Raw genomic sequence first — 144,179 nt, 5'->3', positions numbered from 1 at the left:
GCTCATGGATAGGAAGAATCAATATCGTGAAAATGGCCATACTGCCCAAGGTAATTTGTACATTCAATGCCATCCCCATCAAGCTACCAATGACTTTCTTCACAGAATTGGAAAAAACTGCTTTAAAGTTCATATGGAACCAAAAAAGAGCCCGCATCTCCAAGACAATCCTAAGTCAAAAGAACAAAGCTGGAGGCATCACGCTACCTGACTTCAAACTATACTACAAGGCTACAGTAACCAAAACAGCATGGTACTGGTACCAAAACAGAGATATAGACCAATGGAACAGAACAGAGTCCTCAGAAATAATACCACACATCTACAGCCATCTGATCTTTGACAAACCTGAGAGAAACAAGAAATGGGGAAAGGATTCCCTATTTAATAAATGGTGCTGGGAAAATTGGCTAGCCATAAGTAGAAAGCTGAAACTGGATCCTTTCCTTACTCCTTATACAAAAATTAATTCAAGATGGATTAGAGACTTAAATGTTAGACCTAATACCATAAAAATCCTAGAGGAAAACCTAGGTAGTACCATTCAGGACATAGGCATGGGCAAAGACTTCATGTCTAAAACACCAAAAGCAACGGCAGCAAAAGCCAAAATTGACAAATGGGATCTCATTAAATTAAAGAGCTTCTGCACAGCAAAAGAAACTACCATCAGAGTGAACAGGCAACCTACAGAATGGGAGAAAATTTTTGCAATCTACTCATCTGACAAAGGGCTAATATCCAGAACCTACAAAGAACTCCAACAAATTTACAAGAAAAAAACAAACAACCCCATCAAAAAGTGGGCAAAGGATATGAACAGACATTTCTCAAAAGAAGACATTCATACAGCCAACAGACACATGAAAAAATGCTCATCATCACTGGCCATCAGAGAAATGCAAATCAAAACCACAATGAGATACCATCTCACACCAGTTAGAATGGCGAGCATTAAAAAGTCAGGAAACAACAGCTGCTGGAGAGGATATTAAGAAATAGGAACACTTTTACACTGTTGGTGGGATTGTAAACTAGTTCAACCATTATGGAAAACAGTATGGCGATTCCTCAAGGATCTAGAACTAGATGTACCATATGACCCAGCCATCCTATTACTGGGTATATACCCAAAGGATTATAAATTATGCTGCTATAAAGACACATGCACATGTATGTTTATTGCAGCACTATTCACAATAGCAAAGACTTGGAATCAACCCAAATGTCCATCAGTGACAGACTGGATTAAGAAAATGTGGCACATATACACCATGGAATACTATGCAGCCATCAAAAAGGATGAGTTTGCGTCCTTTGTAGGGACATGGATGCAGCTGGAAACCATCATTCTTAGCAAACTATCACAAGAACAGAAAACCAAACACCGCATGTTCTCACTCATAGGTGGGAACTGAACAATGAGATCACTTGGACTCGGGAAGGGGAACATCACACACAGGGGCCTATCATGGGGAGGGGGGAGGGGGGAGGGATTGCATTGGGAGTTATACCTGATGTAAATGATGAGTTGATGGGTGCAGCACAGCAACATGGCACAAGTATACATATGTAACAAACCTGCACGTTATGCACATGTACCCTACAACTTAAAGTATAATAATAATAAATAATTATTGACAGTAAAAAAAAAAAAAAAAAAAAAAAAACTGGAAAACAAGAGAGATGATCCAAACAAATGAATTCAGAAACTATAAAAGGAGACTTTACAACTGATACCACAGAAATACAAAGTATTATTGGAGACTATTATGAACAGTTATATACTAACAAATAGAAAAACCTAGAGGAAATTAATAAATTCCTAGAACATGCAACTTACAAAGATTGAACCATTAAGAAATAGAAACCCTGAATGGACCAATAACAAGTAACAAGGATTCAATCAGTAATAAAAATCTCCCAACAAAGAAAAGCCCTGGATAGCTTTCCTGTTGAATTTTACCAACATATGAGGAAGAATTAACACCAATTCTCAAACTTTTTTAAAAAGCGGAATAGGTGGAAGTTTTTTCTAACTCATTCTATAAGGCCAGCACTACCCTGATACCAAAACCAGGCAAAAACATCACAACAATAGTAACAAAACCACAGGCCAATATCCCTAATAAACATAGATGCAAAAGTCCTCAAAAAAGAATACTAGCAAGGCAAATCTAAAAACACATCAAAAAGATAACATATAATTATCAAGTGGGGATTTATCCCGAGGATGCCAGGATGGTTCAATATATGCAAATCAATAAATGTGATACATCACATCAACAGAGTGAAGGACAAAAACTATATGAGCATCTCAATAGATACATAAAAAGTATGTTAAAATTTAATATTCTTCATGATGAAAACTCTCAACAAATTAGGCATAGGAGACATTTACCTCAACATAAGGAAAGCCATGTATGACAAACCAACAGTTAACCTTGTATTGAATGAGGAAGAGCTGAAAGGCTTTTTTCTAAGAATTAGAACAAGAGAAGGATGCCTACTTTTACCAATCTTAATCAACAAAGTACTACGAGTCCTAGCCAGAGCAATTAGGCCAGAGAAATACAGGGCATGCAAATAGGAAAAGAGGAAGTCAAATTGCCCCACTTTGCAGATGACATGATCTTGTATTCTGAAAAACCTAAAGACTCCACCACAAAATTCTTAGAACTTTTAATGAAATAAGAAAAGTTTCAGGATAGAAAATCAACATACAAAATTCCATAGGATTTCTATACATGAACAACAAACTAGCTGAAAAAAAAAAAAAAAAAAAAAAAACAAGAAAGTGATTCCATCTAAAATAACTACAAAAGTATAAAATACCTAGAATAAATTTAACCAAGGTGGTGAAAGAGTTCTACAATGAAATCTATAAAACATCGATGAAGGAAATTAAATGCTGAGCAAACAAATGATAAGGCAACTCATGCTCACGGGTTATAATAACTGATAAAGTTAAAATGACCATACTACCTTATACAATCTGCGGATTCAATGTAATCCCTGTGAAAATAACAGTGACACTCTCCACAGAAATAGAAAACAAAAATTCTAATATATGTATGGAATCACAAAAAGACTCCAAATTGCCAAACTAATACTGCTCAAGAAGAACAAATCTGGAGGCATCACACTACTTGACTTTAAAATATATTTTAAAGCTGTAGTAACCAAAACATCATGGTATTGGTATAAAAGCAGATACATCAACCAATAGAACAGAACAGAGAACCCAGAAGTCAAACCACATGTTAATAGCCAACTGATTTTCAACAAAGGCACTGAGAACATACATTATAGAAAGAAATCCTCTTCAATAAATGATGCTGGAGAACTGGACAACCTTATGCGAAGGATGAAATGAACTCTATCTCTCACAATATACAAAAATCTACTCAAAATGAATTGAGAACCTAAATACAAGACCCAAAACTATAAAACTACTAAAATAAAACTTAGAGAAAATGCTTCAGGACATTGGTCTGGGCAGAAATTTTATGGATAAGACCTCAAAATTACAGGCAAGAAAAGCAAAAATAGACAAATGTAATATATCAAACAAAAAAGCTCTGCAAAGCAAAGGAAACAATCAACAGAGTGAAGAGACAATCTGTAGAATGAAAGAAAATATTTGCAAATTATTTATGTAACAAGGGACTGATATCCAGAATATACAAGGAACTCAAATAACTCAACAGAAATAAACAAACAAATAAAACCAAAACACAGATAATGTCGCTAAAAAATGGGCAAATGATTAGTGACATGGTTTGGATGTTTGCCCCCTCCAAATCTCATGTTGAAATGTGATTCCCAATGTAAGAATGGGGCCTGGCGGGAGGTGATTGGCTCATGAGGGTGGATTCCTCATGAATGGCTTAGCATCATCCTCCTGATGATACGTGAGTTCTTGTCCAGTTAGTTCACATGAGATCTGGTTGTTTAAAAGAGTGTGCCACTTTCCCTTCACTCTCTTTTGCTCCCACTTTCACCATGTGACACACTGGCTCTCCTTCACCTTCTGCCATGATTATAAGCTTCCTAAAGCACTCACTGGAAGCAGATGCAGGCACTATTCTTTGTGTACAGCCTGAAGAACCATGAGCCAATTAAACTTCTTTCCTTTATAAATTACCAAGTCTCAGGTATTTTTTTAGAGCAATGCAAGAATGGACTAATACAGAAAATCGGTACTGAGGAGTGGGGCATTGCTATAAAGACAGGTCAAGATATGGAGGTGGCTTGGGAACTGGGTAATGAGCAGAGGTTATGAGAGTTTCAGGGTCTCAGAAGACAGGAAGATGGGGGAAAGTTTGAGACTTCTTAGAGACTGGTTAAATAATTGTAACCAAAATGCTGACAGAGATATATGGACAGTGAAGTCCAGGCTGACAAGGTCTCAGGTGGAAATGAAGAAGTTTTTGGGAACTGGAGGAAAGGTCACTTGTGTTACATGCTAGCAAATAACTTAGCTGCATTGTGTTCACGTCCTAGGTGAGAGACAGGACTAGCTGGATTTCCTAGGCCAACTAAGAATCCCTAAGCCTAGCTGGGGATGTGACCACATCCACCTTTAAACATGGGGCTTGCAACTTAGTCCACAATTGACCAATCAGAGACCTCACTAAAATGCTAATTAGGCAAAAACAGGAAGTAAAGAAATAGCCAATCATCTATTGCCTGAGAGCACAGCGGGAGGGATAAGGATCAGGATATAAACTCAGGCATTGGAGCAGGCAACCGCAACCCCCTTTGGGTCCCCTCCCCTTATATGGGAACTCTGTTTTCACTCTATTTCACTCTATTAAATCTTGCAACTGCACTCTTCTGGTCCGTGTTTTGTTACGGCTTGAGATGAACTTTCGCTCCCCATCCACCACTGCTGTTTGCCACCATCACAGACCCGCCACTGACTTCCATCCCTCCAGATCCAGCAGGGTGTCCGCTGTGCTCCTGATCCAGCAAGGCGCCCATTGCCACTCCCAATCGGGCTAAAGCCTTGCCATTGTTCCTGAACTGCTAAGTTCCTGGGTTCATCCTAATCGAGCTGAACACTAGTCACTGGGTTCCACGGTTCTCTTCCGTGACCTATGGCTTCTAATAGAGCTATAACACTCCACATGGCCCAAGATTCCATTCCTTGGAATCTGTGAGGCCAAGAACCCCAGGTCAGAGAACACGAGGCTTGCCACCATCTTGGGAGTGGCCTGCCGCCATTTTGGAAGCAGCCCACCACCATCTTAGGAGCTCTGGGAGCAAGGACTCCAGGTAACATAGGGATCTGTGGAACTTTGAAGTTGAGACTGATTACTTAGGGTATCTGGTGGAAGAAATTTCTAAGCAGCACAGCATTGAAGAGGTACCCTGGCTGCTTCTAATGGCCTAGGATCAGATATAGGAGCAAATAAATGACTTAAGGTTGGAACTTACATTTAATAGGGAAACAGAGTGTAAAATTTGGAAAATTTGCAGCACGACCCTGTGGTAGAGAAAGAATCCAAGTGGGCTGTGGAGAACCTCTTGCTAGAGAGATTAGCATAACTAAAAAGGAGCCAGCTGTGAATATCCAAGATAATGGAGGAAAGCCCCAAAGGCATTTTAGAAATCACTGAGGCAGCCCCTCTCATGATAGTCCCAGAGGCCTAGAGGCAAATAATTGTTTGGGGGGCCACGTTTAAGACTCTGCTTCCCTGCACAGCCTTGAGACACTGCTCCCTACATCCCAGCTGCTCTGGCTGCAGCATCAGCTCATAGGGGCCCAGGTACAGCTTGAGCCACAGCTCTGGACAATGCAAACCATAAGTCTTGGTGGTTTCCATGTAGTGTTAAGTCTGCAGATGCTCAGAATGCAAGCATGAAAGAGGCCTGGCAACCTAGTAGATACTCTACTAGGGTAGTGCCGGGGGAAATGTGGAGTTGGAGCCCTCACACAAAGTCCCCACTGGAGCACTGCTAGTGGAGCTGTAAGAAGGCAGCCACTGCCCTCCAGACCCCATAATAGTAGATCCATCGGCAGCTTGTATCCTGCACCTGGAAAAGCCACAGGCATTCAATTCCAATCCATGAGAGTAGCTATGAGCTGCTATGAACAGTGTCCAAGGAAGCCAAAGGTGATTTAATGACTGCCTTGGTTGGTTTCATACTGCATGGAGCCTACTGCACCTTTGTTTTGGCCTATTTATTACTTTTGGAATGGACATGCATATCCAATGCCTGTGCAACCACTGTATCTTTGAAGTAAATAAGTTGTTTTTTACTTCACAGGCTCCTAGGTAGAAGGAATTTGGTCTTGAGTCTCAGACAATACTTTGGACTTTGGACTTTGAGTTGATGCTGGAATGAGTTAAGATTTTGGAGGACTCTTGGGAAGGGATGATTGTAATTTACAATGTGAGAAGGACATGAGATTTGGGGTGTCAGAGGTGGAATGATATGGTTTGAATGATTGTCCCTTCCAAATGTCTTGTTGAAATGTGACCTCCAATGTTGAAGGTGGGGTCTAGTTAGATCATGGAGGTGGATGCCTCATGAATAGATTGATACCCTCTGCATTGTAATGAGTGAGTGCTGGTTGTTTAAAGGAGCCTGGGTCCTCTTCCTCATTCTCTCTTGTTCCTGCTGTCTTCATGTGACATGCCTGTTCCCACTTTGCCTTTCACCATGACTGCAAGCCTCTTGAGACCCTCATCAGAAGTAGATGCCAGTGCTGTGCTTCTTTTTCAGCCTGCGGAACCATGAGCCAATTAAACTTTTCTGTTTATAAATTATCCAGCCTAAGGTATTTCTTTATGGCAATGCAAGTGGACTAATACATTCAGAAATTTCTCAAAAGAAGACATACAAATAGCCAACAGATATATTTTTAAAATGCTCAACATCAGTAATCATCAGGGAAATGCAAATCAAAATCACAAGGAGCTATCATCTTACTCTAGCTAGAATGGCTATTATCAAAAGGACAAAAAAAATTCTGTTGAGGATGCAGAAAAAATGGAATCCTTATACATTGTTTTTGGGAATGTAAATTAGTATAACCACTAGGGAAAACAGTATGAAAATTTACCAAATAACTTACAATAGAACTACTATATTATCCACCAATATCACTACTGAGAATTTATTCGTAAGAAAGGAAATCAGTTTATCAATAGAATATCTGCACCCCCATGATTATTGCAGCACAACTCACAGTAGTCAAGATATGGGACTAACCTAAGTGCCAATCAATGGATAAACAGATAAAGAAAATGTGGTATATAAACACAATAGAATACTATTCAGCCATAAAAAGTATGATATCTTGCCATGTGCAGCTGTGTGAAAGGAACTGGAGGTCATTATGTTAACTGAAATGAGCCAGGCACGGAAAAATAAACATTGTTTGTTTTCACTCATATGTGGAGCTAAAAATGTTGATCTCACTGAGATAAAGAGTAGAAAGATATTTACCAGAGTCTGGGAAGAGTGGAGGGGATGAAAAGATATTGGTTAATGGGTACCAATGTACAGTTAGATGGAAGGAATAAGTTCTAGTGCTTGACAGAACAGTCAAATGACTAAAGTTAACAATTTATTATTTTGAAGTCAAAATAGCTAGAAGAGAAAATGTGAAATGTTCCCAACACAAAGGAATGTAAGTGTTTAAGGTGATGAATATCTTAAATACCCTGGTTTCATCATTATGCATTGTATGCATGTATCAAAATATCATCTGAATCCCAATTTATATGTACAATTATGTATCAGTAAAAAATTAAAAAACAAATATATATGTATGCTTTTGAATGGATATGAAGGAACTTTTTTTTATTATACTTTAAGTTCTAGGGTACATGTGCACAACATGCAGTTTGTTACATATGTATACATGTGCCATGTTGGTGTGCTGTACCCATTAACTCCTCACTTACATTAGGTATTTCTCCTAATGCTATCCCTCCCCCCTGCTCCCACCCCATGACAGGTCCCAGTGTGTGATGTTCACCACCCTGTGTCTAAGTGTTCTCATTGTTCAATTCCCACCTATGAGTGCGAACATGCAGTGTTTGGGTTTTCTGTCCTCGCGATAGTTTGTTCAGAATGATGGTTTCCAGAGAAGCAACATTTTAAAAAGTCAACTCCCTTAAGTTGATCTGTAATATTATTACCAAGCCAGTAAAATATCTTATAAAGAGGTTTTGCTATGACTAGAAGGAAAACTCAACCAAATGATATTGATTCATCTGCAATATTAAGCATGTCCAAAAAAAAAAAAGACAAAAATTCTTAAAGGGAATGAAAAATAACTAGTAATAAGCATTTTTAAAACAATGAGGCATTGATCATTTTTCAAATATAATGGAAATAAGCCTAAACACATATGGGATTTAGTAAATGATAAATGAGACATTTAAAATCTCTGAGAAAATAAATAATGCTTGATTTCAAAGCCATTTCTTATTGAAAACAGTAAGGACATCAATTTTTCTATCTTTAAATAGAAAAATAATGAAACTATGAAAACACTAGAAAAGAAGCAGTTTTTTAAAAGTTCTTAAATTCAGGAGTTTTTGAGAAACAAAATTTAGAATATATCAGAGAAACATATTGTACTGCAAAAAAATAGTAATGTTATGCCACTAAGCATATCATGAGCAAATAACAAAGATTAATAAGAAAACAAACTGAAAAAAAGAATTGCAAAATATCAGTACCTGAAAATAAATTTAGGATGAAATGAATACAAAAGTGTAAGTTTAGCCAGGGGTTTTGTTTTTTGCTTTTGTGGATTTTTCCTGTTATTTTTAGATCCAATCATTAACTACTGAAGTAAATATTGTTAGACAGAATTCTTAGTGTATTTCATAGGACATAGAAATAGACATTAATGTTTCAAATATTTCCAGCTGGTCAAGTCAAATTTCAATTATGCCTAAAGTAATAATGGAGTAACTTACTCATTTAAAATATTGAGCCAGGCTCAGTGGCTCATGCCTGTAATCCCAACACTTTGGGAGGTTGAGGCTGGTGGATCATGAGGTCAGGAGATTGAGATCATCCTGGCTAACACGGTGAAACCACGTCTCTACTAAAAAACACAAAAAATCAGCTGGGCATGGTGGTGGGCACCTGTAGTCCCAGCTACTCAGGAGGCTGAGGCAGAAGAATGGCTTGAACCTGGGAGGCCGAGCTTGAAGTGAGCCGAGATCGCACAACGGCACTCCAGCCTGGGTGACAGAGCGAGACTCTGTCTCAAAAAAAAAAAAAAAAAAAAAAAAAAAATCGGGAGACGGAGGTCCTCTTTCCTTGCCTAACGCAGCCATGGCTGGTGGTCCCAAGAAGCATCTGAAGCGGGTAGCAGCTCCAAAGCATTGGATGCTGGATAAATTGACTGGTGTGTTTGCTCCTCGTCCATCCACCGGTCCCCACAAGTTGAGAGAGTGTCTCCCCCTCATCATTTTCCTAAGGAACAGACTTAAGTATGCCCTGACAGGAGATGAAGTAAAGAAGATTTGCATGCAGCGGTTCATTAAGATCGATGGCAAGGTCCGAACTGATATAACCTACCCTGCTGGATTCATGGATGTCATCAGCATTGACAAGACGGGAGAGAATTTCCGTCTGATCTATGACACCAAGGGTCACTTTGCTGTACATCGTATTACACCTGAGGAGGCGAAGTACAAGTTATGCAAAGTGAGAAAGATCTTTGTGGGCACAAAAAGAATCCCTCATCTGGTGACTCATGATGCCCACACCATCCACTACCCCGATCCCCTCATCAAGGTGAATGATACCATTCAGATTGATTTGGAGACTACCAAGATTACTGATTTCATCAAGTTCGACACTGGTAACCTGTGTATGGTGACTGGAGGTGCTAACCTGGGAAGAATTGGTGTGATCACCAACAGAGAAAGGCATCCTGGATCTTTTGACGTGGTTCACGTGAAAGATGCCAATGGCAACAGTTTTCCCACTCGACTTTCCAACATTTTTGTTATTGACAAGGGCAACAAACCATGGATTTCTCTTCCCCAAGGAAAGGGTATCCGCCTCACCATTGCTGAAGAGTGAGACAAAAGACTGGCGGCCAAACAGAGCAGTGGGTGAAATGGGTCCCTGGATGCCATGTCAGACCTTTGTACATAATTAAAAATATTGTGGCAGGAAAAAAAAAAATATATATATATATATATACACACACACACACACATATATTATATATATACACATACATATATATATATATATATATACCCAATATAATTCTAGGGAGTCCAGTAGTAGAAAATTATCTATAAATACTTATATTACAGCCATCTATATTCTGGAATCACTCTTTTAGGAATTATAATTAAAACTGATAAGAGAAAATAAAACATTAATTTAGGAACAGTAGTTATACTAGAAAGAAACAAATCAAAGCCACTTAAAGAGAAAAAAAACACATGAGATATCTTTCTCTGTGTGTGGATGTTGGGGGTTTGGCTGCTGTAAAATCTGAGTCAGTACACACCACCCTGCATCCCAGAGCCCTCCCAAGTCCCCTCCCTCTTTCCTTGGGTCTTGGGCATGCAGGGGATACCCTGACTCTGACTGCTGCCATGGGCTGTAAGTGGAATAGCTGGTACAAAAGGGCCTCTTGGCAAATGCTGGATTCTGAGCTCTGATTCAGCCAATTTTTGCCTGTTTTCACCATTTTCTTTCTTTTGGCTCATTTTCTTTTCTTTCACCATTTGGCTTATAGAGGTGGATCACTCATGGGGTTTACTCAATTTTCCCTCAGTCATTGAACTTTCTAGATCATTGAGCTTTCTATTGATAGAGTCAAGCAACTTCCTTCAGGTTTTTTCTCATAGAAGAAAATCCACCTTTGACAGAAGTGGTACTATCCAATTCTTTCTACAGGTCTTTATCTGTCTTACTACAGTCAAGCTTTTGATGTATAAAGCTGATCTTTTCATAAACTTTGTGACGTTTCTGTTTCTTTTATTTTAAGCCAAAAGAAATTTATTCTATCATAGATCTGAAAGCCAGAAGTCAGAGATTAGGATTATTGAACCAAAATCAAGGTTCCTACAAGGCCTCACCTCCTCCAGAGACTCTAGGGTGAATTCCTTCACTGCCTCTTCTAGATTCCGGTGGCTGCAGGTATTCCTTGGCTGTGGCTACATTATTCCTATCAATGCTTTTGTTCAATTAGCAGAAATCTTTTGCCTAGCTCTTTTTCCCTCAACCCAGCTTTTCAATGAAAAACACAATCAAAGCAGCATATTCCAGAATTCCGTAGGGAAATCTAAACAGACTTGAGCCACGTGTCTGTAATTCAGACCCATCCATCAGAGTACCACACAGATGCTCAGGATTAGCTAGAAGGACATGTATGTGGCCATCAGCAGGTCCTCCCTGGCTCCAAAAGGCACCACAGCTCTGCCTCTGACCAGTGTTTATCACTACAATGCTTGACTGGTACTCTGTGAGTGTTTTACATCAAAGCCAAACAGTATCTGGCAACCAGAATAGATCATTAGTGGGCCTAGTGGAGGAGGGCAAGATTTTATAAACTAATGCTCTCTGACTATGTCCTGGTACTACCAAGTAAAAAGAGCTGTTATTTGTACAGTACATTGGAGAAAGTGAAAATGAAAAGGCTGATTACAGGGAGAACACAGGAGCCCAGGAACTGTGAATACTCCAGGCCCACCTGGCCCCATAGGAAACCAAGGGGATGCAATCAATACCTTAGGCTATTCTCCACACATGAACATTTCATGGTATAATTGCAGAGCAGGCTGAAAAGTGGAAAACTTGGATTGGGTTCTTGGTTTTTCAGATTTTTCTTTTTTGCAGTCAGGAAGACTGATCCTATCTACAAAGGTCAGAGACTTATTATCAACCTAGGAGTAATCTCCCCCATTTGTGTAGTTGGACTAGATGATTAGACTCAGAGAAGAGAAGGGACACAACAAAGATATTACCTCACAAATCTGGATGTCAATGGTAAGAACTTGAGAGAAATCAATCAGACCCAGTGTATATTCACACTTCATGGTTTTCCAGTGGAGCCAATGTGTTTCATTGCAGTCCTAGCAACCTTAGATAGAAGGGATTCTCCTCTAGTTGTGACCCAGTGAACCAGAAACCTTCAATCATGTGGGTCTTCTACCTTCGGCACAAGAACACAGACACCAAGGTTTTCCTGGGAATGGTCTGCAGTTCATCATGTTGTCTTCAGAAGTGTGTTTGTGTCTAAAGAGAAAGTGAATCTTTCTTTCAATTAATTCAGCACCTCTCATATTTTTCAATATCGTCTCATTGACCTAGCTGTTCTTCGTGCTATCACAAAAAGTACCACAGACTAGATAATTTATTAAAAACCAAAATTTATACTTTCACGCGTCTGAGGACTAAGAAGTCCAAAATCAAGGCACTGGTATCTAGTGTCTGGTGAGGGCCTTCTCGCTGTGTTCATTTTTGTTAATCATACAAAAGAGTACGTGCTTGTTATAAATATTTTAGTAAAGAGAAAAGTAAGGAGACGAAATTAACATGGCTTTAAACTATATTAATATTTCACCACCATTAAAATGACTGAAATGATTTTTGATCATTTTCCAATTTAATTAAGCTTACATAAAAGCATTAGTTAAAATGTTATATAGAATTACTTGGATAGAAATGCTAGTATTTTTAACATTCTCCTATTAATGAATGTTTAATTCTTTTCAACTTTTTACTATTACAAATGTAGGAATGTTAAATATATTTGTACATAAAACTGTGTACATCTCTGATATGACTATTGCTATATTTCTAAAAGTGGATTTAGTAGATTCAATTTATTAATATTTTCAAAGTTTACATGATGGCAGATAGCTTTCTAAAAAAAAAAAATACCAAATTGCACCTTCGTTACAAAGATAAGAAGCATCAGTCAGTACACATCCTCCATTAGCACTGAGCATTATACATTTCCAATAATTTGATGGCTAATGATAGTTATTAGAAAGGATGATTTAGTGCTTCCAGAATGCAGGACTCTCCTCTGAAACCCTTAGGTACATTCAAGGAACTTAAAGAACAGAGAATAGATATACTTTTAAGCATGTTACATAGTATTAAGATATGCACTTATTTAATATTTATTTTCTTTGAATACATATCTAGAATTATTGGGTCCAAAGTGTGCCCTTATTTTTTAAAACACATGCTTAGAATAATTATAGATATACAGATACATTGTAAATTTAAGACAAAGTAGTCCTGTATACCCCACACCTAGTTTCCTCTATCATTAGTGTCTTATATTAGTATGATGCATAGGCCCCAATTTATAAACCAATATTGACACATCATTATAAATAATAGTACATATATTCATATTTTCTTTGTCCTAATCTATAATGTCCTTTGTCTATTAGAAGATGCTATCTGGGTTACCACATTATGTTTACATTATATTTTTTCATCATGTCTCCTTAAGCTTCTCTTAGCTGTGATAGTTTCTCAGCTTTCTTTTTTTCCCTTGTTTTGTTTTTGTTCATGTTTTGAAGACTCTTAACAGTTTTGTCATGTACTGGTCAGGTATTTTGTAGAATCTCTCTCAGTTGGGATTTATTTGATGGTTTTCTCATGATTAGATTGGAGTCATGGGTTTGGGAGAAAAAGATTCCATAGGCAAAGAGAAACAAATGCTTTATTATACTTAAGTAAAGTCCTGGAATTTGTGATATTTTTGGCATTAGGGTATTAAATTTTGTGCATATATATATACACACATAAGGTATCATATAAAGAAGAAAGAACACATGTTATCAGTTTCAATCAACTTTGAATCAAGTTTGGGATCTTAGACTTTACAAGCTGGATAATTTTGGACATGTTATTAATAGTTCACAACATTTTCTTCTGCACTTTTGAAATGACGCTCATAGCCTAATGACTATCCAGCTAGAGAGGCTTTCAAGATTCTCTAAATTATTGCCATATTCACTTTGTGACTTCCCAATTGTTTTAAACCCATTGACACTGGTTGTATCTGGTTGGACCAGGAATCTTCGACCAGTTCATGTGAAGAGACCTGGCACCACAATTCTGCCCCATAGCATGTATTAGTCAGCTCAGACTGCCATAGCAATAGCTGCCACCTGGGTGGCTTAAGCAACAAAAATATATGTTCTCCCTGTTCTGGAGGCTGGAAGTTCAAGATCAAGGTGCTGACAACCATGGTTGGGTTCTTTGGAAGGTTCTCTTTCTGGCTTCCAGAAGGCCACTTTCTTCTATGTCCTTATATGGCAGAGGTTCATTCTCGATATCTCTCTCTCTCTCGCTCGCTCTCTCTCTCTCTCTTTTCCTCTCCCTCTCTCTTCCTTTTCTTATAAGGCCTGTTCTATCAGCTTACAGTCCCATCCTTATTTCATTCACCTAACCTTAATTACCTGCTAAAGACTCTACTTCAGGTACAGTAACATTGGGGGTTAAAGCTTCAACTTATGAATTTTGGAGGAACACAGTTCAGTTTACAGCAGACAGTTTCAAAACAGATTCTGATTCTCTAAACCCATTATGTCCTCACCTTTGAATGATTTGAATTCAAAAAATGGAAAGTCAGCTGATTGAGGGATGAGTTTCAGCCAGGTCTCTGATGCACTGAGAGCTACAACATTATACTCAAGAAGGAACAACATGAGGCAGTTCTGTGCAGTGGTTAAGGCCACACGTCCTGGAATCAAGATGACTTGTTTTAAAAATTGGCTCTGCCACTTACCAACTAGGCGATTCTGGGCAAGTTACTTAACTTGTCTTTGCCTCTGTCTCTATCTCTGTAAAATGGGGATAATAATAGTATTGCCTCATAAAGTTATTGTGTGGATGAAATAGACAACACATGTGCAGCTTTAGCAAACCTGGCATGTAAAATGTGCTCAATAGAGTTGAGGCTTTTGTTATTGTTAGTATTGTTATTCCTCATGTGGTCTATCAGTGGAATCTCATTAACTGAGCAAATTCATTTAGTGCAGCCAGAAATGAATTACACATTACTCTGTGAAATGGTCACGGAGTAAGAAACTGCCCATGGCCTTTGTATACCCACCCTTTCTCTTGTTTTTCGTTTTTGTTTTTCTGGTTAACTCTTCTTCACCCACTACGAGTTATTTAATATATCACATCTAGCAAACTTACCTGTCCTCAATGGCTTCCATGGCTCCCTAATTTCAGTATTAAGAACCGAGGCTCTTGACATTGTTTCTGTTAGTTTTAACGTGACTTTAAGCATGTTACACAAAGTACCCAAGCACCTTTTTCTCCTTCAGAAAATAGGAATAATATACAATTGTCTGTCACGGAGGCAGTATAAAATTTAAATAAATAATGTACATAAATACAACAATGAGCAAGACACCTAGTGAGTACTCAATAATTAGCAGAGATTCTTAGATTAGACACTAATCTTGCTGTGTCATTATTACCTGCACAATGATTGAAATAGTCTATTCATTTGTTGGTGACACAGTAAACATGTGAATTAGAATATAAGATCTAAGATGGCAAACTACATCATCTTAGCTAAGGATCTCTAAATCTGAACTTCCCCAACTGAGCTAGAAGCATTTTGCTCTATAGGTTCTGCCTAGCTTTTGCTCTAGGCTTGTCCATCTTTTTCTATAAATGGTCACACAGTAAACATTTTTGATGTTACTAGCCAGTCTTTTGCAGAGAATATTTCTCTCTGCAATGTGAAGCCAAAGCAGCTATAGGCAATCTGTGACCAAATGGGTACAGCTGTGTCCCAACACAACCTTATTTACATACATAGAACACTGTTGTATTTGGCATGCCAGCCATAGTTTGCTGACAGATTTCTTGCAGATTACACTATAATTATCTATGACTGTTTTCCCTCATTTTCAACTCTATGAGCTTATTTTTCACTATATTGAAACTCCTGCCACATCTCTATTTTAGAACTTCTGTGTGCTGTAATCTGTACAACAATAAACTAGAGTAATATAATATTCCAATTATAACTGAATAAAAAGTGAGTTTTTGTTAGAGCTGGAGATACCTTCTCAGTGATTCTGAAGCTTTTTTAATATAAAAAAATTCCAAGAAAAGTGGGTCTACTCGTTTTGCTGAAGATGCAATGAGAGTCCTGGAACACCCCCCACCCCCCGGCCCCAGATTCTGGGACAGCTGCCAAGTGGCAATCATATCCAGTAAGTAGGGCTGATTTAGCCAAAGACGGTATTTCCTGGTAAAAACAGGCAATTATGTGAAACTTACAGCGCTTAGAATCTTTGAAGAATCTGATGGTGCATTGCCCTTGCCTACACTTCTCTGGCCTGGCAGTCCTCATAGTTTATTTCCTATATGTAGTTGTGTCATTTTGTCAGTGAGGCTTTCACCACTTGACACCATTAAAACCAAAATGTTAAATTTATTTTATACCAGATGTAATGTTCATTTTGTACATAAAACTCTACTTTGTAAACTGAGATTCAATAGTAACATCCTATTCAAAAAAACATGCTTTTGGCTGGGCGCGATGACTCACACCTATAATCCCAACATTTTCAGAAGCCCAGCAAGATGGATCACCTGAGGCCAGGAGTTCAAGACCAGCCTGACCAACATGACGAAACTCTGTCTCTACTAAAAAAATAAAAATAAAAAAGATACAAAAATTAGTGGGGCAAGGTGGCTCCTGCCTGTAGTCCCAGATACTTGGGAGACTGGGGCAGAAGAATCACTTCAACCTGGGAGGCGGAGAGTGCAGTGAGCAGAGATCATGCTACTACACTCTAGCACTCCATCTCAAACAAAACCAAACAAACAAAAATAATTTTTTTTTCTTACTTGCAGGTTTTATTTCTATAATTGAAAAAATAAAACTCTAGGGAGAAGGCATAAATAACATGTAATACTGATCTTATATTCTACAATAGATGGTATGAAGCATATTAACTCCCACAACTTAATACTATGCTCATTATACTACTATTAGTTAATGTTATGTATTCTATTGAATATGTTATTTTTACATATTCTGTATTTTAAGTTTAGTGGAAATCGAAAAACCGATGCATTGTTTTATGCTGGTATTTTGTCTTTTTCTCCATAAGCACTGAGGTGATTTTATTACATTCTTCTTCTTTTTTTATTTTTTTATTTTTGAGATGGAGTCTCCCTCTGTCACCCAGGCTGGATGGAGTACAGTGGCACAATCTCAACTCACTGCAACTTCCTCCTTTCGGGTTCAAGCAATTCTCCTGCCTCAGCCTCCCAAGTAACTGGGACTACAGGCATGTGCTACCATGTCCAGCTAATTTTTGTATTTTTAGTAGAGACAGGGTTTCATCACGTTGGTCAGGCTGGTCTCGAACTCCTGACCTCAAGTGATCCACCCACCTTGGCCTCCCAAAGTGTTGGGATCACAGGCGTGAGCCACCGTGGCCGGCCTAAATTCTTTTTCTTATGGATCCTGAGACACGGGAACAAATAATTTAAAATTTCTGCTCAGTGCCCTTAAGATCTCTTGTTTTGCCCTCATAAACCATTTTCTGGTAGATTTCTTGCTCATTTGACTCCTAATTAATATGCTGTTAACTTCTCTGTCCATTGCTCTTTTTTCATTTTGTCTATATCTTTTCTTGCATGACCCATTGTCTCCCATGGCCTATCTATTATTCTTACTCAACAAATCATAAATGTGTATCCCCACTCCTGATCTTCTAACTGAACCTAAGATCCGTATAACCAACCTCTGACCTCAGCACGTCCAGGACTTCACATATACCGTCCACAGCACACACAGTTTTCCATGATTTGAGCTTTGTAAATTCTCAGACTCTACTCCTCACATTTCCTGTTTCACATTTATGTATCATTAAAACTGAACTCCACTCCTGCCTCATTATACATTTGTGTTACCTTCAGGATATAATAAAATTATATCCAACTTTATCTTACCTACTAAGCTGTGAACTCTTTGAGTTCAATAATTCATTAACTCCAAAGCTTTATTTATTTATGAAGATCCAATACATAACTTGGTGTTTAATAATGATAATGAATATTGTTTGAGTTGAACCAAACTAAAATACATCAAACTCAAGCCTCCTCTGATATCCAGTCATCTAGCTCACTGGTGGATGTTAGGGTGTGTTGGTGCAAATTGTAATACTCTATTCTTATCCATAGGTGGCAGCAAGTCCTTAAAATTAGGGGGGAATATGGTCTGTGCATAGATAGGATATCTATATCTATCCAAAACTACTAAGCGAGGGGAAGAAAATACAATCTATTAACTTGGGAGCTCCTTAAGTGAGTGTTTCTGTCTTAATTACTCAATATCCCCAGGGTCCCTACAAGACCTCACTGTCTCACTCCTTCCAGGCTTTTCTAAGTGCCATTGTGTTGGTCTCTACATCTGTTTGCTGGTAGCTGAGAAAAACAATGAAGTTGATTAAATTTGGTTTTGGTAACATATTTTTCTCTGGACAAACCTTTCTCTGGCTGTTCCTGAAGTATCTATCACCCATTCTCTATGACTTTTCCTGAATTATTTTTCAATTCTAATAAATGTTAATTTTTTTTTTTTACATATTATTACATAGGATGTATTATCTATATGTCCTGTGAAGTATGTGTACCATAATACAGAATAATCTGTAAAAAATAATGACAAAAGTTACCAAATTCTTTCCATTCTTCTATTTGCTAGGTAACCAATCATTACCATATGGCATGCGTCCTTCTCCATATTTATACACACTCATAAAAAGGGCACACACACACAGGAATTTGAGGTGGTTTTGGTTCATTTTTTTAAAAATGAGGTAGTGTTGTCTTAATTTGTATAAAATAGTTTTCTACCTTAAAACAGATACTATACATTCCTCCGGGTTCATATGTGTACATCTAACTTATTTTTAATAGATGCAAAGTATTCCAGAATGTGGACATACCACAATCTAATCAACATTTTATTCTTTATGGATAAACAAGTTAATATCAGTTTCTGAGAGCCTCCTCCCTCAGAGTTTCATTACACAGATATTTTACAATTTATCCGGAGAAACTGTCTTTAAAAAAAAAGAAATGGTCTTTTTCTGTCTGTGGAAATCATCTATAAACACAGCCTCCAAAGCATTTTCTATTTTTAATTGTATTGATATTGCCAAATAAGTTTCTGGAATGCAGTAATAATTAATATTCCCATGAACATGATAAGGAGTAAACCCACAGCTAACATTATACTCAATGGGGAAAGACTGAAGGCTTTCTCCACAACCCACTTATGCCTGAGGTTGCAACTTTTTGAATTTTTGCAATCAGACCTTGACAATAACCTTGAGCAGTTGAATATAAATTATTCCCATCTGCTTAACATTTCAATAATGGAACACGAGGCATAAGTGGGTTTAAGCTCAAGAACAGAACAAGAATGTCCGCTTTCACCACCGCTATTCATTATTGTACTAATAGTTCTAGCCAGTACAATTAGATAAGAAAAGGCATCCAAATTGGAAAGGATTAAGTAAAACTATTTCTATTTACATATAACATACCCTGCATATAGAAAATCCCCAAAAATATCAAAAGAATGCTATTAGAGCTAAGAAATGTGGTTAGCAATGTTGAATGTTGCACAATATCAACACACAAAAATCAATTGTGTTCCTATAATACTTGCAGTGAACAATGCAAAAAGGAAATTAATAAAGCAATTTCATTTACAGTAGCATTTAAAGAATAATATACATATCTAGGAAAGAAATTTAACCAAAATGTGCAAAACTTGTACTTGAAAACTATAAAGTATTGTTGAAACAAATTTTGAAAAAACTGAATAAATGGAGCAACAACTCATGCTCGTAGGTAAGAAGACTTAATATTGTTGAAACATTAACTCTATCTGAAGTGATCTATAGGTTCAATGCAACCCCCATCCAAATTTCCACAGCTTTTTAGCAGAAATGGAAAAGATGATCCTCAAATTCATATGAATTGCAAGAGACTTTGAACAGCCAAAACGTTTGTTAAACAAAAAACCATAGTTCACTCATACTACCTGCTTGTTATGGACTGCAGGTTTGTGTCCGCCTAAAACATTTTTTGCTGAAACCTAACCCTCAATGGTACGAAATTAAGAAGTGGGGACTTTGGAAGGTAATTATATTTAGATGAGATCTGCTTTTAAAGAGAGAAAGAGGGCCAGGCATGGTGGCTCATGCCTGTAATCCCAGCACTTTGGGAGGTCAATGCGGGCAAATCACCAGGTCAGGAGATCCAGACCAGCCTGGTCAATGTGGTGAAACCTCTTCTCTAGTAAAAGCACAAAAATTAGCCAGGCATGGTGGTGCATGCCTGTAGTCCCAGCTACTCAGGAGGCTGAGGCAGAAGAATCACTTGAACCCAGGAGGAGGAGTTTGCCATGAGCCGAGATCATGCCACCACACTCCAGCCTGGGTGACAGAGCGAGACTCCGTCTAAAAAAAAAAAAAAAAAGAGAGAGAGAGAGAGAGAAAGAGACTAGAGTTCACTTTCTGTCTACCACATGAAAATATAGCAAGAGCATAACTGTAATCCTGGTTTAATCTGTAAGCCAGGAAGAGATCCCTCATCAGCACTCAGCCATTCTGGCACTTTAATTTTGGACTTCTCAGCATCCAGAAGTCTGAGAAATAAATTTCTGTTGTTAAAGTCACTCAGTCTATGGTATTTTTGTCATAGCAGCCTGAATGACTAAACACTGCCCAAACTGATTAAAATGCTGGTTTTATTACAAAACTAAATAATCAAAACAGTGTGGTACTGGCATAAGGATAGATACATAAATGAATGAAATAGAATTCAGAATCCAAAAGTAAACTCATACATATATGGTCAATTGATTTTTAACAAAGTCCACACATCTACAACCATCTGATCTTTGACAAACGTTACAAAAACAAGCAATGGGGAAAGGATCTCCTATTCGATAAATGGTGCTGGGAAAACTGGCTAGCCCTATGCAGAAAACTGAAAATTGACCCCTTTATTACACCTTATACATAAATTAACTCAAGATGGATTAAATACTTAAATGTAAAACCCAAAACCATAAAAACCCTAGAAGGAAACCTAGGCAATAGCATTCAGGACATAGGCATGGGCAAAGACTTCATGATCAAAATGCCAAAAACAATTGCAACAAAATTCAAAATTGACAGAAGGGATCTAAGTAAACTGAAGAGCTTCTGCACAGCAAAATAAACTATTATCAGAGTGAACAGGCAACCTCCAGAATGAGAGAAAATTTTTGCAATCTACCCACCTGATAAAGGTCTAATATCCATGACTTACTATAAAGACAAATGCACATATATGTTTATTGCAGCACTATTTACAATAGCAAAGCCACTATCCAGATGCCCATCAATGAACCAACCCAAATGCCCATCAATGACAGACTGGATAAAGAAAATGTTGTACATATATACCATGGAATACTATGCAGTCATAAAAAGGAATGAGTTCATGTCCTTTGCAGGGACATGGATGAAACTGGAAGTCATCATCCTCAGCAAACTAACACAGGACATAAAACAAAACACCGCATGTTTTCACTCATAAGTACAAGTTGAACAATGAGAACATATGGACACAGGGAGGGGAACAACACACACCAGGGTCTGTTGGGGACTGGGGGACAAGAGCAGAAAACTTAGAGGACAGCTCAATAGGTGCAGCAACGACCATGGCACACATATACCTATGTAACAAACCTGCAAATTCTGTACATGTATCCCAGAACTTAAAGTAAAATAAATAAACAAACAAACCAAGACACCAAGTCTAGTCAATAGGAGAACAGTCACTTCAAGAAATGGTGCTGGGCAATTGAATTTCTACGTTCCAAGGAATAAAGTTGAACCCCTTTCCTCATATTGTGTGCGAAAGTTAACTAAAAAGTGGGTTGAGGACCTACATATAAGAGCTAAAGCTACAAAACTCACAGAATAAAATTTGGATTTGACAATGAGTCCTTAGATATGACACCAAAAAACACAAGTAACAACAACAACAGAAAAGATAGGATGGACTTCATCAGTATTAAAAACTTTGTGACTCAATGAATATTATCAACAAAGTGAACAATCTACAGAATAGGAAAATATATTTGGAAATTATGTATATGATGAGCTTAATATCAAAATATACAAAGAACTTCTACAACTCAACAACAAAAAGATAACCTAATTACAAAATGGGAAAAAGCTGAAATAAACATTGTTCCAAAGAAGTTATACAAATGGCCAATAAGCACATAAAAAGATCCTCACCCTTGTTAGTTATTAGGAAAACACCAATCAAAAGTATAATTATATATAGATATAGACATAATAGCAACCATAGCTATATCACTTATTATCATCTACCTTTCTGTCACTATGAAATTGCTTATACCTCATATTCTATATAAATGAAGAGCTTCAATTGCTTTTTATGGCTGAATAATATTCCATTAGTGTATACATATTACATTTTTAATTTAATTTTTTTATTTCAAATAGCTTTTGGGGTTCAAGTGGTTTTGGGTTACATAGATGAATTACAGGGTGGGAAATTCTGAGGCTGAGATTTTAGTGCATCCATCACCCATCACATTGTAGCCAATAAGTAGTTTTTTATCCCTCACCAACTCTCCTCCATCCCCCTTCTGAGTCTCCAAAGTTCATTATATCACCCTGTATGCCTTCGCATATTCATAGCCCAGCTGTCACTTATAAGTGAGAATATACAGTGTTTAGTTTTCCATTCCTGAGTCACTTCACTTTAAATAATGACCTACAGCGCATCTAAGCTGCTGCAAAAGATATTATTTCATTGCTTTTTATAGCTGAGCCGTATTCCATGGTGTATATGTATCACATTTTCTTTATCCAGTCATTGGTCAATGGGCATTTAGGTTGGTCCCCTATCTTTGCAGTTATGAATTGAGCTGCAATAAACATACATGTGCATGTGTCTTTTTCATATCATGACTTCCTTTCTTTTAGGTAAATACCCAACAGGGGGAATGCCAGATTGAATGACAGGTCTACTTTTAGTTCTTTAAGGAATCGCCATACTGTTTTTCATAGAGGTTGTACTAATTTACATTCCCACCAGCATTGTATAAGTGTCACCCTTTCACTGCATCCACACCAATATCTATTGGTTTTTGAAATTTTAATAGTGGCCATTCTTGAAGGAGTAAGATGGTATCTTATTGTGTTTTAATTTGCATTTCCCTGATCATTAGTGATGCTGAGCATTTTTTCACATGTTTGTTGGCCATCTGTATATCTTCTTTTGAAAATGTCTATTCATCTCATTTGCCCACTGTTTAATGAGATTATTTGTTTTATTTTCGTGATTTGTTTGAGTTTCTTATAGATTCTGGATACTAGTCCCTTGCCAGATGCATAATTTGCAAATGATTTCCTCCCATTCTGTGGCTGGCCTATTTACTCTGATGATTTTTTTTTTTTTTTTTTTTTTTTTTTTTTTTTTTTTTGCTGTGCAGAAGCTTTTTAATTAATCAGGTCTCATTTATTTATTTTGTTTTAGTTGCATTTGCTTTGGAGATCTTAGTCATGAATTCTTTGCTCAGGCCAATGTCCAGAAGGTTATCTTCTAGAATTTTTATGGTTTCAGGTCTTAGATGGTAAGTCTTTCATCCATCTTGTGTTGATTTTTGAATAAAGTGAGAGATAGGGATCCAGTTTTATTCTTCTACATGTAGCCAGTTTTTCCAGCACCATTTATTAAATAGGTTGTCTGTTCCTCAACTTATGTGGTTTTATGCTTTGTCAAAGATCAGTTGGTTGTAAGTATTTGGCTTTACTTCTGGGTTCTGTATTCTGTTTCATTGGTCTATGCGCCTGCTTTTATATGAGTACCATGCTGTTTTGGTAGCAGCCTGCAGTATTAAGGTAGGAGGCAAGACTTGACCCTGGAGGCGGGGCTCAGATACCAGACCAAAATTGAGGACTAGATAAAACAAGGCTGGAGCAGAAGCAGTTTTTCATAGCACAGGCCCATCAGTGTGCCATGTCAGTTTACCATTGCCACAGCAACACCTGGAAGTTACTGCCCCTTTCCACAGCAACAACACAACAAACCAGAAGTTTCCATCTTTTTCCTAGAAATTTCTGTATAAACCATCCTTTAATTTTCATACAAGTAAAACTGGGTATAAATATGAGTGCAGAGCTGCCTCTGAGCTGCTATTCTGAGCGTACTGTCAATGGGGTAGCCTTGCTCCCCAAGGAGCAGTACCTCTGCTGCTGCTGTACACTACCACTTCAGTAAAAGTTCAACACCATTGGCTTGCCCTTGAATTCTTCCCTTGGAGAAGCCAAGAACCCTTCCAGGCTAATCCCCAGTTCTAGGGGTTGCCTGTCCTGCATCAGTATAATTTGAAGTCCAGTACTGTGAAGCCTCAAGATTTGTCCTTTTTGCTTAGGATTGCTTTGGCTATTCGAGCTTTTTCTTGGTGCCATTTGAATTTTATGATTGTTTTCTCAAATTCTCTGAAAAATAATGTTAGTATTCTGATGGGAATTGCATTGAATCTGTAGATTGCTTTGGAAAGCATGGTCATTTTCACAATATTGAGTCATCCTATCCATGAACTTGGGGTTTGTTTCCCTTTGTTTGTGTCATCTATGATTTCTTTCAATAGTGTTTCACAGTTTCCCTTTGTAGAGACCTTTCACTTCCTTAGATACACAGATTCCTAGGTATTTTCTTTTCTTTTTGCAGCTGTTGTAAAAGGTTGAGTTCTTGATTTGATTCTCAGCTTGGGCATTGTTAGTATTCTTAATGGAATAATATTTTATTAATGTATACATATTATATTTTGTTCATTCATCTGTTGATGGAAACTTGGAATGTTTCCATCTTTTGACTAATTTGAATAGTGCTATAATGTACACTGGCATACAAGAATGTATATCAATATATTCATCTACCTATCTATCTAATTTGGATTCAATGAGAAAATAAGGTATGTGTGGCATGAACAGCCCCTCTCCCTAATCTTATACTTCTTTTGCTAGAGGCAACTCATTTTTTATGATCCAAGCTCTCTTTTGAGGTTGACTGGTGATAATAATGTTATAGATCCCTCCTTGACCATGTCTTTGACTACCTCAGGGCACTTTGCTTTAGCTCACAGCTCACTTAGAAAGCTAAATTTGTGAGTTGCATTATCTAATAAATGTTGTAGTCAACACAGCTGTCCTACTCAGTTCCCTATCAGTCTTTTCCCCAAGCTCCCAAGTCTATTCCCATCACCAGAAGCAAAAAGCTAGTCTTCATCGAGGCATGTTCCACAAAACTGTTATACCAAAAGTTGGGTCTGATTTCTAATTGATTCAACAACATCTCAGTTGTTTAACAGTTTGCCAAATTGTTATTGTCAAAGCTGCTTGTTAGTAATTCAAGGAATTAAATTTTTGTGTAATCAGGTCACAAGTACCCATACTGTTACTTTTGATTTGTTTTCTTTACAGGTGCAGTCTACAAAAAAACCTTGGTGCCTGTTCTTTTTTTTTTCCTAAGCTTCCCACAAAATCACAAAGCATAAAGAAATTCTCATAATAAGTAGTCTACACAACCTAGAGAGTAAAGCAGGCAGGCAGAAGAAAAAAGGAGTTTACTAAAGGTGAAGTTCAAGGATAATGATGGAGTTTGAGAATTACAGTCATAAGATGTTAATGAGCATGTGTCCTCTCTAAAGGAAGAGAGAAACATTTTATGCTGTTAAAAATCAAATAAAATCTTGTTTATATCTGCCAGTGTCTACAGTAATAATGGCTATATATCATTCATTATATTATGTCAAAGTATCCATTTTAATTTAATTCAGTCAGTAAATATTTACTGAGAGTATGGCATCCTAGGATCTTATGAATTTGAGAAATTTATGGTCTATAAAACTACACCATAAGTTTCTTCCAGCTCCTTTTATACTTGAAAGTATAATGAGGTTCAGTAATAACATAGTATCAACATTAAGAGCAACAGCCATAGCAAAGACAAAACAATTCTCAGGAAGACTTTTCCTTAGACTATTTGGAAAAACAAATTAGAAAATTTTTTATTTTATTAAATCAGCATTAGGTTCTTGTTTCTAATATATGCCTCAACATTGCCAAACATTTTACTAAGAAATAAATACCTAATGCAGTGATATTACCTTTCATGGGTTTACATATATAATTTGAATAGTCATAATTTTATTTCATTATTTAATGGCATTACTGTGTTAGTATTGTTTATGTCATAAAATCAAAATGTTATTACTAAAACATACAAAAAATTCCAAGAATTTTAAATTATAATGAATAAGAAGAAAATAGGTTTGTGTTTGTGTGTGTACATGTGTATGTGTGCCACTGTCAGTTTACAGCTGTAAATGCTTTTTAAAAAGACAAAGCATGTAACTTATAGACCTGACATCTGATTCTCATGTGACTCACTCTGATTTATTGTGTGCCATATGGCTTATTTCACCATATTTTTAATTATGGCATGCTATGAAACACCTTTATTAATTATATTACTCACAGAAAAACAGTCCCTCACTGATGTGAAAATATTTCGTTTTGTCTACAGACCCCACAAAAAGACTAATATTTCAATGAATAATTTTAATCTCTTCCCATCCTTTAGGTAGAAATAATAAACTTAGTCTATCCTTGGACTTCTAAATTTTTTCCTCTTTTTAGTTAATAACTATATGTTTAGAGAACAAGGAGGGAAACATTTTAAAATAACAACTTATTAAATTTTAATATATCAAGAATAATATGATTTATTTTTGTCTGTCTTTATATTTGGTTTTGATAATAATGTCAATACAAGCTTTGAAATAAGTGTTTTGGGAAGTCTAATATAAAATTCTAAAAAACTGGAAAATATGACCAGTAGTCACAGCAGCCAGATACTACTCTTAACATTTTCTGTTTTTATTTACCCTCTTTTTAATATTTTTGTTTGTTACATCATATTTGATCCCTCAGCATAAAAAAAAAATTTGTGAACAGTAATGTTTTGGGTTTGGGGGTTCTTTGCTTGTTTGTTTGTTTGAACGTGGTAGATTCAGAGTAAGACTTCTTACTGGGTGGCTGGCTCATCCCAGAGCAAGCATCCCAAGAGAACGATGTGGAAGCCGAATGGCCTTTTTCTGAAATCACACAGTATTTCTTTCACCGTGTTCTACTGATGGAACTGGTCATAAACTTGCTCAGATTCAAGGGCAGGTACAAAGACTTCCTCCTCTCAATAGAAAGAGAGTCGAAGAACGTTGGTCTATGTTTTAGAACCACTATAATATGGTCAGACAAACTAAAACCCAAAGTCATAAATGACACTAATTTAATAGAAAAAATCTATAAACATTTCCACAGTGAAAATGTCTGTGCTGTTTCTTACCCTGTTCCTCTAAAAGAGTTCATATGATATCTTTCTTACATTTAAGTATGTGGGAATATTCATAAACTTCTCAAATAAAATTAAGTTCCACAATAGGAAATAGATTTTACAGGTATTTTAGGAGTAAAATAGGAAAGAGATTTTAGAGGTATTTTAGGGGTAAAAATTTGGAATCCCGTCCTTCATAATTACTATGAATAATAGCTAAAATTACTGATAACTTGCTTTGTGTCATGCAATGTGCAAATATATTAGTATTATCTCATGTAATTTTCATAAGATATTTTAAAACACTTATACTGAAAGCTATATTGTGAAATACTCTGCAGTAAAGTGAATTGGAACTAATATGTATTAATTTGTAGAAAAGTCCGTCATATACCAAGTGAAAAAGGAAGTCTCACAGTGCATTATATAAATATTTATTTGTTTGCAATTGTAAATTAAAATATTCATGTCTGTCTTTCTAAATGATGGTATTAGCTTAGAAAAATGTCTATAGGAATACTTATCAAATTGCTATAGTTGGTATCTTAAGGAGTTGGAAATGGAGTAGGAAAGGGCATTTTAATGTTTGCATAGACTTCAAATTGTTAGAATGCATATATGTGTCTATATATTGCTTCTGCAGTAATAAAACAAATTAATATAAAATTTTTTTGAAGGAAAAGAATTGAGCCAAAAGAAAACTGAGAGTAGGAAGCATAAAACAAAGCCAGGAGCCTAATCAGGAAGATGGGCAAGATTTCCAAACCAATGTAATAAGTGCCGTAGGAACCCAAAGTGTCCGTCAACAGATGACTGGATAAAGAAAATGTGGTAAACATATAAATGGAATGCTATTCAACCACACAAAAGAACGCAATCATGTCTTCTGCAGCAACATGGATGCAACTGGAAGCCATTATCTTAAATGAAACAACTCAGAAACAGAAAAACAAATTCCACATGTTCTCACTTATGAATGGGGGCTAGAGTGTACACATGGGCATAGAGTGTGGAATAATAGTCGCTGGAGGCTCAGAAAGATGGGTTGGTCAGGAGGATGAGGGGTGAGAAATTACTTAATGGGTACAATGTTCACTATTTGGGTGATGGTTACCTAAAAGCCCAGACTTCACTAACATATAATACATCCATATTACAAAAGTGCACTTGTATCCCTTAAATTTATACAAAATAATAAAATGTTTTATTTGTTATTTTTAAGGTTAAGAAGAGCTATTTCATGTTTGTAATTTAATGGTTATGGTTTGGTACTTAGTTTGAAGACTGTTAGAGCTTGATTATAATCTGTTAAAAATGGCTTAAAATATTACTACAAGCAGAAAACCCTACTCAGCCATTGGCAAGTGTATTTGGTAGCAAAATTTTTGACTATTTTCAAAGAAGAAAATTATTTATCAGAATCATTTTGGGCTTAAAAGTTTTGACTTAGATTTTGGTCTAGACACATTTAAGGATAGTGCATGCTAATTAAGCTAACAGAAATAAATTTTAGTATAGTGTATATTGTTTACTACATATGCATCCAAAATGTCAATAGATTTGACTTTTAAACATCTGTTGATAATGTAAAAAACAGTTCATAAGAAACAATTATTCAAATTCTAAGATACACATTCAGTTAAATAACATCTTTGTTATATGTATTAAATGCACTGTATGTCATTCTCTCTCTTTTGTTTTTAATGATAGCCACTAAGGGTCATATGACAAATACATAAGGTCACTTCAACTTTTTTTATTTTGGTATTTGAAAAAACTGCCTTTTGGTGAAAATACTAGCAGATCTAGTGCCCTGAAATACACGCAGTACTTTGTGTTTATTCTGGGAAGGACCCCTGTGGAAGGGACCGTTGGTAGGAGTTACTACTTCCTCATTGCTTCTGGGGAATCATACTGCAGTGAAATGTTCCAAAGCAGATGTTTCAGACCAAGAGACAAATGTTAAATCAAATGCAAGAACAGCCCATATGCTAACAATAATCCTTTTCCCCCAGGAGATATCCTTAGAGATGCATTTTTCTCATAATCTATCAGGAGCCATCTTTCCTCCAGCCTAGACTGGAGGAAAAATAGTTCAGCAGGGGCAGAACTGGACTTGAAACAGCAGACAATGCAGGCTGGACTGGGCATGCTACATTAATCATTGTGCGTGTGTGTGTATGTATTTGAGTACACATAAGCCAGGCTTAGTCAAATGTATACCATATACTTTGACAGTCTTTTCGGGGCCACAGAGCAGATTCTTCCCTGTGGTGGTGGTAGAGGTACCCACCTGAAGAAAAGGCATGTGTTTTTACTGTTAAGAAACCCAGTAAGGGCCAGGTGTGGTGGCTCATGCTTGTAATCCCACCACTTTGGGAGGCCAAGGCAGGCGGATCACTTGAGTTTGAGACCAGCCTGTTCAACATGGCAAAACCTCGTCTCTACCAAAAATATGAAAATTAGCTGGGCGTGGTGGGGCACTCCTGTAATCCCAGCTACTTGGGAGGCTGAGACAGGAGAATCGCTTGACCCCAGGAGACAGAGGTTGCAGTGAACTGAGATGGCACCACTGCACTCCAGCCTGGGCGACAAAGTGAGACTCCATCTCAAAAAAAAAAAGAGAGAAAGAAACCCATTAAGAATGTAAGTGTGAGATGGGAAATGAGCAAGGTTTTGGCCTTGAGAGATAAGCGCTTGCTTTATCCTTGGGGAATAGGAGGGAATCAGGCCTAGACTCTGAGGTGAGAAAATGCCTGGAGCATTCAGTGGTGGGTGAACTGCCTTCTGTCTCAGAGAATGGCGAATAGCTAGGTAGACAACCTGCTTCTGAAAACTGAGGCAGGTGGAATTCGCCCTCTAAGTTGTGTTTCTGTTTTAATCTAACACTCCAACAAATTCTAGATGTTAAAAGTCACAGCCCCTTCTCAGCTGTGCTGTGAAAAATATGAGAACTCAGAGTCCTCCCTATACCGGGGTCTATGAGGCCATCAGCAGTGGTGTCTCTAGAAGAATAGCTGTGGGCATTGCTCTGGATTAAACATGAGGCAATAACCTGGAACATTGAAAAAGCTAGGAGAATGCTGAGGGCTGATTTCCAGTGGGGTTTAGAGCTGCAGTAATTATAATAGAAATAAGCATTACCTTACCTTGTATCAGAGACCACAGTGGCCATATAGAAATAAGGGTCCAAGTATTCCAATAATGCACTTTCATACCATTTGTTAAAAATTCTCACCAAAGAGAAGCTACAAAAGGGCCTGCTTTGCTGGTGCGCAATGGCACGTTTCCGTTCCTTACTGTCTCTCGCGGTGTCCGTTAGCCCCTCGCCTTCCTCACGTTCAGGCTGAGCCGGAGGCGGCATAGCGGAGGGGGAGCGGGCGGCGACGAGGCTGCCCCTGCGAGGAATGCGGCAGCCTGGGGTTCTCCGCACGTGGCTGGTGCCCAGGCAGTTCTGCGGTTGCTTTGAGACGGGACTATGACTGCCCCCATCCCCATTACGTCCTTTCGGTTTTTTACCTCCACCGCGTTCTAGTCTCACCGAAGGCTTGTGGCCGTCTCTCAGCCACAATCCCTGAAAACGGTGATAATGAAAAGATGGCTGCCCTGGAGGCCAAAATCTGTCAACAAATTGAGTATTATTTTGGAGACTTCGGGTTGCCACGGGACAAGTTTTTAAAGGAAAAGATATAACTGGATGAAGTCTGGGTACCTTTGGAGATAATGATAAAATTCAATAGGTTGAATCGTCTAACAACAGACTTTAACGTAATTGTGGAAGCGTTGAGCAAATCCAAGGCAGAACTCGTGGAAATCAGTGAAGATAAAGCTAAAATCAGAAGGTCTCCAAGCAAACCCCTACGTGAAGGGGCTGATGAGTATTAAAATGATGTAAAAAACAGATCTGTTTATATTAAAGGCTTCCCAACTGATGCAAATCTTGATGACATGAAAGAATGGTTAGAAGATAAAGGTCAAGTACTAAATATTCAGATGAGAAGAACAGTGCATAAAGCATTTAAGGATCAATTTTTGTTGTGTTTGATAGCATTGAATCTGCTAAGAAGTTTGTAGAGACCCCTGGCCAGAAGTACAAAGACACAGACCTGATAATACTTTCCAAGGACGATCACTTTGCCAAAAAAAAAAAAAAAAAAAAAAAAAAGAGCTAAACAAGAGCAAGAAGCAAAACAAAAGTTAGAAGATGCTGAAATGAAATCTCCAAAAGATTGGATGCTTGCTGAAATTTTCGGGTGATTTAGATGATCAGACCTGTAGAGAAGATTTACACATCCTTTTCTCAAATCATGGTGAAATAAAATGGATAGACTTCATTAGAGGAGCAAAAAAGGGGATAATTCTATTCAAGGAAAAAGCCAAGGAAACATTGGGTAAAGCCAAAGATGCAAATAATGGTAACCTACAATTAAGGAACAGAGAAGTGACTTGGGAAGTACTAGAAGGAGAGGTGGCAAAAGAAGCACTGAAAAAAATAATAGAAGACCAACAGGAATCCCTAAACAAATGGAAGTCAAAAGGTTGCAGATTTAAAGGAAAAGGAAAGGGTAATAAAGCTGCCCAGGTTGGGTCTGGTAAAGAAAAACTACAGTTTCAGAGCAAGAAAACAAAGTTTGCTAGTGATGATGCACATGATGAAAATGGTGCAGCTGGACCTATGAAAAGAGCAAGAGAAGAAACAGACAAAGAAGAACCTGCATCCAAACAACCGAAAACAGAAAATGGTGCTGGAGACCAGTAATTTAGTAAACCAAATTTTTATTCATTTTAAATAGGTTTAAAATTACTTTTGTTTGTGGGGGCTTTTAATAGGAAAACCGAATTAGGTCCACTTCAATGTCCACCTGTGAGAAAGGAAAAGTTTTTTGTTGTTTAACTTGTCTTTTTTTGCTATGTAAAAGAGAATTTTTTTGAATGTATAGTTCTGTTTGTGTTATTTCACACGATTCAAATATCAGAAGGAAGATTCCTCCACTAAATTGCCTTTGTAATATGAGAATGTATTAGTACAAACTAATAAAATATATACTACATGAAAAGAAAAAAGCAATTCTCACCAAAAATAGAAACCTATCCAGGGAAGTTATATGAATTAGTGTCCTCATTTTACAGATGAACAAATGACTTGGAAAATGGAAATTACTTGTCAAATATATACCACAAGCAAACAACATAAAGAGCTTAAAACCACTAAATTGCCGGCCATAATGTCCATGTCCATGCTACAATAAAACAGCTACCTTTGTATTTTCCGTATTTCTCTGTACTCTTCCTTGCAGTCTTATTAAAACATTCCATGTTTTATTAATTGTCTTCACTCCTTTATTTCCACACTGTTATCTTGCATATCCAGGATGTCAGCTCCCCTGCTGTCCTGCATCCAGGCACTTACTGGAACCAGGCCTCAGTTCTTGTTCTAACCTCTCTCCCAAAAGGAATCCAGAGGAATCAGGTTTGCACATCAAGCCAAAGACTTTTCTTAACATTCTCACACAGGAGCAAAAAGAGGGGGCCTATATTGTATATTTCATAAGAAGAAACTAATAAATTCTTTTTTTTTTTTTTTTTTTGAGATAGTCTCACTTGGTCATCCAGGCTCGAGCACAGTAGCCTGATTACAGCCCACTGCAGCCTCAACCTCTGGGCTCAAGGGACCTTTCTGCTTCAGCCTCTCGTATAGCTGGGACTACAGGCACCACCATGCCCAGCTAATGTTTGTATTTTTGGTAGAGACAGGATCTTACCACATTGCCCAGACTGCTCTGGAATTCTTGAACTCAAGTGATCCACAACTTCAGCCTCCCAAAGTGCTGAGATTACAAGTGTGAGCCACTGCACCCAGCTCCAGAAATTCTTATTAGTTATTTTGGTTCCTCCCTCCATCTTCCAACTCCTTCCATTTTCTCTCAAAGTTTCAGCCCTGTTCCTTCTTCCTCTTTCCAGAGTTCCCTTTTGGAACGCACTTTTCTCTTTCTAAAAGCTCTCTTCCTAAAAGCTTAAAAGTGAGGCAAGGTAGACCTGTGCAGACGCCATTTGAACTCCAGCACCGCCTTACTAAATCATCTCCACAAGAACAGAGAAACTCTCTTAAAGGAGTCTCTCACCAACAGTTTTGAGAGTGAAATTTTCTTCCTAGACGTGAATGAGAATTATCTCCCTGTGAAAAAATACCAGTGTGCCTGTAAAGAGAGAAAACAAGAAAAAGAGATGGAGTCAGGAGTTGTGTCTGGAAGGTTGGTTGTGTTTTGTGGACATCTGGAGCAAGGTGAGGTTGGCAGCCCTCTCCAGAGACAAGCCTTTAACCCCAGTCATCCCTCACTGGTTTCTACAGAGGCCCGTGTGGACAAGGAGGGGCCAGAGAAGGAAGTGAGGAAGGGCAGATTCCAGAGATAATCAATCAAATGTCTCTCCACAGATTACTCTGACAGGATAGGAGATGCAAGATATTAATAGCTTGCAATAAATAGGTTGTGCTTCCCTCAGAAAAGGATGTTCTATAAGCTTGAATATTTAGCATCTATCATATGATTTTTGTTCACTTTCCTCTTATTTTTTCAAGCATTTAAAAACTAAAATTGTAATTAATTATGTGGGTAATTCTAGGGCCTCTCCTGTAGTAAAAAGGCAATAATATAAACTTAAAATCTATTTGAACTGTGCTAATGGGAACCACTCTCACCTTGTCCATGTTTGAGCCAAGTTCTTTAAAATAATAACTTTAATTTTTTTAACTAAAAGCAATATTTTTCAACGTAGAAAAATTATGTCAAAAGAATATATATTTTTAAAACTACTAATAATCTTACAATAAAGATGACTGATTGAAACAATTTTGATGCACTTCTGTAGGGGAGATGTAGATATTTAAATAAAGAGAAAGAAACCTATTCCCCTGCAGGCTGACCTTGGTGACCCTGTCAAGAATCAAGTTAGAAAGCCATAAGAAAGGCCGGGCGCAGTGGCTCAGGCCTGTAATCCCTGCACTTTGGGAGGCCGAGTCGGGCGGATCACGAGGTCAGGAGATCGAGACCATCCTGGCTAACAGGGTGAAACCCCGTCTCTACTTAAAAAAAAATAGAAAAAACTAGCCGGGCGAGGTGGCGGGAGCCTGTAGTCCCAGCTACTCCGGAGGCTGAGCCAGGAGAATGGGGTGAACCCGGGAGGCGGAGCTTGCAGTGAGCTGAGATCACGCCACTGCACTCCAGCCTGGGCGATAGAGTGAGACTCCGTCTCAAAAAAAAAAAAAAAAGAAAGAAAGCCATAAGAAAAAAGGTCATTGGACAGTTTCTTCTTCCTTCCTCTCTGAACTTTCACTGGCTGGCATTCTTCTTTGCAAAGTTCTCAAGTAAGGGGCAAAGCCGTGATTTATGAGGTCCGAAGCTTAGATTATCTGGACTCTCTTCATAAAAAAGAATGCAAAATTATTCATACAGAATCAGATACAATAGTGAATATTATTTAGAAAGAGAAAAATCCCAACCTATTGCATAATTTTAAAAGCTGACAAATATCTACGGTACAAAATACAAGCAAAATGTATATTTTTATTAATACACACTTCTATAATACTTTTTCCTGTTTTTTTGGCTGTATACTTTTTGAGTATCTCCTCACATGACAAAAGTGTTATAACATTTTCTATAAAGAGAATAAGAAGATAAAATTCAGGCTTCTGGCATAGTTGATAGAAAATTTTTATTAACAATAATTTAGAAAAATTTATTTAAGTTTCATAGCTCATCACTAGTACTATTGTGTAAATTTTTAAGGTTACTGTTTTCGTCTTTTATAAGCTGTAGGATATGGACAAATTTCCAAAGACTAGCTTTTGAGTATGTGTATTTCAAGACCAAGTTTTTCATCATCACACATATGTTTCCACTGTCTGATACTGTTGGGCATGTTTATACAGTGACATGCCTCTGAGTCCGATGTTGACATCCTTGTGACCTGACAACACCTAAACTGGAAAGGAGGATAATAGAAAGTCATTCCTACACAGTGAAAGCTAGTAATGACATAGGAATATCCATGGAAGAGACTGTGAACCACATAAATATATCATAGTACACTCAATCTCAATGCATGCTCAGCTTCCTTTTAGCCAGATCTCAAAAATGACTGCAATCACTCCGATTACTATAGTGTACTTCCCATGAGAAAAGTATAAAGAAACTAAAGTGAGGAGAGAACTGTCTTAACTGATTTCATAGAAAACACTGTATTTTGGGGAATGTTACAAAAGCAAATACTCACAGACATTCCTAAGGCCCCTTGCAAGGACTTGGAAGTAAGGGGTCAGTAGGAGGTTGTAAGAGGCCTCAAAGCTTGTGCTTCATTGGTTTCCTGGTAAATCCATCTCTGCCTAGAGAGGTATGTTTTGTTTTACTAGACACTTATCCCCTGAATTCCTCTCTCACCCACAATTGATAGCTCTTCGTGGAAATCAACAGAGCTGTGTGGCACAAAGCGTCCATGTAGTTTCATGATTAACCCAGCTGAGCAGGTCTTTTCATGCCAAAGACTATTTCAGTTATTTTAGTGAATTGCACTAATAAATTCAATCATGGTTTTAAATGTTGATCATTTGTTTACATCATAAAAGCAAACAATAATAATAGTTAACTCACATATGATGTTCCCTTATGTTTATATGATGTTTTTAGCTTTTCAATGTGCTTTTCTATAGAGCACTATGGCTATTAACTAGATTCACTGTCACCAGTAAAAATCCAGACAATACATGGAAATATGGATTAGTAAAAAGACCCATCGTCTCACTTATTTACATAGAACAAAACCTGCATTTACCTACAGTATGATGATTTAATGTGTAAGCACACACAGCAGGAACTACAACGCCTCCCCATGTAAATACGGGCCATTCTGTATACACAAACTACTTCTATGACAACATGAAGATTCAATAAATAGAATTGAAAACCATAGTGCACTATTTTATCTTTATAAATATGTCATTTAAGCACTTTCAAGCATTCTAAAGAGCATTGTTATTAGAAAGTTTTATTTCCAATAAAATGTATACAAAAAATGAAAATAAGAATATAAATAGAAACGCACAAAATAGGCATGGCATCCTGCTTTTTGTTTAAGTGATAATTCATCCCAATAGATCAATAGCCTGTTACTCTGTTACTCAAACCAGAAAAAAAAAAAGTCCGAATACCACCTTAACTAAGGGAACATTACATTATCTGTGACAAAGTGCTTCTTGAACCTGAATCCATGTTCTAAACCCGCATTATATGACACCAAAAAGCTGTTTTTTCTAAGCAAATGGTGGTGTGATTGACTCTGGGAAAAATTGACTTGAAAAGGTATTCCATAAAAACCAGTTTGATTCCTTTTTAAAGCAAAGACTTTCTTTGACTTCACCAAAGAAAATGTTATGATCATCTCTCATTCAACTAACACTAAATTAAAGTCTTACAAATTTATTTAAAATTAAAATTAACCTTGAAAATAAGTAAAAGTAGTTCTGACCAAAAGAGTTTTTATTTATCATTGATAATTTTTGAAAAGGTAAAACTCATAGATTAAAATAGAGTAAATAACCAAAGATCTTTTTATTACCATGCCTCCAATATGTTAAAATTCCAGCTGTTTTAAAATTTAACTATTATGATCTCCTAATGTGTATATCATTTTTTTTCTTAGGACAAAGATATTAATCTTGGTTCTGTAATTTATGAATCAACCTCAGATTCTATGAAGTCTCTGAAATTATAGCCATTCTTTTCTTTGAAGAAAAATACTTTTAAAGGAAGGTAGTTCATAGTGTTCATCAGAATCTCAAATGGACTGTGACCCACAAGGCCTCAGTACCTAACTGGCATCATTGTCAGCTGGAGTGTAAGAAAGCAAAACACTAGAATCTAAGAAAGGCACCAGTGCCCCAGGAAACCATGTTTGAGTGTCTGTCTTCAAATGAATTTTTTGTATTGATGAGTCAACTTTATATATAATTTTATTTGTTTCACCCAAGGTAGATTTCCCTCTTCCTTCACTGGGAACCAGTCATGTATCACAGAAAATACTTAAATGAAGACATAGAACTCTTTCATTTTAGTGTTTCTGAAAATTACTAAAATCTAAAGCTACATATTTTTCTCTTAGTTTCAAATAATTTGTAATAAGCATTGCAATATCTGTTCCAAGTAAATAAAAGGAAGTCTCAAAACGGTTGGCTCATTTTTTTAAACTTAACATAATAGACTACTCTAAAAAATGAGAAATAAGCACTGCTTTTTTGTTCTTGTGCTGTATGTGTCATCTGCTAAAGAAGAGCCTTAATATATATAGTCCATACTCATTTTTTCCACTTAACATTTCATCACTCTGTTGCTCACTTTCTAAAAAGTTCTTCTTATTTGCTTGCCATTCCTTTTAGGCATATTAATTGTTCGTATCCACTGATATTTACCTTGTTAAAAACTGACAGTTGAAAAACTATCAATATATGCAGTCAGGATTTCATATTTTAAGATATGACTTGTAGAAATTCATTTTAATGCAGTAAACCTTCTCTGTTGTGTTTTGATTTCCCTAAATTAGGAAGGTATTTCTCTTCACATTTTCATTGTTGTTTTTGTTTTGCTTTATTTGTTTTTGGGTTGTTTTTTTTTCAGACAGAGTCTCGCTCTGTTGCCCAGGCTAGAGTGCAGTGGTATCTCTGCTCACCGCAACCTCCACCCTCCAGGTTCAAGCAGTTCTCCTGTCTCAGCCTCCCGAGTAGCTGGGACTATAGGTGCGCGCCACCACACCCAGCAAATTTTTTATATTTTTAGTAGAGACAGGGTTTCACCATGTTAGCTACAATGGTCTCAATCTCTGGACCTTCTGATCCACCTGTCTTAGCCTCCCAAAGTGCTGAGATTACAGGAGTCAACCATCGTGCCCAGCCCATTTGCTATTCTTAAATGTGTAGGACACTGTGTTCATTTTTTTCCCCATGGGATTGCATTTGGCTTCCAAGTAGTTTGATATTTGATCCAGAGTTGTAATATACTTAGTTTCTTAAGAAAACAAAAATGTATTTTATTGATATCACCATTATTATTAATTTTTGCAATTAAATTATAATATCCAGAGTTCAGAGTGCAAAGATAGAATAATCCTCTTGTTTATGAACAACATAATAGCCTATTGGGTCTTCCGGGCCCTTCTGTGCTAGTAACATCATTCTTACCAAGTGGTTTTGTTCATCAATTACTCACTTTCAGGGAAAGGCATAATTCATTTGAGATTAAAAAAAAAAAAAAAAAAAGAGCTTTTTAAAAAAGTTATTGATGGCCGGGCGCGGTGGCTCAAGCCTGTAATCCCAGCACTTTGGGAGGCCGAGACGGGCGGATCACGAGGTCAGGAGATCAAGACCATCCTGGCTAACCCGGTGAAACCCCGTCTCTACTAAAAAATACAAAAAAAAACTAGCCGGGTGAGGTGGCGGGCGCCTGTAGTCCCAGCTACTCGGGAGGCTGAGGCAGGAGAATGGCGTAAACCCAGGAGGCAGAGCTTGCAGTGAGCTGAGATCCGGCCACTGCACTCCAGCCTGGGCGACAGAGCGAGACTCCGTCTCAAAAAAAATTAATTAATTAATTAATTAATTAATCTCATAAGATACTGAAACATCTACAGAAAAGTAATAGAAAGTCTTTGATATTTAATATTAATAGCAGTGGTTTTGAGATTGTTTTTAAGTTTGAATGATAAATTTGCTTGTCATAAAATATATATACACTTCAACCAAGAAGAAACGATTACAAAGCAAATTTATTGGGAAACAAAAAGCATTTTTTTAATCATGTTGAACAATATTGATTTTAATGTTGTAAAATCCTCTGAACTCTGCTATGTGAGAGGACTAATTAAAATCACTTGAAATAGCTAAAGCATCTTATAATTTCTCTATAAGTTATTCATAAATCCACACTCTGGAGCAAGTGGAAGATACACAGATGGCTTAATTCAGCAAGTTCCTAATGTGAGATGTTTCAAAAGCTCAGACAGAGAAGAGTTTCTTATTAATGTACTTTCGTGTTAATGAAATCCACAGAAAAGCAGGAGTATATTTGGAAATTTTTGAAAAATAGATTTGTAACATGTTTTGCATATAAGATATTTTTCTCACTCCATTTCTATTCATATATATGTAGATGACTTAACTACTTCCTCCCAAGATTTTGATTTTATCATTGTGACTGATTCTAAGCCTGGTTTTCACCACTGGCACCAGAAGAGAGTCTTTTCTTGGAATCTACAGTCTCAGCTTTGCAGTTCTACAGAATAAATCTTTCCTTCACCCTTCATAACACACACACTATAGACAGACAGGCACCCTATACAAGAGGGGTGTGTGTGTGTGTGTGTGTGTGTGTACATACATTTTTAATTCAAAATAAATTTTAAAAACTGTTCCATTATAAAAAGATTTGATTAAATGTACTCTTTTCACCTAGCTATTGTAAACTATCAATTTAATGTGAGAGAAATTTTATGAAATCTATACATAATTCATGAAGCTTTATTTTAGATACTAACTTTAATATATTTCCTTACCCAGGGGACCAATAGTGCAGGGGGTAAAAACTAATTGATCGTAATTTCATCTTCTTTTTTATCCATATTCTTTATAGAGATACTAACAAACAGTGAAATAAACATGAGGTAACTGGATGAAGCACTGTTTATACCCTCAGTCGACGATGCTCTTTATCAATGTAGCCCAGATAAGCAACTAGGAGCTGAAACCCTTGGCAGAGTACTTTACCAATTGTACCTCTCATACTTACCAGGTGATTTCCAATGTATTCTGAGCTCCATCTGAAGATGGTGTTTTAAAAGGTATTGCAACATTAAAAAGCAAAGCATAATAGCTAAATTAAAGAATTCCTGTTAGAACTTCTTTTTACAAAATGTGTAACAAGTTTACCCTCCCCTAAATAAATATGCAGTGACATTTAGTTACATATAAAGAATTAAGTTTGCCTTTCTAATTTGGAAACTGTTAAAAGCATAAAGACCAAAAGAAGTAGTCAGGCACGGTGGCCATGCCTGTAATCCCAGTGCTTTGATAAACTGAAACAGAAGGATTGCTTGAGGCCAGGAGTTCAAGTTCAGCCTGGGCAACATAATGAAATCCACCCCATTTCTTAAAAAAACTGAAAATAAAAAACAGGTAGCAGATATAAGGATATGATTCACAAAAAAGAAAATTTCAGTGGATAATACATGTATCTAAAAAAATTCAACCACGTTTGCCATAAAAATGCAAATAAAATTAAATTGAGTGTCATTTTCTCTATCAAATTAGAAAATGTCTTTGAAAGATTACGCAAAATGCTGCTAGATGTAGAGTAAGACAGAAATGTTCATATTCTGCTAATGGGATATAAACTGTTACAATTTCTCTTGAAACAATGGAGCAGTATATATCCTGAACTTAAAACACAGTTATGTACTTTGATTTACTCCTCCAACCCAGTCTAGGAGATAATCAGAAATGCAATCAAACACTTGTATGCAAAGATATTCTACTTAATATTCAATAATCAAAAAGAAGCAACTTGAATGTCTAACAAATTTAAAATATTAAACTAATTATTGTATAACTATATTATGAAATCGTATTTACCCATTGGAGATAAGGTTTTGGTAGAATATTTTACACCGGGAGAAAACGCTTACTCTATAATGGAAAGAAAAATAAGTTATATCAATGAGTCTGTTGTCTATTAATGTATGACATATATACATAGAACCCCTTTTATAGTAAATAGTAAATAAGTATAGAATGATTATGACAACTGTTTTTTTTAAATAAAAACAATGTAAAAGTATTGAAAGTCTATACAACTGTAATTCTAGACCTATATTTATTATTAATCTATATTTAAGCCAAAAATATTTATCAATTATAAGGATTACATTCTTAGAACTATGATTAGCCTTGACTGAAATTTTTAGTTTTTATTTGGAATATTGACAGCTAGGAAAATAAAAAATGTGCTTTTAACCATGCCAAAATACTGAGAAGCCTTATTCCTGTGTTATCTGTCAATTCTAGTGACTGGTAAGCAGACAGGAGGGAGATGGGGAATCTGGTTGCACTCTAGAAAGCAGTAAGAGATGCTGGCTCTGACAGTCACAAAGGAAGTCAGATACTATGGTAATAATTTTTTCATATAACAGATAATTGCAACTTTTTTCTAGAAGTTAAAAAAGAAGTAAAACATTTATTCAGCTGATCACAGGTAACCAAACAATCATGAATATATTATTGTGCAAAGTTTAAGGTGAATGGATAGATACTCTTTTTAATTGTAAGAGAGCTGCTACAGCAGAAATAGTTCAAGGAAATTCTCAAGATTTTTACTCATTTTCCTCTATCTATTACCAGCAACCATAAAATGTTAGAAAAATCAGAATATATGTGTTTAAAACAAGCAACCTGCATCTAATCCAAATGAAAAAAAATATCAGTCCCAGAAAGCTAGTCTTCATGATTGAACGTCAATCAGAGTCTGTTTCCTAGAATCCGTATTGTATTACCAAGGGGCAGAATGGTACTAAGTACACATATTTTGATGCACACCACACTAAAATGTATTGTGCGTGTCATCTTGGAAGAAGAAACGTTTCTACTGTATTCACTAGTTTTTAGATGTCACAGTCATAAATATACTAGCTTGATATTTTCAATTCAGAAGAAATATGTCCCTTATAAATGCTGGCATTTGTATGTGGACACTTTCTGAGAAAAAGATGAATTTATGCACAGTGCTATGAATGTAACCTGATTAATTTCCCTCTGATGTAACACAGAAGGCCTGCTTGACCAAATCTGTATGCAAATCAAGGAAGGGTGGTACCACTTTTTCTCCACTTGTGGATGGACGGATTATCATATGAACTAAAAGTTTCATATACTGCAACTTCTACTCATCAGTTCTGAAATGTCACCAGAGTTGGGCATGGAGCTTTTCATTTTCTACAAAGGTTTTCTCGAGACAACATCAGTTAGATTTGAGATAAGGAAAAACACACTTTACTTAAGGCTTTGAAATTTCTCAAAGACAAAGAACAGAAGTCGATCTTATATTATGCATAGTCCAAATTATCATACTAAAGCTAAAGAAGAGAAATGGTGTTGGTGTTTTAACTCATTGCTGATTGGTTTCTAGCTGCTAAAATCTTTCATTTTAAGAATATCTCATGCCAGGTGCGGTGGCTTACGCCTGTAATCCCAGCATTTTGGGAGGTCGAGGCGGGTGGATCACGAGGTCAGCAGTTCGAGACCAGCCTGATCAACATGGTGAAACCCCGTCTCTACTAAAAATACAAAAACAAAAGAAAGCTGAGCGTGGTGGCGGGCACCTGTAACCCCAGTGACTTGGGAAGCTGAGGCAGGAGAATCACATGAAACCGGAAGGCAGAGGTTGCAGTGACCCCAGATTGTGCCACTGCACTCTAGCCTGGGCAATAAGAGCAAAACTTCATCTCAAAAAAAAAAAAAAAAAAGAATATGTCCGTGAGAAAACCAGAAAAATGACAATGGACATATATTTCTCCAACAAATTGTTGTATGTTTCTCTTACTATTTTGAATCTGGAGTGTCTCTAGAAGAAATACAAAGGTAAAGGTCGATCTTATGTTGGAATGTGGCCACCTTGTATATGGAATGGATATTGAAAAATAGATATTGAAAATAAGCTCTGAAAAAGGGATGGATAACTATAAAAATACTTAAATACTGTACGTTTATTCAAACTTATTGAAGCAATTTGGTTTTCAAATTGGGCTAAGTAACAGCAACCTTTCATGACTTTTAAAATGGATTGCCCTTAGTTGTGTTCTGAACCATGATTTGAAGTTGTATTCTTTTTATATTTCAAAATATGAGATGGCTCAATTATGGAGGAAATATGACTCAATACATCGAAAAAATATTCATTTGTGTATATGGAGATCAAAACATTTCTGCTTCTGTCATGTACTTTCTGATTAAATTTACATAAGTTACCTAACATCTCCACTAGTTTTCTATCTCTGCAACAGAGATAACACTTCTGTCTACAAATAACAGAAAATTCAAAGAATTTAAATAAACTCTCTGTCGTCATTATTTTAGTAGAAAATGTATTATTTAATTCTACCCTATTTGCTTATTTTCTTATAATGTCTCAATCTGTATGTGTAATGTATAATGTATACATTTATATATTATGCTATTACCATATATTCTGCTGTCAGTCACTTTCTGTGATTACATGCATGCTGTCGTGGAATGTCATACATCTGGAAGTGGGCTACAGTCTATTTCAGGTCAGAGGTATAATAGAATAGAATGCATGTTGTGCTTTTATTAGTACAGCATTCTAAATACTTTTTTCTGATTCTTTGGATTAAAGTTTTCTTCTTTTGTCTGCTTCTTTCGTGTGACTTAGCATTTACTCAGTTGCAATAAAAATTTTTTTAATTTAACTGCTCCTCCCCTAAATTTGCCTCTATTCTATCATCTTAGGTAAATATCTGCCCTCTTCGATTAGTTCATAGCAACTAATTTATATTTTGAATCTTTTTGTGACTTTCAAAAGTATTGCATTCTTAATTTTTTCTTGGATTAAACTGTCCAAAGGAATAAAAAAGATGAATTTTTGAAACTAAGCTTTTCTCTATGCCATCATTCACTGATTGCCTAAGATCCAAATTATAATTTGCACATAATGAGGCCTCTAAAGTTGAATTTCAGTAGACATTATGCTATCAGCTGGGTTGGAAGGAGTTGAGAAAGGGGTTGACTCATAAAGAGATATATCCAATACAGTCATCACTAAATCATGAAATCCTATTTTTTACCTCTCCTAGATGAGATATAGCTCATGAAAAGGTATCTCCACTGATTCAAGGTCTTAGCAGATGAATCTGAAAATGCTGACAAAATCAAAACTAAATTTTCATGATTTTCTTCTACACATTTGTTTTGCCTAGAAGGAAATGTAACCCCAGAAAATTCAAGTTGCCTATACAAGTTCAGCCAGGATTGACTTAAATAATCTTGAATAAGTTACTTAACCTTTAAGATTCCAACATAGCTTTCTCTATTGAATAGGAATAGTTGTGGTGGACTATAACTCCATTCCTTCTAGCATTAAAATTTGTATGAGTCCTAGAAGCTCTATGGTTCATATAAAGTTCTATAATTCATATAAGTCCTGTAAGTTCATATGAATTTAGTCGTATCTCATTTTCCACACACTATTCATTCAACAATATTTATTGAATATCTAATAGGTTTCATTTGCTGTTTGGTGCCTTAGTTCTGTAGCATCTAGGTGCAGTCGGATATGCTAACAATACAAGGTCAATATTTTATAGTTTCATCATTCTGTGAATAATCTCCTAGACAATGTATTAAATTTATTTTTTCCTATTTCTGTGTATAGGGAAGGAAAAGATTATGGCCATTAAATTGTGATTTTTTTTCCATTGATTTTACACTTTTAAAACTATTTTGATGGAGCAAAGTATTTCAATCCAATATACTATAGTATTTTAGTCAACATCGTGGGTTCTGGATAGAGTCAGACCACCTGTATTCAAATTTGTATTTGCACTCTCCTTCAGCTTCATTCTCTGTACTTCATTATCTTCTTCAAATCAGATAATACTGTAATTTTGCGGTAAGAATTAAATGATAGTAGTGTGTAGAATAATTTCTTGAATATTTTAAGAATAAAACTACTCTTTTCTGATATTATGGCAAATAAACTGATAAATTATTGTCAAATCAAAGTATAATTATCAAGTATCCTTAAATTTCATAATTTAATTTATACGCCTACTTTTTTTCAGAGACTAACTTCATGAGTGCAATTTAACATATCTCTAAGAAGTATCCATTTGCGTATATGGAGATCAAAACATTTCTGCTTCTATCATGTATTTTCTGATTAAATTTAGGTAAGTTACCTAACATCTCGAGACTAGTTTCCTATCTCTGCAACAGAGATAACTTTTTTCTATAAATAGCAGAAAATTCAAAAAATTAAGTGAAATAATTTTGGGAATAATTTTGACAACTTGGAATATGAGCCTGATGATCACTCTATTTGGATTTTTCATCCACCTGATACTTAATGTTGTTATTCTAGAAACTTGGGAAGACAACTCAGGGACTAAATTTTACAAGTCTGTCTTTGAGATCAAAATCCATAAAGACAACCTATTAGAACACTGAAATAAACTCAAATAAAAGTAAGACTACATTGATCCTTTAGAAAAATGAAGACACGGTTCATGGCCTTCAAAATGCAGTTTCTCCAGTGCCTGGTGTCTGGCCTCAGCAATGAGACAGTAAACCAATATGTGACCAGGGTGTCTTTTAAAACCATATAGACTCCTCCTTTTATTTCCTGTGACCACATAATAACAACAAAACAGAATGTCAGTGAAATTTTTGGTCAGTTCTTTACGGAAAGCTGAAAAATATTTTGAGTGCTTTTCAAGGAATTAAACTGAGCCAGCAGATTAATTTGGACCAATAGAGGCTTCACTCTTTAAAGCCAATTCTCTCTGCAAAACTTCAATAGCAAAGCCAGGGTAGTGGAAAAATTGCAAACAAAAATATTTTCAACTGAAAATATGAAAACAGATTCAGTCTCCTTTAAGTGATCTACAAAGTACTTAGCCTCATCACTGACATGTAGAACAAGGCAATGTACTTGTTTAAAATTTTTAAATATTTGTACAGTTATAACCAATAAGAACCAAACAAGCAGCTCTCTAGCATGGGAAACACCAGGTCATAATATCAATATTTAAAGTATATCCTAATTTGCCAACTAATTTGTGGACATTATCCCATCACTTAGAATCAGAAAACTCTGTTACCACATTTTTCAAAGCAAACACAAAAAACTCTCTACTGGAAGTATGCCAATTCTCAAGTATCATGTGAGCATTTAGAAGAATACATATTGATTGGACGGTGACTAAGCTGAAATTAGTTTAATGAATTATAAATATTTGGTGCCTGTGATAGATATTATTTTTCTTTGAAAAGAAATATGTTATTTTTGTAAAACTTTCAAACATTGCCTAATTTGAAAACCATCTATCTTCATTTGGCTGCTGCCTTTCCCAAATCTCTAACAAGACTATGAATTAGTAACTTCAAGACAGTGTAACTCACCATTAAATTTCCTATATCTGAGAAAGAGCTCTTCATTAAAACTCTGCTTCCAAAATGAGATTCAATCATGGCAAATGCAAAACAGTCCACATATGACAGGAAAATCACAAATGCAAATACAAACTAAATTGTAGCTTACTGTCAATTATACCTTTAGAATAGTTCTTGGAAAAGTCAAGCTTTTTCTTCAATTAAATGATGTATATAGGGAGGCAAATGAGAGCCAGAATCTAGGATTTCAGAATGAAACAAGTTCTAGATAAATTCAAATCTCATTGCAGAATCATTTAGCCAACAGCCCATATGGCCAGCTGCACCTTTATGAATGTGACAAAGGCAGAGTGATTTGAAACAGCTCAGCAAAAAAAAAAAAAAATATATATATATATATATATATATATATATATATATAAAGCACTTGGACATTCAATGGGGATAAATTATAGCTTATAAATTATGTATTTATCTAAGAAGTGAAATTCAAAAAGAATTGCTTAAAAATTATGTTCATAGCATATATGCATTCTGAGGTAGCTGTTGTAAGAAAGGGCAGTTTTAACAATGAAATATTTCTCGTATTATTTTCAGAGAAATTAACCTTAATTAAATCAATATGTGTGGGGGGGATTTTGGTTGTTTTTTGTTTTTGTTTTTTTTTTTGTTTTTTGTTTTTTTGGCTATGTAGAATTTCCATATATTTGACTTCTACCTTTTATTGCACTAGTTTGCTCTGGAAATTTGAAAGAAAAGACCATAGAAAAGGAATACCCAAATACTGGTTATTTTGGTGAAGATATTTGCAGTATAAAAGGATTCTCATTGTTGTGCTAGAATAAGAAGTGTTGGGGCATATTAAAATATCATTTTCATAATGGCTTGTAAGAGTATAGACAAAAAGCAAGGGACATCTGTCATGAAAAAGATTACCCCAATAGTCAGTATACATTTGAAGATTTTTAGTCACATTACATTATTACTAATAATCTGGCATGTATATATCATCTCAATGGTTATTTATATGCCATTGTTTTCACTCATTTGCTCAAGTGTCTTTAATTCAGCAAGTTTATTTAATGAAACACATTCATAATAAAACATTAATGGAAACAGAATTTTTGAAAAATGTAAGACTGAGATTGATTGAACTTTTATTTTAACTAAGAAGCAGAATTCTGTATACGTCTACAGTATGTGAAAACTCAGCAGATCCTTTTAAATGTAAACAATATATATATAACCTAGTCTCAGAGAGGTAACTTAGGACATTAAGTTATAAACTATGCAGATCCCACTTATTTTTCATTCACCCCATGGTCATGACACTGATCTAGGGCTTGGATTGGAGCCGAAGTTTCTTCACCTGTATCTAAAAATGGGAATGCCTTCAGGAGGCTAGAGGGCAAGACAAATACCATTTGCTGGGCAAAGTCAGGGTTTATTGACAAGAAAAGCCAAGATCAAAAAACCACAGGCAAAATTGCTATGTAGGTCATAAAACCAGAATTTTAGAAGAGACATGGATAGGACCAATATTGCTGCATTTTGGACAGCAGTGATGTGTAGAAGATGGGTGGGGAAATAATGAAGCTGGCAGGAGAAAGTGACAGGTGCCATCAACATTTGCTTTCAATAGCTAGTGCATATACATTTCATGGAAGACCCTGTGGTCTCTAAAAGCCATGATTGGTGTAGCCAGTGGGAGGTAAGTCCAGTTCTTTCGTTTTTGAAATTTTCCATACTATCACAGTCTTATATTTAGCCTTTTTCTTGAAAATATTTCTATATAGAATTGTTATTTTCTTGCTGTGGTAAGCACAATATGAGGACAGATATTTAATAATATTAACAGCTAACATTTGTTGAATGGTTAGTATCACCAACCAGGAACTTAGCACTTTGAACAACATACCTTATTTTACAAAGTAGTAGTCTATTTACATTTTAGTTCTGATGTAACTAAAGTCAGCAAGGTTGTATGATTACCTGTTTGTAATCATAATAGAGGGATGATGCTTACTTTAACATGGTAATTATGCCCTCTGCTGGTAGTTAATAGTTTCTATACATCTACTTTTTGAAATGATGCTTGTAAACAAGAGCCCAGGACGATGTCATCATGTGAATTAATTATGCACTACTTTTATAACTCTGGTTTGCTATTCCTAAGGTCAACATTGTATGAAGAAGGCCATGAAAACAGGATATATTTCAGAGGAAGGAAGATTTTTATTAAAAAGTTATATTCCAGGAACTGATTTTCAAGTCTGGAAGGAAATTGCCTTTAGTAGGGGTAGGACATGAAGAGGGGAAATTTTATTAAAGTGACTTGAAATTGTTATAAGTCAAAAAGTGTGCCAGGGAAAGAGCTATCTTTGAGACTGGATATTTGTGGCAGTAATAGGAAATAAGTATCTGTCTTCAGGATGCAGCATTTAGCATTAGGAAAAAATAAAACACACAAACAAAATATCAATAAGCAAAACAAAACATATTTGTAATCAGATGTATTTTATTTATTTATTTGTTTGTTTATTTATTTATTTATTTAGCAAAATTGAGCAAGAATGAAAATGGAATGGTGCCAAGGGAGCAATTTTTCTCAGGATGTAATTGGAAGACCTAGCCGTCATTCAAATCTTCAGATTTGCATTGCTCCAGTTTCATCTGAAGAGCACCAGATTCAAAAAGCAGTCTCTGATTTTCTTCCTTGGAGGAAGAGCTAGTGTAAGGCTCTATCCATGATACAGAAGCTGGCAGAAGTTGAGATTTCTCAGTGCTGTATGTTCCCATTTGCAAGATCCTCTGGAGGAAGTATTTAGGACCATCTACAAGGAAAAGCTGAGACTTGTCCTAGAAAACATGGCCTTCTCTTTTTCAACTATTCTTCATATTATCGTCATGTCAGCAGAATTCTTCACAGGGATCACAGTAAATGGGTTTCTTATCATTGTTAACTGTAATGAATTGATCAGACATAGAAAGCTAATGCCAATTCAAATCCTCTTAATGTGCATAGGGATGTCTCGATTGGGTCTGCAGATGGTGTTAATGGTACAAAGTTTTTTCTCTGTGTTCTTTCCACTCTTTTATGTCAAAAAAATTCATGGTGCAGCAATGATGTTCCTTTGGATGTTTTTTAGCTCTATCAGCCTCTGGTTTGCCACCTGCCTTTCGGTATTTTACTGCCTCAAGATTTCAGGCTTCACTCAGTCCTGTTTTCTTTGGTTGAAATTCAGGATGCCAAAGTTAATATCTTGGCTGCTTCTGGGAAGTCTTCTGGCCTCTGTGGGCATTGCATCTCTGTGTATCGAGGTAGATTACCCTAAAACTGAGGAAGAGGACGCCCTCAGAAACACCACACTTTATTTTGCACACAAAACAAAGATAAAGAAAATTAGTGAAGTGCTTCTTGTCAACTTGGCATTATTATTTCCTCTAGCCATATTTGTGATGTGCACTTCTATGTTACTCATCTCTCTTTACAAGCACAATCATCGGATGCAACATGGATCTCATGGCTTTAGAAACGCCAGCACAGAAGCCCATATAAATGCATTAAAAACAGTGATAACATTCTTCTGCTTCTTTATTTCTTATTTTGCTGCCTTCATGACAAATATGACATTTAGTTCACCTTACAGAAGTCACCAGTTCTTTATGCTGAAGGACATAATGGCAGCATATCCCTCTGGCCACTCAGTGATAATAATCTTGAGTAATTCTAAGTTCCAACAATCATTCAGAAGAATTTTCTGCCTCAAAAAGAAACTATGAAGAGGAAGAACAGTGTGAACTATTTCTTTCCTTGATATAGATTCAATGGACTTACTTGGGTTTTGTGTGCTGACTCTCCCTCTCTCTGGTAATTTTCTGCCAGTGTCTGATCCCCAAGACAAGTGAGGCACTCATTTTGATGTTGGATGGGTGGGATATGTCTTTTTTTCACGACTGACATACTTAAAACTATTGTGATGGTAATACATTTAAGTAACAATACTTGCACTGGAGTATAGTTACATTTTAGAAATTAAAAATATACTAAGACTTCATTTGGCTGAGCAAGGTAATTCTTTTAATCTCTCTACCCAAGTCATCGGGAAGCACCTGGTTTAAACAAGAGAAAGTATCTTGATTTAGTTCAAGAATTGAAACAATAAAATAATTTGGCTTTAGGGACATTTAAGTATTTTTCAAAGAGATTCAAATTTTATGTTGAAACTGTCTGTCATAGCATGTCCTCAGCAATACTGGTTATGGTCTTATATTGCTTTTGATTTCAGATTGGAAGATGATAAGATGCAAATTGAGTTGGCATGCCTATGCATACGTAAACACAATCCAAAGTCTCAATTATTTTACAAAACGGAAATCTTTTCCAGCTCTCAGGAGTACTAAACCCACTCCCAGAGAGAATGTGGAGGAGGTTGCTGATAGCCGGATCCCAGGGAACAAATGTTCAACACCAGGTATCTTAACTTCTTTCCAACTGAGAATTTTGCCTGGAGTATGGCAGCATCAAATGCCTTGAAGGTCTAAAGTAAAACAGATCCCTGTTTACTCTTGAAATCTTTTGCTAGATTTGAATTGATTCTGCTCTTTAAGGATCTCGAATAGTCTTACTTTAGGAAAGAAAAATATGTTTTGCAATATCTGACATCACTTAGGATATCTGTTTAAATCTACAAAATCCACGCCGGATGCAGTGGCTCATGCCTGTAATCCCAGCACTTTGGGAGGCCAAGGTGGGTGGATAACTCGAACCCAGGAGTTTGAAACCAGCCTGGGCAACATGGCAAAAACCCATCTCTACAAAAAAATACAAAAACTAGCCAGACATCGTGGCGCATGCCTGTAATCCCAGTTGCTTGGGGGCTGAGGTGACGGAATTGCTTGATCCCAGGAGGTGGAGGTTGGAGTGAGCTGAGATTGCGCTACTGAACTCTAGCCTGGGTGACAGAGCAAGACCCTGTCAAATAAGTAAGTAAATAAATCTATAAAATCCTTATTGGCTCTTGAAGATAAAAGATACATTTTAGTATTTTAATTGTAAATAAATTGCTATTAAAGTAAATTAAAAGTTGCTGGGATGAGGGAAAAAACTAAATATGTGTAGGAATATGTGCAATGATTTGCTACCAGATAAAAACAAATTAGAATCTTTATTAGTATTTCCCTGACTATACTCTGAGGGAGAGGTTCTCAAAGTTGACCAGACATCGGAATCCCCTGGAAGGCTTGTTAAAACACAGATTACTGGGCCCCACCTCCAAAATTTCTGACTCAGCAGGTTTGAGATAGGACCTAAGCATTAGCATTTCTTATAAGTTTCCAATGATTCTCATGCTCTTGGTCACACTTTGAGAACTGATTTAGAGTCGCTGTACTACAGAGATTAAGAACCTGGCCTCAGGCCAAACTGGATGGGTTTGCCTCTTGACCCAGCTGCTTATTAGATGTATAATCTTGGGCAAGATGTTAGACTATCTTTCTCCATTTTTTCATCTGTAAAATGAGATAATAAAAGTAACTACTCCCAAAGATTGCTGTGAGATTTTGTTGGCAAGCGTAAAATACCTAGAACAGTACCTGGTCCACAGCAAAGATCAGTTAAGACCAAATATTGCTTTAAGTCAATAAAAATGTTCAATTGCCACTATCAGGAAGGCATGAATATTATTTCTTAAACTTTTCTAGTGTTTGAAATTGGGCAAATAAAACTAAAATTCTACATCAGTACTTGAGAAAAAGAGGTGAAGTCTACTTCAGTTTAGAATGGTAAATAGGGTTAGTATTGGATGAGTCATAAAAGGGAATAAATGAGTATTTTGGAATGCTGTAAAAAGCAACAGGCTAAATAAGGTGGTGAAACAGGAATTATAAACTGCTGGAGGATGACAAATAGACAATAAGCATCTTAGGGTGGGAGTGGAGGAAGGGACCAAGAGGCTGAAAGGTGAGGTAAAAGAGAGGAGAGAAGGCAATATTGACCATTTTGCCTGGGTCCTTTGGAAAAGCTGCTGATGGTGGGATCCACACTGGTCTCAGCTGTGGTGCACTGTGGTGTACATGGTGCATGATGGATGCTTGACCTGGTAAGTAAATATGGAACAAGATAATTCCTTCTTTGAAGTGTCACTCCCCCTTAGTCAAGGGAGCATATTTTAATCCGTATGACTGGAACATAGATAACTGAGGAAGGAGGTGTCTAACCATAATAAATTTAAGAGGCTCCTTAGAAAAAAGGGGGGGAAAACACAAATTAACAAGCAAGCTTTGAACATCAGAAGCACTGACACAGACAACCTCAAACTTGAAAGGCGGCCAAATTTACTATAGGCACAATATGATAACATCATACATTATTAGGTGTATTTTACTCATGCATAGCCCTCCTTTGTAAACAAATCTACCATATATTGATCTCTATTTCTGAAAGTGATCAAAAGGCCCACTTCCCTACAGCAATCACTGATCTTCTGTTTAGAAATACATACTCTAAAATGTATTGAGCTTCTGTGGTGCAATAAGCATGACTGTCCTAAAATGACATTGAGAGCTCGCCTTTGGTGGCCTGGACACTGAGAAAACCAGAACTTGGGGCTGTAAGGCTGATTTCAAACTCAACCTATCACTGAATTGTTAGCCATTTCCCTTGAAAAAGAGGAATGCAACTTCACACAGGTTCCCAAAGTCACCAGGTACCAATAGACAACTTTTCCAAACAACACCTCCACAAACAGCTGGTATCCAAACTCAGTAAAGATGGTGCCCAGATAACCTGTTAGTCAGTCTGTTCTGCCCATCTTCTCCCATTGATAAAATTGCTCTCAGGCTTGCTTTGTGATAAAGGAGAATGACAAGAGGAGGAATTCTTACCACCCAAAATATTCACTCACCATGTGTCCAACAGAGCGTCCTGGGCCTGGTCATTTACCCAGGGGATATTAAAAGGATTGAACCACACAAATGCATTTATTTTTTTCCTCATCTTTTGTTGTAAATTTGTTACCCATGAAAGTCTATTCCCTATCCCATACTGTGTGACATGTCAGATGGTGGCCACAAAGTGGCTGCTTTGCACAGCTGTTTCAAGGATAAACTCAGGCATGTCTAATCTCCAGTGTCCAGTCTTAAAGCACCTCACCTTCCCAAAGGGTGCCAGCTCATTTCCACTGCCAGTTCTCTTATTATGCTGATATGTGAATACGGCTTTATGAATCTGAATTTATGTAAATATGTTATTTTATTATCCTCTCACCTTTCTTTTGCTTCAATTCTTACCTAGTTGTGTTGATTATTTCCAGTTTGGAAATCCTCTTTGGTAGAGAAAGCGACAAAATAGGAATTAGACTGTTTAGCTACATTATGGCATTAGTTGATATTATTTATTCTTCCCAAGTAAAGAAAGTCTCTTTTTTTTTTCTTTTTCTGAACATTATTTAAAGCCTATTTTACTTCTTTTTCAACTTATAGAAAAAAGTTGCAATTATCTGTTATATGAAAAAATCTAAGAAATATTTGGAGACATTCTCAAGCTTCAGAGACCTTCCTCTCACTAATTTCTCATGGGAGTAACTGTCAGGACAAATCACTTGGCATTTAGCACCTTATCTCATGATGTATTCTTATAGGTTTATATCTTTTCTAGCCAATTACTTATAATTTACTTAAAATCTGAAGTCATAATCTATTTTTGTACCCCAAACAACTAACAATAGTGAACTAAACGTAAGTAGGTATTTGTATATATGCTTTTGATAAAGAAACATATGTATCTCTATGCAAAAAACAATGAGGCATAAATCAGATAGCATAAAGATAGGTTAATTCTATTTCCAAAACTATAAGAGATTTAGTCAATTCAAGTTTACTGATGTTTTCATTAGAAAAAAAAAACCACACCTTAAAATTGAACGTCAGGGAAAATAATACAGAAAAAATGTATTTTGGCTTCTCAGTTTATAAAGTAGGACAAAATTATAAGTAATGCACTGCCACCTGGTGGCAAACATTCGCTTTAAATAACATGAACAGTTAAAGGAAAGACTCCAGCCATTATGGATCTTTGTCTAGGAAATTTTATATTCCGTTAGAAAAATATTAGAAGAGAAATTAATACCCATATCTTAGAAGATTTTGGACCAGAGAAGAGTAAATAACTAGCCCAAATCAAATAAACTGTAAAGAAAAAAAGTCAAAATTATTTATGGGATTTATGAGATAATTGGAAACTTGAATTGTGGATATTCAATAATACCAATGAATTGATGTTCATTTTTTTAGATGTCATAATGGTGCTTATGTTTTAAAAATAAAGGTGTTCTTATCTTTTGGGGATAACATGCTAATATAATTACTGATAAAATATTGTGATGCTTCAAAACAATATGGGAAGGGAGAAAAGTTGGAGATATATTTGAGGCAAGTGTGTGAAACAGGATTAGCCATAAAAGGTAATTTTTTAAACTGGATGATGGTTACATGGGGGATTCATTACCAATGTCTACTTTTGTATTTATTTGAAGTTTTCTATTTTAAAAATTTTGTTTTAACTTACCAAGAGATATGTATCTATGGAGTGTAGGATTTGATTAACAAAAAGAAGGAGGAATTTTCCCCATAAATTATGTAGCAGAGGCTGAGCATGGCAGCTCACACCTGTAATCCCACCGATTTGGGAGGCCAAGGTGAGAGGATTTCTTGAAGCCAGGTGTTTGAGACCAGCCTGGGTGACAGAGCATGACTGTGTTTCTGAAAAAAAGAAAAAGGAAACAAAAAGAAAATTATGTTACAGAAATCTGTAGGTTGAGCCATAGATTACAAAGAACTTGTAATCTTTGTTTGTTTTAAGAAATGTCCTTTGAAGAAATTAAGTCAACCTTCTTAAGCCCCAGGTGAAAACTGCCTCTCAGAATCATGTAATATATCAAATATCAAACTCATATAGCTTTATAAAGCCGATAACTAAACAGTTACGAAAGGTGAGTTGTCAAGACTTACTTAGTAAAACTGAATTGGAGTTCAGTTATTCATATGCTGTCTTTCTGCATATTTATTGAGTATTGAGCTTGTTGTGCTGATTTTCAACCTTTGGAAATAAAAGCGTGAGATTTATTGCTTTGTTGCTAGGTTTTAGGCAACAACCAGAGGCCCTAGTTTTACTTTTCTTTTTCTACTCTGACTTGAGTCTGGTAGAAAATTAATTCGGTTTCTTAGCAACCCAGATGAGCAAAACTTAAATGTACTTTGGCTTCTTTTGTAAAGCAAAGGATAATGTTTCCCTTAAAAACTGTTACTCTCTCTTGGCTTTACAGAAAAGATTTGCTGAGATATATTACTCTAAAACTTTTATGAAAAGCAATCTTTCAAATGGTAAGTGAAGTAACTGGTTTTCTAATGAATGCTCCTGCCTTTTGTTTTTAGTTTGAATTCTTCTTGTTTGTCAAACTGACTAGCTCTTTTGAGCCTATATGTTTTATATGTTAAGGTATATAAGATGAATTCACTTATGAGAAAAGCAATTCATTTATCCATGATATAATAAATAAATAAGAAATTATGAAAAGTATATTAAGAAAGAGAAAGCCCTGCTAAAAGACAGTGTTGAATTTCCCTTCATACAAGTTTACAAATGTGCATGAATTTGTGGTCTAAAAAGTTTACCGTGATCACGATAGCAGATTATATTACTTTTTTTATATTGACAATTTATTAAGTTATCAAGTGTACCTGTATCTATTTATTTACCTGTCTATATCTACCTATCTACCTCCCAAATTTAATGTTATAAAATTAAACTCAAATATGTAAGCAAAGGAACTTTAAATTTGCATATATTTACTAACTAAAGAAATGTATTTATTTTTCTATTAGCAAATTTAAAAGCAGATAACAAAAATATTTAGTGACTTTCCTGGAGAAAATATTTGAGGAAGAAATTCAAATGAATGTGTTTTGTATTGTCACTATTACGGTGAAGTTTTTCATTATTTAGAAAAAAAATATTTTTAGATGTTTGGGTTTTACATCCAGTTTTCAAAAGGTGAATATAATTTTCACAATTTGGCAAACATAGTTGTTATGATTGAAATATATAAAATTTGCATTTTTGTAAGGTTGAAAATGGTTGAATAGCAATTTCACACAACTCAATCTAAAATATGCAGAATTATGCATAGAGTTTGTAGAGACAGAAATCCTTCTTAATGATTTTATAATCTAATTAGGAGTTTACATAAATAAATTATCCAGGTACAAGTCAAAATGAAGATTTGAATTCATTGTTGTATTCAGAAAAAGAAAACATAAATACTGATACAGAGATTTGAAAATGCTTTGATTGGAGGCAGCGTTTAAACTTATCCTTGAGGTATAAATATACCATCTTAGGTGTAGAATAAATCTGCTTATTGAATGCAGATAAAGTCATTCTTTTATTTTCAATGAAACATCTTGGACAACATATAGCTTTTTAAAAGCAACATTTACTATTAAATCTTTAAATAAGAATATTACTAATTTATTTTTTCCTTAATTTTTCATATATTTCATAACTTTCTATTTCTCTAATCTTTAGTTTTTTCCATATAAAATGAAAACTATGGTGCACTATTCCATTACAGTCTTCAATTATTCAACTAGACCTCCAGTTGATTTATTTCTGCTTAGGAACTACAAAGACATATGTGATTTTGTGATTTATATATAATAGAAGCTTAATTTTACATACATATTATTCAAAAGGATAATATATGATAATAAATATGTAATATAAGGACAAAATAAGGTATCATACAGAAGTGAAATAAATGTATTCTCTTTTAAAATGTGGCATAGTACATTGAGGCCTTGAATGTACTTGCTTCACTTCAGAACACAATGCAACAAGCTCAGAAACAGAGACGACAATCAAAACCACAATAAGATACCATCTCACACCAGTTAGAATGGCTATCATTAACAAGTCAGGAAACAACAGATGCTGGAGAGGTTGTGGAAAAATAGGAACACTTTTACACTGTTGGTGGGGGTGTAAATTAGTTCAACCATTGTGGAAGACCGTGTGGCGATTCCTCAAGGGTCTAGAACTAGAAATATCATTTGACCCAGTGATCCCATTTCTGGTTATATACCCGAAGGATTATAAATCGTGCTACTATAAAGACACATACACATATACGTTTATTATGGCACTATTCACGATAGCAAAGACTTGGAACTAACCCAAAAGTCCATCAATGATAGACTGGATTAAGAAAATGTGGCACATATACACCACGAAATACTATGCAGCCATAAAAAAAAGGATGAGTTCATATCCTTTGCAGGGACATGGATGAAGCTGGAAACCATCGTTCTCAGCAAATCATCACAAGGACAGAAAACCAAACACTACGTGTTCTCACTCATAGGTCGGAGTTTAACAATGAGAACACATGGACACAGGGCGGGGAACATCACACACTGGGGCCTGTCAGGGGGTGGGAGGCTGGGGGAGGGATAGCATTAGGAGAAATACCTAATGTAAATATCGAGTTGATGGGTGCAGCACACCAACATGGCACATGTATACCTATGTAACAAACTTGCACATTGTGAACATGTACCCCAGAACTTAAAGTAAAAATAAAAAGAAACAGAGATGACTACTGCACTGAAAAACTACAGCAATTCCAAATTTGTCAGGTTATCATGGGAAAGTCTACAATGTTGTATGACAAGTTTAAGAACATGTTTTTGGTGGTGAAGGAGATTCCATGATCACACAAAGTGCTGAATAAATCTCTTGCTGAACAAAGACAACATGAGGAAGCAAATAAAACCAAAGATTAAGGGAAGAAAGGGCCAAACAAAAGCTAGAAAAGGGCTGGGTGTGGTGTCTCACTCCTGTAATTCCAGCACTTTGGGAAGCCGAGACGGGCGGATCATGAGGTCAAGAGATCGAGACCATCCTGGCCAACATGTTGAAACCCCGTCTCTACTAAAAATACAAAAAATTAACTGGGCGTGGTGGCGGACACCTGTAGTCCCAGCTACTCGGGAGGCTGAGGCAGGAGAATCGCTTGAACCCAGGAGGCGGAGGTTGCAGTGAGCTGAGATCGTGCCACTGCACCACTCCAGCCTGGTGACAGAATGAGACTCCACCTAAAAAAAAAAAAAGGTCTAGAAAAGGAACAGATACAAGGACTCTAAGTGGAGGATCTGATGCTCGAGACAGTAATTAACCACAACATAATGGAGAGAGCAATGAAGAAAGCACACAACCATGAGGCCAGCACTAAGAAAAAGCCATCCAGTGATGAGAGAGAGACGGAAATATCTCTGATGGATTCTACAAGGTTGACATACCTGGAACATAGAGAGCACTTGAGAAGTTTGTAAAGTTTTCATTTAACATATTTAGACTGCTGAAAGTTTTACAATTTTTATAAGCATAGGTTTTGATGTTGAAAACTTGTTTTGAGGGAAAAATCCCTACATGTTTGTTTAAAGGTAATTAAATTGTATCACTAACTGTTCCTGTGCAGTAGTAACAGCCACCTTATATAGTAAATGTGGGGCAGAATCCATTTAGAAAGTGTTAAACTGCATTTCCAGACATGGTTGTAGTGTATTTTTAATTAGTGCATGTATGTTAATGTATAATTGCTAGTAGAACAAAGTTATATTTTTTAAACTGTTACTTGTAGAAACCCTTCCAGTTTTCCCAGATACCATGGGTTTTGTGCATAGTTTATACAAATCTTTAATTTTCCAGACTGTCTTTTCAGTTTATGGGTTTTGTGGAATTTAAGCATTTTTATGTTAGATAAAATGTTACAAAAAGTACTCACTCTCTTCTTCTATCAAAAGTTAATTTTAATCTCAGTCTACATCATGCTACATTCTCCGGCTTCTTTGAAATAATGTGTGGTCTGTATGCCTTTTTGTATGACAACTATTTAAAGATAACCAACTGGCATGAACTGACTGAGAATTCTAAGTATAAAACTCATGTTAATTTTTGAGGGTCATTTAGTTTTGTGACAGGGCATTCGGTGAAGCCTTGTGACTTCCCTGCAGATAACAGGTTGAGTACATATAGGAATGAATCTGGCTTTAGGGCTCAGTCATTTGAGATCTCTTATTGGCAGCCACAAGTAACTAAAACTGAAAACTAAGCTTATTTTTGAGAAATGGCTCAAGTTTCTGGTTTTTTCTTTTTTTAAGTTGTACTCATTAAGGAAGTCATTAGAAAGCATTTCATTGGAAAAAAAAATCAATCCATGATGCTTATGTGGTAAATACAAGAAAATGCTATGTAAGGAAACTAATCTATTTGAAAACATGGTTATATTAGAAGAAAAATTTTATTTTCATTTCTATTTCATACACATGGAAGAATTGCAAAAATACAAGCATGAGTTGCTCCAATGTACTTTGAGAGTTTGTATATTGGCATGTATGGACTAAATCAGGGTGAAACCAATGTTAATACAAAATTTAAGGGTATGTTAACTAAAGCAGGGGCCCCCAACCCAAACCAGGCCACACAACAGGAGGTGAACGGTGGGCCAGAGAGCAAAGCTTCATCTGTATTTACAGTCACTCCCCATTGTTTACATTACCGTCTGAGCTCTGCCTCCTGTCAGATCAGTGGTGGTTTTAGAGTCTTACAGGAGCGTGAACCCTATTGTGAGCTGCACATGTGCTCCTTATGAGAATCAAATGCCTGATGATCTGTCACTGTCCCCCATCACCCCCAGAAGGGACAATCTGGTTGAAAGAAAACAAGCTCAAGGCTCCCACTAATTCTACATTATGGTGACTTGTATAATTATTTCATTACACATTGCAATGTAATAGCAATAGAAATAAAGTGCACAGTAAGTGTAATGCACTTGAATCAATCTGAAACCACCTCCCCATCCTTCTTCAGTCTGTGGAAAAGTTGTCTCCCATGAAATCACTCCCTGGTGCCAAAAAGATTGGGGACTGCTGAACTAAAGGATGATATTTCTAAGATATTTTGACTATTAAGTTGTTTAATACTTTTCAATAAGTAGTATATTTACCATGTTTTGAAACTATATGAATGTGGGAAAATGACTTAAGACTAACGTTCAGGTGTGACATTGTATGGTTTGACCCTCTAGGATAATTGTTTTTCTCTACAGATTATAATTTTTGAATTATTTCCATAATTAGGTTTTTGCTTTGGAACGATCTTACGATGGAACTAGGAATTACTGCTTTGAGAGAAACTGCGCGTATACTGGTCATTATCTGTTTCATCCTTAGTACAATTTTAACTTGTACAGATTTATTCTAATTAACCCATAAGGGTCAATGTGTAAACTTGTTTTGATTAATTATACTAAATATTGTTGCTAAGTATAGTTAACCTAATCTGCTATGAAACATTAGAATTTATTTCTTCCATCCTACTGTATGTTTTTACCCATTAACCAACTTGTTCTCATAGCCCCCTCTTACCCACCCACTCTTCCCAGTCTGTGATATTCATCATTCTATTCTCTATGTCCATGTGATCAAGTTTTTTTAACTCCCACATATGAGTGAGAACATACAGTGTTTGTCTTTCTGTGCCTGACTTATTTCGTTTAACATAATGACTTCTATCTCCATCCATGTTACTGCAAAAGACCAGGATTTTGTCCAGGCGCAGTGGCTCTGTAATCCCAGTACTTTGGGAGGCCAAGGCAGGTGGATCGCCTGAGGTCAGGACAAAAATAAGCCGGGCGTGGTGGGGGGCACCTGTAATCCCAGCTACTTGGGAGGCTGAGGCATGAGAATCACGTGAACCCGGGAGGCAGCGGTTGCAGTGAGCTGAGACCATGCCATTGCACTCCAGCCTGGGCAACAAGGCCAAAACTCCATCTCAAAACAAAACAAAACAAAACGAAAAACAGGATTTCATTCTTTATTTTATGGTTGACTGGTATTCTACTGTGTGTGTATATACCACATTTTTTTAATCCTGTGTTCAATTGGTGGATACAGCTGGATTTTATATCTTTGCTAATTTGCGAGTTTTTGTTTTTTTGTTTTTTTGTTTGTTTGTTTGTTTGTTTTTTGAGACAGGATCTTACTCTGTCACCCAGGCAGGATCATGATCCGGCAGTGGCATGATCATGGCTCACTGCAGCCCCAAACTCTCCAGACTCAGGAGATCTTCCTACCTCAGCCTCCCGAGTAGCTGGGATGACAGGCACATGCCACCAAGCCTGGCTAATGTAGAGACAGGGTCTCACCATGTTGCCCAGGATTGTCTCAAACTTCTTTTCTTTTGGAGTAGTATTCCACAGTAGGATTTCCGGATATTATGGTAGTTCTGTTTTTACTTTTTTGAGAAATCTCCATACTGTAGTGATTGTATTAATTTACATTCTCACCAACAGTGTATACATAGTTTCCTTTTTTCTGCACCCTTGCTAGCATATGTTACTTTTTGTCTTGGATAATAGCCATTCTAACTGTGGTGGTTTTGATTTGCATTTCTATGTGATAAGTGATTTAGAGCACTTTTTCATATATCTGTTGGTCTTTTGTATGCCTTCTCTTGAGAACTGTTTATTCTTGTGCTTTGTCCGCTTTTTACTAGGATTGTTTGGGGTTTTTGCTGTTGAGCTGTTTAAGTTCCTTGTATATGTTGGATATTAGTTCTCTGTTGGGTGATTAGTTGGCACATATTCTCTTCTATTCCACAGATTGTCCCATCACTCTGTTGTTTATTTTGCTGTGCAGAGTCTTTTAGTTGAACATAGTCTCATTTGTCTATTTTTGTTTTATTGGTTATGCTTTTGAGGTTTTAGCCATAAAATCTTTGCCTAAACCAATGTCCTGAGGAGCTTTCCCTATGTTTTTTTGGTAGTAGTTTTATAATTTCAGGTTTTATGTTAAAGTCTTTAATCCATCTTGAGTTGCTTTGTGTATATGGTGAGAAATAGGGTTCCAATTTCATTCTCCTGCATGTGGTTATTCAGTTATATAGTTATATGGTTATTTTTTTATATATATATATATATATATATATTTGGGATCTTTTTGCTCAGTATCATATTTTTATATCTATATTATATATATAATATTAATATTATATAAAATATTGTATAAAATATAATTAATATATTATATAATTTATTAAATAAATTTATATAAATTTATATAAATATTATATAAAATATTATATAAAATATTATATTATATATAAAATATAATATATTATATATAGTATATTATAAATATATAATATACTATATTATATATTTATAATATACTATATATATTATATATTATATAGTATATTATATATTATATTATATATATTATATATAATATTATATATATTATATATATTATATATATTATATATATTATATATAATATTATATATATTATATATATTTGGGATCTTTTTGCCCATATATATAACCTTATATATTATTATATACATAACCATATATTATACATATTATATATAAACAAATATATAATATATAACCATATATATAAAATAACCATATATATTATATATATGTAAAAAACCGTAAAAGATCCCAAATTGCCAAAGTAATACTGAACAAAAAGGACAAAGTTTTAAACATCACACTACCTATCTTCAAAACATATTACAAATCTAGAGTAATCCAAACAGCATGGTATTGGTATAAAAATTGATGCATATACCACAGGTACAGAATAGAGAATCCAGAAATAAATCCACATATTTACATTTAACTTATCTTCCTCAAAGCCACCAAGAACCTACATTGGGGAAGAAAAACCCTCTTCAATACATAGTTGAAAAACTGGATAACCACATGCAGAGTTTTTCTCTGCTATGTTTTAGAAACAATGAACACTGACTGATACACATGTCAAAGTCTTCAAAGCACATTAAGTTTAATCTTAAAGTGGAAGGTCTAATTAAGGGCAGGCTGTACTAAGGTTAGACATACCATCAACCAAATACACCAGTGGTCATTGACCTCTTAAACTTTCCAGTCTTGCACTGATCGTCACCTCCACAGCAAATATCTGACAAAATCTTTTCTTATCCAAGTGTAAAGACTCATTTTTTAGCCCAGCATCTTATTTTTTGTTATTTAGTTTTCCACAATATTTAGATGAGCATTTATGTGAATGACTGAATAGATTTGCACTGTGTCGTTATCTAAACATGAAAACGGGATCAGTAACTTTTGTTGGATTTGGGCTTACTATTGATAAACCCTCTAGAATATATAGTTTTAAGTATTGTCTATGCAGGTGATTGGCAATAGTTAGATGAATTTATGAGGAATGCTGCAGGAAGGGTCTCTGAATTCTCTGATTGTACTCAGGCCTCCTTGATCCCACAATTAAAATATTAGCATAAGCATGGTATTGTCATTTTTGCTTAAATTTTATTCTCATTTTTTTATGTCAAATTATATTGTCTTGGAGATAGCAAGGATGAGCAATAATCCTCCATTTAAGTCTCCATAAAATTATAAATCTAATACTGCAAAACCAACTAAAATGTATTTCATTTGCATTGGACTTTTCCTACCACCATTCCAAGGATTAGTGTCATGTTCATGCTGAAGAAAATAAAATAATTTGCAGTTACTTATTGATTTCTCATCATTTATGTCATGTTGTCCTGAGGCTGGATCTAAACTTTGAGTTCCTAATCATTGCTCAGATTGTGTGGCCTCATAAGATTGTGTATAATGAGTAAACAAGCATGTGTACACTTGTTAACTTGACGAGTTTCTGTATGTCACACTTTAAGCCTTTTTAAAAATAAAGTGCTGGGCTATGCTTGGTGGCTCATGCCTATAATCTAAGCACTTTGGGAGGCTGAGGCAGGAGGTTCGCTGGAACCCAGAAGTTCGAAATCAGCCTGGGAAACATAGAGACCTCATCTCTTTTAAAAAATTTAAGAAATAGTAATTATACGAAAAAAAAATTTTTTTAAGTGCTGGTCTTTTTTGTTAATGTTAAACATTTACCAGAGTCACTTGCACACAGATATTTCTTCAACTTAAAAAAAAGCTACCAGTCAAAATTCCATGAACATGTTGATTGCTTTAATATGTTAATATACTGATGGATAATATGCTGATATCTATTAATATATTTTACTCATGTTATCCTATTAACTAAAACTATTGGTGAGCAAAATTTGAGCACTAAGAGAGTAGAAATGTACTTTTGGATGATATTAAAATATGACAGTAAAAGCAAACAAACAATGAAAATGACATTAAATTATATTTGACCAGAACTCACAAAGGCAGTTAGGAAATCCAAGTGTCTAGAGATGATGGCTGTGTAAGAACCTAGATAATCTTCATATAGAAAAGGCAAAGATTTCTACAATGTTGCTGAGTTTACTGATGGTGCTGGGAACTTTGCTGGCCATCTGAGAACTGCCAAGGAAGGCTCTTGCCTCTTCAAGTGTTTTTGAGAAGGGAAGGTTTTATTAAGTCGTCACCTCCACAGAGTACCTTCCAATTGTCATGAGAGCTTTGTGTAACACATGAGAAAATAGGCTTCACTTGCACCAGCATGATTTCCATAGAGTCATGAAGAACCCGACAACTGTTATTCTTCTAGGGGCAGAGAACTGAACCTCTGTCTCATTCTGTCTCTGAGGAAGCCACAGTGATAAAGAGATTGAGATTAAAGCAAGAACAGAAAATGTCTTTGTAACTGAAAGGATACATATGTTATCCTGGGACCACGTGGCTATCACAGCTACCACAATATGTGAATTTGTTAGAGTTTCATGAATATTTATGCTATTCCTTTCCCGGACATTCAGAAAATACTTGGGAGTTGCAAAGATCCATGCCTAGGTTTGTTTAGCAGTAAAATAAAACCTTGACTTGAATTCCTGCAGTCTTTTCTTTTAGCGTAGTCTGTTTTCTCAAATACCCAGAAGCTGGTGGGAGAAGAAACTTGAATTCCAAGGTTTTAATCATTAGATCATTTTAGATAGAAACTCAGAACCTCTATTTTTGAGCACCAATTTGTAGATGTTGGAGATTTGTTTTAAATAATCTCTGGAGCTCCTTGACCTGTCTAGAAGAAGAATGGATAAGGCATAAGGATTGAGAAAAATTTACTTTTGAAAATTTTACTTTTTTCTTTGACAATGTCTAATCCTGCCCTTTGGGAAGGATAAAGCTCTGTAAAAGCACAGGGCCACCTCCTGTTTTCTGAACCCTTTCTATGGATGGGGATGAATCTATGTATTCCACTTATCAGAGTAGGTTTACCCTCATGGATTACATTTGAGGTCCCACATCTGAGTGGTTGACATACTGTGCCAATATAGCTAGCCTAAGTGTCACTGTATTAGCACTGGCTTGTTTAATAAGTTATCAGCTGGTGGAAGGACCTAGGAGACTGTATATATAAGCTGAGAGAGAGGCATCAGTGATATAGGGATCTATGCCAACTGTTCATTCAGCCTACTTTTGTCTTTCGCATTTTCTCTTGCCCTAAATCATATTGCATCCATTATTGGATAGATGATTGCTGTGACCTTTCGGTCTTATGACTTGGTAGGTCTAATAGCACTTCAGCTCAAGCTGGACAACTCTGGATTTATACTTACTTGACATGCCTTTCTCACTAAGCTTAATAATTTCTAGGTTTCATTTAATGACTTTCACTTTAACATTTAGATGACATTGTAGGGTGGTTAATTGGCTTAGTTTCAATATTGTTGTGTCTCAGGGACTAAGGAGGCCAGAAGAGGAAGAGAGAGAGGGAAATGACCTGTCGGTGGAGCAGTCAGAACACACACAACATTTATCAATTAAGTTTACTGTCTTATGTGGATGTGCTCATGCTGCCCTAAAACAATTACAATAGTAACATAAAAGATCACTGATCACAGACCATCATAACAGACATAATAATAATAAACCAGTTTAAAATGCTGTACAGATCATTAAAATTTGACCTAGGACACAAAATGAGAGCATGCTGTTGGAAAAATGGTGCAGATAGACTTGCTTGAGGTAGGTTAGCCACAAAATTTTAACACAATGGAAATGCAATATCTATGAAGCACAATAAATTACAGAACGATAACATGAGTTATGTCTGTATATAGAAAGAGAATTAATTTGATTGTGTTTATCTTAAATTCTGTGACCTTAATGGACTCACTTCTTAATTTTAGGAGGTTTCTAAAATAGATTTGTTTGGATTTCTATGTAGACAGTCATGTCTGTTGTAAGTAGGGACTGTTCTATTTTTTCCATCCTGATCTGTATGTCCTTTAATTATTTTCTTGTCTTATTGCACAGTGTACAACTTCCAGCACTGTTTTGCATAAGGGTGATAAAAGCAGATATAGTTCCCTTATTCTTGATTTAGAGAGAAACCATTCAGTTTTCACCACTAAATATGATGTTATTATAGCTATGTCCTACATAACACTTTGGTCACTGATGGACTGCATATATGAGAGTGGTCCCACAAGACTATAATGGGGGTGAAAAAAATCATATTGCCAACTGATGTCTTGGCCATGATAATGTTGTAGCACAATGCATTACTTACATGTTTGTGGGATTACTGCTGTAAACAATCCTACTGTACTCCCAGTGTGGTATAAAAGCAAACAACTATGCATTTTACATGCATTTACTACATTTTACTAAAATTTTTGTCATTATTTTATTTTATTTTATTTTGGAATGGAGTCTTGCTCTGTTGCCCAGGCTGGAGTGCAGTGGTGCAATCTCAGCTCACTGCAACCTCTGCCTCCTGGGTTCAAGTGATTCTTGTGTCTCAGCCTCACAAGTAGCTGAAATTACAGGTGTGCGGCACCATGCTTGGCCAATTTTTTATGTTTTTGGCAGAGATGGGGTTTCACCATTTTGGTCAGGCTTTTCTTGAACTCCTGACTGCAAATGATCTGCCTACCTCAGCCTTCCAAAGTACTGAGATTGAAGGTGTGAGCCACTGTGCCTGGCCTTTGTCATTATTTTAGAGTGTACTCCTTTTACTTATAAAAATGTTAACTCCTAAACAGTCTCAGGCAAGTCCATCAAGAGGTGTTCCAGAAGAAAGCATTGCTACCATAGGAGACGACATCTTCATGCATGCTCTTACCCGTGAAGACCTTTCAATGGGAAAAGACACGGAGGTAGAAGACTGATATCAATGATCTTGATACTAGGTAGACTTAGGCTGTTGTATTTGTGTCTTAGTTTTTAATAACAAATTTTAAAAGTAAATAATAAAAATAAAAAATTTCACAAGTAGAAAAGTGTTTGTAGAACAAAGATATACAAAAAGATAATCTTTTGTACAGTTTCATAATATTTGTGTTTTAAGTTGTGTTATTACAAAGTAGAATCAAATTATTATTAAAAATTAAAGTTTATAAAGTAAAAGTTATAGTAAGCTACAGTTAATTTATTGTTGAAGAAAGAAAAATGTTTTAATGAATTCAGTGTAGCCTAAGTGTACAGTGTTTATAAAGTCTACAGTATCATACAGTAATGTCCTAGGCCTTCATATTCACTCACCACTCACTCACTCACTCACCCAGGCAACTTCCAGTCCTGTAAGCTCCATTTATGGTAAATGCCCTATACAGGTGTACCATTTACAAAATCTTTTATTTTATATTTTTTACGTGCATTTTATGTATTTAGATATGCTTAGATACATAAATACCATAGTTGGTGAGTGTTACCAAACTGTTACCATAAATGTAACACTTACTGTGTTATAGTAGCCTACAGTATTCAGTACAGTAATATGCTGTACAGGTTTGTCACCTAAGAGGGATGAGCTATTCCATATAACCTAGGTGTATAGTGGCTGCTATATATACCATCTAGATCTGTGTAAGTACACTCTAGGACATTCGCACAATGGCAAATCACTTGACAGAACATTTCTCAGAATGTATCCACATCATTAAACAACACATGACTGTCTAATGTTAGCTTTTTGTAGATGCTTTTTCTCAAGTCGATAAAGTTTCCTCTATTCCCGCTTTATAGAGAGCTTTTATCATGAATGGATATCTAAATGTGTTAAATGTTTATTATGCATCAACTGATATAATGTAACTTTCCTTCTTTTGTTTGTTAACGTGGTGGATTATTTTGATTGACTTTGTGAGATTTAATCAGGCTTGTTTTTCTAGAAACAATCCCTCGCTGGACATGGGTAAATTTTGAAAAATATACTGTAGAAGTCCATTTGTTAAGTAAGTTATACATATCTTTATATATATATGTATATATGTGTGTGTGTGTATATATATATGCACACTCTCCTGGTTTTAGTATCAGTGTAATAATAGCTTCAAAAAAAATAAATTGGGAAATGTTCTTTTTCTGTTTTCTGGAAAAGATAGTGTAGAATTGGTGTTAACTTTTTTTAAAACATGTTAGAATTCTCTAGTGAAACCATCTAAACCTAGATATTTCTTTTTTGGTAGTTTTAAAATTATGAATTCTATTTTCTTAATGGTTATAGAGTTATTCACATGATCTATTCCTGCGTGGTGAGTGGAGTTAGTTTGTGTTGCAGCAGGAACACTGCATTTTGTCCATTTTGTCTAAGTTGTCTAATTTATGTGTGTGGAGTGGTTTGAAATATTCCTTGATTGTCCTTTGTAATGTGTGATGTCTGTAGTGATATCGCCTGTTTCATTATGATATTTAAAATTTGTCTTTTCCTTTTAATTTCTGCTTGAGTCTGCTAAATTTTATTAATCTTTTAACAGAGCTATCTCTTTGTTTCATTGAGAAAAACTATTGTTTTTCTCTTTTAAATGTGTTTTCTGTTCTTATCTTCATTAATCCCCACCCTCTACTTGCTTTCAGTTTATTCTGCTCTTCTTTTTCTAGGTTCCTGAAGTGGAAATCTATTGCTCACTCGAGACTTTTCCTCTTTACTAATGCATGCATTTATTGCTATAAGTTTCCTTCTCAGTACTTTGATATGTCACAGTTTCATGTTTATCCAGTTCAACATATTTTTTAAATTTTTCCTTGAGACCTCTTCTTTGACCAATAGATTATTTAGAAGTGTGTTTTTAAATTTCCAAGTGTTTGGGAATTTTCATATCTTTCTTATGCTGATTTCCAATTGGATTCCCTACAATGATTTCTGGTTTTCACCTGCTCTGGTTGATTACTGTCTCTTTTAAATTTGCTGTGGTGAGTTTTAGGGCCTAGGATAGCTCTATCTTGCCATGTGTTTTGTCAGCATTCGAAAAAATACGTGTGTATTCTGCCGTTGTGTGGAATATTCTGTAAATGCCAAATCGATTCTTTTGGTTAATGGCATTTTGAGTTGTTTTATATTCTTGCTGATTTTTTCCCTCTTTTTAAAAATATGAAATGCTTCACAAAATTTTGTGTAATCTATATGCAGGTGCCGTGTTAATCTTGTCTGCATCATTCTAATTTTAGAAAGTGCTGCCAAAGCCAACACTCCTTGCTGATTTTCTGTCTAGTTCTATCAATTATTGAAAAAGGCATGAGGAAATTTCTAACTATAATTGTGGATTCATCTATATCTCCTTTCAGTTCGGGCAGTTTTCTTTTTTAAAAAAAAATCAAAAAAATTATTTAATTAAGCATAAAGTTACTTTCACATTTATCTACAACCACAGTGAATGCAGTTCTTGGCATGCAGACACAGCTTTTAGAATTTAAAGCCTCCCCACCTGCGAGATTACATATATAAAACTTCCACTATTGTTTCTATAATAGTGGATTAGTTCCCGAAATTAAAAGTTATACGATCTAGAATATACTAAAATGGAAATGATTTACTCATAGACTTGTGTTTAAATCATCTTTATTTACAAAATACTATCCTAAGAACTATAATTCCATTAAACTTCAATTTCAGAAAAGTGTAATCATGTAAGTAACAGCAGTTACTTAAACTGAAAATGAGATCAGTCTAAATTACTTTTGAAGAGAGCAAAAATATTGTCAGGTTTCTTGCTGTGGTTCTGGATGTTCAGTAGCAGGCTTCTTTGAAGGCAGAATCAACCTGAAGGGAACTCGCTTCTACCTTCAGAATGTGGGGTTGGGGTAAAATCCAGGTCTTGGGTGAAGGTAAGGAGGAAAACCCTTCGGTGGATAGATGTTTCTCATTGCAAATGGAGCACGTGGTGGACCTGGGAAATCCCTTGGTGGATAGTAACCTCGAGAACCTCCAAACATGGTTCCTGGAGGAGGTGGGGGGAAAGGAGGTCCTCTTCTCATGAACGGGCCCCTTGTATTCACTGGAAACAATGGACCTCTGATTGGAGCTAGAGGTGGAGGAACAAAGCTGGTACCAGTTGCTTCATTTTCAGCAGCGAGAGATGAATCAGACACATTTAAATTACCAGGATCATCTTTGGCATCATTTCTACTGAATTCCATTTCTGAAGGCATTGACCCATCCATTTTATCCAAAGAAGGCATATTAACACTTCTGAGTTCTGCTGGCCCAGACAGTCTATCAGAATTAGAATAAAATCTGCCTTTCCTTTGTGGAGGAGGAGCTGAATCAGGATATGATTGTCCTGGTGGAGGAAACATCATCCTACGGTCCTGTTCCCACGGAGATGACAGGGACCCAGTGTCAGAAGGAGCCCTGTGAGGATCGGTTAACGTATCACAGCTTGTTTCTCCTCTTTCATTGGTAATCTGATGGTCCAGAGGATTCCCTGGGCCTCTTGGGCCTCTTCCTCCTCCCCCAGGAGGCACAGGTGAGAGTCTGAGTGGACCTTCCAACAAAGTTTTAGGAGAGAGAAAAGCTCTCGTTTCAGATGAAGGCTGACCCAATGGTGAGGGACCATATGGGGAATGCTCTCTGCCAAATGCTGTTTTTGAAACATCAGGTGCACGAGGATCTTTTTCTAAAAGTTCAAATTTAAACTCTTTTTCAGTTAATTTTTGTCTGTTGTGAGCATTTTCTTTCCTTAAATCATTGAGGTTTCTTTCAGCAGTCTGGGCTGCCAACCAATTATGATGTCCTTTTTTCTCGTAGGAAGCAACCAGCCTTTGATAAAAATTAATAGTTCTCTCCAATTCTTCTTCAAGATCTTTGGCTAGCTTTCTATAGGTCTCCATTCCTTCAGTGGTATGGCTGATCTTTTTTTCCACTTTAGAAAGTTTCTCTTCTTCCTGTATCCGGTAATTTTCCTCTACTGTCAATTTCCTGTGGAGTTTCATTTCATTTTCTTGATATAATTCAGTCATTATTTTAAGTTTCTGTTGAAGCTTCTGATTCTCACTTTCAAAATACATGTTTTCTGACTGCAAAGATACGTGCTGAGTTTGAAGATTTTTAATACGCTCTGTAAGCTCTTCCTTTGTTTTGTCAACTTCAGATAACTGAATAATAATGTAGTTTCTTTCTCCTTCTGAGGTTTTTAAAGAAACATTTAACTTAGCAGCATGAATCAGTTTCTTCAAAGCTCCTTTTGGAGGATCATCTGAGTAAGCACCATTTTCCAATTCGCCGTTCACTTCTAATTCCAAGTTATCATCATCTGTTATGTCCTCTCCAAGCACAGCAGCCGGATCTTTCATCTTTAGCAAGCATCCAGTCAGAGTCTTGATGTGATTTTCTTTATCATTTAGAACTTGTTCTGCGTGTACTTTGGAGTCTTCAAATGTTATTTTCTGTTTATTAAGTTCACTCACTTGTTCTTTCCATACTTCAGCTTCTTGCAAAAGCTGCTTCTGGCTTTCCTGAAGTTGAGAATTTTCATTCAAAGCATCTTTTGTTGCTATCTCCTGTCGTTCTTCATTCATGTTAAATATCTTGCAGATGATTTTGGCTTCAGCTATTTGTGATTTGAGGGATTTTGACTCATCTTCTAGAGACTGTATCCTTTGTGAAATATCTGCCATCAATTCTTCTTGCTGAGAGTGTTTAGATTTCTCTTCTTTGAACTCTTTTTCCAGACAGAGGATTTCATCCTCAAGTTCAGAATTGGACCTGTTGAGCTTTTCACAGGCTGCCTCCAAACTTCGTGCTTCTGCTGCCGCCTTCTCAAAGCTGGCATCCTCTAAAGATGACTCTATTTCATAGCCTTCATACTCTTTTTGAATAAGGCTAAATTTTTCAAGTAGTTTACATTTTTCTTCAATTAGTCCAGAAAGCGTTGCAGCAAGTTTTTGTTCTCTTCCCACATAAAGCCGACTCCTAACTGACCTAAAACTTCTCCACAAAAAAAGGAGAACAGCAAAAAATCCAACAACAGCTGCACATACCACCAAGTCCCATGGAAAACCATAAGGATTCGAGTCTGGTCTCCTACTTTCAGGCAGTGCTGCCACAAGGCTGCGTAGCTCCTCCAGGACCAGCCCCAAATAGGGCTGAGGGGTAGCGCCTGGCTCCTTCATAGAGCCAAGGCTGCTCTGGGGTCACCGCAGTAACGCTGGCTACAACAAGCGGTGGAGAACACGCAGCCTTGGTTCTGGAACCCGAATCCGCACGCGGCAACCAAGCGGAGCGGACCACTGCGGAGCCAGCTGCAGGGGGAATTGGGGGACGCGGGCACTCCACAGGCCTCACAGCCCCATGCTGCCCCTCCCACCCCGCCAGCCCCTTGTTACACTTTACATCCTGAGACAGCGCAGGTCAGAGCCCCACCCACCTTGGTTCTGGCAATTTTCACATCACATATTTTGAAGCTCTGCTGTTTGGTGAATACACTTTTAAAATTGCTGTCTTCTTCATGGATTAAACTTTTGATCATTATATAATCTCTCTGTTTCTGGTAATTTTCTTTGCTTTGGCTAATATACATACAGGCACTCTTGCTTTCCTTGCATTAATGTTTGTGTAATATATCTTTTTTCATCCTTTTAATTTGGCCTGCCCTATATGGGTAAATTTCAAGTGAGTTTCTTGCACACAGCATACAAGAAACATATAAGAAAGGGTCATACTTTTAAATACCCTCTTCTATTATCTGTCTCTTGGTAAACCATTCGTAATTCACCTAATTATGGATATTTTAGTCCTTAAGCCTGACATTTTTTGTTTTCTGTATCAATTCTTGTTTCTCTGCTTATTTTTCATGACTTCCTGTGGGTTGTTTGAATATTTGTTTTAGAATTCCATTTTGTTATTCATAGTATTTATAGTGTATCTTCTTTTTTATAGTTTTTTTGGTTGCATTTTATAGCTTAGTATATATTCCTTTATATATACACTATCACACTAAATTGGTGTCATCTGTATTCCAGTTTGAGTGAAGTATAACAACCCTCTGTCATATTATGTCTCTTTACCTCTCAAATTTGTAGTATAATTGTCTTACATACATTTAGAATAACACTAGACAATGCTATGATTTTTGCTTGAAACATCAAACATAATTTAGGAAATTAGAATCTATGAAAATAAAGTGAGCATTTTAGAGCTGCCAGAAAGAAATCTAACACAACCTGTTTTGTCTTTCATTTTTTTCTTTCTTTCCTTTATATTGATCATAGATATTATAATGCCCTATCTATTAACTCCAATATCTGGATTATCTATTAATTTGTTTTTAATAACTGATTTATTTCTCTTCAGTCTGTTTTTCTTGCTTTTTTGTATATTTGGTACTTTTTTAAAAGTATGCTGAATTTATGGATAATATGATATAGAAATACTCAAGAATTTTGAGGTTTTTTTTCTGGACAGAAGTTGCAATTACTTGTAGATCATCTTGCTGCTCTCAAGACAGTTTTAAGTTGTGTTATGGTAATTATATTTTATTTTCCTCTTAGAACATATGCCTCACTCCTAGGATACTGCGCCTCTCCTAAGAGAATTTTTAGAGTCCAAATGAGTTTCTCAGTTGTTTACCAACATTTCCCCATCTGGCTAGATCTGAACTCCAGTAGCTTTCCAGGAAGTTTTCAGTCCCTGATGATCTCTTCTGCTTTCTGTATGCCAGCCATTGCTTTCTACTAGGTCTCCTCTCTTCTTAACCAACTGTCACATAGCTAAGCAGTCACAGAAGGACCAAAATGGCATTTACACACCCATTTCTAGGTTCTTTCTCTCTCCCATATGGTACATTGACCCCCAATTCTAAACCAGTTTAGCAACTTTGAACTCTATTCATTGCTTCTTTTGGTTCCCAAGACCACTAACCCTTGGTTGGGTCGTATTTTCCCGTACCAACGTCAGGAAGATGCCTTTCTGGAAAATCCTGGCAAATGTGGTACTAATCTCATGTTCCTCACCTTCCTTAAAGATCTCATACCTGACTTGCTACAACAATGTTCTTCAATGCCTGCTGATATGCTTTGGCTGTGACCCTACCTAGATCCCATCTTGAATTGTGGCCCCTATGATTCCCACATGTAGCCTTGCCCACCTGAACCATGCTTAGGACCTGGTGAAAGGTAATTGAATCATGGGGGCGGGTCTTTCCCGTGCTGTTCTTGTGATAGTGAATACGTCTCACGAGATCTGATGGTTTTACAAAGGGGAGCTCCCCTGCATATGCCCTCTCTCTTGTCTGCCATGTAAGATGTGCCTTTGCTTTTCCTTTGCCTTCCATCATGATTGTGAGGTCTCCCCAGCCATGTGGAACTGTGAGTCCACTAAAGCTCTTTCTCTTATATATTACCCAGTCTTGGGTATGTCTTTATTAGCAGCATGAGAGCAGACTAATGCACCTGCCAAGAATTTTTTTCTCTATTTTGTCCAGATTGTATAGTTTTTATGGTGGGAGGGTGAATCTGATATAAGCTATTTGGTATCAAGCAGCCAAGTCACATAATAATTTATTTTTAATGTAAAGCTATACAACCTTCTTTCTATACCTAAATTTTTTATTAAAATATAATAATTAAAATATTACTAAAAATTTCTTAATGACTTTATTTCATGGGGAAAGAGACTCAGTCAGGAATGTGAAGTATGTCTTACAAGTATTTCTCATTTTGCAGGACATTGTCTGGTTGTCCCTCTCCCATGGATGATCATTAGTGTGATTTATCTTTATGCTTTGAGAAAGCAAGTCTGTAGTATGTTACTATATTCTACTATATAAAGATACTCTTCAGCTTATAATAGGATTATGTTCCCAAAAACCCATCATAAGTTGATAATATTGTAAGTTGGTGCTTTAAAAATATATATATATAGACTCTTGTCATGTTGCCCAGGCTGGAGTGCAGTAACTATTCTCAGGTGTGGTCATAGTACACTATATTCTCAAACTCTTTGAGCTCAAACAATCCTCCTGCCTCAGCTTCCTGAGGAGCTCGGACTATAGGCACACACCCCTATAACTGGCTTGAAGATATGTTTAATAAACCTAACCTACCAAACATCATAGCTTATCTTAGCCCATCTTAACCATGCTCAGAACACTAACATTAGCCTACAGTTGGGCAAAATAATCTTACACAAAGCCTATATTATAGAAAGCTGTTGAATATTTTATGTAATTTATTGAATACTGTACTGAAAATGAAAAAATAATGGTAGCATGAGTACTTGAAATATGGTTTCTACTGAATACATATTACTTTCCCACCATTGTACAGTTGAAAATCTTAAGTGAAACTATTGTAAGTTGGTGACTCTCTGCATTTGTTTATTTTACTACTTTCCCTTTTTCTTTTAATAATCGAAAGGCATAATAAGGTAAAATATTATTGCCTAAAAATACTCTTTTGCTCTGGAAAATAAAAAAGGCAGAAGTTTCAAAGAAATCTTTCAGGAGATATAAAAATCATATGAAAATGAGATAATTAAAGAATAAATCTGTAATTATCTGTGTTGTAAAATACAAATGGGAGGTTGGAAGAGAGACTGTAGATGCGCCATGAAAATGAAAGCAGAAATAAAGTAGGAATGGAAACATTTATATAGGAGTTGTGAGATATAGTATCATATTTTCGTTCAACACTAAATAGTTTTCATGTCTAGCAGACGACTTGGAAATTATAAGCTACTCAACAGTGAATCTCAGAGTTTTCTCCATTCATCTCACAGTTAGTGTTATATAAATATACAGCTCCGTAATGATTATATGTATCAATTTTTTTCCAGTCAAGGAGTTTTCTTCCTCATGTTCATTTCTCTGAAAAAATACCACTTGGTACTACATGATGTGAATGGCTATGATTGAACTGGTTACTTAGGGTAATAGGCTGACATCTTGTTTCAGCAATTAAACAATAAAAAAGATGTTCTTTATTAAGATATGAATCCATTTCTTAAAGAAATGGGTTCCATAGATTTCCATAGCATTAAGCATGTCGGTAATTCCAATGACTCATCACTGAACAAAAATGCTCAACCTCAGAGACTATCCTTGCACATAAAAATGTTTCTTATTTTCAGTTGGGTATTGGCCAACTCATATCAAACATTGTTGATAGATTTTTTTTTTCAAGTTGGCTATTAGAGGCTTTTAGCATGCCACAGCCACTTGGAAATAGCAAGGCTGTGCATAAAGATAAATACTGTGAGTTTTAATTCAAGAAGGAAAATGGGGATCCACTGTAACTGGGAAGGACACTCCAGATTCCGAGGAGGAGAATGCTGGCAAACAGCCACCATAATGCTGTCCAGCTGATAAAAGTGAATGAAGTCCCAGCACATGAGAGGTAGAAGTTTCCCTCTATGACTCACGTTTGCACTGAGGATCAGAGCAACCCAGGCTGAGAGAGAGCACTTTGTTTCTCTCAAATCCTGGAGCTAACTTGGCAGCAGACTTGGAGACACTGACAGAGACAGACACTGGAAAAAGCTACTGGCATTTTCCCAGCCCCAGGACAGAGAACAGGACACCATTTTTAATTTGGGTGCATCTAAAGTCAGCCATTCTTTGGCAACCCAGCAGAGTGTCCATGCAGGCATTTTAGTATTAGGGCAGAGATTGGAGCACCTGCTCTGGATCAGGGTAGGGTCCTCCACAGCCAGAACCATGGAAGACATCTCAACAGTAGGCACTGGAATTGTACTTTCCCCAGTCACAGGCCTTGGATGAGAGGAGAGCTGCTACAGTTGTGGTTTCTCCTGGGCAATGAGACTTTCAGCCAGGGCCAGCTTGATGAACTAGAACTGGTCTGTGTGTGTTATTGCTGAGTGTCCCAGCCTACTTTCCTGAGACTGTGGTGTAACAGGGCCTTCTTCATTCTACACATAAGCAGATCTCCAAGCATTTAAAGCACTTGCTCGCATGGGCTAGCAGCCTGGGTTGCCCCATCCTTCCTGTGAAGAGATTCTTGTATAAGGGGACCATCTCCACTCCATGACCAGGCAGATATCCAGGGATTCAGAGTGCTATTAGCATGAATCAGCAGTTTGAGCTGCTCCATTCTTCCGATGCAGAGAAGAATTGCAGCGCAGTGGGACCCTCTTTGCTCCACAGATTTCCAGGTATTTGGAGCACCTCCTCACCTGGAGCAGTAGCCTGAGCCACCCCATCCTTCCTGTGCAGGGATACTGGTGCAAGGAGACCCTCTCCACTCCACAGTGAGGCAGATCTCCAGGCATTTGGAGCAGCCACTCTCCTGGATTAACAGATGAGGCTGCCTCTGGTACCCCTATGCAGAGAACTTGGGGCCAAGTTCCATGCCAAGGCACACCTCTGGACACTTGGTGGCTGCCCACTGGACTCTCCCTCAGAGCTGGTGCTAGTGCCTATTGTTGGGGGACCTGTAGATGGACTTGCCAGGTGTAGCCCCACCCAGTGTTTTCCTGGTAAACAAGAATCAAGTATATACCCAGGCCCATTGGCTGCAACCTGCTGTTACCCATAAGTGCTATCTACTGGCTTGTAGGTCAAAGTACCCAGCCCAATATAAAACCTGAAGACAGAAGTGCATATGGTTGTGGAAGCAAAGCCAAAAGACCCTACCCAGCATTGTCCTCAGTCACATCCTCTAGGGAGAGAAGGAAAAGGAAAGGGAAAGAAAAAGAAAATATATATAGGGAAAGGAAGAAAGATAAAAAAATCCTACTACACAAAAATAATTATAAAAATTAGAAGTGTTAGCATCTTCAGATAAGAATGAATCAGTGTAAGAATGCTAGCACCATGAAAGATCTGAATCCACATTCACATCACGCTAGCTCTCCATCAATGGTCCTTAACCAACATGGAAACTCATAATTGACAGATAAGGAATTCAAGGCATGGACTGCAAAGAAGTTCAATGAGATCAAAGAAAAGGTTAGAAATCGATGCAAAGAAACTTCTAAAGCAATCTAGAAAATGAAGAAGCAGATAATAATGTTAAAAAGAAATCAATCAGAGCTTCTGAAATTGAAAAACTCAAGGAATTTCAAAATACAATTGAAAGCATTTTCAATTAGCTTTCAATTGTATTTTGAAATTCCTTGAGTCAAGTATATACCCAGCCCCATAGCTGGGCCAAGCAGCAGAAAGAATTTCAGAGCTTGAAGATGAGTCTTTTGAACTAACCCAGTCAGAGAAAAACAAATCTAAAATAATTTTTTAAAATGAACAGTTTTTGAGAAATATGGCATTATGTAAAGTGACCAAAACTATGAATGATGGCACTCCTTAGAGAGAGGGAGAAAAGTAAACAAGCTGAAACACTTATTTGATAGATTAATTCAAGAAAATTTTTCTAATCTTGCCAGAAACTTAGACACCAAGCTACAAAAAATCCAGAACAGCACTTTGGGAGGCCGAGATGGGCGGATCACGAGGTCAGGAGATCGAGACCATCCTGACTAACATGGTGAAACCCCGTCTCTACTAAAAATACAAAAATTAGCCGGGCGCGGTGGCGGGCGCCTGTAGTCCCAGCCACACAGGAGGCTGAGGCAGGAGAATGGCGTGAACCCGGGAGGCGGAGCTTGCAGTGAGTGGAGATCGCGCCACTGCACTCCAGCCTGGGAGACAGAGCGAGACTCCGTCTCAAAAAAAAAAAAAAAAAAAAAAAAAATCCAGAAAACACCTGAGAGATACTATACAAAGTGAACATCACCAACACATATAGTCATCAGAGTGTCCAAGGTCAAAGCTAAAGAAAAAAATCTTAAAGGCAGCTACAGAAAAAGGTCAGATTACATACAAAGGCAACTCCATCAGGCTGACAGTAAACTTCTCAGCAGAAATTCTACAAGCCAGGAAAGATTAGATAACCATTTTCAGCATTCTTAAAGAAAAGAAATTCCAACCAAGAATTTCATATCCTGTCAAACTAAGCTCCATAAATGAAGGGAAAATAAAATCTTTCCCAGACAAGCAAGTGCTAAGGGAATGTGTTACCACTAGACCAGGGTTACAAGAGACCCTTAAGGGAGCTCTAAATATGGAAACAAAAGAATGATGTAGTCTACCATGTAAACACACTTAAGTACATAGCCCACAGATTCTATAAAGCAACCACACAATAGAAACCACAAAGCAACCAGTTAACATCTTCATGATAGGATCAAATCCTCACATACCAATATTAACTGTGGATGTAAATAGTCTAAATGCCTGCATAAACGGCACAGAGTGGTAAGTTGGATTTAAAAAATAAGACCCGTCTGTCTACCATCTTCAGGAGACTCATCTCACACGTAACACCACCCATAGGCTCAAAGTAAAGGGTTGGAGAAGGATCTAGCAGATTGCCACATGTCTATTACAGGACATCATTGCCTCAATTAGGCACTCTGTGTGAGCAAAAGTCAAATACAAAAATATCTGCTTTATCCATAGAACAAAGTTTTTTTTTTGTTTTTGTTTTTTGTTTTTGTTTTTTTTCTGGTTCATTTGATTCACCTGCCTCTTTGGAACATTGTTGGAAGCATAATACATGTCACTGATGGCCAGGTGTGAGAGGAAAATGTATATGGGGGTGTATAGTCTGTCATCTCTGTCACCCAGAAAGGTGAGCCTCATGTTCATGCCATTCCTCAGTAGACTGAAGGCATAAAATCGTGAGAAGATGCAAGAGAGAAACATCTCCATCTCTGCACAGAGTTGGAATTCCATCAGGATGAATTCTGTGACCCAGGGCTGGTTGCATCCCATTCCTTAATAACAGTTTGTGAAGGACTGAAGTATGAATGAAAAGGTCACAACTGGAGAATCAATAAAAATGGAAGTTATTTAATTCAAAATAATTTAGAGGAAACATATGGTAGTCTCTACTATGTTTAAGTTATTTTCAGTCCTAATCTAGCAATTATTTAAAAACCACATTTAGAAAGGACGGTCATCCTATTTAGCATAGAATTAAAATAGTATCATGGGATAATAGATTCCTAAACTCAATTTTATTCTAGAATACCTACATCGATTTCTGACTCTTCTAAAGACTCTAACAGATTTCACTAATTTAACAGTATTTACATTATCTGGTGGTTTATTTTTAGGGTAAACAACTTATAATTCCTAGACCTTCATGTTAGTCATTAATTTAATAACTTTATTTACGTTTCTTTCCATATGAGGAATTTTCTGACACCTGACAATTTTAGATCACAGGTCAAAGTTTCAAAAAGCTGATTCATAATGGGGCTAAAAAGGTTTATGTCTTACTTGAGAATATGACATTCATTTTCCCACTTCTTTTTGAAAATTAATAAAGAAACATTGTGTAAATGACTAAGAAACTAAAAGCTAAAGGTAAGCATTTTAATTATGTTAATATGTGAATAACTAGCCATTTTCATGTTCATATGTTGACCCACAATATATTAGAAATAAAAAATGATAAGAAATAAACATTATACTTACCCATGGTTTTCATTTGGCAATAATAGTCATGAATATTTCCCGTGTCAAAAATCTTCTAAGACATTTATTTGACCGTTGAGTGTTTTTTTCATTGTACAGATGTATTTAAACTTAGTGAATCTCATTTTCTGACAATTAGATTATGAATCATATCCATTTTATTTACTATGGTGTATTGTGGGGCTGTATATCTACTTTCATGTGTGTAATATGTATGTAATTATATATCTACGTAAGTACATATACATTATGTATATAAAATATACATAGACACATATAAAATCAGATTATTTTAAATTAAAAGCTTAGGATACATTCCTAGAAGTGGAATTTCTAAGTGAAAGAGCACTCTTCATTTGCTTGTTAACTAAGAAATAAAACCATGTAAAAACAGTTGATCTTTTTTCTGTTTTTTCCCCAGAGAGAGTCTTACTCTGTCACCCAGGCTGGAGTGCAATGGTGCGATCTCGGCCCACTGCAACCTCTGCCTCCCAGGTTCAAGTGATTCTCGTGCCTCAGCCTCCCAAGTAGCTTGGCTAACTTTTGTATTTTTAGCAGAGACGGGGTTTCACCATGTTGGCCAGGCTGGTCTCAAACTGCTGCCATTATGGGTGTGAGCCACTGTACCCGGCCCAGTTGATTTTTTTTTTTTTTTTTTTTTTTTTTTTTTTGAGATGGAGTCCCATTCTTGTCCAGGCTGGAGTGCAGTGGCGCGATTTTGGCTCACTGAAACCTCTGCCTCTCAGGTTCAAGCAATTCTCATGCCTCAGCCTCCCAAGTAGCTGGGATTACAGGTGCCTGCCCCCATGCCTGGCTAATTTTTGTACTTTTAGTAGACACAGGGTTTCGCCATGTTGACCAAGCTGTTCTCGAACTCCTGACCTCAGGTGATCTGCCTGTCCCAGCCTCCCAAAGTGCTGAGATTACAGGTGGGAGCCACTGCGCTGGGCCCAGTTAATCTTTTAAACCTCACTTTGAGGAAGAAACCTTCAGTGGGAAAGGGTGGCTGATTCAGCAGTTTCGCCCTGATGGGTACTTCTATTATTCTGTTCCTGAGAGGTTTCCTCTTTAAATCTCTGGCTCAAATTGGAAATAATCTGCTACCTTTTGCTTCCTCTTACCGTTACTTGATAAGTGGTAAATGAGAAAACAACAACAAAAAAGAAAAACACAGGCTACTCAAACTTGAATTCAACCCGTGACTTCAGGGAGCTGTGATTTCAGGGAGCTGTGACTTCAGGGAGGTCTGCTTTGCCCCAGCTGCTAGCAGCCAGCCTCCAGCTATCAGCTCCCTCAAGGTTTGCCTCAGACACAGAGAAGCCTCATCCTAGTGCATGTGCTTCTGAGACTGATTGGGGTGGGGATATAAAGGCCCAGGCATTCTGGCTCAACATGGGAAAACTGATGGGCCATAGGTGCTTCAGAGCTGCCTGTGGGGTCAAATGAGTCTTTGTTGCACTTACATTGTAGGTTTTCTGTCTCCTGCTCCCTTCCACAAGTGTTTATCCCTTATAAACATCCTGCTTGTCAGACTCCACCTTGGTGGCCACTTCTGGAGGATTCAGCCTGGGACGGGCTGAGAGACCTTCATATTTCCCTAATTACCAGCCTGAAGAATTTGCCTCATTCTACCCTCTGGAGATCACGTACCACACTCTTTAGAATCTCCTCCCTGACACTCATCTGCCACAAGAGACTCACCCAGGGCCTTAGTGCATTTATACTGCAATGATTTATTTAAATTCACACAAAGTCAGATGTGGGACAAGCACCCCTTTCTCATCTTGTAGCTATGTTTTATGAACACAAATTCTTAGTGGATCACAGTAGTGAGACTGACACTTATTTCTCACAGTGCTGGATACTGGAAGTCCAAGATCAAGGTGCTGGCAGATTCAGTGTGTGGTGAGGCCAACTTTCTGGTTCACAGATGGTACTTTCTAGTTGTGTCTTCACATGGTGTCTTAGTCCGTTTTTTCACTACTATAAAGAAATAACGAGACTGCATAATTTATAAAGGAAAGAGGTTTAATTGACTCGCAGTTCCGTATGGCTGGGAAGGCCTCAGGAAACACAATTATGGCAGAAGGGGAAGCAGGCACCTTCTTCATAAGGCAGCAGGAGCAAGAGAAGTAAGCAAAGGAGGAGCTTGTCAAACACTTATGAAGTAATCAGATCTCGTGAGAACTCACTCACTATCACGAGAACAGCATGGGGGAAACCGCCCCCGTGATTCAATCATCTCCTGCTAGGTTCCTCCCTCAACACCTGGGGATTACAATTTAAGATGAGATTATGGCTCCAGATTGCAAAGCCAAATTATATCACGTGGCACAGGAGTAAGGAACCTCTCTGGTATCTGTTTATAAGGGCGCTAATCCCATTCTTGAGGGCTCTACTTTTTGACCTAATCACATCCTAAAAGCCCCACTTCCTCCTACTATCACATTGGCGATTAGGTTTCAATGAATTTTTAGGGGGATGCAAACATTCACACCATAGTAATAATATTAAATTTAGCTCCAAAAAATTGACAAGAGTTCAGAACTGGGAAGAAACATCAATAATGCATACATCTTTTTAGACCTTGTTAGAAACAGTCAGCAATAATGAAAGCATATTTCATATCTAAACAGAACGGTTAACAATGTATGTGACGATAACCTATTTCCATAAAGTGGGAATATTTACATCTTAGACATCATCTTGCTTCCCAGATTATCTCATTTTTAATTGTGATTATTTCTGATTTTAAATTAAGAAGTACTTTGATTCTCATCTCAGTTGCCATTATATACATTTTGTGTCTAAAAACTGAGCAAATAGCCGGGCGTGGTGATGCACATCTGTTATCCAAGGTACTCAGGAGGCTGAGGCAGGCTAATCTCTCGAACCCAGGAGATGGAGGTTGCAGTCAGCCAAGATGGCACCATTGCACTCTAGCCTGGGCGACAGAGCAAGACTCTGTCTTTTAAAAAAAAAAAAAAAAAGAGAGAGAAAGAGAAAGAAAGAAAGAAAAAGAAAACTGAGTAAAATCTAAAAGTAGAAGTTAAGATGTCACAGAATAGTGATAAGCTATTACAGCACTGAAAGGGAGAAGAAAACATGAAGGTAATTGATGGTTGAATGACAACCTGAACTTGTCGAAAGAAATGATGAAAACAAGCATCAGTTAATTGAAATAAATGGTATAGCCAGTATGAACATTCCTTTGGACAGTGGTTTCCATTGAACATACAATATAAAAATCTCTGAAAAGTATTTCTTGAGCTATTTTTATTTATTTATTTTTTGAGACAGGGTCTCACTCTGACACCCAGGCTGGAGTGCAGTGGCACAGTCATGGCTCACTGCAGCCCCAACTTCCTGGTCTCAAGGGATCCTTCCACCTCAGCTGCCTGAGTAGCTGGAACCATAGGCAGGCAACATCAAGCTCAGTGAATTTTTAATATTTTGTGGAAATGGGATCTCACTATGTTGCCCAGGATGGTTTCAAATTCTTGGCCTCAGGTGATCCTCCTGCCTCGGCTTCCCAAAGTGCTGGGATTCCAGGCATGAGCCACTGCACCTGGCCTGTTTCTTTAGCTAAAGAAGATACTATATTTCTTCATCTCAATGGTATTTTCAGAAAACAACCAGCAGCATTGTCATTCATCCTACCCACTCTAGGACCAGATTTATTTTTCCTAAAAGACAGACCTAGCAAGTTATAGTATCTGTCAACACTGATAGACAAAATGGAAGACTATCAAACAGAAATAACTATAAGTCAACATCAACCTGACTGTTTCAGAAAAGTCAATACAAGATCACTGAGAGACACTGTCACTAGGACTTTTTGCTTGTTTTGAGGGCTATTGATGCTTGCTCAGTAATATCAAGATTGTTGTCAAGCAAATGTTATGGTAAAAATTTTATTGGAGAAGTTATCCAGAAACACATATTCCTATCCTTATCCTGCCATTACGTGATTTTCAATAAGTCAGCTAACATCTCAGACATCAGTACTTTCATCCAGCCATGTGAAGTCCTTTCATCTCTGTGAGAGCCACTTGCAGAGGCCATGAGGCACAAGGAGTATCTCATTTATTCCTCTCCTACTCATTTTTACATTCGTGCCATTTTTTTCTTTTTGCCTTTGTCTCTGATCCATTTCACTGGGAGTGACATGGAGAATGATACCAAGGGGAGTCAGGAGACCTACGCTCGTGCTCCATCTAGGATAAGCTTCTTGTGGGAACACCTTTTTCTGCCAGCCCAGCTGCCTTGATCACAAACTGACTCAGTAAGACTATGTTATTTAATCCTGCAAATTGGTTAATACCATTAACCTATACTACATGCATGGATTATGAAGTTAGGGAAATAAAAAAAAATTTCAGCAGTCTAACGACCACCAGCACAATGAATGATTTATATCCACAGACACTACATTTTCTAACTACTGAACTCATTTTCAAATGATCTTAAAGTGCTCTCTCAGAAAGCCTTCCCATGCATTCCACAATGCTTACCAACTTGCACCAGTCCTCTGTAGCCCTCTAGAATTTCTGCTCATGTTCCCCTGGATACAAGTCATCACCTCAGGAGAAAAGAACTTCTCTTTCTGTCTCTTGCTCTAAGATTTTTTAGATTACATTACATGACTCTAATCTCAATAATTTCTTCAAAATGTCTTTACTGTCTAGTAGTTTTTAAATTGATGCTCATGTGCTGCCCCATTGGACAGATGACAGAAGAAGGCATTGACATTATTTTTCATTTGTCCTAGCACATTTAAATCTGTATAAATCTTAAGCATTAATATTTAAGACATGCAAATTAGTTCTTTCAAGTATACTTTACCAGTGGAAAGCAGAAACAGTAAATTAAGTGACTTGATAGCTGATGTGAAATAGATGAAACAGATGTATAGAATTACTGTGAAACTCTAGCACATTACCTTCTGGAAATTATTTTGTAATGATAACCAAATGAGATAACATATTATATAATTTATCCTTTTCTTCATACATTCCCTAATTCAGTCTCTAGCAGTATTCAGTCCTTATTAGTTTCTTATTCAATTCAATATGCATATATTAGTTTTCTATTCTTAATATTCTCTGTTAGAATAATAAATATATTCATGTTTATGTTCTCCTTTAATGACCTTATGATCCCAGTGGTCATATAAACTTTATATGCATTACCTAGTTGAGAAGAAATATAAAGCAATGATTAAATGCTAAAATAATGAGTAAAAATTAGAAATGGGATGTGATTTCGTGGAGAGGGAAATCAGTGTAAGCAGATTGGAAGAGCTTGCTAGAATTTCATAAGGAAAGATGAGTGAAATTTGCATGGAAAGTTTACATCCCTCTTTCCCCAACATAGACCCAAGTGATAATGTCTTATGAATGTTTTTCCTCTTTTGACAGTCAGGAGGTATCTGTGTTCCTCTCATTTTTTGTCCTTATTTTCAATTACAGATTTTTATTTCTTCACATATGGATTGTCAAACCTGCTAAGTTCTCCTGAATCACGTATCTTACTTGCTGTAGCATCACCCTTGTGTACTGCCAATAGTATAATTTTCCTTACATGCCGTATTAGTTCACTTTCACACTGCTGATGAAGACATACCTGAGACTGGGCAATTTACAAAAGAAAGAGGTTTATTGGACTTACAGTTCCACATGGCTGGGGTGGCCTCACAATCATGGCAGAAGGTGAAAGGCATGACTCACATGGTGGCAGACAAGAGAAGAGAGTTTGTGCAGGGAAACTCCCCCTTGTGGGACCCTCAGATCTTGTGAGACTTACTCACTATCACAAGAACAGCACAGGAAACACCTGCCTGCATGATTCAATTACCTCCCACTGAGTCCCTCCAACAACATGTGGGAATTCACGATGAGATTTGGGTTGGGACACAGACAACCCAAATTATTCTGCCCCTGACCCTTCCCAAATCTCATCCTCATATTTCAAAACCAATCATGCCCTCCCAACAGTCCCCCAAAGTCTTCTCTCAATATTAACTCAAAAATCCCCAGTCCAAAGTTTCATCTGAGACAAGGCAAGTTCCTTCTGCATATGAGCCTGCATAATCAAAAGCACGTTAGTTACTTCCTAGATGCAATGAGGTACAGGTATTGGGTAAACACGGCTGTTCCAAATGGGAGAAACTGGTCAAAACAAAGGGCCTACAGGTCCCATGAAAGTCTGAAATCCAGCAGGGCAGTCAAATCTTAAAGCTTGAAAATGATCTCCAGGTCATGCTGATGTAAGAGATGGGTTCTAATGGTCTTGGGCAGCTCTGCTCCTCTGGTTTTGCAAGGTACAGCCTCCCTCCAGCTGCATTCATGGGCTAGTGTTGAGTGTCTGTGGCTTTTCCAGGTGCACAGTGCAAGCTGTCAGTGGATCTACCATTCTGTGGTCTGGAGGATGGTGGCCCTCTTCTCATAGCTCCACTAGGCAGTGCCCCAGTAGAGACTCTGTGGGGGTTCCAACCCCACATTTCCCTTCTGCCCCACCCTAGCAGAGGTTCTCCATGAGTGCCCCACCCCTGCAGCAAGCTTCTGCCTGGACATTCAGGCATTTTCATACATCCTTTGAAATCTAGGCAGAGGCTCCCAAACCCCAGTTCTTGACTTCTATGCACTGGCAGGCTTAACACCACATGGAAGTTGCCAAGGCTTGAGGGTTGCACCCTCTGAAGCCATGGCCTGAGCTATACATTGGCCCCTTTCAGCTACAGCTGGCATGACTGGGATGCAGGGCACCAAGGCCCTAGACTGCACACAGCATGGGAACCCTGGACCCAGCCCACAAAACCACTTTTTCCTCCTAGGCCTCCAGACCTGTGATGGGAGGGGCTGCCTTGAAGACCTCTGACATGCCCTGGAGACATTTTCCTCATTGTCTTGGCAATTAACATTCAGCTCCTCATTACTTACGCAAATCTCTGCAGCTGGGTTGGATTTCTCAGAAAATGGGATTTTCTTTTCTATTGCATTGTCAGGCTGCACATTTTCCAAATTTTTATGCTTTGCTTCCATTATAAACTGAATGCCTTTAACAGCACCCATGTCACCTCTTGAATGCTTGGCTGCTTAGAAATTTCTTCCACCATATACTCTAAATTATCTCTCTCAAATTCAAAGTTCCATGAATCTCTATGGCAGGGGCAAAATGCCACCAGTCTCTTTGCTAAAACGTAACAAGTGTCATCTTTGCTCCAGTTTCCAATAAGTTTCTCATCTCCATTTGAGACCACCTCAGCCTGGATTTCACTGTCCGTATCATTATCAGCATTTTGATCAAAGCCATTCAACGAGTCTCTATGGAGTTTCGAACTTTCCCACATTTTCCTGTCTTCTTCTGAGCCCTACCAAACTGTTCCACCCTCTGCATGTTACCCAGTTCCAAAGTCGCTTCCACATTTTCAGGTATCTTTTCAGCAGTGCCCCACTCCTGCTACCAATTTACTGTGTTAGTTTGTTTTCATGCTGCTGATAAAGACATACATGAGCCTGGGCAATTTACAAAAGAAAGGTTTATTGGACTTACAGTTCCATGTGGCTGGGGAGGCCTCATAATCATGGCAGAAGGTGAAAGGCACATCTCACATGGTGGCAGACAGGATAAGAGAAATCTTTTGCAGGGAAACTCCCCCTTGTAGAACCCTCAGATCTTGTGAGACTTATTCACTATCACAAGAACAGCACAGGAAAGACCTGCCCACATGATTCAATTACCTCCCACTGGATCCCTCCTACAACATATGGGAATTCAAATGAGATTTGGGTAGGGACACAGCCAAACCATATCATGTGCTGTTATTTATTTATATTTACTTATCTTTTTTCTTCCAACTTTTATTTTAGATTCAGGGAATACATGTACACGTTTGCTACCTGGGTATATTACGTGATGCTGAGGTTTGATATATGAATGATCTGGTCACCCAGCTATGAGCATAGTATCCAATAGTTAAATTCTCCCCTCTTTAGTAGTCCCCAGCTTCTATTGTTGCCATCTTCATGTCCATGTATATCCATTGTTTAGCTCTCACTTATAAGTGAGAATATGTGGTATTTGGTTTCCTGTTCCTTCATTAATTTGCCTAGGATTGGGGCTCTGGCTACATCTGTATTGCTGCAAAGGACACAATTTCATTCTTTTTATGAAAACGTAATATTCCGTGGTGTATTTGTACCACATTTGCTTTATCCCATCCACCGTCAATGGGCACTTAGGTTGATTCTATGTGTTTGCTATCGTGAATAGTGCTTTTGCTACCTTTTGTAATTTATCTTGTAAGAGACCTTTCAGCAGTACCTATTTTCTCAAAAATGTCCAGACCCTCTTAAATGAAGTTATGCAAGATAAAGCTCATGTAAACCTCAAACAACCTTCAACATATGTTTTACATTTGTGTTTCACAAATAAAGACAGTGAATAGATGATTAGTAGGGAGTTTAGTATGATGGAGGACACAAGATGAAGACAGCTGAAGCATTCTTTAGATCATATTACATCATATAAAGAGGTCATATCATTTCAAATAAAATATTCCAAAGAATGATGCAACTAATAAAAACTTAATATAAGGAATCAACAAAGCAGAATTACACACGGAAATTGGCTGTCAGTGCAAATGAGAAAAATAATATGTTCACAACTTTGGCTCTAAGGAAATGATTCTGATTATGGACTGAGAGAGAAGAATGACACAAAGCAAACTTGAACACTCAGGACACAATTATTAACCTAAGACTTTTTACCATGTTGTTATACTACCAAGGACTAATTTCCCCAGGATTAACACACAGTTATCATAAAGGGGGGGAAAAAAGCAGATTAAGGAAGAATGTCGAGAAACTTCTAGAAAGGGAAAAATGTTTTTATCAGGCATGTAAGATGAGTGGTACTCTTCCCTTGCATAATATCCAGGCTGGCAGAATGTGCATAGGCAAGATGAGAGAGTATCTTTGGGAGTTCTAAGCTTGCTTCTCCTGTGCTTTCAGGATCATCTAGATCTGCCCCTCAGAAAATGCAGAGAATCATGATACCACTTTAGTGTTCTTAAAAATAAAATCAAAGCATCTTAAAAACTCTTTAGGAATGATTATCTGAGGGAAACAGAAAACAACCAACAATGGCTTCTGCAAAATCCTAGGGCACATGTTATGGTCTAAGCAGATAGCTACATAACATTGCTTCAATAAAGTCTGTGAATCAAGAAATTTGTTGGCAATATGAGAGTTGACAGATTACAGCTTTCAGTTCATGTGCTCTACACTGAGAGCTCATCTTCCTTTTCCTTTGTAAGCTCTTCAGGTGTGATACAACACTAAAGTCTGGGCTTCAGCTGATCCCCTAATGTACTGCATAGTCAGGTAACCAGTAACCACAGTACATTATAAATTCACAGACCAAGATGACCAGAGATCTGTAAAAAAAAAAATTGAAAACAGTAATTGTTTTATAAAAGGTCTATCTAAACAAATATTTTAATAGACTATCATGAAATAAAAATACAATAAATATACTAAATATCTGTTTTATTACTTCCATTTGATAATGGAGTGCTTCTTTGCATGCCCCAATTTATGTTTTAATGTATCTGATAATTTTAGTTCCTTCTGGGAATCCCAGGCTGCATGGTCACTTAGAGCAGTGGTCCCCAATGTTTGTGGCACCAGGGTGTGGTTTTGTGAAACACAATTTTTCCATGAGTGGGGGTTAGGGGAAATGGTTTGGGGATGATTCAGGTGCATTACATTTATTGTGCATTTTATTTCTATTATTATTACATTGTGATATATAATGAAATAATTATACAACCCACCTTAATGGAGAATCAGTGGGAGCCCTGAGCTTGTTTTCCCACAACCAGATGGTCCCATCTCAGGGTGATGGGAGACAGTGACAGATCATCAGGCATTAGATTCTCATAAGGAGCATGCAGTGTAGCTCCCTTGCATGTGCAGTTCGGGAGGATTTGCATTTCTATGAGAATCTAATGCTGCCACTGATCTGACAGGAAGCAGAGCTCAGGAGGTAATGAGAGCAATGGAGAGTGACTGGAAATACAGATGAAGCTTCGCTTACTCACCTGCTGCTCACCTCTTGCTCTGCAGCCCAGTTCCTAACAGGTCATAGACCAGCACCAGTCAATGGCCCAGGAGTTGGGGAGTCTCGACTTACAGTACCATGTTGAGGCACAGGGTGTCTACCAGGGTTCAGTGTTGAGCCAGAAGAGCTGTGTCTCAAAAGAGGAGTTATGTTTGCTAGAGAAAATGATTTTACTCCAAGCAAGATGTTTGTTTTTTCTTTTTCATTTAGAAATTTTTAAACATAACCATACTGCATCTTTATTTTCCATACTCATACTGTATTTCATTTGACGCATTTTGACTAGGTGCAGAATCTTTTCTTGTTCGGGGCCCTATTCTAAATTGGAAGTCTATGGATTGTTCAGTAATTTTATTAGAAATGAACATTAAAATGTGGCATATATTACCTCAAGAGTGTTAAAGGGTCCCACAAACATTGTGTCTCTCTCGTAGTGTTAATAGTGGCAGAAATGTTTCCTTTACGTTAAAGGTAACATTGCAACATGTCTCAAATATTGGACCTTAGAAATTTCACTAGGGTGGCAGATCTTTCAATTTTTGTGAGGGCTGTTTCTAACCGCCTTTTTAATTCCAATTTTACTGAAGTATAATTGACAAAAAGTATATATTTAAGATGTACAGCTTGATATTTTAATATCTATATATAGTGAAATAATCACCACAATTAAGCTAATTAAGACATTCATCATCTTACATAGTTACCTTTTGTGTGAGTATGGTGAGAACACCTAAGATCTTAACAAACTTCAAGTATACATTACAGTATTATTGACTATAGTCAAATTGTTGTACATTAGAGCTCCAGCATTTATTCTTTTTTTTTTTTTTTTTTTTTTTTTGGAAACAGAGCCAGCTTTGTTGTCCAGGCTGGAGTGTGGCTTGATCTCTGCTCAATGCAGATCTCTGCAACCTCTGCCTCTCAGGTTCAAGTGATTCTTGTGCCTCAGTCACCCAAGTGGCTGGGATTACAGGCGTGCACCACCATACCCAGCTAAATTTTGTATTTTTTAGTAGACACGGGTTTTTCACTATGTTGGCCAGACTGATCTCGAACTCCTGGCCTCAAGTGTTCCACCCACCTCGGTCTCCCAAAGTGCTGGGATTGTAGGTGTGAGCCACTGCACCTGGCCTTATTCATCTTCTATAACAGAAATTTTTAACTCTTTGACCAATGTGCTCCTATTTCTCTCTCCCTCCAGCACCTCGCAGCAACCATTCTACTCCCAGTTTCTATGAGTTTGACTACTTTGCATTTTACATATAAGTGAGATCATGCATTATTTGTGTTTCTATATCTGGCATGTTTCACTTAACATAATGTCCTCTGGTTCATTCACGTTATCACAAATGGCAGGATTTCCCCTTTTTAAGATGGAATAATACTCTATTGTGTGTGTGTGTATACAAATGAATGAATAATATTTTATTGTGTGTGTATACAGATGAATAAATAAGGAAAATGGTATGTGTGTGTGTGTATGAATGGAACCACAAAAATTCCAAATAGCCAAAACAATCTTGAGTAATAACAAAGCTAGAGGCACCACAATTATTGATTTCAAAATATATTACAAAGCTTTAATAATCTAAACAGTGTGGAACTGGCATAAAAACAAGACATGTAGGTCAATGGAACAGAATAGAGAGCAAGAAATAAATCCACACATCTATGGTCAACTGATGTTTGACAATGGTGCCAAGAACACACAATGGAGAAAGGATAGTCTTCAATAAATGGTCTGGGGAAAACTGCATATCTACATGCATAAATTGCACCCTTATCTTTTGCATATGAACCCACATCGCATACAAAAATAAATAAACTCAAAATGGATTAAAGGCTTAAATCTATTAATTTCAAACAGAGCAGACTTCAGTGCAAGGAAAATTATCAAGGATAAAGTTAATAAATAGTACTAAAATCATCAGTTCCCCAAGAAGATATAATACTTAATGTGTAAGGATTATAAATCATGCTGCTATAAAGACACATGCACACGTATGTTTATTGCGGCACTATTCACAATAGCAAAGACTTGGAATCAACCCAAATGTCCATCAGTGACAGACTGGATTAAGAAAATGTGGCACATATACACCATGGAATACTATGCAGCCATAAAAAAGTATGAGTTTGTGTCCTTTGTAGGGACATGGATGCAGCTGGAAACCATCATTCTTAGCAAACTATCACAAGAACAGAAAACCAAACACCGCATGTTCTCACTCATAGGTGGGAACTGAACAATGAGATCACTTGGACTCGGGAAGGGGAACATCACACACCGGGGCCTATCATGGGGAGGGGGGAGGGGGGAGGGATTGCAATGGGAGTTATACCTTATGTAAATGACGAGTTGATGGGTGCTGACGAGTTGATGGGTGCAGCACAGCAACATGGCACAAGTATACATATGTAACAAACCTGCACGTTATGCACCTGTACCCTAGAACTTAAAGTATAATAATAAAAAATAATTTAAAAAAAATACTTAATGTGTATGAACCTAGTAAAGTGTCAAAATACATGAGACAGAAAGTGAAAGAACTGTGAGGGAGATATATAAATGCACCCCTCTGTTAGTAGTGGATGGGAGCAAATCACGATCCCCAAAGACACAATTTCAAAGTCCATAATCCTGGCTGTTGAAATCCCGGAAGATCAAAATTCTTAAATGAAGTCTAGAAAATTATAATCCTGAAAGATCAAAGTCCCAAAAATATAATTCTGGAAAAAATAAGTTAAAATTTTTTTAAAAAGATACTTATTTACATTTTTAAAGGGGATTTATTTAAGAATCATAAAAACATGAAAGAACATGTTATAGGCTAGTTTATGCAATAAAATAGGCAATAATATACATATTTTTGCAAGCATAAACACTCAAGTACACTAATGACAGTTGCATGGGTATAACAATTTTAAACTGACAAGTTGTGTTCCGAAAGAAATAGGTCAAAAAGCAAAATGCAAAAACGCATGTCACTATGGTTGATAATTGTGTGTACACCGAAATTTATAACTTCAGTCATATGAAATACTGTAATGGACAACCTAAGTCTTTTGGCAAGATCAAGCAAAAACCCTGGGGATGACACTCTGCATCATTATACCAGTCACCCAGGGAGCTATGACCTCAAGAAATATTATCTTTCACAAATGCAGATGTGCAAAAGGACCTCTTGTAATTTACTGAGGAAGTTTCAATGTTTCTATGCACACTCACAATGCTTAAACATAAAGTCAATGTTGTCATAATGCACTTTCACAAACTCAAATTTGCAAAAAATGCATGAAATAAATTAGAACTATTTAGAAGTCTTTACACAATTTATTCCTCCAGTACTGGGAATGAAGATTAAGTACACAGTATAGTGATTGTAAAAAATAATGCTGACAATATAAAATAGTGGAAAAAACTAAAACAAGAAAAACAAAGCAGAAAAAAATGCAAAAAACACTAAAAAGAATATTTGACATGTGAAAAAGTATATTACAGGACTAAGTTGTGGGCAGTTGCATAGAGGTAGTCCGTAACATCTGGCCAACTTTCATTATCGTTAACTATTTTTTGAAGTATTGCATCGTCATGAATAGCTGCTTTTGTTCTTTTAAAGCATGGTTCTCCTTGGAGACTATGTTCACATTCATCATCTACATGGCATTGGTCTTTTTGAAATTCTTCTGTGATTCTATATATTTTGACATGAGAACTCCCAATTAAATGTTTCTATTTTCTGTGGCATGCTTCTTTATTGTTCCGGTTATGCTAAAATCCATTCTGTGTGCACTCATATGCTGACCATGAATTTCTCAGCAACAATACTGGTGGATGAACAGCAATTCCACTGTATAAGTGTCTTCTAATCTACTGTGCTTATAATTATTTTCAAACTAGTTGTTAACTTTGCTGGCTTCTTCAGACAAATGTGTCTTTAATTCATTAAAAGCTTCTGGGATTTCATCAGCTGGAAGAAACACCAATGCAGACAAATGACATATTTTTAAACAAAAGCTTTTGTTGGGTCTGTATCACATGGCCAGTCCACTCATCTGAGTTTTCCACCAAATGCAAATGAAGACAATACCAAGGTAATACTTTTGCCTAACATGATGCAACTAACAGGATGCAACTATCCTGCATACATCTGAACATGCACTGATCTCTTCCCCAGAATTCAGGTTTTCATCACTCAGAATTTTAAAATATTAAGATTGTGATTTTGGGGATTTTAGACATTAGCTATTTTAGATGTTGGAGATTTTGATCTTTTGGCATTTCAACATTTGAAATTATGGTGTTTGGGATTTTTGTCTTTCGAGATTATAATCCAAATCTATAATGGACAGTTTCAGCAGGCAGAAAATTAGTAGGAATACAGTTGAACTGAATAACACCTTGAATCAACTGGACCTAACTGAAATGTGCAGATTACTTCATCTAGCAATAGGAGAACACACATTTTTAAGTTCACATAAAACATTCAACAAGGTAGACCATATTCAGAGCCACAAAACACACCTTACCAAATGTAAAAGAATAGAAATTATACAAAGTATGCTCTCATGCCACAGTGGAATTAAGCTAGTTATCAATAACAGAAAGACATCAGGAAAACCCCAATATTGGAAATGTTAACAAAACCGTTCATAACAAAAAAATGCCTGGGTCAAACAAATCTCAAGAGATATTTACAATATTGTTAAAATAAAAATACAATTTATATAAAAACTTGTATGATGAAATAAAGCAGTGCTTAAAGAGAAACTTACAGTGTTGAATGCATACATTAGAAAAGAAGAAAGAAAATCAAGAATCAAGGCTTCCACATAAGTTTCCACTTCGGGAAACTAAAAAGGAAAAGCAAATTAGTGCTAAGAACAAAAAAGGCAATAATAAACATCAGAGCAAAAATCAATGAAATTGAAAACAGAAAAATCAATAGAGAAGTTCAGTACAATTGATAGCCCTCTACCAGGTTAACTAAGAAACAAAGAAAGAAGACATAAATTACTAATACAGAGTTGAAGGAGTGACCACTATTATTGATCCCAAGGACGTTAACAGGATAATAAAGGAATATTTTGAACAACTCTATGCTTACAAATATGATGAACTAGATAATGTAGAACTATTCTTTGAAAGGCACAATCCATCAAAATTCACAAAAGGTAAAATAGATAATCTGAATAAGATGATATCTATTAAAGAAATTGAATCAAGAATTAATAACTTTCCCAGACAAAAAGTACAAGGCCGAGATGGGTTCACTGGTGAATTCTAAACATTCAGGGAAGAAATTATACCAATTCCATACAATCTGTTCCAGGAAACGAAAGCAGACTGAATATTCCCCAACTAATTCTAGGAGGCCAGTATTACCTTAATACCAAAACTAGACAAACACATTACAAGTAGGGAAAACTACAGAGCAATACCACTCAAGAACATATGTGCAAATGTCCTCAACAAAATATTACCAAATAGAGTTTTATAATGTATATTGATCATAATACTTATATTACAATGATCATAATGCATTCTGATCAAGTGGGATTTATTCTAGTATGCAAGTTTGAGTCAACATTCAAAAATCAATTAATGTAATCCATCAAATAAACATGCTAAAGAAGAAAAATCTATAATGATATCAATTGATGCAAAGAGAGGATTTGACAAATTTTAACACACATTCATTATAAAGAAAATCTCTAAGCAAAGTAAGGATAGGGTAGAACTTTCTCAACTTTATAAAAAAGATCTGCAATAACCTACAGGTAACATACATCATACTAAGAAACTAAATGCTTTACACTAAAATCAGGAATATGGCAAGTGTGGCTCTTTGACCACTTCTGTTCAACATTGTATGGTAAGTCCTTGCTAACACAGTAAGAAAAGAAAAGGAAATAAAAAGTATACAGATTGGGGAAGAAGAAATAAAATTGCTTTTCTTCACAGATGACATGATTATTCATGTAGAAAATCCCCCCAAATTAGCAAAAATACTCCTGAAATTAATAAATTATATAGCAAGGTTGTGTTGTAAGATATAAGGATAACATACCAATTGCTTTCTTACACTACAATTGAGCAATTTGAATTTAAAAATAAAAAATATTATTCCATTTACATTAGCACTAAAAAATAAGTACTTAGGCATACATCTAACAAAATATGTATGAGATTTATATAAGGGGAACTGAAAATATTTGATGAAAGAAATCAAAGATCTAAATAATGGAGAGATATTCCATGTACATAGGAAGACTCAGTTATTGTCAAGATTTCAGGTATTTCCAAATTTACCGATAGGTTCAATACAACCTCAATCAAATTTTAGCAAGTTATTTGTGGATATGGCAAACTGATTTTACAGTTTATATGGAAAGACAAAAGATGCAGAGTAGCCACACAACGTTGAAAAAGAGGAATAAAGATGAATGACTGACACTATGTGATATGGTTCAGTTGTGCCCCCACCCAAAATCTCACCTTGAATTGTAATCCCCATAATCCCCACCTGTCAAGGGAGAGACCAGGTGGCAGTAATTGAATCATGGGGGCGGTTTCCTCCATGCTATTCTTGTGATAATGAGTGGATTCTCACCAGATCTGATGGTTTTATACGTTTTTTGTAGTTCTTCCTGCGTTCATTCTCCTTCCTGCTGCTTGTGAAGAAGGTGCCTTGCTTCCCTTTTGCCATCTACCATGTTTGTAAGTTTTCTGAGGCCTCCTTAGCCATGCTGAGCTGCGAATCAATTAAACTTCTTTCTCTTATAGATTACCCAATCTTGGGCAGTTCTTTATAGCAGTGTGAAAACGGACTAATACACTATCCAACTTTAAGCCTTTTTATAAAGCTGCAGTAATTACAGCTGTGTCGTATTGGCCAAAGAATATATAAATAGATCAAAAGAATAGAACAGAGAGCCCCTAAAAAATTCCAAACAGGCTGGGTGCGGTGGCTCAAGCCTGTAATCCCAGCACTTTGGGAGGCCGAGGCGGGCGGATCACAAGGTCAGGAGATCAAGACCACAGTGAAACCCCGTCTCTACTAAAAATACAAAAAATTAGCCGGGCGCGGTGGCGGGCGCCTGCAGTCCTAGCTACTCAGGAGGCTGAGGCAGGAGAATGGCGTGAACCCAGGAGGCGGAGCTTGCAGTGAGCCGAGATCGCGCCACTGCACTCCAGCCTGGGCAACAGCGTGAGACTCCGTCTCAAAAAAAAAAAAAAAAAAAAAAAAAAAAATTCCAAACAATTATAGTCAACTGATCTTAGACAAAGGAGCAGTGGAAATTTAATGGAAAAAAAGCTAATATTTTCAGTAATTGATGCTGGGATAACTGAACATGCAAAAATACAAAACAAACAAACAAAAAATCCCAAACCTGAACAGAGATATTACATTTTATGCAGTTAACTCAGATGGATCATAGACTTACATGTTAAGTGCAAAATTATAAAAGCCCTAGTGGAAAACGGAAGACTTTATAGGTGACCTTGTGATTGGCAATGCCTTTTTGGATTAAAAGAATAATCCATCGAAAAACAAATTGATAAGTTGAACTTCATTAAAACTGAAGTTTAAAAAAATGAAAAGATAAGCCACAGACTAGAAGAAATATATTACAAAGCAAATATAAAAAATAACTTGTGGAAAATATACAAATAATACTCAACAATGAGCAAAAACAAAAGCATATAAAAAGTGGACAAAATATGTGAAGAGACACCTCACCAAAGAAGATATACATATGGCAAGAAAGCACATGGAAATATTCTCAATGTCGTCTGTCATCAGAAAATTTTGTATTCAAATAAGATAAATACTCTTGTAGACCTATTAAAATGGTGAAAATTTAAAACGCCAACAAAACTAAATACTGGTAAGAATGTGGAGCAACAGGAACTCCTTCATTGCAGGTGGGAATACAAATGGTACAGCCACTTTGGTAGACAGTTTGGAAATTTCCTATAAAACTAAGTGCATACTTCCCACATAATCCAGCATATTGCTTTCCTTGGCATTTACCCAAATGAGTTAAAAACTTACGCTAACCCAAAACCTATTTACAAATGTTTATAGCATCTGTATTCATAATCGTTAAACCTCAGAAGTATCTAAGATGTATTTCAATAGGTGAATGAAAAAACATAGTATGGTACTGATAGAGTTTGGATATTGTTCCTTCTAATTCTCATTTTAAAATGGAATTCCCAGTGTTGGAGGTGGGGAGTGGTAGGAGGTAATTGAATAGTGAGGCAGATTTCTCATGAATGGCTTAGCGCCATCTCGTTGGTGCTGTCCTCATGATAACGAGAGAGTTCCCATAAGACCTGGTTTTTAAACTAGTTCAACCATTGTGAAAGACAGTGTAGCGATTCCTCAAGGATCTAGAACTAGAAACACCATTTGATCCAGCCATCCCATTACTGGGTATATACCCAAAGGATTATGAATCATGCTGCTATAAAGACACATGCACACGTATGTTTATTGCGGCACTATTCACAATAGCAAAGACTTGGAACCAACCCAAATGTCCATCAATGACAGACTAGATTAAGAAAATGTGGCACATATACACCATGGAATACTATACAGCCATTAAAAAGGATGAGTTCATGTCCTTTGTAGGGAAATGGATGAAGCTGGAAACCATCATTCTCAGTAAACTATCACAAGGACAGAAAACCAAACACTGCATGTTCTCACTCATAGGTGGGAATTGAAGGGGAACATCACACAGCGGGGCCTGTCGTGGGGTGTGGGGAGAGGGGAGGGATGGCATTAGGAGATATACCTAATGTAAATGACGAGTTAATGGGTGCAGCACACCAACATGGCACATGTATACATATGTAACAAACCTGCACGTTGTGCACATATGCCCTAGAACTTAAAGCACAATAATAATAATAATAATAAAAGAAACACTACTAATTTTGTATGCTTATTTTGTATCTTGCAACTGAACTTGTTTATTAGTTCTAAGAGTTTTTTTGGTGGAGCCTTTTGATTTTTCTAAATGTAAATATAAAATAGAATTTGACTTTCACTTTTCCAACTTAGATGTGCTTTGTTTCTTTGTGATTTCTCTGCTAAGACTTCCAGTATTTTGTTGAATCATAGTGGTGAAAGTGGGTATTTTTGCTTTGTTCCACTTCTTAGAGAAAAGACTTTCAACTTTTCCCCATTTAGGATCATTTTAGCTGTGGGTTTGTCATATGTGGCTTTTATTATATTGAGGTATGTTCCTTCAATGCTTAGCTTATTGAGAGTTTTTATCATAAAGGGGTGTTGAATTTTATCAAATTCTTTTTCTGCATCTCTTGAGATGATCAAATCAATTTTGTCCTTCATTCTGTTGATGTGATGTATTATGTTTATTGACTTCCACATGTTGAACCATGTTTTCAGCCCTGGTATAAATCACACCTTATCATGGTGTATATCTTTTTGATGTGCTGTTGGGTTTGATTTGCTAGTATTTCATTGAAGATTTTTGCACCTCTGTTCATCAGGAATATTGGGCTACTGTAGTTTTCTTATTTTCTTGTATCCTTTCCTGGCTTTTGTGTCAGAGTAATGATGATCTTGTAGAATGAGTTAGTTTTCTTCAATTTTTTGGAATAGTTGGAGGATGATTAGTATTAGTTCTTTATATAGTTAGTAGAGTTTAGCTGTGAATCCATCAGTCTTTGTATTTTCTTTGCTGAGAGCCTTCTTATTACGGATTCCATAGTACTACTTATTAGTCTGTTCAGGTTTTCTGTTCTTCCTGGTTTAATTTTAGTAGGTTGTATATCTCCAGGAATTTTTCCATTTCCTTTTGGTTTTTCACTTTATATGCATATAGTTGTTGATAATAGTCTCTGATGATCACTTGCATTTCTCTAGCATCAGTTGTAAGTCTCCTTTTTAATTTCTGATTCTGTTTATTAGAGTCTTTTCTCTTTTTTCTTGGTTATTCTATCTAGTGATTCATCAATTTTATTTATCTTTTTAAAAAATCAGGCTTGTATTTTATTGATTTTCTGTATTTATTTTAGTTTTTATTTCATTTAGTTCTGCTCTTATCTTTTTCTTTCTTCTTTTTCTCTTTCTTTCTTTCTTTCTTTCTCTCCTTTCTTTCCTTCTTTCTTTCTTTATTTGTTGCTATTTTTGGGTTTGGTTTGTTGTTGCTTTTCTAGTTCTTTTAGGTACAGCCTTAGGTTGTTTATTTAAAATCTTTCTGGTTTTTTTGGTGGTTGTTGTTACCATTGTTTTTATGCAGCTATTTTTTGCTACAAAGTTCTAGCCAAGTACTGCTTTTGCTGTATCCCACAGCTTTTGGTATGTTGTATTTTCATTTTCATTTGTCTCAAGAAATTTTTAAATTAAAAAAAATTTCTTCTTTGACTCATTTGTTGTTTGGTAGAATTTTGCTTAGTTTCCATGTATTTGTATGGTTTTCAGAGTTCCCTTGGTATTTATTTCTAGTTTTATTCCATTGTGGTCGAGAAAATACTTGATATAAGTTCAGTTTTAAAATTTGTTAAGAAATCTTTTGTGATTTAACATATGGCCCATTTTGAAGAATGTTCCGTGTACTCACAAGAAGACTGCCTATTCTGTAGTTGTTGGAGAAAATGTTCTGTAAATGCCTGTTAGGTTCATTTAAATTCTATGTTTCTTTACTGATTTTCTGTCCACATGATCTGTCTAATGCTCAGAGTGGAGTGTTCAAGTACCCCACTATTATTATATTGGAATCTATGTCTCTCTTTAGATCTAGTAATATTTGCTTTATGGATCTAGGTACTCCATTGTTGGGTGCATGTATATCTAGAATTGTTATGTTCTCTTGCTGAACTGATTCCCCTTTACCATTGTATAACAATATTCTTTTTTTTTTTTTTTTTTTTTTACTGTTTTTAACTCAAAGTCTGTTTTATCTGATATAAGTATAGTTACTCTTCTGTGCTTTTCTTCCCCCCATGGAATGTCTTTTCCCATACATGTGTTTTCCATGTATGTCTTTACAGATAAGTTGAGTTTCTTGTAGGCAGAATATAGTTGAATCATGTTTTTGTATCCATTCAGCCAGTGTAAATCTTTTAAGTGGAGATTTTAATTCATTTACTTTCAAGGTTATTACTGATTTTTGAAGTTTTCTTTCTGTCATATTGTTTATTGTTTTCTGGCTGTTTTATATATTCTTTACTTGTCCTTTTTTCTTTTATTATTTGTAGTTTTCTGTTGTGGTACCATTTGAGTCCTTTCTCTTCCTCATTTGTGTGTTTGTTTTACCAGTGATTTTACACTTACCTATGTTTTCATGATGATGACTGATCCTTTCCCTTTCAAGTTTAGGACTCCTTTGAGCATTTTTTGTAGAACTGGTCTAGTGATGATTAATTCCCTCAGAATTTGCTTCTCTGGGAAAGATTTTATTTATCCTGTATGAAGGATAATTTTCTTAGCTATAGTATCCAAGTACTTTTTCTTTTAGCACTCTGAACATATCATCCCATTCTTTCCTTTTCTGTGAGGTTTCTGCTGAGAAATCTGCTCTTAGTCTGATGGAGGTAACTTTATAGGTAACTAGAAACTTTTCTCTTGTTGTTTTTATAATTCTTTGTCTTTAGACAGTTTAACTGCAATGTGCTGTCTCCATTTGGAAATCACCGTGCCTTCCCTAACACAATGTCTTGATGTCAATATGGTTTGGCTGTGTCCCCATCCAAATCTCACCTTGAATTGTACTCCCATAATTCCCATGTGTTGTGTGAGGGACCCAGTGGGAGATAATTTTAATCACAGAGGCAGTTTCCCCCATACTGTTCTCATGATAGTGAATAAGTCTCATGAGATCTGATGGTTTTATCAGGAGTTTCTGCTTTTGCATCTTGCTCATTTTCTCTTGCCACTGCTGTGTGAAAACTGCCTTTCACCTCCCACCATAATTCTGAGGCCTCCCCAGCCATGTGGAACTGTAAGTCCAATTAAACCTCGTTTTCTTCCCAGTCTCAGATATGTCTTTGTCAGCAGTGTGAAAATGGACTAATGCAGTAAATTGGTACCAGTAGAGTGGGTGTTGCTGAAAAGACACCTGAAAATGTAGACACAATTTTGGAATTGGGTAACAGGCAGAGGTTGGAACAGTTTGGAGACCTCAGAAGAAGGCAGGAAAATGTGCGAAAGTTTGGAAATTCCTAGAGACTTGTTGAATGGCTTTGACCAAAATGCTGATTGTGATATGGACAGTAAGGTCCAGACTGAGGTGGTTTCAGATGGAGATGAGGAACTTGTTGGGAACTGGAGCAAAGGTGACTCTTGTTTTGTTTTAACAAAGAGACTGGTGGCATTTTACCCCTGCACTAGAGATTTGTGGAATTCTGAACTTTAGAGAGCTGATTTAGGGTATCTGGCAGAAGAAATTTCTAAGTAGCCAAGCATTTAAGATGTGACTTGCATGCTGTTAAGGGCATTCAGTTTTATAAGGGAAGTAGAGCATAAAAGTTCAGAAAATTTGCAGCCTGACAATGTGATAGAAAAGAAAAACCCATTTTCTGAGGAGAAATTCAACCTGCCTGCAGAAATTTACATAAGTAACAAGGAGCTGAATGTTAATTCCCAAGACAATGGGGAAAATGTCTCTAGGGCATGTCAGATGTCTTCACAGCAGCCCCTCCCATCACAGGCCCAAAGGCCTAAGAGAATATGGTTCTGTGGGCCAGGCCTAGGGTCTCTGTGCTGTATGCAGCCTAGGGACTTGGTACCCTATGTCCCAGCTGCTCCAGCCCTGGCTGAAAGGGGCCTATGTAGAGCTTGGGCAATGGCTTCAGAGGGTGCAATCCCCAAGCCTAGGCAGCTTTCACATAGTGTTGAACCTGCGAGTGCACAGAAGTCAAGAACTAGGGTTTGGGAACCTCCACCTAGATTTCAGAAGATGTATGGAAATGCCTGGATGCCCAGGCAGAAGTTTGCTGCAGGAGTGGGGTACTCATGGAGAACCTCTGCTAGGGCAGTGAAGAAGGGTAATGTGCTGTGGGAGCCCCCACACAGAGTCCCCACTGGGGCATGGCCTACTGGAACTGTGAGAAGAGTGACACCATCTTCCAGACCCCAGAATGGTAGATCCACTGACAGCTTGAACCATGTGCCTGGGAAAGTCACAGACACTCAATGCCAGCCCGTGAAAGCAGCTGGGAGGAAGGCTGTATCCTGCAAAGCCACAGGGAAGGAGCTTCCCAAGACCATGGGAACCCACCTCTTGCATCAGAATGACCTGGATGTGAGATCAGGAGTCAAAGGAGATTATTCTGGAGCTTTAAAATTTGACTGCCCAGATGGATTTCAGACCTGCATGGGCCCTGTAACCCCTTTGTTTTGGCCAATTTCTCTCATTTGGAACTGCTGTATTTACCCAATACCTGTACCCTCATTGTATGTAGGAAGTAACTACCTTGCTTTTGATTTTACAGGCTCATAGGTGGAAGGGAGTTGCCTTGTCTTAGATGAGACTTCGGACTGTAGACTTTTGGATTCGATGCTGAAATGAGTTAAGATTTTGGGGGACTGTTGGGAAGGCATGATTGGTTTTGAAAAGTGAGGACATGAAATTTGGAGTGGGCAGGGGTGGAATGATATGGTTTGACTGTGTCCCCACCCAAATCTCATCTTGAATTGTACTCTCATAATTCCCATGTGTTGTGGGAGGGACACGGTGGAAGATAATTTGAAACACAGGGACGGTTTCCCCCATTTTGTTCTTGTGGTAGTGAATAAGTCTCACAAGAGCTGGTGGTTTTATCAGGGGTTTCCACTTTTGCATCTTCCTCATTTTCTCTTGCCACCACCACATAAGAACTGCCTTTCACCTCCCACCATGATTCTGAGTCCTCCCCAGTCATGAGGAACTGTAAGTCCAATTAAACCTCTTTTTCTTCTCAGTCTCACATATGTCTTTATCAACAGCATGAAAACAGATTAATACAATGTCTAAATTTCTTGCTAGATTTTGGAACTTTTCAGCTATTATTTTGCTAAATAGGTTTTTGAACACTTTCGTCCTCTCTTCACCTTCTGAGATACCAAAAATTCATATAATGTTTGCTTTAGAGTGTCCCATATGTTATGAAGGCTTCATTCATTCTTTTTTATGCTTTGTTTTTTTCATTTCTGTCTGACTGGGTTATTTCAAAAGACCTGTCTTCAAGTTCTGAGATTCTTTCTTCTGCTTGATCTATTGTTGAAGCTTTAAAATATATTTTGTAGTTCATTAAATGAACTCTTCAGTTCTAGAGTTTCCATTTGGTCTTTTTTATAATATTTATCTCTTTGGTAAATTTCTCATTCATATCCTGACTTGTTTCTTCTGATTTCTTTGTATTGTTTTTCAGCATTGTCCTGTATCTTGCTGAGCTCCTTTAAAATCAGTATTTTGAATTCTTTTTCTGAGATTTTGTGAAATTTTTTTGATTGGGATCTGTTGCTGGAAAATTATTTTATTCCTTTGGAGGTGTCATATTTCTTGCTCTTTAAAGTTTTCTATGTCCCTATATATCTATGCATCTATGTCTTCTTTCAAGTTTTTGAATTTTCTTTTGAGTTTAGGACTTTCTCCTGAAAATTTATCGATGATGTTGGTTGGAGCCTTTTGGCTTTGATTCTGAATGTGTGCAGTAGTGTAGTCTCTATATGATTTATTTGCCTATAAACGTTAGTGGTATCTGTGATTTCCTCAGTGGGTTAGGGTCATTAGTGGAGGCTGTGGTGGAGATTTTCTGGGAAAAGGAATTGCAGGTAGGTCAGTCTTCAAGCCCAAGTGGTTGCAGCAGTAGGCTGAGTATACCTGTCCTTTAGCCCCCTGGGTGGTATATGCTGGCACTAGTGTTAGTTGTCCACTTGGGCCAATTATCAGGCCTCCACGTGTCTTGCCCAGATGCTGGTAATGGCAGTCATGAGCCAGGTGGGTAGACTGGTTTTCAGACCCCAGTGCAGAAAGCATGGTGTGGGCCATGGCAGTAGCAGTGGTAAGATGACCGTCTTATTCCTGAGCAGTGCACCCTGGTGTTGGCAGTGGCTGTGATAGGCTGGGCAGACTCCTCACCAAGCTCCTAGATGGCACATGTGAGTGTGTGTTTGTGGTGTTGGCAGCAATGTGAGTGGACCCATCTTCAGGTTCCTAGAGAGAGTGAATAGATGGTATAGGTGGTGGAATGGATAGAATAATCACCAAGCCCTTGGGTGGTGTGCTCAGGCTTGGAGGTGTGGTGCCAATTTGGGAGTGTCGGTCCTCAGGCCCCTGATGGTGTGCAGGGGTATAGGCTGTAGTAGGCAGGTTGAGACAGTCCGTGATGGTAGGTGTGGATACCTCACCTTAGGGCTTGTGCTAGGAAGCATAGTGGCCCTGTTGTTTGTATGAGTAGGTTGCTATCAGCAGTCTCCTACAAGCAGCTCTCAGGCTCTGGGAAGTGAACATTTAATCTCTGGCAGCAGCAGTGACTGCAGTGGTGAGTGTGAGGAGCCTGATTTGAGGATATGCACTAGAGTACAGAACCTATGCTGCTAGTATGGGCAGGACTGGCACAGGGAGTCTCCAGTTCTGGGTTGCACTTGTTTCAGCTCCCTGCTGTAGGAGTGGCTTCAGCATTGTGCAGAGAGTGGAGATGAGGATCCCACCCTCTATTGGTGACCAGAGCACTTGACCATACTGTCAGGGGGGCAGGGTCATCACCCACAGCCCAGACATGCAGCTGTCAGACTTATTTGCTCTTGGGGCAGCAGCAGCAACAGCACCAGCAGAAGTGAGAAAGAATCCCACCCTCTGTGAGCGAGCTTTAACACAGGCCACACTGCCAGTGGGGGCATGGTTACAACTCACAGCCCCAGACAAGCAGCCCTCTCTTGCCCATCCAGCCCCTGGTGGCAGCAAGAGCAACTGCAGCTGCAGTGAAATGCAGAGGGGGAAAGAGATCCCATTCTCTCTATATAAGTCCAAGCACAGAGGCCACTCTGCCAGCAGGGGCGTGGTCACTCCTTCCAGCTCCAGTCCGACAGCTCTCAGACCTGCTTGTCTTGGCTCCCAGTGGCAAAAACTGCTATGGCACTGTGCACGTGTAGAAGAAAGATCCCACTCTCACTGTGAACCCAAGTACAATATGTGACACAGTTAGAGGTGGAGTCACTTATCAAAGCCCCGGACAGAAAGCTCTCCAGCTCTGGAAAGCATGTAGTTTGGCTTCCTTTGTGCCCAGTGGCCGCCTCCTTGGTACGCTGTATCATTTTTTTTTTCCAGGGAGTAGTACTCTGTTGGACTAAAGTACTGGGGACCCCAAGCGTCTTTGAGCTCAGCCAGTGCTGCGCCTCTGTAGCCCTCTGGGTGGACACCAGGGGATATAAACAGAGGTTCCCAGGATGTGGCAATATGAGAGCTGTGGTTCCCAGAGCAGGATGCAGAATGGTGTTGGTTAGGCTCTCACAATGGTACCATGCTGTAGTCACCTAGATCTCAGGAGTGTGTGTGACCCAGTGCATTTTCTGTCTGGTACAATGCCCTCATTGGGTCTCCAGATCAACACCCACACTAGTCTTCGGGTTAGTGTGGGTAGAGGGGCTCTCCAATGGTTAGGATTGCGGCAGTCCACAGTGAGGATGTAAGCCAATGAGGGTCTCCCACTTACCCTTTCTCTTCAATAAGGAGCCCCTATGGGCTCCTAGCCAATCTCGGCCAAGCTAGCCACTTGCTTTCTTCCCCTTCTGTGTCTCAGTTATTTCTCTGTTGAACTCCAGTGTTCTCTACTAGATGTTTTACCTGAAATGTGATAATCTATTTGGTTAAGTTTTGTTTCTTCTGTCTGGAGAAGGCAAGTGCCTGATGCCTCTAGTCAGCATCTTGAACCTGTCTCTACATTCAAGATATTTCTAATTTTTTGATGCAGATATTTATTGCTGTAAACTTCCTTCTTAGAACTTCTTTTGCTGTATCCCATAGGTTTTGGTGTGTGGTATTTCCATTTTCATTTGTTTCAAGAAATTTTAAAATTTTTTCTTTGACTCATTTGTTGTTCAAGAGCATGTTGCTTAATTTCCATGTATTTGTACAGTTTTCAAAGTTCTTTCTGTTATTGATTTCTAGTTTTATTCCACTGTAGTCAGAAAAGATACTTTATATGTTTTTAATCCTTTTTAAATTTGTTTAGACTTGCTTTGTGGCCTAACTTATGAATGCTTTGTGGCCTAACTATCTCTCCAGGATAGATTATCCTGGGGAGAGTTACATTTGTGAATGAGAATAACATATATTCTGTTAGTTACTGGGTGGAATGTTCTGTAAATGTCTGTTAAGTTTATTTGCTCTAGAATGCAGTTTAACTTTGATCCTTCTTCATTGATTTTGTCTAGAAGTTCTGTTTATTTCTAAAAGTGGAATTTTGAGGTCCCTTACTATTATTGTGTTGCTGTCTATCTCTCCCTTTAGATCAAATAATATTTGTTTTATATATTTGGGTGCTCCAGTGCTAGATGCACACATATTTGTTATTGTTATATCTTCTTCCTTAATATACTTCTTAATTATTATGTAATGGCCTTCTTTGTCTCTTTTATATTTTTTTATTTGAAGTCTATTTTATCTGAAATAAGTATAGTTACTTCTGCTTACTTTTGGTTTCCATTTGTATGGAACATCATTTTCCATCCCTTCATTGTCAGTCTGTGTGTGTCTTTACATATGAAGTGAGGTTCTTGTAGGTAGCAAATAATTGAGTCCTTTTTTAATCCGTTCAGTCAGTCTATATTTTTTAATTGGGGAAATTAACTTGTTTACACTGAAGGTTATTATTGACACTTGAAGACATACTCTCTGACTTTGTTCATTGTTTTCTGGTTGTTTCGTGTATCTTTTTTTTTCTTTCTTCCCTTCTCATTGTTTGTTTTGGTTGTTTTCTGTAGTGTTAAACTTTGATTCCTTTCTCTTTTTCATTTGTGTATCTACTGTCATTTTTTTCCTTCTGATTAGTGTGGGGCTTATATTTTATTGAAATCTACCCATTACATGACCTTCTTTCATAAACTGTTTCTTCTCCTTTATTCCTCATTTTGGTTAATCAATTGCAATATATTTGAAACAAAGTCCAAGATATTAGATTTGCTAAGTAGCTCGTAAGAACAACCTCCCTTTCTCATCTTTATGCTACATCTTTGTTGAGGTTTTCTATTATCTCTCACCTAAATTGTTGCTATGTTGGGCTTGGGGTTTTTTTGTTTTGTTTTGTTTTGTTTTTTGGCTTAGCTTTCATTTTTTATTGTGAGGCCACCCTCCATACGCTACCACACTGATCTTTCTGAAATACAAATAACATGCTAACCATTTTCCTGTTTAAAATATTTTATTTATTCCCTTTTGCCTCTTGGATGAATTTAAAACTTCTTAGTGTGGCATAAAAGACTTTTAATACTATAACTCCAATTTTTCTAGTTTTCCCTATCATATCATTTTTCACTGTCTCCTCACCGAGAAGCTATGCTCCTTTTACATGCTTCTTGCTTTTCTCTCAATATGGCATAGCCCATTATAAAATAAAAATATTTATATTAGTATCTGGAAAATAATCCATCATTGCAAAATACTACAAATTTTTGAAAATGGACATTTTCAACTTATCTGAAGAGTAGTTTCCTTTCATTCTTAGTAGTTTCCCTTCATTTACAACTTTAGTATATTGAAAATTAACATTTAGAATTTTGATGATCCTCTATTTTGATGTTATTGTGAAACAACACAAAGTTCTAGCAAAAGACAAGGAAATTCATCCTCATCTCAGGTCCTTATTTCCCAGGAACCAGCATTGTTGTACTATTTCTACTTCACCAAATATATTCTAATTGGTAATTAGCCTTTCCAAGGAGATTTTGAATTCATTGAATCATCCAGTAACATATTGATAATGTCATTAAATCTGAGAAGTGTAATGATGATTTCCATGTCGCTAGTTAGCTGGTCAGCAAAAAAACAAATCCATGATTCTCATCTATAAGTTTCAATAGCAGTAATTACAATGTACTCATGATGGTTTAGGCAGCCATAGATACCCTAGAAATAGGTAATGACAAATTTCACATACTTTCTATTTCTCAGTGAAATGTTATTGCCTTCCTTTACCACCTGGAATGTTTCTATTTACCTTTCAAGATCGGTCCAAATAAAGCTTTTGACATCAAGTCTATTTTCTTGATAAAGCTAGCTGATCAATCTCCTTGCTTCTCATAAAACTTGCAATATCTATCCTATTACACAGGTTCTATTTTTGGATTTTATGTTTGTCTTTTAAGTAGCATCTCAGTTACTTAAGGACATGGATTTTATGTCAACCATTTAAAAAATGACCAGCCCTTAGTACAGCGACTGCTGGGACAAAGGTGCTGAATAAATATTTGCAGCAATGATACTTTTTTCCTTCTCCTCCATACACATTCCCTGTCATTTCTGAGCTTTTCCCTGCTTCATAAATTTTTCAAAAATTAACTTGGCCTGGAGAGAAAATGTTGAGTACACCATTGCTATAGTGACAAGCTTCACCTATTTCCATGTGTGTTGCAGATTCCTCCATGTGAAAACACCCTCCACATAATGTACCATGAGTCTCAGAGAGGCACGAGAGATACGGATATTGCAAAGAGGCTGCAATATCCTTCACATCAGGATCTCAACTCCAAATGGAAAAAAAGTGTTCTGCAACCTCCACAATGTAAAATGAAAGTTAATGTATGGGAAATAAAGCCTCCTGATTTTAGCTACAAACTGTATACATCTTTGAGAATTCCAGAAAGACCATCAAAACCCATTAAGGAAGAAAAAAGGAGGAAAAAAATCAGTTTTCCAGAAACAATGCTTCACTTGCCCAGCATAAGGAATCATCCTAAGGAGGCCATAGCTCCTAAATTTATAACTACATTTCCACGTTTGGATTCACAAAAAGCAAAGTTAATGTTTGTGAAGAGTGGACAGTATCCGAGGGGTGTATATGTCAATCCCAAACCACATGACTTTCGACAGGTACAAAAGAGCATTTGAATAAAAACAATTTAAGATAGATAAGAGGAACTATGTATTATTTTTTATTCATTTCTTAATGAGAAAAACTATTACATATAGGAAAAAGGTATGTGTATATAATGTGTATAATGCTGCCTTTTTTCCCTCACAGAACAATACAATTCACATTTAGCAATAAATGATAGAAGACAGAGGTAAGAACCTGGTTGATTCTGATGAGGTTTAATCTGCCAGGTCAAGTGGCCAACTCTGAGATGGGCTTTCTTAGGTTTCAGGAGAACACGTTGGGTTTAGATATGATTGGAGAACAGATGTCAGTTGCCAGAAGTTTATAACCTAGTAATAATAAAATAAATTTATGGAATAAATTGATGAATGAATGAAAATAGTTAAAAAGGGATATTCTATTATTTTGATGAATTCTTTGGATGATTAATAATTTAAATAATATATGGACAATAATTAGATTTATAATTTAAAAGGGTGATGAAGAATATGGAGATGCAAATAAGGTCAAATATTTATGCAAAACATAATTCCATTAAAATGTGAATATTCTATTCTTAGGTCTATAATTTAGCACATAAACATGATTTGCTAGGCAAAAAGATAAACAGTAGTACAGGATTTAGAAATAGTGAGATAAAAGAATAAGTGTATTCCAGTGAGAAAATACAGAATAGTAGTTAAGAGCATGGCTTCTAAGATCAGAGTATCCCTGTTCTTTTACTTTCTAATAACTTTAGACAAGATACTAAGCCTTTTTCATTATTTATAATGGTGTGTTAATAATGCTACATATTTTTTATGGTTATTTTACTTAATGAACGAAACAATATATGCAAAGCACAACGGAATCTGAAATGCTGAGGCATTCGATGAATGTTAACTCTATGACCTATTAGGATAAAATTTGGAAAATCCAGGGAGCCATAGTCAATAACTCCCTTTACTTATTCAGAGCATCTACATATTTCCATTCATAGTAAATAACATATGTTACCTTTTGGAGATGAGGGAGGTCATTTAAATATTAAATGTTACTGGTTTATATAAATATTTTACTAGGCCAGGAGCAGTGGCTCACACCTGTCATCCCAGCACTTTTGGCAGGCCACAGTGTGAGGATCATGAGGTCAGGAGTTCGAGACCAGCCTAACCAACATGGTGAAACCCCATCTCTACAAAAAATGCAAAAATTAGCCAGATGTGGTGGCATGTGCCTGTAATCCCAGTGACTCGGGAGGCTGAGGCAGGAGAATGGCTTGAACTCGGGAGGCAAAGGTTGCAGTGAGCCAAGATCTCACCTCTGCACTCCAGCTTGGGCGACAGAGTGAGACTCCATCTCAAAAAATAATAATAATAAAATAAATAAATAAATATTTTACTAATAACAGACTTAAAAACTTGAGTAAATGAAATTCAAGGAATAAGGAACATTTTTATTTTAGCTGAATTAACTTGCTTCTATAAACGAGTGGATTGGAGGCAGAGTGTTACAAATTGTGTAACCACCAGATGTCAGTATTGTTACAAAGTAAACCTCAATGAAGACTTTTTGAAATGAACTTGTTCTCATGTTGTATTCAATTAAAGCGTAAAAAATCTTGTATTAGATAATCTCCCTCTTTGGAACTTTTAATATTGTTCTATATACTTGTGGCAGGTAACTCATTAAGAAGATAACCTGTTTAACATCTGCTGCTTGGTACCCTCACTGTTTCGTGCCACGTTTACTTAGCTTTTGAGTAGAGACCTTTGTGATGTTTTATTTGATCAGTTCTTGGAGCAAACAAATTCTATTTCAGTTCAAATTGGTTCACTTAAACCACTAAAATATCTACTTTGTTTATAGCTTATAAAAAGACAATAGTAACTCTACTCCAGGCTTGACAAATTATTTAGCTTTGTTCAACGTTTTTGCTATGTTTCTGAAATAAGTTCAGCTCCAGAAAAATAATATGTAATTCTATGTGTCATAAATTATGATCAAGTTTAAGATTAGGTTGCCAAATTTTGAACAGACTCCCTTAATTCCACACTGCTTAAGATACTAATTCTGATCTCTTCACAAAAGGGTAATTGAAGTACTCCTCTCCACCACAAAAATGAATTGTTTATACACTAAATCTTAGATTATTTTTTCAAATTTTCATAAACAAGTTTTAAATGCTACATTTGAATGCCACAACAAAATTGTCAAAATTACATTTTGCCAAGGAAATATTTAATATTCGGAAAAATCAAATTCCAACAAGAAACAATATGTATTAGTAATATTGCAATCTTTTCTTTACATATCTAGTACCAACCTAGTTTACCAAACTTTGAGACGACTTATGAAAAGGACCCCTTTGGATTAAAGTTTAAATCACAACCCTTAAGTACAGGTAAGCTGTTAAGATGTTATGTTTATTGAAAAAAAAACCTCTCTGCATTATATATTAGTAGTAGTACATGCATAGGCTTAAAACTAAATAGGTGGATATTATTATCACCTTTAATAATGTGGTAAATTTTTTTAATGCCCTTTTAATTATTTGCAACAATACATTTACTTTTCTACCACGACTGTTAATATATTATTAAAGATTATATTTGTAAGTCAATGTGTCATGTATAGAGAACAAATAGAGTGTAATGCTTAAGAGAATAAACTCTGGAGCCCAGCTGTGCAACTTTGAATCTTGGCTTCACTGCCCCAAATAACCTAAACTGTCTGTCTATTGGTGTTCTCATCTGGAAATGCAGATGATAACAACGGAATCTACATCACAGAATTACTGTGAGCATTAAATCTGCTAAAAGCACTTAGTAATGTATTAAAAAGCACATGGAAATAACATATACACATGCATGCTATAATTACTGTTATGGTGCCATTTGTTAAGTGTTAATTCAGAGTTAATTTGAATTATTTTACATTTCTTATTTGGATTAGGATGGATCACATCTGAATGCTATATTTACATATTATAATTATGTATAAATTAAAACAAACAATAAGATGTTAACAGTGATTGTCTCTGGATAGTGAGATCACGGTTACATTTTATTTCCTCTTTTTCAAAATAAGGAGCAAATAATTTTATACCTGTAAAACAAGATAATTTATTTACAAATATTGTCCACATTTTAACCATGTGTTATACTTACAAAAGTGTCATCTAGCTGTGTAATTAAAACGGAACATGTCAACTTTCCTAGTATATGCTATGTGTAACTCACTTTGGTAGAAAAAACCAAAGATACTTTATAAGACCCAGCCCCTGACCTCAAAAATACTTTAAGTAAAACATAAGATAGAATGCAAAATATACCATCCAATAGGAGATACTTTAGAAAGACGGGTCCAGAGAAATAAAACTTGGGATTGGAATTGGAGTTTGAAGAAAGACAAATTTAACTCCAGCGGGACTGGCAGAAAGAACAAGAAAAGTTTTGTTTAGATTTTCCTCTATAATTATCCAGCGACTTACCACTCCTGGGTCCTGATCTCCAAAACTGATACGATATCTGAGAAATATCATGAACAAAGACACGTCTTGTTGCTAAGCCTCTCATTTGTCTTCGTATCTCTAGTATATGGGTACCAATTACCAAAAGATGATAAACAGAAGAATACTACAAAAAGATTTATCACCCACAAGCATCGTGAATGCACCTGGGATTCAAAACTAATTTTGACAAAAGCCCCATGGCCTGTTAGATCTGCTTCATATACAGTGAGTTTGACTTTCTCTATAGCTGTTGGAAAATGTCTCCAGCACTGTTGTCGACAATTGCTTTAGTGCAGGAGTTTTTTATTTGTTGTAGTATAAAATATGTTTCTGTCTTTAAAAATAAAGCATATAGCCGATGCTTTTTTTTGAAATACAAATAGTGGATTATCTAGAATTTTGGATTTTCTTTTCTTTTCTTTCTAGATCCTGATAAAAGAATAAGTGTATTCTAGTGGGAAAATACAGAATATTAGTTAAGAGCATGGCTTCTGAGATCAGAGTATTCCTGTTCTTTTACTTTCTAATAACTTCAGACAAGATACTAAGTCTTTTTTCATTATTTATAATGTGGGTTATAATTTATAATTATAATAAATTATTATAAAAGCTAAAAGCACTTAGTAATGTATTAAAAAGCACATGGAAATAACATACACACATGCCTGCTATAATTACTGTTATGGTACCATTTGTTAAGTGTTAATTCAGAGTTAATTTGTATTATTTTACATTTCTTATTTGAATTAGGATGGATCACATCTGAATGCTATATTATAAATTAGCATTTCTAATAATGCTACATACTTTTTATGGTTATTTTAAGTAATAGCTATAGTAGAATAAGGTGTTGATGAAAGAGGCCAAACTCTGTAAAATATGTGAAGAGATTTAGTCTGAGCCAAATTGATGACCATGACCTGTAACAAAGTCTCAGGAGGTTCTGAGAACATGTGGCCCGAGGTGGTTAGTTTACAGCTTGACTTTGTACATTTTAGGGAGACAGAAGTTACAGGCAAAGACATAAATCAATACATATAAGGTATACATTTGTTTGGCCTGGAAATGAAGGACATCTCAAAGCTTGGAGGCTTCCAGGTCATAAGTAGATTTGATGCAGGGCGGGTAAGCCCCAAAACTGGGGCATAGCCGGGAACATTCTTGGCTTCACCCAAGAAAGAATTCAAGGGTGGGCCTGTGGTGTTAGATGGCATCTTCTATTGAGTACAGCAGCAGCAGAGGTACTGCTCCTTGTGAAGCAGGACTCCCCACAGGCAGCGCGCTCCGCGCAGCAGCTCAGGGGCAGTTCTGCTGTCATATTTACACCCACTTTTAATTACACGCAAATTAAGGGGTGGGTTATCCAGAAATTCCTAGAAAAGAAGTGTTTCCTTCCAGATGTTGCCACAGCAATGGTATACTGTCATGACACTGGTGGGGCTGTCTCATGGAGAAACGCTTTCAATGCCTCTTCCCTATTTCAACCAGTCTTCCATCTGGTCTGGAGTGCAGTCCCGCCTCCTACCTCAGATTCAAAGATTCCCCAATTGGCAATTGGCTGAAAGAGTTAAGCTGTGTCTGTTAAGTCAGCTTGAGTTAAGGTAAAGAGTAGGGGTTGTGGAAGTCAAGGTTCTTGTCATGTAATCGAAGACTCCAGGTAGCGGGCTTCAGAGACAATAGATGTGAAGGTCTCTTCTCAGACCCTAAAAGATATGAGACTGTCTGCAAAAGAGAGACAGCTTTGCAGGGCCATTTTGAAAGATGCCAAAAAAGTGTATTTTGGGGGTAAAATACTTTTATTTCCTCCAGGGCCTGCTATCTGTCATGTGATGCTACACTAGAGTCAGGTTGAAATTGGTATCTTATTGCTGCAAAGAGCTGTTTGTTTTGTTAGTTAGTCTTGAGATCTGTTTTAATGTTAATGCTGGTGAGTCGTGCCTGAGTTCCAAAGGGAGGAGGGTATAATGAGCCATGTCCCACCTTCTCACGTTCTCTTCCCATCAGGGTCTGAACTTCTTTTTCAGGTTTCTTTGTGTCCCCTCATTCATGAAGGGGGTCCATTCATTTGATTAGGGGGCCTTAGAATTTTATTTTTGTTTTACAAAGGCTTAAATATTGTAAGAAATGTTTCCCAAATTTCCTCTTATCTCATTGGAAATCATGAGAAGTTTAGAGAATGACACTCACGTGAGAAGGCCTGAAAAGACAGCTCTGTGATACACTCATAGAAAAAAATGTTGAGAGCACATACTTTTATCCTGGCTGAAATTCTGCCCTAGTCACATAAGGATGCTTCCCTTTATGTCTAAGCAGAACGAGATGTGAATCTGGAATACAGATACACTTTTAAAGCAAAGATTATTAAATAGCAAATTTTAACAAGTAATTAAAGTTAATACATGTCTGCTTTTACTAACTTCCTTTGTACCACTTTCCTTCAGAGACATAGAAGGCAACGTGATGCGTACAGTGCATTTATGGATCGTGTGGAAGAAAAGTTTACAAAGATATGCAAGAGCAGGTGGGCAAAAAAATTAGGATTTGTTGTTAAATACTTACATTAACTCTTTAATATTACTATTCAATTTCTGTTTTAAATAAAACATATTTTATCATATAAGTGCTCTACCGTCATAGGAACTGTAGGTGAAATAGTTGCATGGTGCTTAACTGTTTTAAGTGGAGCCTGAAAAAATCCTGTCCCATTAACAATATATTTAAGAATTTCATTGCAACCTATTTCCTAGGTGCATAATCACCTCTCACAGCTCTCTTTATTCACATGTCAATGTCATCTCTGAGAAGTGGGGAGGAGGACAGATTAATGTAACAGAGTTTGGGCTTTGAGTTTGATGAAATAAGTTCAAATTAAGAGTAATCCACCTATAATTTGTGATCTTGGATGATTTGCTTAAATTTTCTGATCCTATTTTCTCAGGTTTTTGGAGAATTAAGATGACATATATAAACTGCTGGCACAGTTCCTCATATCTTCTTGATTCAATTATTACTATTATTAATGATAATATAGAGATATGGCCTTGCATGACCATGGAAAAGTAACATATTACCTGTGGCTTAGTTTTCTCATCTGTAGAATGACAGTAATAATAGTACCAACTTTGCAGAGTTACTATTGAAATGGCTGCATTGTCTGGGGAATTACCCATGGTTCATTGCCTGGCATTGAGAAAGAATTCAGGACACAGACACATGTGGGTGAGTTAAGGAGCAGAAAGATTAATAGAAGAAAGGAGAAAGGAGAGCAGCTCCTTTCCAGAGAGAGAGAAACGTTGGAAAAAGGGGAAGGCAGGCCTACTGCAGCAGATTTTATAGGCAGGTTGGAGGAGGCAGTGTCTGTTTTAAATAGAGCCCACAGATTGATTCGATCAGATATGACATTTACATAGCCTAAGGGAAGGCTGGCCACTCCACCTTAATCTTATTATGCAAATGGACTCTCCACTTGACCAGAGGCCATCTTGTCTGCTCCTTACTGTACGGGTGGCTGGCAAAGGAAGGGATGATGGAGCCACCATTTTGAACATGCCTGGTCCCAGGTAGTTATTTCCTATGGAATTCACCTGTGGAAGCTTCTAGCTTGCTTGTCTGTGTCTGCAGCTCAATTTTACAGGCTGCTTTTTGTTAGGAAATGATTTGGGGCTGCTTTTCATTAAAAAGAAAAACCTGGCCAGGCATGGTGGCTCATGCCTGTAATTCCAACACTTTGGGAGGCCAAGGTGGGTAAATCACGAGGTCAGGAGTTTGAGAACAGCCTGACCAACATGGTGAAACCCTGTCTCTACTAAAAATACAAAAAATTAGCTGGTTGTAGTGTTGGACGCCTGTAATGCCAGCTACTCAGGTGGCTGAGGCAGGAGAATCGCTTGAACCTGGGAGGCAGAGGTTGCAGTGAGCCGAGATTGCGCCACTACACTCCAACCCGGGTGACAGAGTGAGACTCTGTCTCAAAAAATAGAAGAACCTTACCAAAGCCTCCCATGCCCTATTTGCCTAAGTAATTTTTTCTTAACTCCTGTATCACTATGAATAATCGAAGTTTGTATTTGTGAAGCAATTGGAACATAGCACATGACACTTAGTAATTGCTATCTAAGTATTTTATGAATAACAATTCAAAAGTATGTATTTGTTGTGTACAAAATAACACATATATAATGCCTAGGGACTAATGAAGTCAAGAGCTTTCTGAAAGATGAGAGAGGCTACTCAGTAAGATTAATTTTCAGATTTTTATGAGGGAGTACACAGAGTGAACAGTCAGCAGACAGCTATCTTTAGGAGGACCACATGACAGATGAATATAAAAAGAGTAGATATGTGACCAGAAAGCTGTCGCCAAATGGACAAGAATTTGTTTTAAGTGGTGGGTACAGGGTCATCCTACTAATGATTTAGGATGTAGATTTATCCTTTCAAAGTTTACAAAATGGTTACTTTAAATTGCAAACATCCTGCTGTACATATATAAAATTCTTGTTTCCTGTAGCATAGTGGGAGCTTCTCCTCTATAATTGATGTGCTGGAGCTTGGTAACTGGTGGCTCAACATAAAAGAAAATGACATGGTAGTCCATCACCAAAAGTTTCTTTTGTTGTTGCTTTATTGTTTGTTTGTTTGTTTTTGAGATGGAGTCTCACTCTGTCACTCAGGCTGGAGTGCCGTGGTGTGATCTCGGCTTACAGCAACCTCCACCTCCCAGGTTCAAATGAATCTCCTGCCTCAGCCTCCCAAGTAGTTGGGATTACAGGTTCCCATCACCACATCTGCCTAATTTTTTATTTTTAGTAGAGATGGGGTTTCGCCATGTTGGCCAGGCTGAACTCAGGTGATCAACCTGCCTCGGCCTCCAAAAGTGCTGGGATTACAGGCGTGAGCCACAGCACCCAGCCACCAAAAGTTTCTTTTCTTTTTTTTTTCTTTGAAATGGAGTCTCATTCTGTTGCCCAGGCTGGAGTGCAGTGGCTCGATCTCAGTTCACTGCAAGCTTCACCTCCCCGGTTCACGCCATTCTCCTGCCTCAGCCTCCCGAGTAGCTGGGATTACAGGTGCCTGCCACCACGCCTGGCTAAATTTTTGTGTTTTTAGTAGAGATGAGGTTTCACTGTGTTAGCCAGGGTGGTCTCGATATCCTGACCTCGTGATCCACCTGACTTGGCCCCCACAAAGTGCTGGGATTACAGGTGTGAGCCACCGCGCTGGGCCCACAGCCACCAAAAGTTTCTTAAAGTGGTTACAGAAAATCATATATCATTACTGCTGCCTGTAACACTGTGAATTCATGGCCTCTAGCCTCAGTCAGAACTTCAACTTTCCTAGGTGTCACTGGGAAGCATACTTCAAAAGCAAATCTACCTCAGTATTTCACAGGCTTCTCAAAATAGAAATGTTTTCTTCTGAAGTTGTAGTTCCTCTTATTTTTTCATTTTTAAAAAATATTTGATATATTTAGCAAACAGAGCCCTGTGAAGGTTCAAATAAAATGGCTTTATTTTTCTCAAATCATGAATTTTAAATATGCTGTGTTGGATCTCCCTCCCCTCAGCTTGAGAACAACTTTGGCAGAGTCTATAGATTTTCAATACTTCATTTGTACTAGCCCTGTCATTTCTGTAATTTAAACTCACATTCAGCCATGAAAAAGCTATGTAAGTCAATTTAAAATTTTTCTGTAATTTAAGATTATGTTCAGCCATGAAAAATTCAGGATAAGAAATATATATGACTTGTATTTCACATCGTGCATAAAGAAAAAAATTCATGTGGATTACAGACCTAAATGTGAAAGGAAAATAATAACATTTCTGCAATACATTTGGAGAATTAAATGATATATTTAAAAGAACCATAAAAGCACTTTTAAAGAAAAAAAGTATTGAATGTTCTACTTGAACATTAAAACTACAAACTTCCATCAAAATACATCATTAGGAGAGTAAATAGGCAGACAGAGAGCTTAGAGAAAATATGTGCTACTCATATAAGCAAGAAAATGGTTTATATTAATAATATATAAAGAACTCATGCAAATAAATAAGAAATAGGCATGTAATTCAATGGAAAATAACAGGAGGCTGGGCATGGTGGTTCACTCCTGTAATTCCAACACTGGTAGGCCAAAGTGGGAGGAACTCTTGAGCCCAGGAGTCTGAGACCAGCATGGACAACATTAGGAAATCCTGTCTCTACAAAACGTTTAAAAAATTAGCCAGATGTGGTGGTACACACCTGTGGTCCCAGCTACATGAGAGGCTGAGGCAGGAGATTTACTTGAGCCCAGAAGGTTGAGGCTGCACTGTTCCCTCCACTGCGTTCAAGCCTGGGTGACAGAGCAAGACCCTGTCTCAAAGAAAAGGAGGGAGAGAGGAAGGAAGGAAGAAAGGAAGGAAGGACGGAAGGAAGGAAGGAAGGAAGGAAGGAAGGAAGGAAGGAAGGAAGGAAGGAAGGAAGGAAACAGACTTCATACAAGAAGATCTCTAAATGACAAAACATGAAAATGTGTTCCTCTTCATGAGTAGTCAAGGAAACATGCAGTAAGATGCACAATGGACTACTATTGCACACCCACCGAAATAGCTAAAATAAAAAGATAAACAACAGGAAGCATAGGTGTATTCGTCCATTTTCACACTGCTGATTAAGACATAACCAAGACTGAGCAATTTACGAAAGAAAGAGGTTTATTGTACTTACAGTTCCACATGGCTAGGGAGACCTCACAATCATGGTGGAAGGCAAGGAGGAGCAAGCCACATCTTATGTGGATGGCAGGAGACAAAAAGAGGGCTTGTGCAGGGAAACTCTTGTGTTTAAAAACATCAGATCTCATGAGACCCATTCACTATCACAAGAACAGCATGGGAAAGACCCATCCCCATGATTCAATTAGCTCCCACTGGGTCCTTCCCACAACATGTGGGAATTCAGGATAAGATTTGGGTGGAGACACAGCCAAACCATATCATTCCACCTCTGGCACCTCCCAAATCTCATGTCCTCACATTTCAAAACCAATCATGCCTTCCCAACAGTCCCCCAAAGTTTTAACTCATTTCAGCATTAACTCAAAAGTCTACAGTCCAACATCTCATCTGAAACAAAGCAAGTCCCTTCTGCTTATAAGGCTGTAAAATCAACAGCAAGGTAGTTACTTCCTAGATACAATGGGGGTACAGGCATTGGGTAAATACAGCAATTCCAAATGGGAGAAATTGGCCAAAACAAAAGGGATACATGCCCCATGCAAGTCTGAAATCCAGCACAGCAGTCAAACCTTGAAGCTCCAAATGATCTCCTCTGACTCCATGTTTCACATCCAGGTCACACTGACACAAGAGATGAGTTCCCATGGACTTGGGCAGTTCCACCCCTGTGGCTTTGCAGGATACAGCCTCCTTCCCAGCTGCCTTCATGGGCTGGTGTTAAGTGTCTGTGGCTTTTCCAGGCACACAGTGCAAGCTGTCAGTGGATCTACCATTCTGGGGTCTGTAGGACAGTGGCCCTCTTTTCAGAGCTCCAATAGTTGGTGCCCCAGTGGGGACTCTGTGTGGGGGCTCTGACAGCAAATTACCCTTCTGCAATGCCTTAGCAGAGGTTCTCCATGAGGACCCCATCCCTACAGCAAACTTCTGCTTGGGCATCCAGATGTTTCCCTACATCTTCTGAAATCTAGTCGGAGGTTCCCAAACCTCAGTTCTTGACTTCTGTGCACTTACAGGCTTAACACCATGTGGAAGCTGCCAAGGCTTGAGGCTTGCACACTCTGAAGTCATGGCCCGGGCTCTATGTTGGCCCCTTCCAGCCATGGCTGGAGCAGCTGGGACATAAGGCACCAAGTCCCTAGGCTGCACACAGCATGGTGACCCTGGGCCTGGCCCACAAAACCATTTCTTCCTCCTAGGCCTCTGGGCCTGTGATGGGAAGGGCTGCCACAAAGGTCTCAGAGACATTTCCCTCATTGTCTTGGGGCTTAACATTCAGTTCATCACTACTTATGCAGATTTCTGCAGCCAGGTTGAATTTCTCCTCAGAAAATGGGTTTTTCTTTTCTATCGCATTGTCGGGCTGCAAATTTTCTGAACTTTTATGCTTTGCTTCCCTTATAAAACTGAATGTCCTTAACAGCACCCAAGTCACGTCTTAAATGCTTAGCTGCTTAGAAATTTCTTCTGCCAGATGCCCTAAATTATCGCTCTCAAGTTCAAAGTTCCACAAATCTCTAGGCCAGGGGCAAAATGCTGCCAGTCTCTTGGCTAAAACATGAGGCTTTAGCTCATGTTTTAGATGAGGCTTCAACAAGTTCCTCATCTCCATCTGAGACCACCTCAGCCAGGACTTTATTGTTCATATCGCTATCAGCACTTTGGTCAAAGCCATTCAACAAGTCTCTAGGAATTTCCAAGCTTTTGCACATTTTACTGTCTTCTTCTGAGCCCTCCAAACTGTTCCAACCCCTGCCTGTTAGCCAGTTCCAAAGTCACTTCCACATTTTCAGGTATCTGTTCAGCAACACCCCAGTCTACTGGTACCAGTTTACTGTATTAGTTCGTTTTCACACTGCTGATAAAGACATACCCAAGACTGAGCTATTTACAAAAGAAACAGGTTTATTGGACTTACAGTTCCACATGACGGGAGAGGCTTCACAATCATGGCAGAAGGTGAAAGGCACATCTCACATGCCAGCAGACAAGAGAACAGAGCTTGTGCAGGCAAACTCCATTTTTAAAGCCATCAGACCTCGTGAGACTCATTCACTATTACAAGAACAGCACAGGAAAAACCTGCCCCCATAATTCAATACTCCCCCCCACTGGGTTTCTCCAATGGCACATGGGAATTGTGGGAGTTACAATTCAAGATGAGATTTGGGTGGGGATACAGCCAAACCATATCAATAGGCAAGGGTGTAGAGCAATTAGAACTCCTATACACTGCTTGAGGGGGAAGAATTGGGACAAGTACTTTGGAAAAATATTTTGCAATATATTCTAAAGTTGAATGTATACATACATATAACCTATGACACAAAATTCCATTATAAATGCTGTATACTTAGCTGATATATACGATATATTTGTATGCACTAAAAGATATATATAGGAATGCTTATAGCAGAATTACTTGTGATAACCTTTACATTAGAGACAAGCCCAATGCCAATAAATAATAGAATGGATACATCAAGTGTGTTGTATTTATACAATAGATTATACAGCAAAGAAAATGAACAAAATGTTGCTATATACAAGTAATGGGGATGAGTTTCACAAACACACCTAGGAGTTTTTTAAAAGCCAGATGCTATATATATGTACAACATATATATATACACACATATCTGTACATACTGTATTATTATTCCATTTGTATAAAGGAAAACTCTTGTCTATGTGTAAGAAATCAGGATGTTGACTTCCTTTGGTTTGAAGGGAAGGAGTACAATAACCTTCTGGGTCCTGGAAATGTAGTATTTTCTGACCTTGATGTTGGTTACATAGATGCATTCACTTTGTGATACTCCATAGAAATATTTATTTAATATCTATGCACTATTACATGTATATGTAAAACTTTAATAATTTTTTTAATTGGGAGATTCTTTGTAATTGTTTTAAATTTCAAAAAGAAGGAAAGAAAGCCTCATTCATTCTAAATTAACATTCTAATCTCACATCCAATTCAAAATTTCTTTGCTGTTTTCAACAAAAGCCTGCCCTGTAGCTCCGGGATCTGGGGAAGAGAATGTTGTCTCTTGTTTCTCTCTTTCTGCACCTGTCTCAATCACACTCCATTGCTTCTTGGTCTGCCTTTTATCTCCAAGGTGTTGGTGTCCAGAGGAGAAATGGAAGAAACAGGGGCAAAAAGCCCAGGTAACAGAGACTACTGTAATCAGCCATGACATCCTCTGTGTGGCTGATGTCCAAATAGTGACTGGCTTGTGGAGGACATTTTTGCACATTATTCTCTGTGCTAGACAGAGGCCTCATTTGGCACAGTCTCTGAGAACAACATCCAGTAACTTGCCCTAAGTCCCTGCCTCAGCCCACTACCTCTTATAGGTCTGATAAGAGGCACCTTATCATCGGTGGGATTACTCACAAGATGGCTGGAGCTCATCAATTTCATTAAATCAGTGTGTTTACAGAACCCTCCATAGAGCTCACCAAATGGCATGAGTACAGAAGACCCCCGTTTTCCTTTCCCCTTTCCCTCACATTGTGAGCCACCTATTTTTGCATCTCTAGATAAGAAGTAGACAGGATGCTTTATAATCAAATGCACATCCTTAAAACCTCTTGGGGACATAATATGAAACCACTCCTCTACCAGGAGCTCCCAAAACATCTTGTACTAAAGGGCTCCACAGGTGGTCGTTGCAGTTCTGTAGCTCAGCAAGCGTTCATCCAGAACAAGCCTGCTGGTTTCCTTCACTCATATGCACCCTTAATCTTTATAAATGATAATTCTGAGCATTCACAAATTGGCTTTGCAGGGATTACCTTATTTTTTCCTTTCTCACAGAAATCAGAAATGGGTATTCCTCAGGGCTTTCCCCCAAGGGTAATGATGCCTCCTTTAAAAAGCAAAGCCTTCAGGGTTGGGCCCAGTGGCTCACACCTGTAATCCCATCAGTTTGGGAGGCCAAGGCAGGCAGATCACGAGATCAGTAGGTCAAGACCATCCTGGCTAACACAATGAAACCCCGTCTCTACTAAAAATACAAAAAATTAGCCAGGCATGGTGATGGGTGCCTGTAGTCCCAGCCACTCAGGAGGCTGAGGCAGGAGAATGGCGTGAACCCTGGAGGCGGAGCTTGCAGTGAGCCAAGATTTCACCACTGCACTCCAGCCTGGGCAACAGAGTGAGACTCTGTCTTAAAAAAGAAAAAAAAAAAAGCCTTCAGGTGTTTGATTGTTCAATTCCTTAATTTGTACTGAAGAGAGGGTGATAGTAGGTGGTCTGGCCTATTTACCTTTTAAAAAGCCCCATAGGGATAGAACTTCTAGCAGTTTCTTGATGGTGTTACCAAAACACCAGGGGTTTAGTCTAGGTCCTGCTGCTCACCACACAGAAAGGCAATCACTGAGACATGAGTATTGCCAAGGAAGAAGGCTTTAATCAGGTGCTGCAGTCAAGAAGATGGGAGCTCAGGCTCAAATCCATCTCTCTGACCAACTAAACCTATGGGTTTATATAACATTCTTCTATAGAAAGAAATGTAACAATATGTAAGAAAACAGAAACTAGGGAGGGGCAAGGATGCAATCATGATGAATGAGGGCTCCAGACTTCTCATTGTTAGGATGTCATGATCTGGTGAGTTTCAGTTCTTGGAAACCTTTTTAAGAGGCCTGAAGGTCCTTTCCTGAGGAAGGAACTCAGATAAAACAAATGTAAGCTTCAAGCTTTAAGACCAGAAAGGTCAATTTCTACGTGCATCAGAAAGAACAGTCTATGGGATTATTGGGTTGGTTTCAATGGAACATAGGAGTTTATATAAAGGAAAACTCTTATCCATGTATAAGAAATCAGGAAATTGACTTCCTTTGGTTTGAAGGAACCAACCTGTCTCCTAGTGTTAGCTTTGAGGATTTTCCCCCATTTCAAGACAACAGGAAACACATCCCATTTCCACATCCTTTAAAAACTTGTAGTACTTCTCTAAAGGCGCTCCTACCTCCCCTCACCTAAGTGAGAAGCCTCATTGTAATGCTTCCCTGCACTATTCTACCCTACTGGTGCTAATACAGAAGGAAAAGTGGAATTGTGTAAGACAGGATGTATTTAGAAGTCCTTAGTTTTTGCAGCATTTAATTGGCATTTATAAATCAAACTCAGTAATGTGCAATCATTTTCATAGGCATAACCTCACTCAATTGTCTTCAGACCATGCACTGTTTAGTCAGGTATTATTATTATTATTGGAGACAATTGTTATTGTTGTTATAATTTTATAAGCTTGGAAACTAAAGTCTTCACTGGGAACTTAATGTTAACATCACTTATTCAAGATGGCACTCCAAAACACCTTGTACTGTTGCCCTCAGTTGCAATGTGGATGCTTTCTGATAAGTACGAAAAATACATTTGACTATTTGGCCAACAGAGTATAGTTCTACTTCCACATCATAGTTCTAGTCATGTTCCACCATTCTTTTTTGTTATCATGCCTTTATAAGCTTGGTTTTAGTTATTTCAATAGTGAATAAGAGGATTAAGCAAATGACATCTAGCATTTGCAGCCAAGTTTCTGATCTCAGGAGTGACCTATCAGGTAAGTCTCACCCTTTATAGAAGCTGATTCAGTGAATTCTGCTCACACATTTCTCTTTTGTTCATTTAGATAACTGATGGACCAAAACAGCATAGGGCTTCCTGAACTCTGGCCTGAATGTTCATCTCCCTTGCATTTCCCAGTGAGAACATGAATGAGTTCTGGCACCTTCCTGGATTCTGCGGAAATCTGCACTCTCTCAGAGGCTTGAGAAAGTGCTAAAACAACAAAGGAAAGTTGCATAATTTGAAATTCCCTTGTTACCACATGGATCAGAATCCAATCATCAGGCTTTTGATTTAGTCTGTGAAAGTTAGATCTTGCAACTATGAGTGGAAATGCTGATAATGTTGTGCTTTCTGTTAATGTCCAAAGTTAAAGAGATGCTGTAGTCTCAGGTAAAACTAATGTAAGACAAATAAACAACAATAATGCTTACTAATTTTGACTACCACGTTTCTCTAAGGCCAAAGATTGCAAATTTTATCTGTTTGTATCCTTCATAGAAATAAGAATTCTCTGGATATAGCATATATTCTACTAAAGGATGACTGTTACACTGTGTGGGAAAGTAATACTTAAAAATCAAATATTTTTACTTTAAAAAACACAGAACAAGGTAGCAACCACAGTTGAAGTCATTCAAATATAAATGGGGCACTTTCCCAGGAGATGTCATCCAAAGACAAAAAAAAAAAAGGCAAGTTTAATTCATGACACAGTGAAGTTCTTCTATGGTTTAAATTGTTCCTAGAAATAGATTTTATTTCAGGAATCATTGGATGTCAGATGGTTAGTGATAGAGTTTATTTCTGAAAAAAAAAAGAGTATATGTATGAGCTTTGTGTTCACATATACAAGGTGGCATAGGCTGAAACAATCAACATTTACTTAGTATGTTTATGGTATATTGATATCAATATTTGAATCTTCATTTTTTCAGTTTTTTCTAATACACTTTAAGAAGCTTCTCTGAGACACTCCACTATATCAAAAGAGAGAAGATCTCCAAGTAACAGAAATACTAAATGTCCTTCTTAATGATCATCAGGCTTGGGGAACTTATAGTTCCAACTAGAAGGAAAGGTCTCTCTTTTAACATGTTAAAATACTTTTCTAAATTTTTGTTTAAACATTTTAAGGGAAAGAAAACAAATGACTTGAAACTTCTTTGTTTTTGATCAAGATTTGATGATTATAATTTAAAATTAATAAAAGGGGAGGGTAGGATTTAATACTATTGCCAGTTTTATCGAATGGATTATCCTATCACCTTTCCAATTTCAATATGAAAGCTACTGAAATAAAGGCAAGTGAGTATTTAATAGCTCTGTTTACATAAGCAACATTAAGTGGAAAGATGAGGCAATGAAATTAAATCATTTCCCAAAGGATATTTTGCATAATTTAAGTTCCCTGGAATTTTAATGTGTAATTCATGAAAAGAAATGTGCTCTTTAGAAAAATAAATGCAGCAAAACTGGATTAAATAAATCAGATACCTGAATTTACTCAGCTTATGTGACAAGAAAGGCTGAAATGCCCCAGGACTTAGTCCTAGGCCTGATCTCTTTCCTATCTATATACACTCTCTTGGTAATCGCATCTTTTTTTTTTTTTTTTTTTTAGAGACAGGGTCTTTCTTGCCCAGGCTGGAGTACAGTGACACAGTGGCCCATTGTAAACTCCTGGCTTTGATTCTCCCATCTCAGCCTCCTAATGTCATTCATTCCTATTGGTTTAAATGTCACCAATCAGATGTTCACACCCAAGACTTCCTAATATATATATACCCAGTACTGAAACATCTTCCGAACTCCAGACTCTTAGTTGCTTACCTGGGACAACTTACTTGACATATCCCCATGATCTCTTATTAGACATTCTCTCAAACTCACCAGATCCAAAATTTAACACTGATATTATTTGCCAATCCCTGCACAGTCTTATCTCAGTTAATAGCAATTCCATTCTTACACTTGCTAGGGCAAAAAATAAAAATAAAATGGAGACATCCTTTTTTTCATTTTTTTATCTCACAGCCTATAAGCTGTTATATCATGAGCCCAACACGTTTCTGCTGCCTCTAGTAAATACATCGGTCCAAACCCTGTCAGCTTTTGCTTTAATTATTACAATAGCCTCCGATCTACAGGTCCCCTGGAGGTGACACCCACCTCAGTCTATCCTCATCACAACAGCAGAGTTGTCTGTCTGACTTTTTTAAAATGCAATTTTTATCATATTATTCTTCTGCTTAGAACCCTCCAGTGTCTTTACATCTTAAGCCAAAGTTCTTCTAATGCCCTTCATTATGTAGTCCTGGTTATTTCTCTGTGCTCATCTCCAACTACCCTTCTCCAATCACTGGGCTTCTCCAACTAATAGAGAAACCTCATGAAAGAAAGGATTTTATCGTGTGTTCGCTGTTGTGTCCCAGTGCCAAGGAGAGTAGCTGATGTACAGTATATGCTCAGAAATAGTTTTCAACGAATGACTTCACTCAAATAGTCTGAGAGCTGTATAAAGTACAGATGACTTCGTTATTGATTCCCACTCCGGGGAGCCCACAAAAATCAAAGTCATCCACTAGCAGTTGAAGAGAACTAAGTTTGATTGCTAGGTAAGAACTAACTTTTATTTACAAATTACATACATCTGTGGAGTCATATGCACTTCCACTGTTTTGCATGTCAGGAATGTTAAAAGTTTAAGATTCTTGTTCATTGCACTTGAAATGGAAATACCACCCCATGAGGTAAAAAATGAAACTTTTAAGGAAATACTTTCACTTAAATTATTGGTAAGTCTATGCCTTTTCATCAGAGCCAGACAAACATCAGCTTAACTTTAAGGCTTGCTGAGAACATTAATGATTAGCTGCTCAGAGCAGCATGAAATAAATAGCCTACATTAACATAAAACTGTAATATCTATGCTCACATCCTTGTAAACAATAGATAACAGGAATCTATAAACTTTTGGTTACGTTTATCTTTGTGTACTGTTCGTGAATTCTGGATTAAAAAGTGACTTTCAGAACAATATTAGACTATGTCATAGCTTGATTTAAGGAAAATATCATGCTGTTAGTTAACAGAAAACGGCAGTAAAAGCCAAGCTAATTTAATGTTATTATATGTTTGTAATATAATAAGGACTTACCTGCATCAAAGTATAATTTTTGGAAAGTAAGACTATAACTTTCATGTATATTATTTTTTGAAAATGAAATCTTTTAAGCCTTCTAAAATATCTGTTAAGCCGGGTACGGTGGCTCACGCCTGTAATCCCAACATTTTGGGAGGCCAAGACAGGCAGATCACTTGAGGTCAGGAATTCAAGACCAGCCTGGCTAACATGATGAAACCCGATTCTACTTAAAAGTACAAAAATCAGCTGGGCGTGGTGGCCTGTGCCTCTAAACCCAGCTACTCAGGAGGCTGAGGAGGACAACTGCTTGAACCTGGGAGATGGAGGTTGCAGTGAGCCAAGATCATGCCACTGCATTCCAGCCTGCACAACAGAGTGAGACTCTGTCTCAAAACAAACAAACAAACTAACTAACTAACTAACTAACATCTATTAAATCACTAACCTGAACACATAGAAAAGATTTATAATTCTTTAATGAGGGAATCAAGAAAATAAGAAAGGTGGATAAAGGGCCATTTTGAAGTTCTGGGTATTTGTACCCTTATTTAAAAAATGTTTTTATGGGCTTCCTAGGTTATTTACAAAGCTGCTTATCTTTCAAGACAATAAAATCATAACCGATGGAATTATCCTCTCTACCAGAGAGAAATCATTTGCATTCCTACCGGAATGAAATCTACCACATAACATATAATTTTACAGAGTCAGGAACTTAGTTAATGGCAAACAGTGAGTCATACAGAGCTGCATTCCTTTAAACCAGCACCATCAAATGGAAGTATAATTTAAGCCACTATGTGATTTGAAATTCTCTATAGGTACATTAAAAAGTGAAAATAATTTTAACAAAAAAATTATGTAACTCAATATATCAAGAATATTCTCAGCCAGGTGCAGTGGTGCACGCCTGTAATCCCAACACTTTGGGAGGCTGAGGCGGGTGGATTACCTGAGGTCAGGGGTTCAAGACCAGCCTGGCCAACATGGTGAAACTCCAACTCTACTAAAAATACAAACATTAGCCAGTCATGGTGGCAGGTGCCTGTAGTCCCAGCTACCCTGGAGGCTGAGACAGGAGGATCACTTGAACTTGGGAGGCAGAGGTTCAGTGAGCCGAGATCTTGCCACTGCACTCCTGCCTGCGTGACAGAGCAAGACTCCGTCTCAAAGAGAAAAACAAACAAACAAACAAACAAAAAAAAAAAAAACCCCTCATTTTAACATGTAATATAACAAATTATGAGGTATTTTACATTCTTATTTTCTACTGAGATTCTTTGTTCATTGTATTAAAAATGGAAATTGTATTTGTACTCCAAAATTTTACCCTTGAACCACATCTACTTCTGACTAGCCACATTTCAAGTGCTCAATAACCACATATGGTCAATGGCTACCATATCGGACAGTGTAGCTCTAAATAATTTGATATTAATTGGATGGGCTTATTAACCAGTTCCCCAGGTCCATGTTGAAAGGTCATGCTGTACTTCATTGGCCTTATCTCCAAGCGTTTGGTGATTTTTAAAAATATTTTCAACAACAAATTTTAGTCTTTTTCATTGGATCCCAGGATATTAGATGACAGTAAATACCTGTAGAATCTTTCTACAGCTTTATTTCATTTAGCAAAATAAATGTGTCTTTCAAAAAGTTATTTTGAAGACATTTTTGTCAATCAGGTATATTATGTTGCTTAAACTTTTAGTTAATGATTCTTTACATTATAATTGAACTCTTCTAACAATAACCATCATAGCACAGATAATAACTAAGATATATTGAAGATTATTGTGAGACAGCTATTCTTAACTTATATATATTCATCATCTAATTTAATTCTCACAAAAACTCTCTAAAATAATATTACCATTTTAGAGACGGGGAGGTTAAGAGAGTTTACATAACTTGCCAAAGGCTACACAGCTTGTAAAGAAGACCTAGATATAAAATCCAGGCTTATTAACTACAAAGCCTGAGCTAGTAAGCACTATGCTATATGCAGAGATTACTTCACCGTCAACTCTTCCAACCCACATCTATCAGATTTAAACATTTGCTATACAAATTAATATTAAAGTTGGGGCACAGTGGCTCATGCCTGTAATCCCAGCACTTTGGGAAGCTGAGATGGGAGGATCACGAGGTCAGGAGTTCAAGACCAGCCTGGCCAGCATGGTGAAACCCTGTCTCTACTAAAAAATACCAAAACATTAGACGGGTATGGTGGCATGCCCTTGTAGTCCCAGTTACTCGGGAGGCTGAGGCAGGAGAACTGCTTGAACCTGGCAGGCAGAGGTTGCAGTGAGCCCAGATCGCACCACTGCACTCCAACCTGGGCAACAGAGCAAGACTCCGTCTCAAAAAAACAAAAACAAAAACAAATTAATATTAAGGATTCAGGCCAGGTGCAGTGGCTCACACCTATAATCTCAGCACTTCTGGATGCCAAGGCAGGAGGATCACTTGAGCGCAGGAATTCAAGACCACCCTGGGCAACATAGCAAGACTCCTTCTCTACAAAAAAACTTTAAAATTAGCCAGGTGTAGTGGTATACACCTGTAGTTCCAGCTACTGGGGAGGCTGAGGCTGGATAGCTTGAACCCAGGGGTTTCAAGGCTGCAGTGAGTCCTGATCGCACCATTGCACTCCATCTTGGGTGATAGAGGGAGATCCTGTCTCTAAAAAAAAAATTCATCATATGAGCAAAGGTTTTTCGACTGTTTCTTTACAATAGATACATGATTTTTCTGTTTTCCAGAATGAACAGCAAGAATTTATTTTAAAATGTTTTCTGACTAAAACTGTCATCAATAGTTAAAACATTACTAAGGGAGAGAAGTGCTAATATTAAAAATTTTGTAGTGGAATAAAATTCAGCACTTTTGTTCTCTCAGTACTATTTTGTAGGTTTGACTTGTAAATTGCTCTTATTTGACAGATGGAAAAGAGAGGGAACTAATTCTTATTCTCATTATAAAAAATACAATTCTGAAGGCTTTTTAAATTGAAAAGGAAATAGAAATTGAAATAGAATCGAAGTAGAAAAAGCTCCTTGCTTAATGGTTTTGAAAGGTAAAAGTCTTCTTGAGGAAATGTGGCCAAGGGCAATAAACGTGGCCTCATAACAATAGTTTGACCTTTTTTCTCTTTTCCTATTTTTGATTATAAAATAGGGATTAATATTTTTGGATGAACGTGTAGTAAGAATTGCCTGTAGACTTTTCTTTTTCTGGTACTTCCTAAGATAAAAACACTTTCAATTAGTAATTCAATATATTTAGTGGCTATTAGTCTATTCAAGTTTTTTTTATCTTTTACTAATTTTGTCACTTTACATTTTTAAATCATTTGTCCATTTAGTTTGGTTTTCTAATGTATTATCAAATTATTATACTACTAACAACTTGATATTTCATTATGTCTTTTATATCTTTCATTATTTCATTTACTAATACTTCATTCTGTGTTTTGTTTACATATACATTCTTACTAATCATCAATCTGTTCAAATGCAAGTCTAGCTCGCTAATCTTTTTGAAAAATAACTTTCAGTTGTGGAAATTACCTCTCTGTTTTCCATTTCCTTTCCGTGACATTATCTTTATTTTCCCTTATTTCATGTTTTGTTCTTTGTCTGTGTTGTGGTTCTTTTTCTACCTGCTTTATTTGAAGGTTTAGATAATTAATATTCTTTTTTTTTCTATCTAAACATTGTTTTCAAACCATGTATTTACCTTTAGTTATTGCTATAGTAGCTTTGAATTATCTTCTCAAATGCACGGTAAACATTCTATAATGGTACATAATAGTTTCCTAGATCCACATGCTGCATTGATCTAGTATTCTTTATTTCTTTCAAATGCTTGTCCACTCAAAGGGAAAAATTGCTCAATAACTTGAACTTGCGTAATTTATTCATTTCACCGCAGATTCCTGTTGAAGGAAAATATTCTGTTTTCTTTCCAAAGTCGTGATATTTTTTCTAGCAATTTGACACTAGTTTTCTCAAGAAGTGAGGAAGAAAACATAAATGTTAAGAATTGAGAAAAGTTTTAAAAAGTAAAATCATGTGAAAGAGATACATCCTCTTCAAAGGGCAAGAGCAAACTGTAAGTTGAACTGCCATCAGTCTTCTCAGGTTTTATTGCTAAATACATAATTTCCAACTGCTCTTTTAAGTCATAAAAGTAAATTTTAAAAAAAAATTGTTCATTATGATACTAATTTTGTTCAAACAATGCATACGTATATACAAAACTAAAAAAGATATAGATGAAAATAAAGTGATTATGTCAGCAAATAATTTTTCTTTTCTTTTTCTTTCTTTCTTTTTTTTTTTTTTTTTTTTTTGAGACGGAGTCTCGCTCTATTGCCCAGGCTGGAGTGCAGTGGCTTGGTCTCGGCTCACTGCAATCTCCGCCTCCCAGGTTCACACCATTCTCCTGCCTCAGCCTCCCGAGTAGCTGGGACTACAGGCACCTGCCACCCGCCCTGCTAATTTTTTGTATTTTTAGCAGAGACGAGGTTTCACCGTGTTAGACAGGATGGTCTCGATCTCCCGACCTCGTGCTCCGCCTGCCTCGGCCTCCCAAAGTGCTGGGATTACAGGCATGAGCCACCGTGCCCAGCCCATAATTTTTCTTTACCCTTTTATTTTCTAAATTTTCTTCAATCAATATTGTTACTTCAGCAACTAAAACTGAAACAACAATAAATGCTAATAAATAATGCTAACAAAAATTAAAACAATTCCTCTTAAAAACAAACTTGTGGCCAGGTGCAGTGGCTCAACGTCTGTAATCCCAGCACTTTGGAAGGCTGAGGTGGGCAGATCACTTGAGTCCAGAAGTTTGAAACCAGCCTGGGAAACATGAGAAAACCCCGTCTCTACTAAAAATACAAAATTAGCCAGGTGTGGTGACACTTGCCTGTAGTCCCAGGTACTCACGAGGCAAGTTAAGAGGATCACCTGAGCCCCGGAAGTCAAGGCCACAGTGGGCTGTGATCACACCACTGCACTCCAGTCTGGGCAAGAGAGTGAGACCCTGCCTAAAAAAAAATAAAAAATAAAAGATAAAAACTTGTACCATGGCTTATCCCTTTAGAATTTTTGCCCAAATGTTCTGATATATATACATTTTAAAAATCAAATTGCATATATATTTCCTATGGAGCCTGGCCTACAAAAATGAGTATCTTCCTCTCTGGTAGCCATTTATTAATGGAATATTAACCTTTGTTATTTTCAGAAGAGAGCTGAACCAAACCAGAAGTTGCAGAAACTCTCAGAATTTTGAAAAAAAATTATCTTACAGAAAAGATGCAACAATAATCATTACTATCCATTTGAAATAATGATTTAAAGGGATATAATTTTAGGGAAGGCCAAAGATATCTAGAAGGGAAAGCTAAATGTGAAAACAGTACAAGCCAAATTGATTAATGCAGACCCATGCAGCATGGCAAATGATGAAATGTCATGGCAAGAGATGATCTGACCAAATGACACAATTTCAGACGAGCCACCAAACTTTAACATTTGAATCAAATTGCCTTAAACTCTGGCGTTTTCTTTTGGTGGGAATTAGTCATCTGAATAGTGAAATGGAACCGTGGACTAAGGAACTTGTAAGGTCCTATTCATTTCTCAATTTCTAGCTCGGATTTTGTACTTATTTAACTATGAAAAAATCAAGCACCCATGTGGATGAAAACAAAACTATATGTTTGCAACTATCATACACATAAGTATATGTAGATTAAATATCTAAAGGGAAAAAAATTAAGCTATAAAAGTATCAGAAGACACTATGGGAGAATATTTTAAGCTCAGTCTGGAAAGGCCAACTTAAAGAGGAAAAAAGTCCAGATACAACCAACAAATTAGGAGAAAATATTTGTAAAACATATATGAGACAAGGAGTTAATATTTCTAACATACACAATGATTAAAGAAATAAAAGACACAATAGACCAACATATAAATACTATGAACATAAAAGTCACAAAATACCTGTAAACAGCCAAAAATATAAATATGCTCAACTTCACTATCAACAAGAAAATGCAAATTAAAGCCAAATGCAATACGATTTGTACCCACTGGATTTTCAATAACTAAACTGATAGCATTATCTGGCTAAAGTCTGAAAAAATGAAATCTTATACACAGTTTTTAGGAGTATAAAGTAGTATGATATACTTGGGGAATACTTTGGGAGAATCTATTAAAATTTAAAATATAAATATAATTTGACCCATCACTTTCTTTATTTTTATTTTTATTTATTTATTTATTTATTTATTTTTTTGAGACGGAGTCTCGCTCTGTCGCCCAGGCTGGAGTGCAGTGGCCGGATCTCCGCTCACTGCAAGCTCCGCCTCCCGGGTTCACGCCATTCTCCTGCCTCAGCCTCCCGAGTAGCTGGGACTACAGGCGCCCGCCACCTCGCCCGACTAGTTTTTTTTGCATTTTTTAGTAGAGACGGGGTTTCACCGTGTTAGCCAGGATGGTCTCGATCTCCTGACATCGTGATCCGCCCGTCTCAGCCTCCCAAAGTGCCGGGATTACAGGCGTGAGCCACCGCGCCCGGCCTGACCCATCACTTTCACTTCCAGGAATCTATTCTTCAGAAAGAATGATACTCACATGCAGGTAATATATAGAAACCTGTACCTTTAAGTATTATTTGTAAAGCAAAAATCCTGGAAAGAAAAACTAAAGGTACACCAGTGTGATAATGGTACATCTATACAATGTGATAGAAGACAGTAATTTTTTAAAATGAGATAATCTATGTATACTTAGCTGAAAATGTGGTCCATGAGAAGTAAAAAGTTTAAGAAAAAACCAAAAGGCACACTATTTTGGTGCATATGTATGTATGTATGCATACTTACACATATGTATATTCATACAGGCCTGTGAGTAAATATATATGTATACATACACATGCTTGCATACATGTGTGCACGTGTGCACACACACGCGCTTGCTTTAATCTGTATATGTGTTTATAAAATAATAGCTGGCCAGGCGCGGTGGCTCACGCCTGTAATTCCAGCACTTTGGGACGCCAACGTCAGGAGATTGAGACCATCCTGGCTAACACCGTGAAACCCCTTCTCTACTAAAAAATACAAAAAATTAGCTGGGCGTGGTGGCGAGCACCTGTAGTCCCAGCTACTCGGGAGGGTGTGGCAGGACAATGGCGTGAACCTGGGAGGCGGAGCTTGCAACCAGCTGAGATTGCGCCACTGCACTCCAGCCTGGGAGACAGAGTGAGACTCCGTCTCAAAATGTAGCTAGTATTTACTGTGTCTTTACCTTGTGATACTATCCTCCACACTTTATAACGAATTGATTAAATCCTCAGAATCATTCTTTGAGCTAGAGATCAGTATTCTCCCTTTGTAAAAGGAATTTGCTCAAGTCACAGAGTTGGCGATAGAGTTGGAATTTATTTATTACAGTTGGTCTCCAGAACCTGCACCTCTTAAACTCTCCACTGGGATCAGCTTGAAAGCAAAACCAGACCACAGAGCCTGGTTAGGGTTGTCAAACTCTTAACATCTCAAGGATCTTATTCTTTCCTCTGAGTCACGCATGAGCATTTTGAGGGTTCTTGTTGCCTTTTTCAAGGCTTGGGCTCCTTTTGCTCTCTAATTCAGGTCGCTGAATTCTAACTTTGATCTCTAAATCAGTACTTCTATGGAGTAAAATGGAAGATCCATGAATTTAAAATACTAAGATTCTGTTAGACAAGAAATGCAGCTTTTGTGCCGGGCGCGGTGACTCACACCTAATCCCAGCACTTTGGGAGGCTGAGGCGGGCGGATCGTGACGTCAGGATTTCGAGACCAGCCTGGTGAAACCCCGTCTCTACTAAAAATACAAAAATTAGCCGGGCGTGGTGGCAGGTGCCTGTAATCCCAGCTACTCAGGAGGCTGAGGCAGGATAATCAGTAGAACCTGGGAGTCGGAGGTTGCAGTGAGCCAAGATGGGGCTACTGCACTTCAGCCTGGGTGACAGAGCAAGACTCTGTCTCAAAAAAAAAAAAAAATAAATAAAAAAGAAAGAAAGAAAAATAAAAAGAAATGCAGCTTTTGGAGAAAATACTGATATTTGATTGACAGAAAAAGCTTTCCATTGGAGGCACAATAAAATTGATTTAATTCTATGCTTGCTGAGAATATTAATAATTAAGAATTTAAAGCAATGAGGAAAAATGGCCTGCACTTGCATAAAGCTACACAAAAATGGTGAATGAAAGATGAACCTTCTCCACTCTTTGGTCAAATAATTACATTAGCAATTGGTAAAGACCGAGGTATAAACTGCTGCTTGTATTTCCTTTTGTAAAAGTTTTGAGCAAGTGAAAATTTTGAGCAAGTTTTGAAAAAGTGACTACCTAAAAACTTAAACGATATTATTGTCAGTGTTATGTGGAGATTATCAAGCCCTTATTTAGGAAAAAAAAATAGTGTTTTCCAAAGTCAATTCCAACCAGATGCATGTTAAAACTCAAAGGAAAGGTTTTAAAAAAATAAGTATATTTTAATTGATTTCAGGATAATTTTCAGAATCCTTCTGCTGTGTAGTTAAATGCAGCACTTTTGCCTTTTTCTATAAAGCAAATAATTTTCTAAAACTTGTTTTCAAAACAATTACTGTATCAAACATATTCATTGCTATATATTTTAAATTAAATGTGAATGCTGTCCCAGAGCAAATAATAACTACTTCTTATTAAGCATATTTTATGTGTTACTAGTTATGTGCATTGTATGCACAGTCCAATTGAATCTTTATGACAAGGTACATATGTTTCCTATATATGTGTTTAATATGGATTCATCACCATTTCACAGATGGGGAGGTAGAGAAAGTTACTAATTTGCCTAACTGCACACAGTTTATAAATGGAGCATCTGGAAATCAAACCCAGGTAGTTTTTATTTTTTAAGTTGCAAAGTCCAGATTCCTAACCACTATACGCAGTGTCTCCAGAGTTTAAGCATGTTAATGGCAAGAAACAGGTTTTAAGTGTCTTTTCATCTCTGATTTTATCACTAGAAAACTACTATAGCTCCTAAACTACTAAGAATTTGACATATTCATTTTTCTACAAAATTTAATGCACAAAGTGAAAAGTGGTATTTTTTCTTGGAGTTAAAGAATCCTTTTTCTATGTTTTCTAAGATAGAAGAGAAAACTTAAAGCAAAGATAATCACCATATTTTTATTGACTGTAGAGAAACATTCCATTTTTTTCACTAGTTGAAATACAAGTTAAAATAATCAAATTTTCAACAGTTTTTCTTTCATTGAGATAGGACTTTAAATATTTAAAAATTTCAATTTCATTTATGAGACTTTTAAACTGCTCTTAACAGACGAGCAGAGAGCCTTCTGCAGAAAATACTCACTTTCAATCTCATAGTCCCAAAAGAGAAAGTTGAAGGCTAAGTAGAAAATCTGCTTGGGCCAGCCAAATGACACAAAGGAAAATTAACATCCTGAAGATGTTTTGAAGAAGTTCCCCTTCTCTAAAAAAAGACAGGACAAAGAAGCCAAAAAGTTACATCCTCAAGATATAAAGTCTGAATGACAGAGGCCTTCAGAGTTATTTATTCTCAGCCTATGGGACATTGTCTTTCAGATTTTAGTATTCACCATTCAAAATGTTGAAGTTATCATGAACTTTCATAATAAATGTGGCAATAAATGTTACCAATTTTCAACTAGTGTTTTAATACAGAAAACTCTCCCTAAAAGTATATAATCATGAGTTTAAACATTTCAATAAGATGGGCCAGTTTTGCTCATTAATCTCCTTTGGACAATTGTTCTCTGTGCTGTGTTTTATAAATTATTTTTCTCCTTCACAGTCATTTGACTATATTAGATACTTAGTACTTGACAGTTTAATTGTGCAATTGCTTGATGAGAGAAAAAGCAACATCTGTAGAGAAGATCTGCCTTACACAAACTTGGAGAGGAAGAAAAGTTGCCAGTGATTACCTCACATAAGGAAAAGCAGCTCACATCTGCCGGTTGTTTTGGAAAAGGAATACAAATGTCAGCCCTGAATATGGTGGGCCCAGTTAGACTGGCACCTTAAATTCTGACAAATATATCCAACCATACAATGCTAAGAGCTTTATTCATTTCATAAATATTTCAGAAGGTGATTATAGCTAAATGATTTTTAAAACTACACAAAACCTAAGTTTAGTCTTTTATTAAGAGAAACTCTTTATAATGGAGTTTTAAACATAAGCAAAAATTGATCTAAGAGAATAGTGAACCTCTATATGCTCATCACTTAATATCAACAACTATCATCAATCACTTTGACAATAGAGTCTCATCTATCCCCCCTCAACTTTCTTCCTGGAATATTTCAAAGTAAATCCCAGACATTGTATCATTTTATTCACAAATATTTCACTATATCGTGAGATGAGAAGAAACACTTTTTTTACCTTTTATTTTAAAGAATATATTAATACACCATAATTTTTCATTGCTATTGTTTGCAAAACTAAATATTGCAACCACTTAGTAAAGGCCATAAATGTATCAGGATAGTAATTAAGACAACTGGAAAGAATATAGCTGAGAGGGAAACATTTTCCTTCCTTTCTCTGCCTTCTTTTACTTTAAGTACTTACCCAGTTGTTTCCTTCTTGCTGCTTCCTTGATTCAAAAGGTAAATATGCTTAGTGGGTCATTACAAGATTTGCAATTAGATAAAAAGAAAGGTCAAAATAATGCAATATAGAACATATTAGCCTTAAGAATCATTTGAACTTTTTTTGTGATGTTCAAATGATTTGTAAAGTTTGTAAGGCTGCAGAATTGCAGGTCTTAAGAACAAGCATTTTTCTATATGTTGTTAAACCAAATGGCAATAAAATAGTAAATTAATAACCGAGGCTTTACAGTTCATGTGAAACACTTCCTGAGCTGAAGATTTTTCTTTGTGTCATATGAGCTAAAAGTATGCACAGGAAAAGTGGACCTAGAACCACTACATTAATCTCTAATAATTCTTTGTAATATTCTTCAGGCTCCCAAGATTTCTTTAAATTCCTAAGTATTTTTATTATATCAGGTCTAAATTTTATATATTGATATACTAATATTTTTAAAAATCTGTCACTAAAATATAGATACAAAAATTGATGTTGAAATTGATGTTGCAAGTTTTATTTTGTTTTGCTTTGGGATCTTGGATTTCAATTCCACAGAATTGAATTGACATTACTCCTTAGTTCATGACTGGCTTTTATTCTAACAGTGCACCTCCCTTCTTTTATATTTCATTTCAAGATTGTTCCCATTCATTATTGCGCACTTCACCCGCTTCCCATCTCCACCAGGCATCCACTTACATGCAAACAATGAACACTCTTCCAAATCACATTCCATGTAGTTCATGGCCATTTGCAAATACATGCTTCCATAAAATTTGTTTTTATTAATATTGGTGTGCTCTAAATTGTATAAGTAGTATTGCATTCTGTTTCTTACTACTTTATTCAACTTTAGTTTTTTGAAATTTGTCCATGCTGCTATTCCTTCCATGCTGTTCATTGCCTCTTACACTGTATGCTATTTCTCTCATATACACTGTATGTTATTTCTCTCATACATATCCATATAGCACGTTACTCACACATTTACCTATATCTGATCTCCTAGGTTGCCTTCAACTTATTTGTACACACAATATGCTCTGGCAAGCATCACTGTACATGTCTTCTTGTGCATCTGTGAAGAGCATGTCTAGAGTACAAATATGAGAGTGGAATTTGGGAATACAAAGTATGTGCTTACAGTTTTCACTAAATACTGCCAGATTGCTCTCCAAATGGCTATGTCATGTTAGAGCTGCCTCTCTCAATATTGTATGAGGTTTCTTATTTCCCCACATCCTCACCAGCCTTTGATGTTATATAACTTTTTAATCTTTCTAATTTTTTAACAAACTGATAGCTACAAAATAGTGTAACAGAAGTAGAATCATAGTGGTTGTAGTGGTGTTGGGAATCATGCTCAAAATCTTAAGGAAATTGAACACTCAAACGAAGGATTTTCAGCAAAGCAATTTTACTTCCGCGCAGAGGAGTGCTTCTCCTTGGCCCGTCACCATGAGAGCACGCCAGGACAAAGGGGCATGAGAGCCCTTATTCATGACGCAAACCCTGCCCCTGTACCCTTTCTCCATTGGCTGGAGTTGGGCTGCACAACGTAAACTAACCACGGTTGGCTAAACATTTGAACTTTCTTTAGATAATGTGGGCACATAAGAGAGAGAGGAAAGGGGGAAGGGGTGTCTGTAATGAGCTAGAGAACTAGTCCTGTCCCAGTAAGGAAAGGATTGTGAGCTGGTACTGATAATGCCCGTACCGTGGCGTGTCTGGGCATGTAACAATGGCAGAAAGGAAGGAAAGAGGAGAAAAAGAGAAATGTAGGGAGGGGTACTGTGAATTAAAGAATAAAGGGTTGATCAGGCTATTTGAAGAGAAACCTCATCATATCCTACAGTGGTTAGGTACACGGGCTCAAAGCAACCTTACCAAGATTCATATTCTAGGTATGTAGAATACTTATGTAGCTTTTCTGTTCCTGTTTTCTAATCTGTAAAATGAGATAATAATAATACATAGCTCATAAAGTTGCTATAAGTACCAGAACAGTTATATTTTAAAAGAATTTGGAATAATGCCTGGCCATTGTAAACACTCAAATATTGGCTATGTGACTTCCTCCAATTAATAGTGAGGACCCAAGCACTGAGTACCCTTCATGCTTTACATTCACGTTACTTCATATTGAATCAGCATCATCTGGGATAAATACCTGAGGTTCGTTGTCTCACGCCAAGGGAATCGAGGACGCAGAAACAGACAAAAAAGTGCATTTAAGAGAGCAGGGTTTAATAGGCAAAAGAAAGAGAAGAGAATAGCTCTCCCGGGAGCGAGGGGCGCCCGAGTGGGTCTTCCAGTACAGAGGTGAAATGCACGGGGGTTTTATAGAAGAGTTTGAGGAAGTGATGTCTGATTTACATAGGGCCCGAGAGATTGGTTGGACCAGGTGTGCGGTTTGCATAGTACAGGAAGAAGCTGGTCAACTCACCCTAACCTTTTATTATGCAGGTAGGATCTCTACCTGGCTGGTGCCATGCTGCCTGCTTTTTTACTGCACACCTGGTGGCAAAGTAAAGGGAAGAGGGAACTTCCATGTTGAATATAGGTGGCTTCCAGGTATTCCTTTCCTATTGGCACAGCTGCTGGCATTTACCTATGCAAGTTTTAGCTTGTTTATCTATGCTTGCAGTGTGATTTTTCAGGTTGCTTTTTGTTAGAAAAGAAATGATTTGGGGGCTGTTTTTATGTTGTGGTTTGTTTGAGATGGAGTCTTGCTCTGTCGCCCAAGCTGGAGGGCAGAGGCACGATCTCAGCTCACTGCAACCTCTGACTCCCAAGCGATTCTCATGCCTCAGTCTCCCGAGTAGCTGGGATTACAGGCATGCACCACATGCCTGGCTAATTTTTGTATTTTCAATAGAGACGGGGTTCCGGCATGTTGGTCAGGTTGGTCTTGAACTCCTGTCCTCAGGTGATCCGCCTGCCTTGA

The 144,179-nt window shown here is 37.0% G+C and overlaps 3 protein-coding genes, 1 non-coding gene and 1 pseudogene across 5 annotated transcripts; 3 read left to right on the top strand and 2 right to left on the bottom strand.

Moving 5' to 3' along the window:
• Positions 1–9,289: 9,289 nt before the first annotated feature.
• LOC102119952 (small ribosomal subunit protein eS4, X isoform-like) lies at positions 9,290–10,173 on the top strand. Its single transcript, XM_015447688.3, has one exon. It carries the CDS (start codon positions 9,313–9,315, stop codon positions 10,066–10,068), a length of 756 nt encoding a protein of 251 aa, XP_015303174.2. The 5' UTR covers positions 9,290–9,312; the 3' UTR covers positions 10,069–10,173.
• A 20,990-nt stretch (positions 10,174–31,163) lies between these two features.
• Positions 31,164–32,332, top strand: LOC102125839 (lupus La protein pseudogene; annotated as a pseudogene).
• A 10,128-nt stretch (positions 32,333–42,460) lies between these two features.
• Positions 42,461–128,933, top strand: C3H7orf78 (chromosome 3 C7orf78 homolog). Of its 2 annotated transcripts, XM_065541173.1 has the most exons (7): positions 42,461–43,123; positions 45,343–45,450; positions 111,117–111,572; positions 113,878–113,962; positions 115,155–115,297; positions 117,514–117,593; positions 127,440–128,131. In XM_065541173.1, exons 3-7 carry the CDS (start codon positions 111,147–111,149, stop codon positions 127,441–127,443), a joined length of 738 nt encoding a protein of 245 aa, XP_065397245.1. In that variant the 5' UTR covers positions 42,461–43,123; positions 45,343–45,450; positions 111,117–111,146; the 3' UTR covers positions 127,444–128,131. The 2 variants fall into 2 exon arrangements, with proteins under 2 accessions (XP_065397245.1, XP_045244814.1); XM_045388879.2 differs by lacking the exons at positions 42,461–43,123; positions 45,343–45,450; positions 111,117–111,572 and adding an exon at positions 55,940–56,053 and having other exon boundaries at positions 127,440–128,933.
• LOC123572587 (U6 spliceosomal RNA) lies at positions 70,046–70,148 on the bottom strand. The gene has a single exon (XR_006697155.2). It is a non-coding gene; the product is annotated as a U6 spliceosomal RNA (small nuclear RNA).
• Positions 70,511–73,111, bottom strand: LOC102119200 (cTAGE family member 8). The gene has a single exon (XM_015447687.4). The coding sequence runs from the start codon at positions 73,069–73,071 to the stop codon at positions 70,744–70,746; it is 2,328 nt and encodes a 775-aa protein (XP_015303173.4). The 5' UTR covers positions 73,072–73,111; the 3' UTR covers positions 70,511–70,743.
• Positions 128,934–144,179: the final 15,246 nt, after the last annotated feature.

The sequence above is a fragment of the Macaca fascicularis genome, chromosome 3 (genome assembly GCF_037993035.2).
Source record: "Macaca fascicularis isolate 582-1 chromosome 3, T2T-MFA8v1.1".
NCBI lineage: Eukaryota > Metazoa > Chordata > Mammalia > Primates > Cercopithecidae > Macaca > Macaca fascicularis.
Note: the sequence above shows the minus strand (reverse complement) of the source record. Positions and strands in the feature narration are given on the sequence as shown.

What these genes read in the sequence shown, in the direction of transcription:
- LOC102119952 (XM_015447688.3), top strand. Translation starts at nt 9,313, where the DNA reads ATGGCTGGTGGTCCCAAGAAGCATCTGAAGCGGGTAGCAGCTCCAAAG.
- LOC102119200 (XM_015447687.4), bottom strand. Translation starts at nt 73,071, where the DNA reads ATGAAGGAGCCAGGCGCTACCCCTCAGCCCTATTTGGGGCTGGTCCTG.
- C3H7orf78 (XM_065541173.1), top strand. Translation starts at nt 111,147, where the DNA reads ATGTACCATGAGTCTCAGAGAGGCACGAGAGATACGGATATTGCAAAG. An exon ending in ATCACAACCCTTAAGTACAG is followed by an intron (nt 113,963 to 115,154) that starts GTAAGCTGTTAA and finishes TCGTATCTCTAG; the next exon opens with TATATGGGTACCAATTACCA. An exon ending in TTAGATCTGCTTCATATACA is followed by an intron (nt 115,298 to 117,513) that starts GTGAGTTTGACT and finishes ACTTTCCTTCAG; the next exon opens with AGACATAGAAGGCAACGTGA.